Source organism: Phaenicophaeus curvirostris, chromosome Z, assembly GCF_032191515.1.
Source record: "Phaenicophaeus curvirostris isolate KB17595 chromosome Z, BPBGC_Pcur_1.0, whole genome shotgun sequence".
Classification (NCBI taxonomy): Eukaryota; Metazoa; Chordata; class Aves; order Cuculiformes; family Cuculidae; genus Phaenicophaeus; species Phaenicophaeus curvirostris.
This window is the reverse complement of record NC_091431.1, coordinates 21,143,371-21,287,549: the sequence shown is the minus strand read 5'-3', so window position 1 is coordinate 21,287,549 and position 144,179 is coordinate 21,143,371. Positions and strand designations below refer to the sequence as shown.

General features: G+C 41.2%; 1 protein-coding gene across 6 annotated transcripts; it reads right to left on the bottom strand.

The window, feature by feature from the left end:
• Positions 1–23,929: 23,929 nt before the first annotated feature.
• On the bottom strand, positions 23,930–118,705 carry ZNF462 (zinc finger protein 462). Of its 6 annotated transcripts, none has more exons than XM_069880003.1 (13): positions 118,223–118,692; positions 79,207–79,458; positions 73,129–78,620; positions 72,137–72,301; positions 70,088–70,362; positions 66,889–67,007; positions 62,557–62,748; positions 44,666–44,927; positions 42,357–42,493; positions 36,849–37,072; positions 34,592–34,724; positions 27,869–27,983; positions 23,930–26,659 (listed from the first exon to the last, which is right to left on the bottom strand). In XM_069880003.1, exons 2-13 carry the CDS (start codon positions 79,424–79,426, stop codon positions 26,458–26,460), a joined length of 7,536 nt encoding a protein of 2,511 aa, XP_069736104.1. In that variant the 5' UTR covers positions 79,427–79,458; positions 118,223–118,692; the 3' UTR covers positions 23,930–26,457. The 6 variants fall into 6 exon arrangements, with proteins under 6 accessions (XP_069736104.1, XP_069736106.1, XP_069736109.1 ...); XM_069880005.1 differs by having other exon boundaries at positions 70,088–70,191; positions 118,223–118,683; XM_069880008.1 differs by having other exon boundaries at positions 70,088–70,191; positions 73,129–78,203; positions 118,223–118,675.
• Positions 118,706–144,179: the final 25,474 nt, after the last annotated feature.

The window sequence follows — 144,179 nt, the reverse complement described above, 5'->3', positions numbered from 1 at the left end:
TAGAGAGAGGAATACAGCTGTTATGTCTAAGGTATCTGAAGTCATCCCTCTGCTTCTTCACATTTGTTAGGCTTTACATGGATTTACTCTTTTGACCATTTTGGGGCGTCACACTTTGAGAAAAATGTGAATTTGTTGTAGTAAATTCAGAGGAGAATGACAGCATGATAGAAAGGCTGTTCAGCTTGGAGAAGAAAAAGGGTGGTATGAGGGCAGTCCTCAGCTATATCCCAGGCTCCTCTGAGGAAGAATGGAATGACTTGCTTTCCATTTCCATCGTAGGTAGATGCAAAATTATGCTGTTAATTTCAGGAAAAGGTCTTTAGCTTAATCTTCAAGAAACAAACATTCAAATAGCAGTAACAACTGAACCCTAGAGCATATGTGTCGCATCTCCATCTCTGGAGAGATTGAAGAAGAGATTAGGCAAGCACGCACCTTGGTTAACCTGGGCAAGACTGACTGAAACAGCCCTGAGGCACAGCAGTGAAGTAGGTACCTTTTCCAAGCCTGTATTCTGTGGTTTCCTACTTACAAATTGACTTTTTAATTAAATCATCTCCATTAAAAGATTATTGTAGTCTTTGCTGTATGAATGTGTTACTGATGCTCAAATTCACTTCTTCTCAGGGTCATTTGTGGGCTTTCACATTGTAGACAACCTAGGAGAAGACTTTTCTAGCTCTCTGACCACTGAGAGAATGTACCTTGTTTGGAGATTGACACAGCTAAAGATGTTGGCCTCAGAGTATGAGAGACCCTCACACAATATAAGGTGGAGGTATACTGAAGTCTCCAAGATCAATCACACAGTGACATTACTTCTGTTTAGTGGGTTACTTGGTGTCTGCCTAACTCATGGTGAAACTGAAACTGAGGAAGGAGATCTGCTATGAGAAGTCTGCGCTGGCCAGTCTGACCTCTCTGCTGGAACAAGTGAGGCATGCACAGCCGTGAGCTGCCACAGCTCAGCTAGTACAAGGTTAATCCCCATGCTATGGCTGTTCAGCTTCTTGAATCCCAACAGTTCTGATGTCAGCTCTCCAACTCTGTTTAGTCTAAGAGGTTGAAAACCTTGGGACAACTATTGGAATCATAGAATCATGAGGTTGGAAAAGACCTTAAGGATCATTCACTCCAACCGTACCTGTCTACTACTAAATCATGTCCCCAGGCAACTTGTCTATGCACCTTTACAACACCTCAAGGGATGGTGACTCAACCACCTCCCTGGGCAGCCTGTTCCAGTGCTTGAAAAGAAACACTTTCTGTGAAGAAGTTTTTCCTAATGTCCAATCTAAACTTCCTTTGATGCAGCTTGACACCATTCCCTCTTGTCCTATCACCTATCACTTGGGAGAAGAGACTAACACCTGCCTCTCTACAACGTCCTTTTAGGTAGTTGTAGACAGTGATAAGGTCTCCCCTCAGCCTCCTCTTCTCCAGGATAAACAACTTCCCTCAGCCACTCCTCGTAAGACTTGTTCTCCAGCCCCTTCACCAGCTTCATCACTCTTCTCTGGACTTGCTCCAGGACCTCAATGTCTTACTTCTAGTGAGGGGCCCAAACTGAACACAGTATTCAAGGTACAGCCTCACCAGTGCTGAGTACAGGGGAAAATCACTTCGCTGGTCCTGCTGGCCACACTCCTGTAGACCCTTCAGTGCTGAAGGTCTTCATGGAGGTAGAGCTCTAAATTAAAAGTTATTTTTGGTAGAGATCAATTTCTAATTAATGAGCCTTTATTCTTCTCCCTAAATATCCTCACATTATTAAATTCCTGCTCCCAGTTCTTGTAGGTCTAGTAGCAGGGACCGTCCAGTTTGGAAATTACAAACTTCCTTGCCAGCTGCAAGGAAAGCATTGTGAAATCAACAGTCTGAAGCCCTGTGGATTTGGATTTTTGTACCTGCAGTGGATCATTTTCTCTTGGCTTTCAGATAAGAATTCAACTATGCTAATTTAGATAAGAAGGGACTTTGCAACAGGACGATGTACTGAGAGCATCCAGAACAAATTCAGAAGAAAGAAAGGGCAGGAGGAATTTCCTGTTGAACACACAGGAAAAAAAAAACCCAACAAAAAATCAACCAGAATGTCACAAAAAAAGTGGCTTACCCCAAAGCTGATATTCAATTTTACAATACCTTGAGGGACGGCAGGGAGGGATGCATACACTGTGTGGAAGGATGGCAAATCATTGTCCTACCAGAAGGCATTGCTGTTAACAGAGACACCTATCCACGTCAGTAGTCATGGTGTTTTTAAGGGCTTGATCCAATTTTTGGCAATTGTTAGATAGGAAAACTTCTGTTCCATCCATCAGTCTGGGTGGATAAGGGCCCACATCCTTAGCTGCTATCCAAAAGCAGCATAGCTCATGATCGTCTGTACAGATATGCTTCCCTAACACAAAGCCTGACTGCCTGCCAGCAAAGCTCCCTCACTCTAATTTTGGACTAGAGATAGGAGAAACATTCCCAACAGTGTTGCTGTGGCACTTGGATCAAATGAGGGTTATCAGGCGAAGGAGGAGAAGGAATCAAACAGTTTTTTTCCTAGAATCTCTTGTTTCTCCTTATTGTTTTATCTTACAGTCTGAAAAGTTACAGCTAGAAAATAGTTTTGATTTTGTTTTCTAAGAAAAATATAAGCAGGAGAAAAAAATCCAAAAGCACAGAAAACTTTCTGATTTGGGATTTTCTTCAGAAAAAAATGTTAGTATGAAGCCACCTTTTTCTGTTCAGAAAAAAAAATGCAACAACCCCTTCTTCCCTTCCAAATACAGAATTTCCCATAGTCACTTGTTGTCATGTTTAAAGCAACTTGATAAATATAACAGTTATCAAGAACTACCCAGAAAGTGTTATTTCTTAATAATTTCAATGCTTTGAAGTTCTTACACCACATTTGATACTATCACTATTACTTCATTTCTCTGGCAATTGCACCTAGCAACCTCAATCATTTTGGCAGATGTTATGTAAACATACAGGCCCGTTTACACTTCTCTGCATGTCAGCCAGTAAGCTCTTCTTTTATTGTTGGGACTTATTTGCACAGTAGGTTAGTGTTACTATGCTACCTGCCTTTCAGACACTCTTGTTTTAGACAGAGCTTAGCTTCTGCAAGTATAAGCAAGCCAAGACGTGGTTGACTCTCTCTTCAAATTGTCATACTGCTCAAGATGGTTGGGTTTTTTTTCTTGCCTTTGGGCTGCCTCTCTTCAAAATTAGATGCACCAATGCAGATAAATCAGAAGAGCTCAATGCTTTCTAAGTGCTTGCTGGATGGTACATCATTTATAGTCCTCTCACTTTTAGAAACCCTTCTCAGGGCTCTGTTTGCTTTTCAGCTGCTGCCAAACATTGTCCAGATGGTCTTAATGTCACATCACTGTGGGTCTTTTATTTTCTGGTCTGTGCTCTGTTTTGTCCTTCCTTCTAAGCTAATGCCTCTAGGACTATTTTTGGTTCCTTACTTCATTTCCTCTCCCTTCTGTACATCAAGCTGGGTGAATCACACTCATCCATAGAGGAAGCCTCATCCATTACCCTAGTTGCTTTGGACTGAAAGGAGTAGAGATGATGTGCTACCTTTAAGTGGCAGGGTTTAAGTAGTTAGCACCAAGCAGTTACTCCACACACACATGAGGCTGCTGTAGGATGTGTAACAGCACTGACTACACCTCTGGAAACGTGCTTTGGAGGGGGAGCATCTTGCCAGGACCCTGCAGTTATTGCATGCTGCTGTATTTTTTAACCATACCAGAAGATCCAGTTCTTACCCATACAATCATGCAAAGAGTACCCATATGTGCCAGTGGAAGACAGTCTACGAATGTCTAAATGCAAACAATCAGCTGAGATTACTTCACATGCAGTGTACATAAAGAAAGAGTTACAAAATCTTTGGATCCTAAATTCAGAAAAAATGAACACTTTATCATTGTTTTTACCAACATGGTTATTAGAAACCTTAATTTCCCTTCTTCTTCTTAGTTTTTCTCCTGTCTTACAAGGAACTATTCACTTTTAAGAATAACTCCATCATGATTATCTCTTTTCCATTTGTTTGGTCCCATTCCCATTCTCAGCAAACAAAACTTTTACATCCCCTACTACTTCCTTCCAGATTCTGAGATAACATTTTTCCAAGCCTATTGCTTTTATCGTTATCATTATCCTTAGTTTTTATGCTGCCCTATCTGCTCAGCTTTAAAACCAAATCCTATGTAAATACCACACTTCTCCTCATTCTCTGGGATACTGTCATCAATATCAACAAACATGAAAGAAAAGAAGATATTTAAGCCTCAAGGAGTAGCTCTTCCCACTCTTCAAAGACTGAGTACAGGACACTGTGGGTTTTGGAAATAAGGCTTGCATAATGGCAGCCTCAAGCTGTAGACTCTTTTGGAACACTTGGGGTAAAACCCCTGATTCATGAAGGGAAAGGGTTCTGATTTTAAAAGAAGAAATCTGTGTTCTATCTCTCTGTTGAGGAAGGGCAAGGTCAGATAGGACTCTCAACCTGTTTGCTGCCAGGCTCTGAATAACCAGTGCCATGCTCTGCCCCCAGTCACTAGTAATCGAAATATCAGTTACAATGACCAGTACTCATCATCTGAACTTGTTCCTATTCCATTAATACAGGTATTGAGACAAAATGGCAGAAAGATGATACAGCTTTACAGTGCAAATAAGTCCTCAGTACCTCAAGCTATGGATGCCTTCCTGTATTTCTGTGGCAAGCTGGAGTGAATTGGTGTATCTTGGTGGAAATCTAATGCTCTGCAACTTTAAACACTGAGAACATGGGACCTATTTGTGTAGCCAGGTCCAAACTTGTCATCTCTCCTGCTGTCATCTGGCCTACTGCATGGTAACTAGTTGTGTGAGAGATGTCATCTGTTCCAAATCATGCAGTCGAGAGCAATTCAGAGATGTTCAAACCAATGCTAGCCGACCTCACTCTGGCATCAGAATAACGCCATCAATGTCACACACAAGCTAATACAATTAAGGGATCTGAAAACACTTTGTAAATAGAAAAGTTGATTCACAGTGCCTCAAGAGTCCTAGCATTATGCTTAGTTGCCATCAGACTTTGTAAGACTGATAGCTTAAATTTCTTACCTGCTGGTGTAGATAAAATCCCCTCTAATTCCAGATAAATTACTTTGAAGCTACATACTGCCATGATAGACAGCTTCCAAGAGGAGAACTTGGTGGTTTTTCTCTTTTACCCAGTTCCAGTTTTGTGCTGCAAAACTTACAGTGGAGAAACAGCCAAAACAGCCTTTGTGTGCTTACCAATTTAAAACATGAAGTAAAAACTCCTGTGGAAGTTTTTCCCTTGGAGTCAAAAACAAAAAAAAATATCGCTTCACAGAAATTCCAGTCTGACATGGTTTTCATGTAAATCAAAGGCACCTGCAACCATTTAGTACCTCTGTGAAATCAGGTCAAATCTTGGGTTCTACTTATTTCCAAGAATAATAAAATACAGCAAATGCATACCAAAACATCCCTCCCAGCCTGCCTTGTGATCTCCTGAGAGCTATCCCATGTGTTCTAGCTCAGTGTTGTCAGTCTGCTGATGGGCTCCAACAGCAACCAAGTTAAAACCAATGCAACCAACCAATCAGCGAGAGACGCAGCAGACATGGTCAGTGCTGCAGCCGGGCACTAGACCAAGGCAGAAAACAACTCTCTGTGGAGCGAGGCAACCCCACAACAGGGAGGAGTGAGGGGTGGTCTCTCAGCTGTGGGACATGTCAGTGTCCTCCTTGGAGCACTGTGAACAGGACTATACAAACAGTGGTGGACCTCGTCAGAAGGGTGGTCTCTGCAGTTTGTGAGAGCAGTTCACAAAGGCAGGGCACGCAGAGAGGGCGCAGTCTCCATGCTCAGGAGGTGAGTTCTGTCGGTGAGAGGGAGACCATCCATGTCATCTACCCAGCAGAAGGCTGAATCCTCTGCACTCGCCAGAAGGGACATGTCAGTTCAGACTGAGCTCCCAGGAAAACACGCAGCCTTCAGGTCTCAGGCTGCAGGGAGAGCCACCAGCTTGCACTGGAAACAGAGGGCAGCAGGGACCACAGCTGTGTAAGGTGTGAGCAGGTGGAAGACCTCCTCAGCCTGGTGGCAGAGCTGTGAGAGGAAACAGAGAGACTAAGGAGCATCAAAGTGTCTGAGCTAGTATCAGGTTGGTGGAACCACACCCTGTGCTCCCTGATACAGGAACAGAGACAGCCACCAGAAAAAGCCCCCAGCCACAGGAATTTAGCATCTCCCCCCACCAGGATGTAGGCAGGGACTTGAAGGGAAATCGGGAGTGGAAGAAAGCCCACCAACGGGGCAGAGAACAAACACCCTCCTTGCCAACACCTTCCCAGGTGCCTCTGCACAACAGATACAAGGCTGTAGCTGTGGAAGACCGGCCAGAGGAAAAAGTGGGTGATGACTTGTGTACATCAGAGGAAGGACCAAGACAGAACACCACCTCCCTGTTATTACTACAACTACCATGAGGAGGAAAAGGTGAGTCATAGTTGTAGGAGACTCTGCTGAGGTGAACAGAGGGTCTGATATGTTGAGCAGACCCTACTCACAACGGAAGTCTGCTGCCTCCTAGGGATATTTCCAGGAAACTCCCCAGTCTGGTACAGCCCTCAGACTACTAGCTGTTACTGCTGTTTCATGTGGGAGGTGATCAAGCTGCAGTACATAGCCCAAGGGGGATTAAAAGAGATTTTAGAGCCTTGGGATGGCTAGTGAGGGAATCTGGAGCCCAGGTGACCATTTCCTTCCCTCTTCCAATTACAGGGGGTAACATTGTAGGGATCAGACAGTCCCAGTCTATTAATACATGGCTACATGGCTGGTGTCACCCTATTAACTTTGGTTTTTTTGACAATGGTGCCTACATGACACCAGGTTTGCAGGTATCAGATAGGAGCCACCTTTCTCAAAGTGGGAGGAGGCAGTTTGCAGGGCTTACTGACAGGGCTTTAAACTAGATGTGAAGAGGAAGGGGATAATATAAAGCTTGCACCACAGAGATGACATCCCTGAGACAGCAAGATATAGGTTTGGTCTGTAACTGGAGTCGTCACTAAATTGTTTCCTGAGATTGTGTTGCACCCTGTAAAGAATAATGTGAGTGGAATGGGAAGCAGAGTTTTTTTCTCAGAACTGTCACTTCTGTTGCTTACAAAAGAGATGAACACATCCCACGTGGTATCAGCACTTGAGGTAGAGCACGCAAGCCTAGCAAGTGAGAAATACAGGGCATGTCATTGCATGTTGAGGCATGGTGGATTGGGAGGTCACTAGCTAACTGGGCATGCAACTGCACAGTACACTTCTCCAGGCACTTCAGAGAACAGAGCTGTACTTCAACGTGGCAAGGCTGAGCACTGGTCAGGGACATCACTTTCTCAAGCAGAAGTGCACATTTCTTGTTTTCAGACCAGGTAGAAGCAGAACACAATGTAAGTGCTACTATTGTCCTACCATGCTTGAATCCTTTGTGTCAAGTAGCACTCAACCTTGGAAGGCAACGCTGACACAGTTGAGTCCACGCTACTCATACCACTTCACGTACAGACTCTCAGCACCACTACATGAGACCCCTTAACTTAGCAGAAACTGCAGTGGTAGTACTCCACACTTTTGAAATTATAGTTGCAGTGACCTCCTGAACAATCCTCAGATTTTTGCACTCCAGATACTACGAGCAATAACTCACAGACCTTCACAGATTTATGAGCCACAATTCACTTCACTGCAATCACCATTAGAAACATTAAAGAACTAGATCTAGCTAGCTATTTATAGAACAACATCTGAGCACCTTCCAAATCACCAAAAAAGCTCAAGGGCAATTCATTTTGTCACTGGAATCAAAGGATAGAATTTCAAAGTACCTGACCATGCAAATCTGCACCCCTGTATATCTGACAGGGCAGCAAAGAAAAGCGCATGCCTCTGGTCATATTCTTGTGGGTCACAAAGAGAAGTAAATCCATCAGAACCAATGGAGAACTGCTGATTTATGCCAGTGGAAGAGATGATGCCTCAGGGGAACTTCACAAATGCTTTAGTCACACATTCCAGTTCATCATGAAATTGCTCTTGCAGAGACACTGTGAGATACATGTATGTGCATGTGTGAAGCCAGCAAAGACTTTTTTTTTTCAGGTTTTTTTTCCTGCCATTGGCTTGGAATAGCTTTATCCAGGTTGCTTATGGACTGGTTGCCAGCTATTCAAACACTAGGTCTTCCCTCACCTTCTAGCTTCATACTTTGGTGCTCTCTCCCTATCTTTCCATATTCATGGTTGGACTCGATGATCCGATGGGTCTTTTCCAACCTGGTGATTCTATGATTCTATGATTCATGTGTCTGACTGAGCTTATACTTGCTGGACCCTCACCTCTCTCATTTTCCCCTGCCCAATGCATCTTCTTAACATTATGTCCTGCACTACATACACTTCAGACATGCAGCACTTGTCCTAGCAATGCCTCAGGCACCACAGAAAACAATCTGGAACAAAACCTTAGTGCCGCAGCTGCCCACGTCAGAGGTGAGTATCTTCACTGTCACTGTTGTTAGTTGGGAAATATAAGTCAGGACATGTCCTTCCATTGCATTGTTTTTATTCTTTTTGCAAAACTCTTCTAATAGTACTCAGGTTTTTATTATTTATTCAGTCTTCTGGGAGATCATTTGACAGAACTCATAATCTTTTTTCTTCTGCACCAGCATGAAGTGCTAAAGGAGGCAAGTGCTGATCAGTGTGGATGAGAAAGGAGATGCTGACACATTTTCTGGGTTGCTTTTGCAGCCTCCTTCAATGAGAGGAACAGGTCACAGACATACAGTTGAGCAAGACAGGTGGTGTTGTAAGGGAGTATTACAGTTCCAAGCATCTTATGATCCTCAGTCTTTCCTGAATTAAGGAAATCTCTGGGTAACCAGAAAGAATATTGAAGGAGCGCAAGTCCACTGACAGTTGAAAACTCTTTATTTATATCTCTGGCAAGTCACAGAGTGAGGGGAAGACTCCAGTTTTCAGGCAAAAGCTGGTGGTAGGAGGCAGCAGGGAAAGGAGACAGTGTGACAGTCTTACATGTTTAAAGGTATGCTGTAGTTCCTAGACACATTGGTATTTTTCAGCAGGATAATGTGAAGTGTACGCACTTCTTTAGGAGCCGCTGTTCATGTGACCCCTTGGTATGCCTCCTGGGCTTCAGAAGGTGAGAAAATGAGCCTCATGATGTCATGGAAAAACATCAGGGGAATGTTGCCTGGCACACTCTGCCTTTCCTCAGCCTGTGCTGTTTCTGTAATCCTGACCTTATCCTTCTCCCTTGTATCTAGCCTGGATCCAGAGTTGGTAAAAGAAGCTTGTCACCTTGGTTGCTTGCCACTTTACCAAGCTTCAGAGAAGCTGTCAGTATGAAGAAACTGACTTCCTGCCTCCTTTGCTGCTGTGGCATAGATGCCATCAAACTTCGAGACCCCTTTACTCCCTGTGCCTCTACTCCAGATCCACAGAGATGACAAAATTAATCTTTAAACCTCCTATTTGCTCTGCTCCTATTAGACAACCCCATCCTCTGCACTACCTTTCATAGCAATCTGAGGACATTGATTCCTACCACCTAGTATCCTTTTCACTTTAATTAAGTCTCCAGTTGTAAAAGGGTGTCAATTGTCCCTTGTGTCAGACAGGCAGATTTGTGAGACTCTGTGAAACAGGAATGTGCAAAACCAAACAAGACTGGTTGGTCAGAGATAAACGAGATTATCACCATCAAGCAGGGATGGCCTGAGGACCTGTTGAAATTAGACTGCATGCTCCCCTGGCAGGGACGCTTCAGGCTGTAGGGGCTTCAGTGAGGGGAAGCACAGATTTTCAGGTCACATTTATCAGAGGCATAAGGCAGAATGTGATCCAACCCTGCTGGTTTGTGACACCCCTTCCCAGTGCTCCCCACTGAGGGGACTGGAGGCCTCTGAAGCCATGCCCATAGCAGGCAGTGGGAAGGAGAAACTGGAGTCCACAGGCAAACTGAGAGCAGATGTGAAATCCCAGGGAAAGAGCAGCTCCATCTCTGCTGCAGGCCTGAGCAGCTGGCTGTTCCCAGCCCATGTGGCTCATATGCAGGCAGGGTGATGTGCCACACATCTGCAGAGCGAATCTTTGGGATTGTTCTTAATCCTCTGCCACTTTGAGATGGAGCTTTGTCTCCTCACACATGCTGACGAGCAGCTGGAGCCAAGCAAAAGATGACACGATTTCTCGAAAAGTTTAAAAAGGAAATGGCATGTTTCAATCAAAATCAAAATCTTCCATTTCAAATAGAACTTTTAGCAGCAGTCTCTAAATAAAGGCCATTCCTTTCAGGACTTTAAACTGTTGAAACCAATTGTTTTGATTCACAAGGAAATTCCAGCCAGAGCTATGCTCTTGCATGGCAGGTTTTGCATTCCTTGAATCAGCACTTCCCAGCAGAAAACCTTGCCTTTGGAAACTTTCCAACCATCTCTGATTTGGAGAGAGTGCTGAGGGCAAATTACATTGATACATCAACATAAAATCATAGTTCAGATGGAGATAGAAACCTACAGCATTTCCAAAGTGAGTTGTTTCACCACACCACACCATTTACAGCTTAAATTGTAAATTTGGGGGACAATCCAAACTTTCATAGACTTCCAACTTTTGTAAAAGCAAGCTGCTTTGGGCCCCTATTTCATTTCTCTTTGCTCTTTCAGACATCATCGCAGAGATGCTATTCTATCAGAAGGTAGGTAGTGAGAAAAGTAGAGAGCAAAGAATGACCTAAAGTACCAACCGACATCATGAACCAGGTTTATGCAGAACATTTGACAACTGTCCATTTTTCAAAAGTTACCCTTTCTCTGCCTTGACCTCCTAAGGAGTTTACTTTCACCATATCCCTTCGACGTAGGGTAGCGTTTTCCCTGCTGAACTATTAAACACATTGGTGTAGAAGACTGAACACAGATCACCTGAGCCTTACCCCCAGGCCTGACCTAAAAGGCTATTTTCCCTCTTTCAGTTGCGTGTGGCAAGTCTCAGAATATCACCATCAGTGGGAAATATGTAACTGCACTGAAGGAGGAAAATAACTCTGAGACATGTAAGTAACTGAGACAGTGCACATCCACTGGAAATGCAGCAGCTGTTGAGGGCAACTCAACAGTTCGACATTATGCACATACAGGTAAATTATCATTTTTATATGCATTTTACTGTGGGTACAAGAACTAGCATAAACACAAAAGGAAATTTTTATTATTATCACTTGGGAAGAAAGTATTGAAAGCTTCATTTCATCAGTGACAATTTCTGGAAGAGGGTTAAAGTGAGTTAAATAAAGACATTCCTTCAAAAATGTTAAATCTGACATGATAAAGCAGGGAATTACACAATGCTTCAACCTGCCAGAACCTCTTTTAAATCAGCTTTCAAAAACTTTTCTAAAAGCTTCTATAAACTTTCAACAATACTGCTAACAAAGCCTAAACACTGTAAACAAAGTATTTTTTCCATGCTGAACAGTTTAAGGAAAAAAAAAAAAGAAAGAAGAAGAAGAGACAATAGGAAAGCATTGGAGCATCAAAGCTCTCCCTGTTTCTGTGGGGTCAGGTCCTTGTGCTTGGTCTGAGTGCTTCGGGGCTTCAGCAAAACTTTGGATCAAGCCCTGCATTTTGTAAAACAGGTTCTTGGCTGATCTCTGCCCATGCTGCTTCATTAAGTCTTCAACACCCTGCAGGAGAAAGCATTTTCCCTGTTTCTTTGTGCTAAGTGAGTTCCTACAGCTTCCTGCAAGCTGGAGTGGCTTAGCCCCCAGCCCCTGCTGAAATACACGCTGCTGCCTAAGCAACAGATTTTCCTAAGTCTTGTTAAAATCAATGTCTCAGTGTTGTCCAGGCTGCTTGGAAAGTTTTGGCCAAGCTTCATCAGTAAGTTAGGATGAAATATACCATCTTGTAGTGGAAATACTAATTAGTTACTGTGTCTGAAGTGCACTGAACAAGAAAATCTTTCATGTTCTTGTATCACTGTCTTTTCTTATCTGCAATATGGGATTTTCTGCCCTTCCTCACCTACCCCAAACAATATTTTATATAAACCTGGAGTGTAAAGCCTGCACTGACATCTTAGATGATAAGCCAAGTGACTTTCATTCAAATATTTATTTCATGAGAAGTTAGAACATTTTGCACTTTTCTTCACAACTCTTTCAAAAGCAGCTCATTTCTTCTTGCTGGAAGAATGCCTATTGTTCATTCGATGCTAAAGATAGGGCTTTGCTGTTTTCTTTTAAGTCAGCAATTGGAGGGTGGAATGCAAAGAGGGAGTTAAGCTTTATTATCCTGCCTTGTCAAAGGGATACAACATTATGCAAAAGGAATGATGTGGAACAAAAAAAATTGCTTTCTTTTCCATGCATTGTCTCTCACTGGCATACAGATTTCAAACAATATTCTTCCTTCACTTTGGCTGGTAGGTTGGATTTCAGATGCCTGTGTCAATTAATTGATAGGCACTTTGTGCACCTTGCTGTCTCAGTCATTCAGGAAGCAGTGATTGGTTTTCTGATGCCTTCAAAATTTCCAAATTCATGGGGAAGGAGGGTGGTGCTATTTGTCTAGTTTTAAACCTATCTTAAATACCCACTTAGTCTCTTTAATGCTGGAGGAGCTTGTGGAGTGAACAATATTCCCTCAAAATAAAGACAAGCAGAGTGCTACACCACAGAAGGGTAAGTGGAGCACAGTTGCACTAAGTGATTTGCCTGCAAGTCACACCAAGACCGTGTGGAGAAGCAGGGACTCAGGCTGAGAGCTTTCCTATCTTTAAACTGGAGGCAAGCACAGAGGGACTGTGTGATCTACTAAGAGGACAGCTGGTTGCTTTTCTCTGTGGCTTCATAGGATAAATCAGAAAATACTGAGCAATGCCCCTCCTGATTTGTTTTTCTAATAATATGTCCCTACTCCCAGCTGCTCGCCTTGCTGCAGCACATTGTACAGCAGGATCATTTTATAGCTAATAAAGTGTTTTTTCCTGTGTGTTTATCACCCCTGAAAGTGGAATCCCTCATGGCTGAATGTAGCTCGCGTGGTGCACGGTGGGAAATGCGTGACAGACTCCCAGTGAATTCCAGCATTGAATGCGATTAGCTTCCCTGTACCTCAGAGGAATAGTACCAGGAAATTGCTAACACTGAAAAATGTCTCAAATATGCACTTACTAGAGCCTTTAAAGAGCAATTACTGTATGTTAACTGAACACCAATCAACTGTAAAAACAGCAGTTATGTGGGTTTAATAGGTATATAAAGGAGAAAATCTTACCATCCTGCAATTAATTCTAAATCACATAAAAAGTGTAACTTGTACACTTATTGCTTATTAATACATAAAACATGTACAGCATGTTAAAACATTTAATTAACACTTACACAAGAGTTTAAAAGTTAACAGTCGGGATTATCACTAAAATGCCATTGAGCTCTTCACTTACCAGGTGAAATAACCAACATGCAATACTCAGGTCATTCTAGCAATTAGGTGCTTTCAGCAACATTCAATGATTTAATCTGAGCTGAGACATTCTCTGTCAGGAACAATGATCTATTGTCCAGTTTCACTGTCTCCAGAATCGTCTTTCTTATGGTATGTGATGTTCCTGAAAAAGTCAGAAGACAAAGGAGGGGCAGCAAGAAGAGAGGACCCTGAGCAAAGTCTTCAGTTCTCATTTCCATGAAGGTATTTTCAAAAATCTGGCCAGTAAAGGAGAGGTTAATAACATTTCACAATGTGGAGAACTTAATCACTAGCTGTAAGCACATCAGGAGAGAGGGAGTAAATCTGCAGTGAAGATCTGCATGCAGAAAAGGAGAAGATTAGTGGTAAAAGACAACAGCAGGCAGGCTTGTGGTAGAGGCAGTGGAAAAGGGTAGCTGAAACCAGAGAGCTAGAGGCCTCCAGCATTGCCAGGAGGAGACTGAATGACTAGATACCACAACAGGAGTTTTAACAAGTTGGAAAAGGCTTGCAGTCAAGGTGGAGGCTTACTGGGGATCCCAGAGGGAAGGAAGATAGTAGGCGATACATGTCGTAGGGAATTTCATCCAATCATGCGGTCTGTGGACAGAAAGAAAACGCAATGTGGAATTGCCTTTGTTTAGTCTAAAACAGCTGCCAGTATGCACATATACCACATGAAAGGTGAAACCTGAACAAGATCCCAGAACGTCTTCATGAAAAAGACATCTGCTGCCCAAGCTAATATTACCATCCTCCCTACCACAATGAGGTCTGAAAGGATAAATTCCATTTTCCAGGTTAGATAAGATCCTTACCTCAGCAACACAGCTTAAAGCTGCCAAGTGCAGTCAAAGGACTGGTTTCTTCACAGAAGCTCTCAGCTGTTCAGTGCAGACTCACAGAAGAGGCACAGAGGTAGAAGGAATTTGCATGCAGCCAGCATGGCTGATCACTCTTGCAGGTTTGTGAAGGGCTGTGGGCTTGCACTACAGCTTCAGAAAAAAAGAAGGGATTGATAACAGTCAGCACAGAAGAAGGCAGAGCCACCAGCAAGCTGGGCAGATTATTGGAGAAAGACTGGTACTGTTGTGCATCTCTGTTTGCAGAAGGGAGTAGTAGAGGAAGGACATCCTAGCAGTCCCCTCACTTCTGTGGGGCAGATGAGAAAGCCTCTGGTCAAGGTGAAGGTCCAACAACTGAGGGCCATCTCTTGGTCCCAGTAGCACAGATGCGTAGTTGCTTGTCACCAGAGTGGGTAGAAAATCCTCCCTTTCCTCAGAAATGTCATTTAACTGACCCCAAGGATTTGGGTAGATCTGTTCCCCTCTGAAAAGGAGTGTCCACTCACTAATTTAGCCTAGATTCTTTGACTCTATTAGATTGCATTTTTACTTACTTTGATAGTAAATCCAAAATTATGGTAACTCACCAGCTTTAAAGATATGTCATACAAAAAAAATAAAAGTGTGCTTTTCATGCACAAAAGTTTAAGCATTTTCCCTCTTGATAGAATTCTGTCTGTGCATTTACCAAGAGAACAGATTTAAATGTGAGCAGTTGTGGGACCAAGAGATGGATTGCTCCTTGTGGTGCATTGGCCTTCGCTGGCTGCCAGACATCCACCACGCTGCTCCATCACTCTCCCTCCTCAACAGGAGAGAGGAACAAAATCTGACAAAAAAATCTCATGAGTCAAGATAAGAACAGGGAGATCATTCACCAATTACTGTCATGGGCAAAACACACTTGGCTTGGGGAAAATGGTTCAATTTATTTTCAATCAACAGTTAGAATAGGATAATGAGAAATAAGAACAAAACTAAAAAAAAAACTCATTCACACCCCTCATTTCTCCCCAGACAACAATTCCCTCTCAATTTCTCAACCTCCTCCCCTTAAGCAGTACAGGGGAACAGCAAACAGGGGTTGTGGTCAGTTCATGACACGTTGACTCTGCCCCTTCTTCCTTCTCACACTCTTCTTTTGCTCCATCATGGGGTCTCAGCCATGGGAGACAGCCCTCCATAAACTTCTCCAACACAGGTCCTTTCCATGAGGTGCAGTCCTTCAAGATTTAACTGCTCCAGTGTAAGTCCTACACAAGGACAGAGTTCTTGCCAGAAAATTTCCTTTCCATGGGCCTCAGAGCCTTCCAGGAGCCTGCTCCAATATGGGCTCTGCAGCTTCCTTCAGGGCACATTCACCTGCTCCAGGATGTAGTACTCCAAGGGGTGCAGGGTAACAACTTCCATCACCATAGTCTTCATCACAGGGGGCAGGGGAATCTCTGCTCTGGTATCTGAAGCACCTCCTACCCCTCCTTCTTCACTGACCCTGGTGTCTGCAGGGCTGTTTCTTCTCACATGTTCATATTCCTTCTCACAGGTACTGTTGCACAGTGTTTCTTACCCTTTCTCATGTATGTTATCACAAATGCAGTACCAACATTGCTGATGGGCTCAGATTTGATGAGCAGGGGGTGCATCTTGGAGCCAGCTGAAGCTGGTTCTGTCCAACATGTGGACAGTTTTTGGTGCCTTCTCACAGAAGCCACCTCTAAGGTGATCCCCTCCTCCCCCTCCACAAACCTCACCTTGTAAACCAAATAAATTCCTAATACCTGGAAACAGATTCATGTCTTCAATAGCCATCAACAGAAATATCAGCAATCCTGGTATTTACCTTGTCAGGTAGCTAATTAGTGTCCTTATCAACAGTTTGGACAATACAAAGCTGCTCAAGGGAAACAAATAGTTTGTGGAAGGAACGAATTTCTCCTTTCTTGTTGACTCTTGAAAGTCATTGTAGAAAAATTGATCTTTTTACTCTATGACTTAACATGTTCAGGTCTATATTCTTTGTTTAGGGGCTGTTATTCTTGGTCTGGCATTTGTTGCCCAGTTCTGAGATAGATTTAGCATCCTTTTATGCACAAGAGCAGATGTTCAGTGCGATTTTCAGGGCTGAACCATTTTTATGATTAGCTTAAGTTTAGCAGGATCCAGGTTCGTGATATAGACAGTCCCTTCTAGATTTACATTCTTAAATAACAAAGGAAAGGTCTCCAGGCTAAGGCCATGCACAAGGACCCAGATGATCAGAATTTATTTTCCAGTTATAATAGACTTCCCCAAGACAACATAATTTCCTCTACTTCCTGTAGTACTTCTCCATCTAATAAATGGACACATTAAGACCTTCCGCTTTGACAGTTAGCCACGACTTGTTTGTCCCTTGAATAGTAAGGTTTTTGGTGAAGGGTCTGTGCTCTGTTCATACCACAGCAAGCACTACTAAAATACTTCTATGACATGACTTCTTTATGCTGTTGTCTTGTACAAAAAGATTAGTGTCTTGTTCCATTTTTGACTCCATCCTCTAACTAGAAATTGCTTTCTTTGAGAGAGTATTAGTGACAACATGAGCCAGCAACGTGCACTTACAGCCCAGAAATCCAACTGTATACTGGGCTACATTGGAAGAAGTGTGACTAGAAGGTCAAGGGAAGTAATTCTCTCCCTGCTACTCTGCTCTCATGAGATCTCACCTGGTATGCTGCATGTTCTGGAGTCCTCAGCACAGACAGCTAAGGACATCTAGAAAACCGTGTAGAACAAAACAGTACAACAATGAAACAGTTGTACAGAGAGGTTATTTAGGAACTATCGGTGTAGATGTTCAGATTAGACATAGATTCAGACATGCTGTACAATTTCAGTCTGACCTATCATGGGAGAGCAGGCAGTATGCAGCTTCTGACCTCTCCAAAGCTTGTGTATAATCTGGATCTGAGAGGATAGCTTGTACTCAGCTCCAGCTCCAAGAGATCAGACATGTTAGGGCTGAGAAGTAGTACTACTTTCATTTTACCTCACTTCATCCTTGGCTTTGAGGTCTGTGAAGAGAAGCACTATGTCAGCATGGATGATAGTTACACGTAACCTGTAGACATTAAAAAATTATGAAGTGAGCTTGTACCATAACACTCTGGTTTTGCATTTTCCCTTTTCCGTCATTATCTTTCACATGATGTCAGGCATCTGGAAAATGTAAGCATAATGGCCAGGTTTGAGATACTGAAGTTATCCTGGTAAAAAGGCAAATCACCTGCATGTGCATAGGAACCAACCATGAAATGGAGTTGTTGCTATTTGCAGAAAGTATAATTAAAAGACAGAATCAGTCCATAAATTCTCATAAAGCAGAAACTCACCCGAGCGCTGGAGAACAGCTCATCTGCATTACACCCTTGTAATTTCTCTTACAGTCTTTGTTAGTGTTTATATGAGGATGGAGCTCTCATAAATCAAATTTGCTCATTTTAATGGAGAAACCTTGGAGGTTCATCTTATTCAAGGTTCCTCTTTTGCATCCAACTGAAAATTATAATCTCTTCCATTAACAAATTAATCACCAATGAGCACAGCACTTTTCCACTGCTGACTGATGGCAGCACCTGATTGTGCTTCTGCTTAAATACAGAGTGTGTAATCAGTTTGCTCTCAAGGATGACACTGAGCAGATCTCCTTTTTTTCCCAAGCAAAGACCAAAGGATCAGCAGCAGATGACTGGAATCCTGTGCTCCAGGTGAATGGAGTCTCCCCAAGAAAATAATTCAGAAAGAAATACCAGGATATCCTGTTGGTCACCAGTATACCTATAAAACTAATTCCAATGTTAAGTCTTTAACTCACATCTGCTATGGAAAGTATGATACTCAGATGTTTTCAAAGCTACTCAGATGCCAAAGGATGACAACAGGTTGCCAGGAAGTAATGCATTTGCTTACTTTTGTCACGATGTGTATAACCAGCATATTACTTAGGAAAGCCTTATCTATCCTTTGTTTTCTCTCTATCTGAGGCTCTCTGAGACTGCACAACGTCCCTGGGAAGAGAGTTCTCAGTCAGGGACAACACCCATTTGATATAAATTATTGGGAAAAAAACACCTCCTTGTCAGCTTGCCAATTAAATTACATGGAAAGAAATCTAAGTGACAGCATGAAACCCTGCAGAATGAAGTCCTAATTGCTAAACATGTACATTAAATGGATTAAATAACAACATACATTTAATCTGATGATAAGAATGTAATTATACTTATGTTGCTGCTGTTAGTGGAGTTAATTAATGAGATGTGATATCTACATTTGATCGCCTGTCCTTCCTGCTTTTGGTGAAGATGACACAAAACCAACCAGTTCCTCAGAGAAGGGTAACAAGCATGTTTAAATTTGTTCACTCCAGAAGAGCTTTTTTCTGTGACAGAGCCAAAAAAGCACGCATCCTGTTTGTACCTCCCCTCCAGAACAGGTTATAAGGACTGATGAGGCATGCACAAAGATTCTCTTTTAATCACCGGATGGATTATGTCTGCTCCCAACTTGAGCCCAAAGGGCAACTCTGTTTTATTGCCTTGTTGCAGGCTCCTCCCTCCCAGGCAAGGGTGGTGCCTGTATTGTCTGAGTCTTGTAATTATGTGAGGCTGAGCTTCCTCTAGCAGCAACAACTGTGATGGTGTTCTCAGTGTCCTACATACAATAACCCAACTCCTACCAGCTCCAGCATGGACAGAGTTTGTTGTCTGTTTAGTAGGATCAATCCTGCAAAGGAAGGTGGAAGAGGTAATTATAGGAGAGGGTGAGGGGCGGTGGAAGCAAAACTAATTTTCTAACCTGTTTTCCAGCAGGAGGCTCCTATAGAAATAGCAAGAAATATAATACCTTGCAGCTGCAGCAAGGTGGCTTAAAGGCTTCTGAATTACTATTTTTACTTAAATCATGTGGTGTCAGCAATCACATACCTGAGGTCCTGGACACTCTAAACAGAGGAAAACATTCACTCTGGAAATAATGGATCAAAGAGCCATTGCTTTATGGAGCTTGCCTTCTAATTATCTGCTGGTTCATACAGACCAAACTTACTACTTCTTTTGCTGCAGCTTCTCTACCAGAAGTTTTCAGTCTAAGTGAATCCACAAAGACTTGAAACATCATGTGGCCCAGTAGCTTAATATGATTTCCTTCAGTTGTATAGAAAAGTTAAAATTTCAGTCCAACATTTTCAGCACAAGCTAAATTAATTTGGGACATAACGGGTAAATATATTCCTCTTTTTAATCACCACTGAGTGCACAACAGAACAGGTGCAGAAAGACATAGCTTGCTTAGAGCTGGAAGTCATGCATGTACAGTTGGCTAGACTGAACTAAGTTCTTCATTAATAGAAGTGTAAACTCAATAGAAAATTCAAGAACCAAGCTGAGGCATATTTGCTTTTACACCAGCTATTAAAAGAGCCAAATTACTTGAGAAGAAGAGAAGCATGTCTCTTCTCATTCCAGCAGCTGACTTTTTTTTTCCCCCTAAGCATCCTAGTGAAATGAATCAATTGTAATTCTCAACATATTATTTTATGTAGATGAAAAATGCATTTTATGAACAACATAAGAGCAACACGGACCAACTAACTTCTAGGAAGCATTTCTTTTTAGGATAATAAAATAACAATTTCTTTTAAACACAAAAATATTTTAACTGTCAGTTCTCATCAGAGAAGCCAAGAGTTCAGTAAAATTATAAAGGAATTTGCAGAAAAAGTACTGCTATTTGTATTATTTTAACATAACATGAATCTGAAAGAGGTAGGACTCCATGTAATAAAGCTGCTAACAAAAAGGACTAAGATGAGGCTTTCATTAGGGATGGATTATTCCCTTCCTGCTCACCATGGGATTTCTTCTTTTTTCTTTCAGGAGTCAAGACACTGAACTACACAGGACAGACCTTATCAATTCCTACATTCTGCTAGAACAATATAGATCTCAAACGCAGTGAAAGAAAAGCCAGTGGTGCTGACACTTAAATGAACACTTCATCTGTTGCAATACTATGGAGTACATTGCATCAGAAGGTACTTTGTTTTGCTGATTTTTTGTGCTGTTTTCCTCATTTTTATTTCCAAGTTGACAGAACTTTAGACTGGATTCCTCCAGATGTATCAAGTGAGAATACAGAATACTGCCTCAATCACAAAAGCAAAGCAAAACCAAAACCCCACTACACCTACACTGTATTTTTTACTTGATTTGCAGCATATTCTGGGAGTGCTGGAGAAAGGAAATGACAGGATTCAGGCTGAAAGTAATTAAGAGTTTGGGCGAAGATGAAACACAGAATAATAATCAATATCTTCTCCTACCTACAATGATAGCCATTTTCTACATCCACGTGCAGTGCTGTCCCCTGGTAATGATGCATATAAATCCACAGAGAAAGTCTGTTAACATTTTGCTTTGATTCTGCTAAAATATCATAGCCTTAGGTACATTACATGTCACTGAGCACACATTTAGATGGAAGGAAACTCTACTGGTCAAAAATTATTGCACTAGGACAGACAGAAACACTGGTCAGAGAAGTGCCTACGAATCAATTAGCCTATTCTTGAAGTAGCTCACACCAAAAACGCCAGAGACAAGCTGAAGAAACTGAAGGTTAAGAGACCAACAAAAAACCCAGGAAAAATAGGAAATTGAAATAGGAAATGGGCCTAGGAGGAGTTCTGGAGGCCTCTAGTCCAACTGTTTGCTAAAAGCAGGATTATTTCCAACACCAAACCAGGTCAGTCACAGCTTTTTCTTTTTTTTTAATTAGAAAAACTACCTACAGTGAAAATATCACTAGCTCATGTAGTGATGTCCCCAGTGCTGCAACACTCTCCCAACAGGAAAGCTATACCATTCTCCTCTCCGAATGTCTTCTCCCTTTGTAGTGTCATACTTACATCCTGCATGTCTGATAAATTAGGCTTCCTTTTTTCCTACTGTCCTTGCAAAATACATGCTCTGTTTTCACACGCATGTAAGTAACTGCTAATGCAGTAGGAAAGATAATGCCTTCAGCTAGGTTCTCCAAACCTAAGTTGATCCAAATAGGCATCAGACTTCTTCACCAGGACTTTGGCTGGGACACTTGCTTTTTGACTTACGCTACACAGCCCCAACTTTTATTCACAGGATGTTTGTACCCATCCATTTATCTGAGAGCAGTTTGGCTTGTGACAGATGGAAAGGCTGAAAGCAGTTTACAAAGCTGCATCCTGGAAGGACTGTAGCCTTCAAGGCTGAACTTTGTACTCCAGACTACTCAAACTGAAATCTCTGTTTCCAGCAGTGGCTGATGTGGGGGGCATGGAATTAACCATGCAGCAAATAAATAAATAAATAAAAAGGTTTCTCTAGCATCCTAAGCCTATCTTAGACTAAAACATCTGCTTATCCAAAATCTTCTTATGCAGAATAATTTCCTACTCAGTAATCTTCCTGCATTGGAGCCAGACAGTTTGATTTCATGGTAAAAAACTTCCTGTGTTATTATAAAAATATTGAAGAAAGGCTTCAAGGTGAGGAAGAGTGGAGGACTTGGGGCAGATTTCATTGAAATGTACTGTACCTCTGCAACTGCATTTAGGTATTTTCTCGAAGCCAGGAGACCAACTTTTGCTGTCTTAATTTCATGTGAAGTCTTCCATTCAGCACCACTTTCCAACATAATTGGGTGATGCGTATCAACATTTGATATAGTCCTCACTTCACAAAGAGTGAACTGTCCACTGGACACCTTAGAGTTCTGGACCTACCATTCCTATTTTCTATGACTCTGCCAATCCTCAGTATTAGTCCCAGAGGGTAACGCAGAGGGTGACTTCAACTGCTCAACTCATCTCCAGGGAAGTTCTGTGTCTGCAAGGAAGGGAGATAGCAGTCTCCCTTCCCATAGCAACTCCTGCGAAGTCTTTGCGCTGCTGTGAATATGAAGGCAAGATCTTTGCATGGAGGGCATTCAGACACTGTACCTCTGGACCGAAAGAAAATGACAGCAGTCAGCTAGCAATAATGTGCAAACATTTGCCCAAACCTCTTAAGAAAAGGAAGGACAATGAGTCTGGGAATGCGATGTATACAGAACACCAGTTATCCCATACCACAAATGCTCCCTGTGAGGGCCAAGGATCCCAGTTACAAGAAAGGGAATTTTCTAGCAAGGTAGAGAAGTAATGTGATAATCATGTTAATAACTATTATTTCCTTTCCCTCTTCCTTCCCACCTCTTTGTTGTTTTTCAGTTCAGCATAGGAACCTCAAGGCAGATGAACCAGTCACGTTCTGACAGAAGCCCAAAACTAAAATTGGGAAGATTGAGGGCTTTGTTTCAAACTCACACTATCCTGTCAGTGAAATGAATGGGTTAATGCAACTCCAACACTGTAGAAATCACCCCAAGTTCTTTCAATACCTCAGTTGTGTAATTCTTGTTAGCTATGCAACAATGACCAATCCTTTCTCTTTTTAAATTGGTGGAAGTGCAGGTTAGCTCTGGGCTAAATCTTAGTGTGCAAATCACTTGTAGGTCTCCTTTGTGAGCAAATGTTTCCAGAGACCTCTGAAAAAAGGCAATGTCTGGCCTAACACATATCCTCCTGGCCTCCTTTTCACTTTCTTTAAACAGAGGGTAAGGAAATAAGTATTTAAGGGAGAAATATTTTGACTCCTGAGGAGAAAGGTGGAAGGTGGCAGCTTATACAACTATCAGGTGATCAAAGCTTTCATGCTGTTAATCATTATACACATTCAGTTGAGATCCAGTTCTAATACAATCAAAAGGCTAAATTTGAAACACGGCCTGATTAAAACACACCCAGAAAAAAAATTTTTTTACATCATCTGAATGCACATTTAAAAATCTATATTTAGCAAAGAAAAATTCCAAGGCAGCACAAAGATTAATTTCTCAATCGAGAACGAAAAAATAGCACCTCTTGCACCATCTTACTGAGTTACCCTCAGCATTTGACTCCAATTAAGTACAGACTCAAAGCTGGATCCAGTAGGTCATCAGATATTGGAGCATTCAGTATCCCAACTCATGAAACGCCTGGGTTGATAATCCAAATACCAGCCTGTCTCTGTCTATTTTGATCTTTCAGGACAGCCTGCAATATTCCTTCATTTCTATGTTTGGGTTCAGGAGGAGTCAGCAGACCTTGGCAATGTGCCCTTGCCATGTGCCTAAACGGATGCTGGGCTTGTAGATATTCAAGGCATTCTTTAGGGATGTGCTAGACCCTAGAGTCGTGTGGCCTAGGGGAAGTCAATCCTCCCACCTGTAAACCCAAAACTCACTGTGAAACAGTGGGGAAAAGGGTGCAGAGGGGAAAAAAGGCTGCTTTGCTCCCTCCCAGAGCTGCCAACTGCAGAATCAGTCACATGTGTAGACCTACCATCAGAGTAGCCAGTACAAAATTAACACACACACAAGCATACACTCTTAAAAAGTTTTTATTAATTTTCATTGTTTTTTTTTTTAAAAAAAACAAACCCGTCAGTGCAACAGTTCAGTATCCCCTTCCTATCCCCCATCAGTAAGCAGTAATTTTAAAATGAGGAAATACCGAGTGCTGAAGCCAATGGGTTAGCATTTTGCTATTATTTCCTTCTGTCAAACTCTGAAAAAGTCCTCTGTATAAATTAAACAATGAAAAAATTGTTATTTTCAATTCTATGTCATTACAGTCAACAGAATCATAATAATGCATCTAAAATGTGTGTCCACAACATATCAGGTATACAATTTTGGGAAAAGAAAAAAAGGAAAAAAAAAGTATGACGTTCTAGGCTTGTTAAAAGGATAATGGTCCCATATTTTTTTATTAACAGGTTAGCAAAACAAAATCCGATGGATTACAATATTTACATGTTATTTGAAAAATAAAGTAGTGATAAAAGCATGTCACAATCTTTTTTTTTTTTTTCTTTTTTGTTTTTGGTAACCATTACAAACACCCAATCCAGGTATGGAACTGTTTAAATACATTTGAAATGAGGCCAATTAAAAAACAAATACAGACACAAAATGCATATTTATATTTGTCCCTCCAATGTGTTTTTCCATGACATTCCCTCCCTACTTCAAAAAACAAAACAAAACAAAACAACAAAAAAATCAAAATAATACCCCTAACACACAATTGATGAATCCCCAAAAGCAAAACACCATGCTTCTCAAGTAGCACTTATTCCACAAATGCAACATTTTTGCCATCAATTTCATGTGAAGCTCTCTAGGACATGTTTCCTCAGGAGCTTCCTATTCCCCCCCTCCCCCTCCCACAGATCCCTTCCCAAAACGAAAAAAACAAACAAAGACACATGCATTTCTAAAACTAGGTTTCAGTCAAGTACTTTCTACTTTTTGGAAAGAAACTTTTTTTTTTGTGGTTTTTTTTTTTTTTTTTTTGTTCACAATCAGAACATACCATGGGCACCAGATCCTGTATTCATTGCTCAGGCAAAATTCCTGTTGAGTTTGGTAGGCTTTCCACCCAAGTAGTTCAGGATCAGCCACTTAGGTATGCAGGTTCCTACTCATTCTACGCTGCCCCCCTCATGCTAAAAGCTAAGGAGGAGGGGAAAAACTTAGCAACTCCATCTTGAATCGAGTAAAAGTAGTTCTCCAGGCTCAATATTGTATGTAACTATTTCACCTCTGCTTGCAAAAAGATGTGTTAACAGACACCCCTCCCTCCCACCACACCAAAACAGAACGAAAACACGCACACCACAGACAGAAGAAAAAAAGGCAGCCAATCTTAACAAAAAGTTACTGGTGTGAGACTGATAGATGTTAATATGACAAGCAACAGAACAGTTATGAGGACCTATGTGTTTGGCCCGCGAGCTGCATAGCTGTGCCATAAGTTTGGTTCTTTAGTTTGTTTTTGTTTTTTTTTTTAAAAAAAAGTTAAAACATCTTTGTTATTTCCATATGTTTAAAATAAACAACAGCAACAACAAAAAGTTCTTTTCACAAGATCTAGTCTCCTTTCCCTGACCCCCCCCTTGAAAAGAAATACTCATTTTACATGAGAAACTTAATTGTGCTGTATTTGTAACACCTCAGGCTGATAGAAAATAAACATGTGGCAAACAAAACTGCACAGTCACATGAAATCTATCAAATCCTAAAATTGTAACTGAATACTAACAAACAGCTTACCTGGAATAAAGGATGACAATTCACAAACAGTTATCTAGGAATTAAAGTCTCTCTCTCTTTTTTTTTGTTTTTTTTTTTACTAAAATAATTAAAAAAATCACAGTATTTTAAGAAATAAAACCCACACTGGGATTTTAAGCACAATTTGTTTTCCTTTCTTTAAAACTTTTTTTCTTCCTCCACTCACCACCTTGCCCAGCAGTCTCTCTACATTTAACCACAACAACAACAGGTAGTACTGACAAATGCAGAGATCTCCCTTGGTTAATTCTGAGGTACTAGGAAACAGGTGACTGTTTTAAGCAAAGCAGTTTCTGTTTTGTTTTTGTTTTCCTTTTTTTTTTTTTCTCTTTTTTTTTCTTTTCTAAAGCAGTTGCATTCAGTCTGGAAAAGCATTATGTATTAAAACTAGAAAAACGCACCCAAATTTGTGCGTTGAAAAGTTATCCCCCCTACTTTTTCCACGCTCACGACGCTTCCATTCACAAACAATCCAAGTCTCCACTGCAAAGCACGATGTGTAATGTAGGAATACTGGGAGTTGCTTCATTAGTCCAAGATGAATGTAACTTCCCATTGTCAAGATCCAGAAGAAAAGATGCAGTGATGTAATGGAACCACTTATTCCATCACTTAAATAACTTTAATATACACACACTCACACAGGTACCAGTGCTTTGAAAATAGATCATTCAGTCCTAAGAGCAGCTTTATTCCTTCCTTCTGCCCACCCCACCCACCTCCCCACCCCACTCATCACTGTTCAAGTACATTGATTTGAATCACACCAAATGCTTATTCGTTTTTGGCCTCCGAGTTGTCTTGGAGAGGATTGTCAGCAGTTACCATGCTGACTGCTGTTTCACTGTTAGGGGAATAGTCGACAATCATTTCCTCAATGCCTTCTTTTCCTTCTGGCACTGTGCAAATAGTTTCTTCTATGTCATCCTTTGGCTGGCTCTCCTCACTGGTCCTGTGGCTGCTTTCATTCAGTGCCCTGGAAAGCCAAGCAGCAGAAAACAGAAACACAGTTGATACAGAGAGAGCAAAGCCAATCCATGTGTATCACAAGAAGGAAAAAAACCAGACCAATTTCTAAACAGGCAGATGCAAACAGACACACCATTGTCATCTCATGCAGTGGAATGAAGGTATCAGCAAGGTCCATGACATTCTAACTTTGAAACAAAATCTTTGTCTGATCTACACTGGGCCCGATATGAGATGAGAGGAAAGAACCCTGGTTCTGTCTTTTACAAGTTTATTCCCCTTTCCCTAGTCCCTTGTAAACAAGACTTCCAGGGCACCAAAGGCACAGGAAAACAGTACTTTTCCCAGAGAGTTAATGATCTGATGAAACTTTTTATAGCTTGCAACATTTCAAGTACTCATATTTAGCCAGATAACATTATGGGTAAGAGAAGTAATATTTCTCATCCCAACGTAGTTAACCTAAAATATTGTATTAAAATGTCTCCCACATTCAGCAACCTTGAATGAAATCTACCGTTTGAAGGAACTCTGATCAGCAAATAGATCCCTGCTACTACCAAGATCTTCATCAAAAGAAGGAAAATGATTGTTCCAGAGATGCCTATCATCCCACACTGTGCAAACTGCTGTAGAAAGGCAACATCTTCACCATGAAGTCTAACTAGTGAATTTCACTCTGTGTGTTTTAGGAGGATGTCATTCAGACTGATTTTACTTCCCTTGAAGGTCTTTACATTTCTTGCATATAATTCTTTGCACTGCTATGCCAGTCTAGCTGCAAGTGAAAGAAATTTAACAATAAAAGGTGTTCGGGGGGTGGGGAGGAAGACACCAGTTCCTCATGGAATATTCCATATAATTGTCTGCAATTTTTACACGGCTTTGCTGGCAGGCAAAATCAACAGTATACTCAGATAAAGTTAATTATGGCAAAGTGATATTCACTCTGGGACAATCTTTAGAACCACAGTTAAATCCTTCAGTCTACAGCTATCTTGGGCAGTAGAGTTAAAAATAAAGGATGAATAGGAACTTTCCAGACAGACATACCTGATGGTTGTATCCACACCTGGGATAGACAGAATTGTTCTTCATAGAACTGTGTTTGCCTTCGTCACAGAGCTTTTAGGGAGGCAAGGATTAGGGTGGGGGAAATGCACAGAGGTCTGCTGTTACCTTGGGCTGTTTGGCAAAGGAATGTAAACCAACTTACATGCCATGTCTCAGCACGTGTCGCTCCCACTCAGAGCCTTCTGTAAATGATCGGCCACAGAACTCACACGGGAAGCGTTTCTCTGGAGCACCACTGTCAGGAAATATCATGGGATCTGGAAAAAGACAGCATATCCTGTAAATTCAGAAGTGCCAGGACATGAAGTCACCACAGTGATCCAACTCTGATCCTCTCCGCTTCACCTTCTCATGTCTGAGAAGCAAAAGGACTTACCCATCAAATAACTGTGAAAATGCAACTCCCTGAAAGCAAAGTAACACTGCAAGCAACAAATACCATCCAAAGTCTTGAAGTATCTCTGCAGGTAAGGGTAATGAGTTACTACTCCCTGTTCCTGAATTTTAGAAGTATTGGGGCTGAAATGGCTTGAAAACAACATCAAAAAACTCACTAAAGCCTATCTATAATTTTTTAATTGGTAGTACAAATTTTAGTAAACAAAGACTTATAGATATATTTATATTTAACATTGTTTCCTCATAATAAGTAGATATCCCTTCATCATGAATTCGCATGGGTTAAGTCCTGCATCTTAACTGCATAGGTGTTTCATCCCATCCTAATCTTTTGTACAAAGTGCTTGGGGCCTCATTTGCAGAAATGTCAGGCATCAAACAATACGAGTGAAGTCACCGGCAGCTCAGGGAGCAGTATTTCTGAAAGCCAAGCTTCATGTGAACATAGACAGTTTTAACAAAAGATGAAACATTTTCTCACAAATTAAGAAGATCACCACACAAGCCATTAAAAATAATTGCATGGACTATCTCACTTGATTCTTTTGCTGGAAATGAGACAGCACCATCTGCTCAGAGCATTAATTCCTTAGCAGGGATTATCTTAGCAAGAAATCAACAGAATGTCTTTCTGACTCCTCCCAAATTACATAATAAAAGGGATTTTGCTTCATTTTGGTTCTGATCTCTGCTCACTTCAGTTCTTCACTCTCAAATTTACTCTGTTCAAGATCAGCTTATGAATGTAAAATTGCCCACATATTCCCTATTATCTGTATTTAAGTCCTGTAAATGTATTTTTGTCACACATTTCTCACTATTTAGCCTTTACTAAAGTTCTATATAGCATGGTTCTTAACATCATTTTTTGCCTCTTCTTCATGAAAGAAAAAACCCCTCACTTTGTATTTTTACTGTCAGTGATTTACTACATGGTTAAATATCAGAAAGTAAGGTGCTGTGTCAAGAGGAAAACCAGTAAGTAAGTCAATTCCATTAGTTCAGTTTACATCTGGATTTTAATATCTCATGCGTGGTACAAAATTATAAACACACTGCAACACACAGACTAGTCATGGTACAGGGACAAATATTTATGGAAGGTAAAAATTCTGGAGGCAGATGTTGCTGACTTACCGTATAGTACACAATAGGAAGTTTATTCTGGGCCTGTTCAGAAAGGAGATATGTAACATAAAGGCTGTCTTGCTCAAATAAGGAGTGGGGGTTGTTCAGGCTGGAGAAGGCTCAGGGAGACCTTACAGCACCCTTTCACTACTTAAAGGGGCTTATGAGAAAAATGGAGAGAGACATTTTACCAGGACCTGTACAACAGGTAAAGAGGTGATGGTTTTAAACTGAAAGAGATAGGTTTAGATTGGACACAAACAAGAATTTTTTTAAGATAAGTGTGTTGAGACACTGGAACAGGTTGCCCAGAGAAGGTATGGATGCCCCACCATTAGAAATGTTCAAGGTCAGCTTGAACGATGCTTTGAGCTACCTGAACTCATGAAAGATATTTCTGTCCATGGAAGGGGCGCTGGACTACATGATCTTTCAAGGCCCCTTCCAACTCAAACCAGTCTATGATGTCTTGCAAGTCCCATTAAGATTAGAAAGTGCTACTCTAGTAACTCTATTACCTCTTCAGAAAACACTACCTTGTTCCCCCTACCTTCTGATCAGTTTTGCTTCTAGGGGCTGTTAATTTGGACCGCTTCCTCGAAGAAGTATGAGAAGCTGCCCTTCTCTGGGGCCTGCAGGAGATAGGTAACAGACTGCACAACACCTGACCTCTCTGCAGTTTTCCTGTACCACAAATAAAAGCACTCATGGACATTTATTTTTGTCTACTATGGGAAAACACATCTTGATTACAGTTCCTGCTAAGACCAAGTCAGCCGAGACAGATGGTCCCTCTGGGATGCAATCCCTCCCAGGGGCAGCTGTTCTTTCCATGGTGAATGCCAGACATCCTCTTTTTGACCCCCTCTCATCATCTTCCTCCCAGGTCAACATGTTTGCTATCATTCACCACAGCCAGCTACTCCCTTCCTTTCATATCTAAGATAGCAGCTCAGTTCTGTTAAACTCTGCTGCTCAGCTCTGCCTGTTCACATGGGCAACAGTCCTTCTTTGGTCCATTGTCCAAAAGCAACACACTTCTTTGCACCTTCAGTAGTCCACACACCAGCCTGAAGTCAAAGCGATTCATCTAGGTAGATGTTTGACTCATGGGAAGAAATCCTGGTTGTGTGAAAGTCACAGACTTCAGAAGGTTCAGGCAGCATTTGCTTCCAGATACTTGGAGCACATGCAGGCACCTTCAGCAAAACCCACTTCTTGCTAACACCACAAAGGCCAGAGTTGTCAAAAGCACCCAAGTGGCATATAGGATTACACAGTCTGATGTGGCTTGAAAGCTGTGACAGCATTAGCCACTGTGATGGGCTATACTTAAAACCGTAGGTCTGTTCCTCTGCCTAACAGGGAAAATAATTTTTATGCTAGAACTATCTTCTGAAAATCAACAGGGAGATGTCAGCATGCAGCTCAGCATCCAACACCCTCAGTTCCTGTGTCACTGAGACATTTTTCAAATGCAGATCTTGCACCTATAGTGGTAATTCACAACTTGTCTAGAAAAATACAGTCAATACAACTGGATCTTTTCTAAAATACCCTTGTTGCAGTGCATACGTTTCTTCTGCCTTTTCTACCTATTTTAGGATAATATGCTACAAATGGTAACAGATCAAAAAGGATTAAAAACCAACGGTGAAACACTGACCCTACAAGCCAGTCAAGAAAGAAAAACTCCAAAAGGAACTTTGAAATATGCACGATTTTTTCAGACTACTCATCTGAACAACCATGCAGAAATAATTTTAGCCAGTCACAGATTAAAAAAGCACAGATAAAAGTGAAAAATCTACAAAATAAAAATTAGGATTATTAAAACACTATCTCTTGCTTAACTGTTGATCACATGAAACACAGGGATAACATTTCTCTATTACCTCTGCAAATATAAATCTCCAGCCCAGAAGGTGATTTTTTTACATTTTTGCAGATGCAGTCTAAAGCCAATTTAAACAATGAACTTCACCTTGGGCAGCTGCCCTACCTACAGCGCATTTACAGGTATTTGTAAAGCTTGGCAGATAGCACCTTATCATAGAATCATTAGGTTGGAAAAGACCTTTGAGATCATCAACTCCAACAATACCTGCCCACTACTAAATCAAGTCCCCAAGCACCTCATCTATCCACATTTAAAACACCTCCAGGGATGGTGACCCAACCACCTCCCTGGGCAGCCTGTTCCAGTGCTTGAGAAGAAACACTTTCGATGAAGAAATTTTTCCTAACGTCCAATCTAAACTTCCCCTGATACAGCTTGACACCATTCCCTCTTGTGCTATCACCTGGGAGAAGAGACCAACACCCACATCTCTGCAACCTCCTTCTAGGTAGTTGTAGAGAGCAATGAGGTCTCCCCTCAGCCTCCTCTTCTCAAGGCTAAACAACCTCAATTCCCTGAGCTGGTCCTTGTAAGACTTGTTCTCCAGCCCCTTCAACAGCTCCATTGCTCTTCTCTGGACTCACTCCAGAGCCTCACTGTCCTTCTTGTGGTGAGGGGTCCAGAACTGAACACAGTATTCAAGGAGCGGTCTCACCAGTGCTGAGTACAGGGGCAGAATAACCTCCCTGGACCTGCTGGCCATGCTGTTTCTGATACAAGCCAAGATGTCATTGGCCTTCTTGGCCACCTGAGCACACTGCTGGCTCATGTTCGGTCGGCTGTCAACCAACACCCCAAGTCTTTCTCTGCCAGGCAGCTTTCCAGTCACTCTTCTCCAAGCCTGTAGCGCTTCACAGGGTTGTTGTGTCCCAAGTGCAGGACTGTGCACTTGGCCTTGTTAAACCTCATCCCACTGGCCTCAGCCCATTGATCCAGCTTCTTCAGATCCCTTTTAAGAGCTTCCCTACCGTCCAATCAACACCTCCTCCTAGTTCAGTGTCACCCACAAACTTGCTAAAGGTGCATCTGATCCCCTCAAACAACTCCTCGATAAAGATATTGAACAGGACTGGACCTAGAACTGAGATCTGGGGGACACCACTTGTGACCAGCCTCCAGCTGCATTTAACTCCATTCACCACCACTCTTTGGGTCTGGCCATCCAGCCAGTTCTTAACCCAGCAGAGGGCACACCTGTCCAGGGCAGTGGTAGCCAGTTTCTCAAGCAGGATACTGTGAGAAACTGTGTCAAAGGCTCTACCAAAGTCCAGGTATACTACATCCACACCCTCTCCCTCATCCATCATGCACGTCACCATGCCATAGAAGGCAATCAGGTCAGTTTGGCAGGACCTGCCTTTCATAAACCCGTGCTGAGTGGGCCTGATCACCCAGTTTTCCTGTGCGTGCTGTGTGATAGCACTCAAGATGACCTGCTCCATGACCTTCCCTGGCACTGAGGTCAGACTGACAGGTCTGTAGTTTTCTGGATCCTCTCTCCAGCCCATCTTGTAAATGGGTAACATCTTGCAGCCACCAGTCAAGTGGAACTTCCTCATTCATCCAAGATTGCTGGTAAATGATGGAAAGGGGTTGGGTAAGCACGTCTGCCAGCTCCCTTAATATCCTTGGGTGAATCTCATCTGGCCTCATAGACTTATATATATATATATATAATTTGCCTAGCAGGTCTCTAACTATTTTCTTTTGGATCAAGGGAGCTTTGTTCTGCTCTTCTTCCCTGTCTACTGGCTCGCAAGTTTGAGTGTCCAGGGAACACCTCACCTTACTTTATTAAAGTCTGAGGCAAAGAAGGCATTAAGCACCTCAGTTGTATCCTTGTCTCTCGTCACCTTCTTCTCCTTGGTCTAAATACAAGGGCTTCCAAGGTCACTTCTGCACCTGTGCTTGTACGTAATGCTAAGGTTATCCTCACAAGGACAACAGGACTCTTCATCCATGCTGGCTGCAGGTCTACAGAAAATTTAGGCAGCGTCCTACATCTGAAGATAAGATGAGCTTATCCTTTAGTTAAATCATTACAAAAACTCTTATTCTAGACATGAAGCTCTTAGGGTCAAAGCTGTTCCCAGACAGCCTCCAGAGCATGTTTCCACACAAGTTACTGATGCTGAACTTTGAAATGCATATGGAACAAACATTCCTTTAGCTCCTACTCCAATTTTTCCACTGGTCTGCTTAAGAACTTGTCAAAGATATTTTTCATTTTCTACCCAGCTTGTTTACTTTCTCATCTAAACAAAGTTATCACTAACCACACATAGAGAAGTGCTAGTGATAAGCACAGACCAGGCTCATGCTTTAGGAACACCAAATAAAAGCCAAGAGGCTGGAGTCTTGCTGTTAAAAGGTAAGAAGCATGATCTGAGCCCTTCTTGTCCTGTAAACAACGTGTAAATCCAGAAATCAGAATTTTTCAAGGTCTGAAAAAAAGCTGGAAGACACATTTTCTTCTGTGAACAATTCCTGAGTGAGTCTGAAAGTTGAAAATTCAGGAGGAAAAAAGTTAAACATGGTGGTGTACCTTTAGTTAAAGTACACACAACGTGGCTAACTGTGTCGTCAGCAATCTGGACAGTGGCTGACCCCAGGAACCCAACATTCAGACACCACAGGGCTAAAGATATTAAAGAGTTGTGAACATATTGTGTTTGACTGATGACCTGTGCACCAGAGCAGATTAGAAAACATGCAATTTACACCAGATACTGCAATAACCTGGTTTTCACAGAGGAAAGCTGTTGGAAGGGAAGGAAAAGAAACAATTCAAATTAAAGAGAACTTACGTTTTCCCTGCCAGTCTCACTCTGATTAAACCAAAAGCACTATCAAACACATGGCCTGGCTTTGCTGGAGTCAGTAGGATTACTCTTAGGTACGAACTGAGGCTACACAATGGTACAGGTCGGGCATGGACCTACCCTGGCTCCAAAGCTGCCAACTGCAGCAACTGGAACAGGACTGACGCTTTGGCAAGTAATGCTCGGCACAGTTAATTAAGAGCCCACAAAAAAAGTTTGGCCAAGTTCCCTTCAACCCTCACTTGAACAATGCTGACTGAAAAGTTGAAAATTGGTTACCAAAACAGAAGATCTGACAGATCACCAAAATACCTCACTTAAATAGTTTTCCAAGGCCTTACAGATGCTGTCTGCATGGGCTGAAAAGTCACAGATGCTATACCTGTGTTTTCTCAGTGTATATTTTCTTAACAGATAGAAAACTTGTAATAAGGATCAGAAAGATCAGATTCCCCCAAGAGCAGTGTTCACAAAAGCTCAATTCTGCTCCTTCTGGCATTCATGCATGGCTCTACAGGAATGTGCTGTAGAGCCAACAGCTGGCTTTGTTTGGTGAGACTGGTGGGGCATGTTGCAGTGCCCCAACAACAACAACAACAAAAAGAGCTGCACTCACCTCTCTCTTCAGTGTTAGGGCTTAACTCATCTTCTTTTTCTTCTTCATCACTGCTGGAGCTCTCTGTTTTCCCCTTCATTTGTTCCAGCTGGTCCAAGTTAACCCGTCCAACTAGTTCAAAATTACGACTCACCTTTGAAAGAAATACATTTATCAGCAATCACCATAATCATCAGCTAATAAAAAAAATCACCATATATGCAAACCAAAATTGACTACATGCCAAAGCCTACTTGACTTTAGGTGACACGCAGTCACCCAATCGAATTAGCACTCTCTTCTTTTCAATGATAGCTATTATTCTTTCACTGCTTATTTTGTATTTTTCATTTTTGCTTTTCAAAAATCAATGACATTCAGTAACACACAGTCCCCTCATTTGTTCTTGGTTTCAATATATAAAAACAAGAACAAAAGTCCAAGAAATGCAAAACACTAAATTGTATCCTCTTTTTATGTGACCATTCAACCGGCGTGACCAAAAGCTGCTATTGTGCATCTACACTGAAGGAAAATTATTTGTGGCTGGTTCATTCAACTTCATGCATGAAAGGATGGGTCCTTACTAAGTGCATGACTGCTGTGTGCCACCTACACATCCACTCATTAATAACAGATTAATTTTCATTACGAAGCGCTGCAAAGTGCTTTGCAAACTCATGTACAGACTATAATGGCCATACTTCACACACCAGTCAAATTCAGCTGACCCTAGGGTGAAATGCACCAGCTACTTAATAGGTCACAGCAGCAATATGAAAGAAGCAGCTTAGGGCATGGAAGTCAGAAGCTCCACCACATCCAACAGAAACAGAAGAGGAGCAGGCCAGATTTACAGTAGAGGCAGAGAGCATGGAGCATGACCAGGATACTAGGGCTAATATTCATTGGATGAGAAGCACCCCCTGCACTCATTGATCACTGCTGGGTAGGATTTTGGACTCATCTTTCATGCAAAGCGTCAACCCTCTAACAGAGTGCAGGCACTGAACCACAGAGGCAGAGGGGATGGAGACAGAAGAATGAGCATAGTACAACACCTCCTGCAAGATGCTGAATGAAATATCAACACCCACTGACTGTTTTTCATCCCTCTGCTGGAAAGGGAATGTGAATGAACCTAAAGAGCAATTGATTTAGACTGTAGTATAACTCAAAATAGCAAACTATTCCTAAATGTGATGCTACGCAGATTCCTAGCACCACTCCATCTAAACAGCTGTGATGAGGCTCTCTGACTTAAAACGTCACCCACTGAAATTTAAACAAACGAGACCACATACAAGACCCTAAATTCAACTCTACTCATGCACAGGAACTCTGTAAGGTGCAATATATCACTCGGACATCTGAGCCCAGAACTTCAACACAAATTATGGAGACATAAATGACCAAAGAGAAATGGGGATTACTTGGCTGAAAAGAAAGTGTCATTCAGTCAGTGAAGTAGGAGTGAGTTTTTCCTGAGGGCCTGGGGAACTCAGCTCAAACTCGTGTAACATGGAGGTGTATAGCTGCCTCCTCTGGAACTGTGACAAAGAAGCACTCAAACAAATACTCCAAATGAAATCTCAGTTCTAGACCTTAAGTGTCTCTCAGCTACATAGCTCACAGCTACAAAAACTAAAAGCTTACAGTCAGTGGAAAGCCTCCAATGACTTCTCAAGGACTGGATCAGGTCTGCATTCAGGCACTCCCCAAAAACTCCAACTCCAAAGCAGTCTTAACTGAGGAGCTGGTTATTCTTGCTGTTTATCTTTCCCTTGCTAAATGTAAACGGTGATGTATTGCCCTCTTTTGTTATTAAAATATGCATGGCAGTTACACTGCTGAAGTTGCCACAGCAATCTTAAGTTTGGACTCTCCTGCCTTTTAGAGGGGCTAAATCACACAGCCCTAATATTGCTTCCCAGCGGCCACCCCCCACCCCCTCTTTTTTTTCTTACCTCTTTAAATAAACTTTGCATACACCAGTGCCTTTTCCAGATAATCATACTCTGCATACAACAACCTGCCAATTCTGGTCAGTCTGAACAGCTTCAGAAATGCTTAATTTTGAGATTATAAAGAAAAAAATAGATAATAGAAAACAGAGGTAATGAAACCCAACATGGGAGGGATTAGTATTGCAGATTTGAGGAGGGAGAGAACAAAAAATAACAAGGGCAAGTTGGCTACTTAGAATTGACACGAAAGTGAACTAATACAGCATTTGCAAAGAGTGGAGTGCTACGAATTGAAACTATCTGGATGTTACCTTGTGCTCATCTCGAAGGTGAGCGTCCAGCTCCTCAGTGTGTTTGGTCTCATAGTAGCAGAGTTGGCATTTGTAAGGTTTCAGTTCATTGTGCTTCTCAATGTGCTGCTGCAAGCTCTCATCACTGGAGCAGGTAAAGGTACACTTATCACAGCGGAAAACAACTCCCTGCAAGTACTTTGACAGTTTGGAACGGCAGACTTCAATGGGAACGACCCGCTCTTCTGTAGGAACAGGACAAACATTCACTTAACAAATTTTATGAAATACCAGGTCCATATGTCAACAGCATGGGCATGACAACCCACACAAGTAACAGGATCTAGTACACCGGTAGGCAGCCCTTCTAAAAAGGAATGGGAGCTAAGCTGGACTGACTCAAAAACACAAGACAAATTCTTCCTCCAATGACAAGGTTAATCCTCCAAGGCCACCAATACAGGTGTCCTCATAAACATAACTGCTCATTGGGTGAAGAAGATGGGAATGGAAGTTTTGGGGCAAATGAGACTCCACCTTTAAGGCAAAGTAGCAGAGCCTGGGAACAGAAAACCAGACATATATCAGCCAGACAAGAAGTCATGAGAAGATCCTCATTGAGAGCTTTTGTTACTCAACTGGCTTTTTGAACTACAACACTGAGACTTAGAATTGTTACTCCTTATGGACTGGAGATTAAAGGAAGAGTTGGATTTTCCTCATGCAGGTTCATCCCTAAAGACAGATTAGAACAGACCAAAAACCCAGGCCTGAATCTCAGATGGCAGACATGAAGGCTAGGGGAATGTTAGATGTTGCAACCCACATATGGATCTGAGCCAATGTCCTCTTTTCTTCAGTGAGGAGGATAATATCACATCCAAACACAACTACAGAAACACAAACTCCATTAGGGTTTCTGGAAGGTAGCAAAAGCTACACTGTTCATTCACTTTTGGCCAATACACATGCTACCACTACTCACACTTTTTTCCACACTCACTTTTTTCCACAGCCCAACAAAATACTCCACCCTTCTCAGCTTCTCCCTGAACACAGAAGTTATCTTATAACATAACTTCCTCTTTGGCCACTTCAAAAAGCGGAAGTTTCCCCTCAGTCTGTGTCTTAAAAAAACACTCTGTGGACTTGTAATTCTTTTCCATACCAACAATGGCTTCTCTAGCTATGAAGACACCAAGTTGTGGCCATTCAGAATGGGAGAGGAGGAGGGGAAAATTGAGTCAACAGAATTCAAAGCTGTGATTCTGGGGTCATAAGAAGACTTCTTACACAGTTGTTGCAGCTGTGTGCTTTTGAAATCATGGAAATAAGTGATGCAACTAGTTTCAAAGGTCAAAAAGTAAAGTGAAGATTTCAAAAAGAGTAATGCTAATTAAAATACATGAAAATTCAGTATTTCTCTAGCACCTGGCACCAATTTAAAAAGCTAAAACATCAGATGGTATAAAACTTTTTATGTATCAGTCTGGAGTAATGCAGCATTCCCTAATTCTCATTAGCAAAACTTATCTCACAATAACACACTCACACTCTCCTCAAATCAAACGCAGTGTAGTAACATGAGAAAAGCAAAATAAACATAAACATCAATTCTAGCCTGAAGGATTTCACTTTTACATGATATATTCATTTCAGTGAGTTTCCTCCAAGCAATGATTTTGGAATTTGCAGTTATTTGGATCTAGAACCTCATATTTTGGAAGGTGATGCTCTCATATCCAGCTTGGCCTTACAAAGCTCTGTTTATTTAATTACTTATTTACAATGCACTTATCATATCTGAGCAACTCACAAAATTAAAGCAAACTATAAAGCCCCAAACATAAATTGAAAGAGGTAGCTGCTTTATCCACACATAGACTTCTTCAAAGTTCAGCAGCACCTAAACAAAGACTACTGTATATGCCTCACAAAAAGATGTCTTAAATAGTGGAACAATTTAGCAAGAGGTGTAATTGAAAAAATAAAATAATAATTAAAAAAACACTTAAAAAGCATCATCTTGGTTTAAGAATTCCAGCCCTTCCATTAGACTGAAACATTCAGGCTAATTGTAATGTAGATTAGAGATTAAACTGAAAGGCTATTAATACCACAGGTATTTACAAGTACAGTGACTCAAAATAGACATATTTTTTTTTGCTCTGGACATAAAAGAGCCTATGACTCTATCAGTCTTTAGTTGTAAGGAAAAATCTTGTCTCAGTAACACACCACAGCATATACAAATTATTTCCTTCCCTTAAAAGCAAACCAACTAAAACCAGAACAGTCCTAATATCTAGACACAGACCAATTACTTGGTCATGTTAGGTGTTTGGAAAAAAGCATTTTTGCCTGCAACTCCAAGCTACAGTCACAGCACATGTTGCATAAGCATTCCAGTAGCCAGAAGCAAGCACATCACAAGGGTTCTGCATGTATCAATGGAGCTGTGTGTACAAGGAATAATGTCAGAAACAACTATGTGCAAGGAATCAGGATATGTAGCAATGAAGCCTTTAGGGAATTAGATGAATTTGAAAATTTGACTTTATCTTAAATTTACAGTTTAAGAGAAATGCGTGTAATTTCCATTAAATGGAAGAACAAAATCACTATTTTGTTCTCACTACCAGGAAGAGAATATAATGCCTGAAGGATTTTAAAGTAGATCCAATAGTGATCTTAGTAAGTTGCATTTAGTCTGTCTCCTGTGTGTCTCCTCTCCTTGGGCTCACCTGTCACAAAGACCAAGAAGAAGAGTCAACCTTCTCCTTACATACCTGCACTGCAGCCTCTAGTTGTGTCAGTCCTCTGCTACAAGCCACCTGTAATGAATTTGTGCTCCATTTGTGTCCGCAGAAGGGATAGTGAACAACTTTTACACTGATGCAGAACAGATGATAGGCGGAAGGCTCTTGGAGGCTCCCTATTTGCTTTCATTCTTAGTGGGAAGCAAAGTCCTTGCCTAATTTTTTCTCACTAGGCATTCAGCCTTCTAGCTGAGAAGACTCTGGGGAGACCTTATAGTGACCTTATCTATGACCTTCCATTACCTGAAGGAGGTCCTACAGGAAAGCTGGGGAGGGAATTTTTACAAGGGCAGGTAGTGACTGGACAATAGGGAATGGCTTTAAATTGGAAAGGGGAAGATTTAGATTAGACATTAGGAAGAAGTTCTTCACAATGAGGGCAGTGAGGCAGTGGAATTGTTGAACACTCCCTAGAAGTGTTCAAGGCCAGGTTGGATGGTGCCTTGAGCAGCCTGGTCCAGTGGGAAGTGTCCCTGCCCATGGCAGCAGCGTTGGAACTGGATGATTTTTAAGGTCCCTTCTAACCCAAACCATTCTATGATTCTATAATGCTTTAGCCTTGTGAAACTCAGACTCCGTAGGATACATTAAAAGGCTCATATACTCTCCATTTCAAGCACATGCTGTTTCACCAAGGATTAAGGGTGCAGCAACTTGGAAGTGATGCAAGAGGCACAGAGCTGCATACGTATCTTTTTACACAGGAGGAACATTAACTACGAAAGAGATCAAATACTTCACTTTTGATTATACACACTGCAGAATTCCATCTATATCAAAACTATTGTTTTTGGATGACAGCTCAGGGCTATGCCCTTGTTTTACCAATGCAATGGCTATTAAAAAAAAAAAAAAAGGAAGGCTATCTCAGACTGTATTCACGATCACTCCGTTTCTCTTTCAGTACATGTTAAATCTTGTCAAAATTTGCTGCTTCAGCTGCCACACAATTAAACACAAATGTAGAGGGGTTTTTTTAGTTGGTTACATGCAACAGAAAGTACTTGAAGGAAGGACCCTACTTCCATAATAACCTGGGTGCTTGATGTCATAGAAAACTCTTGTCCTTCCCTCAGTGGCCTTCAAGATTCTTTAACAGCTAAAACTATACTTGCATTAAAACTTCTTTTACTCTGTTTTACCTCTCCCTGTGCTCTAGTAAGTATATCATTATGTCCTTTGCTATCAATCAGCTTTGTTCCAGCAGCACAAAACCTTGAGGCTGGATGTGCAACTGAAACAACAGCTCTATAGAAGAACAGATTCACACTGTTACTTACCCAGGAGGTAACCACCTCCATGCAATTGGACAGAAACAGCTCTGTACAGGCCATACAGGCGCTTGAGCTCATGAAGTGCTCTTCCATTTCTGCAATGGACATTCCCACTGTCAAGTCTATGCATGATGGAAAATACCCTACCTAAGCCTGTCAAGATCTCCTTCACTCTGTCTACCTGTATTTTAAAAGTCTGACAGTGTCCACTGGAGCCCTGGCACAGCCATAAACAACAGCACACGTCAACAGCGCTTCGAATTGCGTGATCCCCTGCACAGGACTTAATTAAACTCTCCTCTCAAGTGAGCTAATTCTGGACTATGCCCTGAAGCTGAACAAAATCCAGCATAGCAACACCTTAAAAGACACAAAGTAAAAGCTAATGCATCTGCCAAACTCTTACAAATAAGGCAGCTTTATAACATGTTTACTGAACCACCCTGAAAGGTCATTTTGCCAGATGTTCCCTCAGAACAGCCCTCCTAGCAGAGAGAAATTTGTATGAACTCTGCCAACCTCACTGCTTTGGTACAAGAAGGACTTCAAGTTACCAACACTGAAAAGTGGTATGTTACAAGGAACTACAATAGTGCTTGCCACACCAGAATCTCCTCCAGGAAAAAGATGGCATGCAAAACTTGTATTTGCTCACCACTAATACACTACTGTGAAACTTTGCCCAACCTGCAAGCAGGCAGAGTGCCATCGCAACACATGGGTTTGGATTTCAGCAGCCAACAGACCATCTACAAGCATCAAGTGCGATAGCTATGGGCAGCCATCCCAGCCCGAGAGCCCAAACAGCTGTCTCTTCTGAGCTAGCAAGACCGCAGTTAATAGAACATAGAAATCCCTAATTCCACTTTTAGCTGATTTAAAAAAAGAAGAAGAGGTGAAGATAGAAGAGAAGTCTTAAAGAAAAACAAAGGTATGATAATTCTTGGTTTGATCCTAGGACACTAAAGATAAAATATTCAAGCAAGTAACCAAGAGATATTTTTGGGCCTCTTTGGTTAGTTCATACACCCTGTCACAGAGTTTATGATAGCAAGGACTTCATGATAACAGGGACGTAAGCAGGAAAAAACGCTGACCCAGATCAGAGCTGTAAATTAGGGCAACTCTTGCCACACAGGTATTTGATGATTGTTAACCTCGCTAGAGGAAAAGCTTAAAAACAATTTTAAATTTGCCTTGTTTCAGTACTGATTAACGTTGAATTTTACAGCAAATAAATAAGATGCACCATTGAGAAATGAAATAAAATATACTCATAGGCTGAGGACTTATTCAACATACTTTTGTTCTCATGTACAGAGAGGGGAAAATTTAATGTACAGAGCTGGAAAAATTTAATGAAATCAGTCTGAAAGACAAGGGCTTTGTTCAGCACTCCCCTCATCAGATACAGACACATACAGGGATATTATTACCTCTGTGCAGAACTATATGATCAATCATGTTGCGTTTATATTTGGTGTGATATAGGCAAAGAGGACAGCGAAGGTCTTTGGGTCCTTCCTCAGGAACTGCCGAATGCCCAGCTTCCACGTGCATAGTAAAAGCAGATCTGTGAAATGGGAGGGAAAGATGGAAGCAGTCAGAAGAGGTGTGCAGGGAACAATGAAGTGTCACAGCTCTATAAGGGACGTGTCATGTAAAATGGTACAGATACCACTCAGCCTTGTCTTCACAGCGCCACATGGCATTTCAGCAGGGCTACTCACATGAGTAACACATGAGCAGAAGTATTTGCAGGCTTGTATCCTAAAGTAACAAACACTCCCTCTGACAAGATATTCTTTTGCATGAGTTGCTCTATTGTCACATTGTAAAGTTAAGATAGCAAATTAATTCCCATCTCTCATGCTCATTGCTGTCTTCAGCCTGAAACATGTAGTATACTTTCTCTGACAAAGATTAAATTTTTAGGAAGTTGAACACAATCTATCAACTGTTCTGGACTTGCAGATGTGAGGGCATACTTATTTCTGGAAGCAGATGACATCTTTATTGACCTTCTTCTAGGACAAGCCCAGAAAGAGCCAAAATGTTTATATTCAGGATTCAAACCAGACCTGCATTCACAGTGAGTTTAGCACTGAGTAGTTAAGTTTTAAAGCATCAGCTATAAAGATCTGAAAACCCAAGACTAAGAATATTCTACTTACGAATGTGGAGGAATGAATGAATACCCCACAGTACTTTTGAACAAAAAAAAATCATACTGGCATTACACTGGCTGCATACCCAGAAGCTGCAAGAAACATGCATGCAAAGGAAATTAACGGTACACCTATCTAACCACAAGCTCAACTACTGAAATAAGAGGTGTTTGCAAACCTGGGGCAGTTGGTAATTTTTTCCCAAAGCAGTGGTAAAGCTTGTAAAAGTTAAGGAGCTTGCCACATTGAACTAGTGTTAGAAGTGTCTTTAAAGTTTTTCCAAGACTGTTAGACTTAATGCAAAGCAACTTACTAACTTTGGGCCCAACCCAGCAATCACTGAATTCTACAGGTGTATTTCTATCAGCTTCAGTAAGTGCTTTCATGCTTTTAAATTCTATGGTGAGTTGAAGAGGGGATTTCTATGGGTGTTTTTACCCCTCTCCCCTTTTCTTAAACAGAAAACATGCTGTGCTTCTCAAGGAGGCAAGATTTAATCCCTGAATGATTGAGATACCACATGAAAGAACACTATGCCCTGATGCAACTATGAATGTTTTTAAATGCTGCTTGGTTTAAGAGGATTTCATTTTATCCAGGTAGAAGAAAAGTGGCACTTGCAAGAACAGACTGAATGGACCTGGCAATTGCTGGTAATCTTTAAGACAGATAGCAATCAGGATACAAAGCACAAGCAGCAGATTACACCATAGAGGCAGCAAGGGGAGGAAGTAAAAGAGGCCAGAGATATGTAACTAGAGGTTGCTCTTGTGTGGATTCCCTCAGGTTTGTTCTCAACATTTATTTCAACAGAATTCCTCCTCTTTTTTCAGTCATACTGCTTTACTGTCACTAGTCTCCTAAGAACCTAACAAGTCTGAGATATCAAATGTCAGCTGAGAGTGTTTATGCTCAAGGGTCCAGCATATCAGGAAGAAAGATGAACAGCACAGGTGCACAGGCCTTTTTTTTTCTTATGGAACAGCAGCTAAAAACACATGCACAGAGAAACACACATCACCAAGTTTTTAAATTTTGCACATCTAATTGGATTTTTCTGTAACGTGTTTATGTACTATCAGACATCCTAGAGGATGCTTTGCATTTCAGTTAGATAGATGGTAGAAGAAATACAATTACACAAAATAGGTTTTTTTTCAGAAAGGTGATATAAGTGTTCCTGCCGCCCTAGAACACTCAATTGTCTCATGCTTATTGTACCTGGAACTGACATTTTTGTAGAGAAAATTTTCACACTTCAGCATAAGTATAGGCCCCTAATTGCCTAGGCTGAGGAAAAAGTACTACCTGTACCATTTCCTCTAGCAAGGAAAACCTAGTGCAAGGACTTAACTGTGCTTTTGCCTGCAGCAGATGGTACTGGCTGTTGTAGGGGAGAGGAAAATGGATTACATGGATGCTGCTGTGATCTGGGATGGCATTTCCCATGTTCCTCTCCCTGGTTAACAGTGGCCATGTTCCCATTAGCTACAGCAAGCTTTCAAACATCTCAGAAGTTTTTTCAGCTGCTAAAAAAACCCTATGAGTTAAGTTCATCTGTTTTGCACAGTACTTACTTAAAGCCTGTATAAAAGGAACAATCTTTGCACTTGAATAGTTTTTTCCCTCCATGCTTGTCACGGTAATGACGCCGAATGCTCTGTATGTAACCCGAGGAGAATTCACAAAATTCACAATTAAGGATGGCTTCCATTTTTTCCAGCCCTGCAGCACTCCCAGAAAGTGGGATTGGGCTCATGTTGTTGTTCCTGGCCAAAGCCGCAGACTGGTAATGGTTCAACTGCTGCTGAACATCAGGAGGCTCAGAGTACGAAGAGTCTGCAGAGAAACAGAGGCAAGTCGTTATTCAAAGTGATCAACAAATCTAAAATGGTTTGAGGCTTGCTCCTGCACCTCTTGGCTTTTATCAAGATGGTGGTTATGAAATCCACTGACAGCTTTCTAAAGAGATTAAGAAAAAAAGGTGTAGAACTTCTTGATTTAATCTAATGTGTACTCTACAATTGAAAGGGTGATCAGTATAAATTATACTTTTTAGGTCTGATTTGAGGAGGGAAGAAGTGAGAGACATAAATTAGAAGCAGTCTAAAAAGAAGTCTGCTCTTAAAGAGACTTCTAATTTGTGAAGGTAAAGCACATTAATCATACTGCCAAGTGTTTATGTGTTTGTTGTGTAGATTAGACCCGATCCTCTCAAATGTCTTATGCCAGTTTACATCAAGGAGATAAAAAAAGGACAGGAAAACCAAATGGATACTCAGCACCACTCATTAGTGAATTACTTAAGAAACCCAAATCAAAAGTTAACTTTAGCAATATGATACAATTTTGTCACATTTGAAGCAGTATTCACAAAAGGTAAATTCAAGTTCTCCTAGCCGATGATGTTTGAAATGAAGTAATCATTGGAAGGAAAGACATGTAATCTAAAATTCCAGTAAAGCTTCTAAATCTCATTTCCTTAGAAGCTGCTAGGTTTCTCTATACTAAGAAACAGATTTCTTTATACAGATACAGCTGTATAGATGCACCCTTTCTACAACTAGCAGACTCTGTCACGCCATTTTAATAGCATATGGAGAAATGCAGTCCAGAGATGTCTCAGTACTGAAAGTTATACTACTTTAGTTGGACCTCTTAAAAAAGAAGGAGGGGAGGGTAGTGTTGAACCTTTCCCAACAGACTGCTTGAATAGGGAAGTTAGGAATTCATCTGCTTTGTCATATATAACTCACAGTTACCCATGAATAGCACAAATGAAAGCAGATGAATAAAGCATAGATGAATTTCAGTGAAACTTTTCAGGAAAGAAGACAAAAGGCTCTTTTCTTAAGCTTTCTAGAAGAAGGGGAAAAAAGGCAAGGGGCAGGAGGGAGGGAAGTCAGGATACAAACTGTACCAGCCACCTCCTGCTTTGATGGGTACTTCACTTTTCCAAAGCTTAATTCCCTGAGGCTGGATACATAGCAATTATCTAACAGACACATGAGGTCTGACACAAAAAACCCGAGATTGTGCCTCTACCTCTTTTTATTTAACAAATGAAGAAAATCAACTACAATCACCTTCAAAATAGTTTCTTTCTGAGTTGACACACAGCTGCACATGATGGGCCAATGTTTAAAGCAACTCCACAGAGCATTTTCTTAAAGGCAGTCGAGGATCTCAAAGTTTTTTTGCTTTCACATCTTCTACCAACAAAAAATGGGTTCCTTTGAGCACCCAACTTGATCTTTGGGATCTCTTCATCATAAGCCTCAGGCAATAACTGAAAAGTTTCCACCACAGATTCCTTCACTTACACAACAAACTTGTTGTTAACTCTCTTTTCACTATTATGTACTGACATTTTCCAACTGAGGGTAAGAAAAAGTCTATATCTGAACACATGTCCACTCGTACTGAGAGAAGCCATAGAGTTGATCATTTTTCACTGTTAGAATATGTTCTCTAACCATCACTTTGCCTCCCCCCTCCCACTCTTTTTTCCCAAGCTATAGGGTCAGTCTTGTTAATTTGTGTTGGACCTCATACTTGTGGGAACTTAGCATTATCCGTTCTAACTAATCAGTACCAAGAAACAAAATACAAACAGGCCTATACAGCCTCCAATGTGGGGACTTCTCTACCTGTCTTCAAAAGAGTAAAATGCTTGCTTTGGTTTATCACTACCACATAAAGAAGTCACACATGCCTGAGAAATTAAAATCAATCTATCAACAACCAAAACCACCAAACACACCAGCAAAACACAGACAGGCACCCGTGGCATCATTAGAATGTATACCGCAAAGACAATGACAGTGACATGAAAGATTCCGGTAAAATTAAATACTTCGTGCTCTTCCTATCCAATCCTTGCAATAGGAGGGTGGGTTATAATGAAACATTTATCAACTCTTGTTTCCACTACTGCTACAGCAGGTTTGCTCACCATGCGAGCTCACAGTGAGTTTCATCTGTTCAAATGTCAAGGCTTTCTTTTCCTTGTGTTTGAAACAGGCTCCCCACTTGCTTTATTTTGGCACAAGACAGGCTTGAGGAGCTACAAACCTCTGCAGAAGTCTCTTCTCCCTCAAAGGCAACAACTATGTGCTTGCCTCTTCTGGAACAGTACCTTGAGGTCCAAAGAGATATGTGGTCCAGGGCAGGTTTGCCGACTTGCCTATTTGTACCCTGGGTTCAACACTTCTAAAAGCTCAAAACACAGTTAGACAGATTTCCTGACAAGGATACCACTACCTAAAAGAAGTTTGTAGCACTGGAAGCAGTTCTTTTTGTATGTGTACTAGTCAAATTCCCTGTAGGCTACTGATTAAAGTCTAGCTTGTAGGTTACTACTCCCTTTCTCAGGAAGAAGAGATCAAAGTTTCAACCGCTTCACAACAGTTCCTAGCCAAAGCCTAAATGATATTGCTAAGCAAGTTCCAGGTTTAAAACGATTATTTTCAGAACAAGGAAGTTTTGTTGTTGTTTGGAGGATCTACCATACTTCAGAAGTTTTTACTTCCCCTATATTCGGGTGTCTAATATTCTAGCTTTCAAACTTTCAATCAAATATTTACACATTTCTGTGGAATGCAGTATATGAAAGCTGCAAAAGTAGATAGCTACATGGCTATTCCTACAGAAAAAAAGCACTCAAAGTAGTTTTCCTTGTCATCATCAGCAGCTGAAAGCAAATTCTACCTTTAATGTTTGAACTCTTACTTCTTTCAACCACGATTCATGCCAGTCATTTTATAATTTTTAGTATATTGCTTCATTACAATTAAGATGGTTATGATATTTACAGGGGAAAAAAGCCACCTAAAGAGCTTGTACAGTCTTACACTTAAACAATGGCAGCATGCTTGTCCCTATTTCTGCCTACGTATTCTTCCTCTTTTCCCTTGTCAAATGCTTTCACTATTTTGCAGCCTTTCTGGAGAGCAAGGTTTAGCATTTCCTGAAGAAAAACATCCAGGATTAACACATGTGTATAGAGCTTCTGTTGGTTTCTAAGAATTGGCTTGCCAGATAGCTATCCTAGCATGCAGGTGCAACCCAGCTCCACCAGGAGCACTTTGGACAGAGTCCAAAGCTGACTAAAGCATGGGAGCTTTTCCACATACTTCAATGAACCACACTTTTCATGCCCATTCCAGAAACACTGAAAGCAATGGAAAGATAGCAACTGACTTGAGTTTGCTTCCAAAGATGCATTTTAGCACGCAGCACAGAATGAAACACCAGCAAATAAGAAACAGATGATGGAGCTCAGGTTTTGTGTTTTTCTCATTTATTTTTCAAAAGCATTATATGAGAGAAGGTCTAAGTAGGCAAATCCACAGCCAAGGAGCAGCAGCACTGCCTTAAACTGGCAGAGCGCTTCTGCACAGGCACCTCCTCTATTTCTGCTGAGAGAGCAGATTGATATTCCAAGCACCTCTGCACATACTTTAGCACTTGGCTGACTTAAGATGTTGACCAAGTTGACCACAAGAGCCATAGCATTTACACTAGCCTTGAGCTGCTCTGCACCAAACTGCTGGATCCTTTTGGCAGTGTTACATTAACAACAGGATGTCTGGATGTAACAGTGAAGTATGAATGAAGAAGAGAGCAGAGCTCAGAACTGACCAACAATTGAGTCATGGCTGTACACAATGCAAGTTCCACTTTAGTCTTTTTCCTGTACTCCATGCACAAAAGGGTTGGGAGCACTTCAGGTAAGTTTTAACAACTTTGCCCTGGAACATAAAAAGGGTCTAGCCATCTGAGTCTCAAAAGTGTAAAATGGCCTTAGAAGCCTACACCATGTTCAGAAAGCAATGGAAAGACATAAAAACAAGCAAAGAGAAAAAGCTAGAGATAGCATTTTAAGAAATGTAAAAGAGAAGCAGAAAGAAAAAACACGAAGGGGAAGAAAGTGAAGAATAATAAAAAACCCAGGAAGTACTGATTGCATGTCAAGGGAAAAAATGGCATTTTTTAATTTGAACAGCCTCAATGTAGCACAAGAAAATAAAGGAAGTTCATACTGGCAATGCAAGGAAAGGAAGCAGAATACTTCACTCTGACTGATTTTAAGCACTCAATCAAATAAAAAAGGCCACAACAAAACCGCTAAGATTCATATTTATAAGTAATTTTATCCAAAATGAATGGAACAACTTCACTGTGAAAATCCAAAAGCAAGGTAACAGCATGGGATGATCTGATAGAAAACTGAGAACACCTACAGTCACTTCAAGAGGCAAAAGTTAACAGTATTTCATGTAGTAAAAAATGGAAGAACAGCAGGAATCCAAAATCTCAATTTTGGTATTTCACATACCACATATTCCTACAGACTACCTGCACAGGAAGAACAACAACGTTAGCAAGTAGTGAAATCTTTGCCAGCACCTATGGATCTAAAAAACCATAGAATCTACCTTTAATATACAACAGCATTCTCATATCCAAACGTGGACATGAAAGGAATGCAGTGGAAATAGACGTCTGTATGGTGCCCCATCTACACAGTCATACCTAAATTACTATTACACTAGTAATAATATATAAGTAAATCTCATAGTGTGTCCGCATGGGGTGAAGAAAGACAGCATTTGCAAAGTCCCTATACCACTTAAATGCCTCTTAAGTGATGCTGCCACCCTGAAAACTTTATTCAGAGTACAGACACAGAGACTGGCACAATGAGTCTATCAGTAACACTGAAAGTTACTGCCTTATCCAAAAGAGCATTCACAGTCTCCAGTACAATGAAATGCAGTAGTGAAAATGCAGCTTGGTACATATCTGCATACTCTGGGATCATACACTCAGGAGAAAAATATACAGTGAAAACCCATCACAGAAACAAAACGAAAATCCAAGTAAATGATGTTGTATTATATGCAGGTATTTTCAGAGCTATAGATTAACATATATGCCATAGCAAAATAACGCTAAAATAAGACACTTAAACAAAAACAGACCAAAAAAACACCTGGACACGTCTAAGGAAGTAGTAACTGAGCAGCAGTTGAGAAACCAGAGGAAGAAGTATCTATTAAAGGAAAGAAATCAAACAATTGCTTCATTCTTTCAGAGTGAACAGAACTAGACCATCTAATACTTGTATTTGCATGCCTATACAATGAGGGATAGAGATGGAGGGAGAAAACACTGTTCAGGAAAAGCAATTGTTTGAGTACACTGGAAAAAGAGATTATTACATTTGCATGTAACTAATAATTAAATAGCTCAATGACCAAAAGGAGACAGTGGGAGATAAAAACGAAGGCACTACACATCCCTGCTAAATCCACACAGGAACATCAACCAAACTCAAAAGAAACTGGGAAAGGGGATGTTTGGCTCCTGAGATAAGTTTAAAAAAAGAGAGAATGTATAAATAACAAGAAGTGCTTAAAAACACTTTGGTGGGAAAAGGGAAAGTAATAACAACACAGGCCTAGGACATTACAGATCTGTGAGTCAAAGTCCTAAAACCACTGAAAGGAAAGTGTTTGGGATGCTATTTAATTTTCTCTGAATCCAGATACATTAAGCGATTTTTACCAAGAATGACAGAGAATTCCAAGGAATTAAGAAAATCAATAGACAAACGGTTTCCTCTGGATACAAACATATTTGTGAAGCCAAGTAAAGAAGCAACGTTATTCCAAAAAATACCAGTGAACACAAAATGTATAGCCAAAAGCATGGAGGATTGAATTAATTGTTATTATTATTACTGTTGTTGTTGTTATTACTACTTCAAAAGGCATAAGTGTGGAAATTATGCGATTTAGGAACATAATCCCTTCTGTAATTCAATGTCACTCAAAATTACCAGCTCAGTGAGTGGTAGGATAGCATACAGTCATGAATAGAAACAGCTTGAAAAGTGGGAAGGTGGTAAAGCAGTGTGTCATACAAAGATTGTCAAGACTACACACATTTGTTCACTTCATGCCATGCAGCACTGACCTGGAAGGAAGAATACGTGGGAGGGTGAAATGTGCTGGCAATGCACTAAGCTGAGGGGAGGGGAAGATAGAAGAGCAACAAAATACTCATGAAGAACCTTAGGGAACCATAGAGTACAAGAAAGTGTTATTCATTGCATCTTCAAAATCAAATACGAACCTACTCTTCTACCTGAATTTTGATATCTACTTAAGAACCTTAACATTGCTAGGATGTTGTAAACAACATATAACATAAACAAGCTTTGTGTACCTGTTTGCATACTCCAAAAGACATAAGAAAAGAGTAATCACAACAGTAAAGTAAATAAAGGCCCGGAATAAAATTTCCACTTAAAGGATTTTTAAAAAAGCAAAAGCAAAACAAAACAAACCCAAAAATCTTGTTGGAGGAATTTATTTCAGCATTATCTGTAAAATTTTTTTTTGACCATTTTGTGAGAAAGATATTACACATACGTCTAATGGTCACAAGAGGAGAACCAGAAAGATACCTGGACTACACAATCTTTTTTATTCAAAATAGGTGAGACACTATACCCATGTTTCCTTTTAACTGCAAATTCCCTTTTGAGTTATGTGCACACCTATGTCCAAATGAAGTGAGACAGCATATATGCTATGTAGTTTCTTGTGCTAGTATCAGAATTTCATCTAAGAAGAAAAAAATAATAAATAATTTTATTATTTGAACCCCTTTAGACAGAGAGAGTCTCATACCATTGTCTGCTGTAGAACCTTGGAAATTCATAGCTGAGATCAAGGAGAGAGCGCTATAATACTCCATATAAGATGATGCTAAGGAAGCAGTAAGAATTGTGTAAGATTTCGGAAGGAGGAACATAATTGGTGAAATAAGTTACGTCATCTTATCTCCATCAGAAGAGAAGGAAGGATCAGGTCAACAGCTTCCCATACCCTCCTGGTTTTGAGTATGCAGCGCTTCCAGAAACTCATACTAGCAGTGTCTTTCAAGCAGGCACAAGATGGTTATGAACACTGCCTGAACTATTACCCTGCTCTGCTAATGCTGTGATTTGGAACATCAGTTTTAGGAGGTCAGGAAACACTTCATCATATAGCCATTTAATTTCTAGTTATCCCTTCTCATCCATCCTTCCCACAGCACAATTTCTTTCCTGGCTTCAACCCAGTTTAACTTTCCTGCAGTTCTTTAGGTGACTTGGCCACTTACTAGCCACATTTAGGCTGCACACAACCCTCTCATTATAAACTAGACTCTTCCAGTAGATGCTTTACCACTTGCAGCCTTTGCAAAACCAGTGCCAAGCTTTCTAACCCCACCAGTTGCTTTCCTTATTGCCATTTTCACATAAAACACAGAGATACTGCATGGAGAGAGCACGGCACTTCCCTTCCTCTGGTATTCAAGTTTCTTCACCTCTGTTTATCTACTACTTTCTGTTTGAAGAACATTGCAGGCTGAGAATCTGCTGCCACTGGCTTACACTGAGTGAAGAGTATATATGCTGGTCATGTTTCAACCCAATATTCTTATAATTTGCTACTCATGGAATAACTTTCCATTGTCTAAAGACAGGGTTACACTCAAAATCAAGACTTCTGCTACATGTCAAAACACGAGGGTCTCCATGTGCTTGCTTACCTACTTCCATAAAATGCATGAAATAAAAAGTTCTCTAGATAGTCCTTATTCTGTAGAGCTAAACTCAAATCTCAAAAATGGAAGTGCACTTACAAAAAAGAGTCATACAAACATAAACGGAAATAGCTTTAGCAAGACACTTGTTTAATCAAAGAGATTTACTGGTAACAGGTTCTTTTCTGAATTTACAAACATTTCCTACTTTGATTCTTCACTCAGACAATAATCAACCAAACAACTTTTTTTTTTTTTTGCACCAGTAACCCAACCATCTTCATGCTCTTATGCTCCCTGATTTCCTTCTCATTTAAGAGCAAGTCATCAGACATTTCTCAGGAGCACTCCATATTTTCTTCACTACTGCCCTAGTCTTTTTTTTTTGGTAATAATTAGAACACAAAGCCACAAGCACACATTCTGTTGTCACCGAAGCATTCGTTTGCATCTAAGCTTGAAATGAAGAGAAGAAAGAAATACAGCTTTATCAAGTGCTACATTTTTGCATTCTGCCCCAAAATTAGAGTGACAATACATGGGTAATGAGGATCCATTCACAGAGCTCAGGAACTTGTAATTTGTTCTGGAGATCTGCAGCACACGCTTTGACATTATTATTGTTGTTGTTATTATTATTACCAACAGAAAGGCCTCATCTCTATCACCAGCTCTGGGTGATCTTGGATCACCTCAGTCTCTATTTTCAAACACTGGTACCAAAACATAGTAACAATGTTCCTTAAGAAGGAATAAAACCAGCTATAAAGTCACTCTTCAGGCTGTCAACTATGATGATGACATATGCCCACTTCAATAAAGCTAAAATGAACAAAGGAAGTTTACTTCTCTGTCAAGCACCAAATCCCTCTAGCAGGTTTTAGATCAAAAGAAAGTAACTGGAGTCTCAGGGGACAGGGACAATATCAGTTAGCTTACACAAGAGGGCTACTAACACATGGGAGTGATAGCCTCCAGAAATGTTCTGTTGCACAGCATCAGTGAAGTCATACCAACCACAGCAACAGCATCCTTTTTACTCTGTATAGAAAGATCACAAATTCCAGGGACAGCAGTAGTACATCATAACAACTAAGCAAGCATCACCCACCACTTCGTTCCCTATCCTGAACATAAAAATCATAGCCAAAAGAAAGCAAAAAACTCAGGGAAAAAAACCAAAACCAAAACCAAACCAAATCAAAAAAAAAAACACCCAAACCAGGAGCCTAGATATGATTCCTTCTTCCCACCATGCATGCAATCAGGTAATTCCTGTCTGTCTCGAAAAAATCCAGAAGATGTCTCTTCCTTAATTTCTTCCTTGACCAACCAAAACAACTTATGCTGTCTTCTAGGCAAGTTGTCCAGTATCACATCAATCCCACCACAGCAGGCTGGTAAAATTCATAAAAAGACTAGCAGCAACCTTTTCCCAGCTGCATGAGCTCTTGCCTCCATTCTGTTGAATCTCAGCTTTGTCTTTACCCATTCAGTTCCAGCACAAAAAGATCAGGACCAGAAAACAGTGCAATGAACAACAAGTTGACACACAGACCCCCCACCCCAGCCTTGAGCACAGCCAATAACAGAATAAATATCTCCCTCTGTTCCACTAGCCACAAAACTTGTCTCAACACACTGCAGGAAAAGGCCAAAAGCCAAACAACTATACACAAGTGGAAGAGAGCTGTAGAAAACAAGGTCATACCCAGAGCCCTAAGTCCTTGAAATAGCAAGGAGTTTGTTCAGTAAACTTGGATGTGAATAAGCCCTGCATTTGTTCCACTAGTCCCTGCCAATCTGATGCAGAGGAAAGGTTCTCATCTGATCCAACATCTGATAACTAGTTTAATGCTGACCACAAGAAATAAGACATACCAAGTACTGGAGAGTTTTAACAGGCAATGTGGCCACTATCAGCACCTCTGGGAAGGAAAGACAGGCAAAATCTGAGGGGACTTGCTCTAGGGTAGAGAAAGAAGGAACATAGCTGGGGGGAAAAAAAGGCAGCCTGCAAGGAAGAAAGGTTAATCTTATACTTTGGAGTGAGAAGAAGCATGCAGCGTCACTCCTACAGGGCATGAAAGCAGGCAGAACAGGTAGACAGCTCTTTGCAGCCTGACTGTAACTAGAAAAGCAGAAGCATGGTCTGTTCTGTAGTTTGCAGATCACAATCTTGCTTCCTTAACATAGATGCTATCCTTCCAACTCACCTTGCAATTAAAGCAATTAGGTATTGAAGCTTTGCCTGAATTTGCCCTGCAGTCACTACTGGCTCTCTGCCTCCCCAGTTCAACAACAGTCAAAGAAAAGCATCTCCAGCCTTAAAAGAGGCCTGTCAAAACCCTTCCCCTAAATAAAAGCAAACCCCAAACTAAATATAAAGGCTATTCTGCTCCAACAGAAGTTTTCCATGCTGTGAGTACTCTGACTTTTGTGGTCTTCCCCAGACAGCAGCAGCCATAAAACACCAAGATACAGCAACAATGAGAGAGAAACAGCACAAAAGGTGAAGAATAACGGTCTTAGGAACTTTCTGCCCTGACTGGCAGATTAGAAAAATATCTCTTATTGAGAGCAACACTGCATGTGAATAAACGTCTGCCACAAACTATGGTATGGATTAAAAAAATATTAATATTGGGGTAGTACATCTGAGTGTATAGAAAACTCCCCTCTCTTCTGAAAGATGGGAGGGAGACATCTGCTTTGGGGCTGAGTGGATCATTGTAATAATCCTGCCTCATTGGCACCAGCTGATAGAACTTTGCTGAGAAGGCTGCTTGCTTTCCAGTGCTTTCCTGTCATTCTGGTACTACATGAAACTGCTTTAGCAAACCTGCTAGAGGCCCTCTGAACCCCTCAAGATCTAATCTTCCAGGCAGCATAGAAGATACATCCTGATTTTGCATTATCCTCTTTTAAGAAGTGCACACAAATGGGAAGGGATTCATAGTTCTTGAAAAACAGTTCCAGAAAAAGGACATAGTTAAGAAGTTTTGCACCCAGCCCAGCTCTGTTAAGCAAGCATAAGTATTTATGTATCTGTCTCTAGATAAGGTAAAGTTCTTTTCTACTGGCAAAGGCTAAAGTTCAGAGAAAGCTGGAACAAGGCACTGGGTGTTTCACTTAGTTTTCAACACATTTCCTGCTGCAAGTAATTAAATTTAATTAAGATGTTGACATACCATGTACTGGGAAACTCAAAAAATCCTCCTAGTTCCAACCCTGCATGTGTTTTGTGATGTACGCTGGTACTAATGATAGATTCCCTTTGGTTTGTACAACAGTGAAAAAGCATGATCACTGAGCTTCAAGGGCATACACAAAGTATGGTGCTTTTTACATTTCAAGAACTAGTTACCACTAAAAAGGAATGATCTTGTACAATAACAGCAAGACGGAGAAGACACTAGAAGCCACATACAGTTTACCACTTACAGTTCACTGTTTTATTTGGACAATTTAATATTCTTAATCTGTAAAATAAAAAAACCAACTACTATTTTGAATTACTGCACACAGTCACGATACAAAGAAATTTATGAGGCTCCAAATCTGTCAGCCATATGAATAAAGCATAGTATTTTGCTCTTCTAAGCAGTATGGCCAAAACAGTTATTTTCACTGAATAAAGAGCTACTTGAAAAAGAGGAAATACTAGCCACAACAATTTAGGGCAGCTGTTTTAAATAATCCCAATAAGCTTTTGCTGATGGTGAAGTCATAACACAAAAATATTTATCAATCTATCAAGTAATTCTGGTTTATGGGCTTTATAACAGTAAATTGAACTCATGGACTTCTCGATTTGTACAATGAAGGCAGTCCACCACCTTCACCACCCCTGAACAGAAGCAAACATGCTTAACACTAGTTCTTACACCAGCAGCATCTGTTGCCATGTGCTTTCTCCTTAGCTCATGATCACAGAATCACTAGGTTGGAAAAGACCCACTAGATCGAATCCAACGATTCCTATCAACCACTAAATCATGCCCCTCAGCACCTCATACATCTGTCTTTTAAATACCTCCAGGGAAGGTGACTCAACCACCTCCCTGGGCAGTCTGTTCCAGTGCCCAATGACCCTTTCTACGAAAAACTTTTTCTGATGTCCAGCCTGAACCTCCCCTGGCGGAGGCCATGCCCCTTTGTCCTGCCCCTGTCACCTGGGAGAAGAGGTCAGCTCCCTCCTCTCTACAACCTCCTTTCAAGTAGTTGTAGAGAGCAATGAGGTCTCCCCTCAGCCTCCTCTTCTCCAGGATAAACAGCCACAGCTTGCTCAGCCGCTTCTCATAAGACTTGTTCTCCAGCCCCTTCATCAGCATCATTGCTCTTCTCTGGACTCACTCCAGAGCCTCAACATCCTTTTTGTAGTGAGAGGCACAGAACTGAACACAGGATTCAAGGAACGGTCTCACCAGTGCCGAGTACAGAAGGAGGATAACCTCCCTGGACCTGCTGGTCACGCCGTTTCTGATACAAGCCAAGATGCCATTGGCCTTCTTGGCCACCTGGGCACACTGCTGGCTCATGTTCAGTCGCTGTCAACCAACACTCCCAGGCGCTTCTCCTCCAGGCAGCTTTATAGTCAGTCTTCTCCTAGTCTGTAGTACTGTGTCACTTTGCAGATAATGCCTGTTGCTGTTGTTCCTATTCCTCTTCTCTAGTGTTCAGTCACACATTTTTGGCTCTCTGCCTCACTTTCAACTCTTCCTTTCTGAAAGTGACCATAGCCTTCTAATGTTAGGCCTTGGCAATGCACTGTGTGGGATTTCATTGCGTTGCACTTAAGTCAACAAGAACAGAGCTGACCCTGCACAGGAAGCACTTCTCTGTGATACACAATACTCCAAGTGGCAGCAAAGATGCAAACGTTATTGATAGGTTAGAAAGAACAGCAATAGTCACTTAGGAATTAAGACTACTCCCCTCAGGGGAGTGGCGGGATCAACAGCCCCACTGAAGTGCATCTACACAAATGCGCGCAGCATGGACAACAAACAGGAGGAAGTAGAAGTCACTGTACAGCAAGAAAACTACGATATAATTGCCATGATGGAAACATGGTGGGACAACTCACATAACTGGAGTGCTACTATGGTTGCTTATAAACTCTTCAGGAGGGACAGGCAAGGCAGGAAAGGCGATGGGGTATGTTGAAGAGTGTTTCAATTGCATTGAGCAAAATGATGGTGATGACAGGGTTGAGTAAGGCAGATATCATGGTGGGACTTTGCTATAAATAGCCCAGCCAGGAAGAAGAGACTGATGAGATATTCTACTGGGAGAAGTCTCGCAATCGCTAGCCCTTGTCCTTGTGGGAAACTTCAACTTACCAGATGTCTGCTGGAAGTATAATACAGCAGAGATGAAACAGTCTAGGAGGTTCCTGGAGTGCATGGAAGACAACGTCCTGACACAACTGGTGAGTGAACCAACTAGGGAAAGTGCTCCAGTGGATCTGTTGTCCATGAACAGAGAGGGCCAGGTGGGAGATGTGATGGTTTAAGGATGCCTGGGGCACAGCAATCGCAAGATGCTAGAATTCTCAGTTCTAGGAGAAGTAAGGACGGGCGTCAGCAGAACAGCCACCTTGGGACTTCCAGAAGGCAGACTTTGGACTTTATGCAAGGCTGTTTGGTAAAGTTCCTTGGGCTGCAGTTCTGAAGGGCAAAGGAGCCCATGAGGGCTGGATGCTCCTCAAGAAGGAAATCCTGGCAGCACCAGAGCTGGCCAGCCCCATGTGCTGAAAAACGAGTCAGTGGAGAAGAAAACCAGCTTGGCTGAGCAGAGAACTTTGGGTGGGTCATGGTAAAAAGAATGAAGTATGTGAGCTTCAGAAGATGGGACAGGCATCTCAGGAGGACTATAAGGATGAAGTGAGATCATACAGAGAGAAAGTCAGAAGGACTAAAGCCCAACTAGAATTTAGATTGCGCAACTCTGTGAAAGATAATAAAAATATATTTCTACAATTACAGTAGCAACAAAAAGAAGGGCTGTTTAGCCTAGAGAAAAGGGGGCCGAAAGGAGGTTGTAGTGAGGTGGGTGTTGGTCTCTTCTCCCAAGGACAAGAGCAAATGGCCTCTAATTGCATCAGAGGAGGTTCAGATTGGACGTCAGGAAAAAATTCTTCACCAAAAGGGTTATCAGGCAGTGGAACAGGCTGCCCAGGGAGGTGGTTGAGTCACCATCCCTGGAGGTATTTAAAAGACGGGTAGATGAGGTGTTCAGAGATATAGTTTAGTAGTGGACAGGTACAGTTGGACTCAATGACCTCAAAGGTCTTCTCCAACTAATGATTCCATGATTCTGCTCCATAGGATGAGGGTATCATCAACAAATTCATAGAACCCTTCTGGGTAGAGATTAACATGAATGAGTTCTGATTCTTACAAAGATTTTGATATAACTTGGAAATAGATCTTGTTAAGGGATTCACCCAATCTTCCTAGCAGTTTTTAGTATTTCAATTTACACAGAATTTTTACTGTTTAAGTTCTCAACAGTGTTACGCCACAATTCAGCGTAAAGGGCTAACAAGTAAGTAAATACATAAAAAAAAAGTCAACCACACAAACACAAATAACGAGTGAAACAACACCATTTCTTTCTTCCAAGAGGAAAAATACTATGAGGAGAGCAAAAGGACAGTTTGCCACAATGGTCATCTCATCATCTCAACAAGAGTTGGTACTACAAACCATTCAATGCCCCTGTGCTATGCAAACCAGAGAAAAACTGCATTGCTGATAAACATTTGTTGGGTTTTTTTGGCTGCTTGTAAGAAAAAAAAAACAAACCAAAAAAACCCAACAAACAAACATCACCACCCAATCCCCCAAAAATTCATTGCTTTACCTCTAGTAAGATTAGGAAACAATTAAAATAGGTACATTCCTTGCATACCAAAATATCAACCAACATGTACGGAGGGGTACAATACAAAACGTAGCATCTTCCAATTACATTTCTGCAAGAAAGTCTTCTCCTGACTCACTGAGACTGACATAATCCCCTTCTAACACTACTGCCCTGAGAAAGGCATACAACCACTACAGTGGTTATCATGCTTTCTAATAATGACGTAGCTGCCAGACACGGGCCTACCTAAAACGTTCAGCACCTACTCTACTTGGGGGTTGCAACTAGATTGGGGGTTGGAACTATATGATCTCTAAGGTCCCTTCCAACCCTAACTATTCTATGATTCTACTTCAACTTTACTTCCATAAAAAGTATATGAAGCACCAAAAACATCTCCAGGATATACAGATGAACACGTCAGATATGGTTGCTCCTACCAACACATAATTAAAAGAGATGAATTGTAGACATTTAAGTATATTAGTATATTTTAATGAATGTATCAATCTAAAAGAACAGAAGAAACATTTTGAGAAAGGCACCTCAAGGAACAATTTCTGCAGGGCAAAAAAAAAAGCATCAGTAGAAGTTCTATTGTACTTTTCTCTCAGAGTAGTTCTCTTCAGACATGCACTATGTTAGTACAATTCAGTACCCTTTCGCGTTTTCTCCATTTTTCAGGGCAATATGAGTCCTGCTACCTCCTCAAATCTCCCCAAGCCATCAGAACAAGAACAGACCCTTCCTGCAATCACTTGAATTATACTAGCCTACTGCATACCTATCAACCTACAAAACAAGTTCGTAACCTTCTGTCTGCCTTTCACCCCAGCCCTAATTCAATTTTGCATCCCCAGTGAATTTACTAGATCACAGCTCATACTGCAGGTTACTTATACAGACCAATACAGGCAAAATGCAACTAAGCTACAACATATGAGACCCATTTAATATTGGCTCCAGCTGGACATAACAGTGCCTGTCACACAGACCTGCATTTCCTGCTGCTGGGACCAGTTTTTTATCTAGTCTTTCACATCATTTGTAGCTTCCAGGCCTAAGCCACAGACACTGTCATTTCTTCCCTTCTAAAAAACAATAATAAATGATGTCATAAGAGCATCTATCACTAACCTGATCTGTAGCCAACCTTCTAATGTAAAAAAAAACCTACTTAAAACAGGTTATTCCTTCTTCAAGCAATGCTGAAAACATTAAAATGATTATATGTACAATTATAATAAACACCTGTACTCGTCTGACTAGCTCCCCAGTGGGTGGCTTCTTATTGTAAAAGTGACTTAACCATTAACCCTGTTTAAAGATGATCAAGCTAATTGGGACAAATTCTGCCTTGGTTTCAGGCTGCAATACAGATCTAGGTATCACATATTTTTGTTAACAGAGTCATCCTTTTATATATTTTTATGAAGAGTTGCTAAAGGCTCTAAAATTATCTTCTGCAGAGATCTGCACATGAATTTTAACTTCACTAATCATGACTTTGAGATCCTGGGATAAGCAAAAAAAGGTAGTAAATGAACCAGCCTTTCCAAATTCAAATACTGCCCTTCTGCATCTCTCAACGCACCATTGCTACAAAAACACTACTAACACACAGGAAAGACTAGGGCAATCTCTGAAAATTAGTCTCCACTTCTTAGTCAGTAACGGAATATTTTTTTAAAAAGCAATAAAAAAGGAACAGAATATATCACAAGACGTACTCTGCTTGTTGGATTAGTTTAAGCTAACATTAGCAAAAATAAAAGCTTAGTTACTAAGCACTGTCCCGGACAACTCTTTGACAAAAGGTAGTCTGAGAACAGCTGGTCAGAATCTTTTTACAAGATTTTGATTCTGACGCCAGAATTGACTTGCTGAACCATAAAATATTATTCATGTTTCCCTTTGTCTTCAATAAAGTATTTCTGCGATTATTACTTTTTTCTTTAAATTCCCTTCTGACATTTTATGCACTTGTTTCATATCTGTCAGTCTTTCTCATTTCACAGTTTTTTCTGGTGAGAAAGGAAAGAACAGAAGTAAGGAGACAACAACAAAAAAACCCTCAGAACCTCTCAAACTTCTGGAAAAAGCTATATTTTTTCCCTTTTCTAATACTGCCTCCATCTATGCAGCTCCTTGAATGTTTGTGGGTCTGAATCCTTTATTTGTAGTCAAATACATCTTCCTCCCATGTAAACGCAACTCATCCAGGAATTAAGACTTCTCTTCCTGAAGACCAGCTCTTTTCTTAATTGGCAGGAAGTGACACCTATAACATGCCTCATAAGCTACCACTTAAAAACCCTTAACAGATGCTGTGATACCACACAACATCTCTTCTGTGAGTCTGCATTTTCTCTGTTAACAGTGTCGTTTCCTCTGCTGCATCCCAAATACCTTCTACATACTCCTCCAGCACAAGGGGATTAGCCGCTTTCAAAGAAAGCATCGAAAAAAGTTCTGAGATTATTCTTCCTGCAGATACAGCTTAATATCTGAAGGTACTTTTGGTGCCCTCTGTAGTCAGGACAAGAAGAATACATACTTTTACTATCACTACAGGTTCATATTTTAAGCTTAAAAATGTAGTTTCACTTAAGTTCTCTACTAACAAGATAAATGGGTGTTTTTCAGGAACATGGATGGAATCAGATGACCCCTTTCCCACTTGCTGTCAATAGAAGCTCTGCCTTTGAAAATTTTCTGCTATTGAAATCTCTGCCAAGAAGTAAAGCCAGCACCAACACATTCCAAAGTCAACTGCTGACAGGATAAGTTAATGTAGTATGAACTGGTGAAGATCTAAAGCAGGTCTCTTCCTACAACATCATGATTATTCCTGGTTTTGATGCAACTTCTGTTTTTTCTTGATGATCAAATGAAGCTGCTTTTTGGGTAAACTGCCTGCTGTAATTTTTTTTAATAAAAATATCAAGTGGCACCTTAGACAATTGAATTCTTGCTCTGAGGCACCTCTTACCATTAGAGTCCTCCACTTCTTCAGCAGGAATGTGGTTCTTGGAGGTATGGTGGGCGTGTGAGGCTGCAAAGTTGACAATGCGGGGTCTTGGTAGTGTCAGTGCTTTCCCATGCACTTTCAAGGAGTGCTCTTTCAGCTGGCTGATTGTCATGGTGGAAAATGAGCAGGAGGAACATTTGTAGGCATGTTCACCTGGGTGAACGAAATACAGGCAAGTCATCAGCTCACAAAAGAAACAAAATGGGGCCCCCATACTTCTCTTACTGAACTCGGCAGTAAAGTTCCCATGGGCTCCTCAGTGCAAGACTGATCCCAAAGAGAACAAGCCATACACATCTCCTCGATGGAGCAGTCTGGAGTTTGTGTGTACAGACACCTGCTTTAGACCAAAATATCACTTTCTGACAGCTGCAGATCCTTGTAAAGTGACCGATGCCGAAAAACAGAGACCAGACCCGTAGCATGCCTGTGTTGCGTGGTATGAGAAGAAAACAACTTTGGGATGAAAATGGAGTCACTTAACTATAGCACTCCCAAATTTCCTTGAGACCACAGCAACCAGAGAGGGTGAAGTCATCTCCTTCTGCATGCAGCAAATCCAACATCATTATTAATGAATTAAAAAAGACACTTCAAAATGCTAACCAACGTCCCTCGAAAGAAAAAAGGGGTGGAGCATGGAAAATTTACATTCGGGGAAGGTCACATTTTCCTTATGAAAATCTTCCATAGAACTGGTAACCAGGTCAAGGATAGTTTACTACAAGAAATGAGCATGGCAAACCAAGTGCAGTGCATATGTGTAAAGCTATGTGGAAGTGTGTTATGAAAAAGCACTAGAAGAAGCAAAAGAACAGAAGTAATGAACAGTAATGAATTTAATTTTGAATACGTTCCAAGCCACAGAGACAGCAAACAAGGGGAAACAAATCCTGAGACAAGATTTGTTTTGCAAAATCTTGGAGGTAACTGGAACACAAAGTGAAACTGTCCCAACACAAACAATATGATATTTTACAGGTGCTAAGTTATTATTTTGGAAGTGCCACTTCCATGTACAGGAGTAACACTGGCCACATATGAGTTGTACATAAAGTGCCAAAACGAATATAGGAGTGAAATATTCATGAGCAGTAACAGAAGAACAAGAGTTCTGGTAATGAACAAAACTTAACATTTTCTCCATCTCTCAACAAATTTAGCAAACCAGGTTCTCAAACAGCATATTTTTCTAATACCAGAAATAAGTGAACCAAAAGAGAAGGTAAAAACACACGTATTGCAGCAAGTCAGAGTAAGCATACCTGAAATATTAGGAACCATCCTACATAAAAATAACTCCTGCCCCCCTCTTCCAGAAAAACTATGCTAATTATGGGGTCAAAATACAAAATTTTAAAAGGCCTCTTTCGGTACACCTGAAAAAGAACAGATCACTTAAGAGTCTGAAATGGTGAAACAAGAAATTCTCCCACATTTTTTTTCAAATGGCACTCCTCACTTGCATATTACATCAGTTATATATTAAATTTTACAAATAGAAAGAAAACATTTGGTTTTGTATGGCACGTATAGCAAGTTGCTCAATGGAACAAGATAATATAAGGACAAAAGAAACTCCAAAGAACAAGATATCAGTGAGACATGGATATACGTCTTAATGGTTTGTCATTATAAGAGAATCCTGAATGGCAGTAGGCACCAACCACCCGTTAACTTAAAAGCACCACAAGACATTAAAGCAAACAGCACAATTGCATATTAAGCAGTCTAGACATAACTAATATACCCACTATTCAGCCATAACAGTTCAAGTGGATATCAGCATGAAAGGATATGTTTGATTGCAGAGGAAAGGCCACAGTTTGGCTTAACCGAAGCCTTCTGCACTTTGTTGACTGCTAGTATTGCATGTCATAAAACAATGGCATCAATACACATACAAATAAATAAATCAAAAAATGTATATGGTGGGTCTCAACTCCCAATATGCATTCAAAGCATTATGTTCTAGATTATACATAAACCGAGCAGGGCCAGTACTCTGTCTTGCAATTATCCATTTGTTCTTGCAGTGCATCTAGTGTCATGAGTAATGAAGCAAGGACACTGGAAAATGCTAACAAATGCCCCTCAAAAATGTGTAAGCGAAAAAAAAAAAAGAACAGGTGAATAAGTTCAGATGAAAATAACAGACAGCCCATTTATAGATACTGTGTACTGTTCTGCTCCATGCCAAAGGAGATGGCACATACTGGATGACAAACATACAAGAAGCACTGACTGGTACCAGCTGCTAGGCAAGAACACACTTTACAGTCCACTGAATTCCGACCCATCCCCAGAAAATACGGGAGAGGGGCAGACTGAGAAAAGACTTCAGAATTCAGGATTTTACTGAATTTTAAAGACCTCCAGGAGACTTAAAAAAAAATGCAGGGGGACTGAAGTTTCCACTTCTAAATAAACTGATAAAGAGATGATTGATAAAAGACAAAAATGATAACACAAGAGAAGTCTGAAGAACCACTACGTTACTGAAAAACTGAGGAGTATGAGGAAAATTCTTAGTATTCTTCATAATATGTTTATTAGTATATACTTCTGAAAGATTGACTTAAGACACAACAAATCAAAGCTCTGACTGAAGAACATACAAGCAATTTTCCTGTGGTGTATTTTGTTTTGTAGGAATGGACTGAGCCAGAAACAGATTATAAGCCTTTGGAAACCCTACTACACAAGTCTTGCAGAAGTGCTATCTAGGCAGACATGAAATTGTGTTCTTGGACGAAGATAAACATGGTCCTTCAAGGACTGTTCACTAGTCAAGTTCAAGAGCATGAATTCATAACAAAAAAACCCAATTACTTATATGAAGAGGAATGCGAAGTAAATGTTATTTGCATGCTAAATTTGGGTCTAAAAATTCGGCAGGTTCAAACAAGATAACACAAAACAGACTAACTGCACAATAGCATCAAGAAAACATCGGTTTATGGCCGGAAAAGATGAAGAATCATGTCACCTCTGCTCAGGATGTGAGACTCTGTAAACTGGACAGCTGCTGCATACTGTTGGGTTTCCTAGAAGGGACAGAATGCCATGGTCCCATACAACAGGAGACTGACAAAAGTTAAGCTAATCCACAATACATATCCAAGTACAGAAAAGTGTCCTGGTAAAGTCCAAAATCAATACATGAAATTAAGTACAAGTGATCATCAATCTCTCCTACATTTCTGTAGATGAAAGGTGCCTGTGGATCAATGGTGACAATTACCTTTTTTTTTTTTAATCAGTGGACAGTTATAAATTCCTCCTGCCTTTTCTCTCCATTTTCCTATCTTCCTCCACCAACCCGAGTAGATGACATAGTGTAAACAAATCATAAAGAAAGGAATATACTTCTAGCACTTTTGTCATCTGTTCCAAGAGCTTCTGTTTGCAAGTTTTAACAGCTGAGATAGTCTGCATGTTTTTTAGATTGGTCATATTCTTTTGTTTGCAACAGAGTGCATGTGTGGAATGTGGTTTGAGGGTTGATCTTTTGTCCTTTTAACCACAAAGATGCAAACGTAGCTAATTTTTAACTCTTATCTTCTCACAATTTTTCAATGTATGGCACGTGCCAGGGAGTAAAGATGAGAAAATTCTGAGTCTCACACTTTGGCACAACACTCTGAGGTGACACATCCTGTACCTCATGCCACCTTCCCAGTTTCTGTTCATCAGAAGCATGTCTGTTTGCTTGCTTGTATTGATTCCATACTGCAAGACAGAGATTTGCATGACAAATTTCCAAGTGCAATAATGGAATCGTGTCATTCTCTATCTGCTACACACACACCTGAACCCTAAAGTTTGCAGCATTTGATTTTAACATGAAAGCCAGTGTAAGACTATTAAAACCAAGATGCAAGCCACAGTCCTTTTCCCAGAGTCACTTAGAGCACAAATATAAATACACACACAGTCGATCAAAGCTCACTACCAATTGGTTAAGACACAGATAGTGTAAGAGAATTGATTAAATTATCATGGAAACAAGCAGAAATAATAACAAAAAATCATTCACATAAAAGAAAACAGAACAAAAAGAAGTTCTTGAAGTACTTATCACCATTTAAAATTTTTGTCGTTTCAAAAACATTACCCAAACTCCCACCGATTCCAACAAGTGCACAGGTTGGCCAGTCCCCACTTGCCTTTGCATATCTCACTTGAATTTGGTGACAAAAAGACGTGATTCAACTCAGCATCTCTGATCAGCAACAAGAACACACAGCCCATTTCAGCTCCTGCAATGCAAAACTAAGAGAGAAAACTTACCAGCGTGAGCCTTGAGTATATGGGTTTTCAGGCGGCTGTTGTAGGAGGACTTGAATGGGCACAGCTTGCAACGGAACGGCTTATGGTGTCCATGATGGGTCTGCATATGACGATCCAGACTTGAAAAAAGAAAGAAAACAGAAAAACAAGAGTACTTAATTTTATCGGTTCCTTCAGATGCCAAGCAAAACACTTAAGAGGAATAATAAAATAATTTAGAGGCAGGGCAGGCTCAACTATCCTTTCTCATACTCTCTCTTAGAATTCAATAGGTCTGCCTACAACATAAAGTAGAATCCAGTCTGAGGAAAAGCAGCAGAGCTGACACCAATTCTTCTAAGCAGAAAGCAAGCCACTTAAGTAAACTTATAGGGCAATATTAGTATGAATTAAACTATATCTGATCCAGACTTAAAAGACCAGTTGAAGAAACAAGAAACAGACAAGAACAGTAAAATGATCATTATAGAACTTTTCCCCTGGCAAACTTTTTTGTGAAAATATGCCACCTTTTGTCCTGTTGATGAAAGGGCTGGGCGGAGGTGTGCATGTGGAAATTTGACCAGCTTTACTGTGGAAGCCTTCTTTCGGTTACAGCAGTAAAATCAGATTAGAGATCCTGCTCTGGGGAGGGTGCCAGCAGGATGCAGTCAATGAGTTCCAGGCAGTAGCATTTCAGAAGTAACAGTGCAGGAAATTCAGCATCGAGGTCAACATGAGAAGAAGAGGTGGCAAAGACCAGCCTCTACTTTCTTCAGTGAACCTGGAAGCTACAGACAGCCTATATACTGGGGAGTGATCAGAACCTGCTCTCTCCACAGTTTCCTGTAACAGTTCAGTAAAGTCTGGAAGAGAAAACTGATGTTTTCCACATTTTCTAACAGAGGATCAAATTCATTCTACCTGAATGAGTCCTGCAGAGCTCCACAGATCCTACACTGTGGGTAACAGACGTGAATTTAGTCTCCAGGTGGCAGACAGGTAGTTTCAGCTCAGGCTGTAAACACCTCCAGTACAGCCTTTTCTTTGAACACATTCATGCTTTGTGATCTAGTCTTAGTTTCAGCCTTCTTACACATGGTGATGGAAAAACGACAGCACAGATACAGCACACTCAGAGGAGTGGTAATTTGCCGAAACTACCACCTACCTGACACATTTACTCTAGATTTATTGCAGGCTTACTTCCTTTTATTTTTCCTAAATTACCCTGTTCTTTTTTTTAGTGACTATCAACACATAGATCAAGTGGCAGTTGTTTGAGCCCTTTCACACTACGCAAGATTGTCACGGGATCTTTAGTCCCACACTGACAATAGCTTGAGCCAGAAAATCCCTGTTTACAAGAACTGACACTGAAGTCTGTGTATTCAAAGATTTGATGACAGAAAAAAGCATAAAAAATGAACTTATGCCTCCTCTCAGGCCACTTCATACAAATACAATTTACCAGAAATCCAGGATGGAGTTCGTGTACAGCTTTTCCAAAGAAATGGGAAAAAAGTCTCCTAAATGACTAAGATCTTGAACACTTGCCCTGAATACTTCATAGAACAAAACTTGTTTTAAGTAGCTGACAGGGAATGATCGTACTTAACAATTAAAGCACTGTTAAAGATGTATATAATGCATATTTAGCTTTTATAAATATATACCTTAAAGTACATTAATAATTGAAATTATATTCACAACCACATATTTTGCCAGCAAAATTCTTCTGAAAGCAAGTTTTAAAGCTTTGGTCAGATGTGGGAGAACAGTGGGCTGATTAAACATTTGGTTTGGTTTCTTTCAGAGAATTTATCTTCTTAGAGAATAATTACATCAGAAACAAAAATAAAAGATGAAGTAGGCAACTTCAATAATAGCGACAGCACCCACTACCAAGTTAAGTAATACCTGTAGAGTTCTTCCATGCCATACTCCACTTTCTGACTCACTTGTCCTTCTACTTGTAGGACATGACTTTATTCCCTTCTTAGGTAGGAAACAGAATGACTGGAGACCAAATTCAGCACAAGTGTGATTTTGGAAGCAAACCAGTTTACTGGGGAAACAGCAGTTTGTGTAAGCTATGTGAGGTAGGGCGTACTCCACTGTCAGCCTTGCCAAAGCAGTGTGGGATACGCCATCCTTCTGACGGTTCCTTTCTTACTGTTGGCTGCTCAATCCAATAGACCTTTTCAACAAGGCAGATCAAACTCTGGCCATCATTTTGCAACACTGTGACAGGAGCAGAAATCCTGCTTTTTAACATAAGTTTAAAAATGCTTTTTATCATGCTTTCTTTGCCACATATATTTGATCGCAAAACAGTGATATCGTCATCAAATCTAAAAGCACTACTGACAGTGCTGTGAATGCATACATCGAATGAGTACCTGGCAAATAAGCAGCTCTATCACAGAAATTATAGAAAACATGTACCTGTGAGTCAATCCAAGGGGCTACTCGAAAATACACCCCATAACTCATTTTTGGGTGGCTTGCCATATATTTATGATTATGATTAAAATATTTTTTAAAACTACCACCTAAGTCCTTTTCCTTAGGGAAACGAATCATAAGGAACATGAGTATTAATGATGAGTATGTGTTTTTCATATGCTACATTAGACAAGGAAACAGAATAAGGGATTAAATAGTACACCACACTGGTGAGAACTCGCAATATTTATAGACTGAAATTGCATACCATAATTAAGAAAAGAAAACTAATTTTAAGTTAAGTTATGACAGTTATTTAACAATAGTAATGAAAACTCAAATCATCAAATAGTTGTAGAAATTATAAACGAGGTAGTGATATGCAGCAGAAGTATATGAAAGATTAACAAGGAAAATAATTTTCTCTCCTCTTCTTGGCTTGTTAATAAATCTTATGCATTAATCAAGGTTGCATAAGTGGTGGGCTTCACTGTTTGCCTACTGAAAGAAGTCTTATTCTTTTGCTTGCATGCTTTTCTTCTACACTTAAAAAAAAGAGCTTAAATAAATTCATGAAGATACAAAGATGTGGCCTTTTATACATAGCCATTCATAATGGCCTAAGACTTTGCACCATGGAAAATACATAAATGCTGAGAAAAGTGTTGTTTAAGATCAAGTTGAGTTTGCTCTTCTTCAGTGTAAACCTACAAAACAGTAGCACTATTTTGTGCTTCTTTTGAAAAAAAAAATAATAAAAGCCACAACTTACTTGTGCCTGAAAGCAGAGACAAAGGAGCAATACTGGCAGCTGTACTTGTCTTCCCGCGTAAACATGGCCAAAGCCAAGTGACTCCTCTCGTGAGATCGCAGACCCTGCATAGACATCAAAACCCGGTCACACTGGCTGCAGTGGTAGCCCCCAGGCCTGGTTTCGTCTTCCAAGGACGCTCCAAATTCAGCTTCTGTAAATTCCACAATGCCAGGGTCTTTGGCTCCCTCACAACCCTCCATCAAAGTTGTGTTTGAAGAATCTTCAGCTTCCTGCTAAAAAACACATACCCCCCCAAAGCAATCAATTCTCTCTCCCTTCTGCCCCTCAGTCTCTCCCACGTCTTCACTATCATGCCTAGGTTTCCCACTGCATTATTTTTCTAAATGTATCCCTACACAAACTCCACATCAATGTCTTTCCAAAAAAAGGGGCCTATTCTTGGGAGGGGAAGATGTGGTTATATTTATTATATACATACATGCATATGTAAAAAAACAATCTCACTCCTTGGACAAATTTTTCTCAGATAATGCAAAAAGATAAGAAACCAAATCAGCTGTCTTTCAATAGCCACAATATAAATTTTCTAAACTTGAATAGATAACTGTAAGTAAGGTATAGAGCAAGTTCATTTTACTTTATTTTGCTCTAGCTTACAGTGTACCTACTCTGCAGACTAAATCAGTAGTCTAGTCTAAAGCAGACTTGTCCATCAGTACCAAATTCCATTTCCTTTCCTTTCCTTTCCTTTCCTTTCCTTTCCTTTCCTTTCCTTTCCTTTCCTTTCCTTTCCTTTCCTTTCCTTTCCTTTCCTTTCCTTTCCTTTCCTTTCCTTTCCTTTCCTTTCCTTTCCTTTCCTTTCCTTTCCTTTCCTTTCCTTTCCTTTCCCTTCCTTTCCCTTCCCTTCCTTTCCCTTCCCTTCCTTTCCTTCCCTTCCCTTTTCTCCCTTTCCTTCCCTTTCCTTCCCTTCCCTTTCCCTCTTCTAACTAGACCACAACTTTTTGTAGCAACTTTAATAACCTGTAAAAGTATTTCCAGCATATTCTTTTGGCCATGGATTTCAGCTTTTGCTCCCTGCAGCAAAAATTTTATTCATTCAAAGGAAACACTGACCCTACATAAACTTCATTTGAGAAGGAGGGAAAAGAGCAAATGTTCTGTTAGGAGGGAAGCATCTGAATCTGTCAGTAATACCAGCTAAGGTAAAGGAAGGTCAGTTGTAGGGCAATGAAAGCTGTCTTAGTTACCATTAGTTAGGCTATGAATAACTTCCTCCCAACATGCAGATGAAGACATGAAAGAAGTATCCTTAGCAAGACCCGCAAGAGGAGGCTTTGCCAAGAGCTCACTGCAGCATGAGGAGGAATATACAGCTAGTTCACACAACCTTGATGCACTTTCACCAGCCCAGCTGACATTCTGGAAATCAGGCTGTGGAGCGTGGCCTATCCTTGGAGATGTCCTAGAAGGCATCCCCTTTCACAGGAAGAAAGGAACAACACATGTACACCTAATCACCTAAATCAGATCACTGGCTCTGCAGATCATTGAATTTTTTGTTTGGAGCCAGTGTGCAAATTTCACATGGAAAGGTGTGCCACAAGAAACTTCGCACATTTGCACATGCACACTTCCTCTTCTTAAAAAAAATAAAATAAAAAAATAAAAAGAACACAAGCACCTCTTTTTTGGTGTAACTAGGAAGAAAAGTAGCCCAGAATAGCTGAGATAAAGCTTCCTGCTCATAAACAAAGTCTTTCAGTCATCAATGACATCAACCCCTTTGTGGCTGAGAAGAAATGAGAATTAAATATAAATAGTCTTCGTGCCCCTAGATCAAGAGTGGAAAAAAGTTGAAACATCTTAAAACAAACCAAATGCATTTCAGAAACTTAGTGTTAGATTAAACCATCGTGCTAAACTGGAATATCCAGTTCAAAACACATTCAACTTCACAAGAGCCCTCCATAGGTTTTCAACGAGATCTTTATTTTATGCAGTGCAAGAAATTGCAGTCACCTTCAGTAACCTTTATAAAATTCTTACCTTTACTGTAGCTGACACAGAAGAGACATTCCCATACTGGACATGCTTGCGAAGGTGATTACAGATGGCTCGAAGTGTTGGATGGACTTCCACACAAAATTTGCATTTGTAGCCAACCACCTTCCTCTCCTTAAGTTTTGAAACATCTTCCAAATGTCCAAAAGCCTGTTTGAGTACACAAGCATAAATCACTGAAGTATTCTTCTTACGAACACAGACCAGATTTTAAACCTGAAGGGAAATTATGTTTGATGTACACATCCTGTTTTGCAGAACTGCAAGGTCAACTTTCGTAATGTCTATTAATGCCTCTGCAATAAGTCGGCAAGACATCTGTGTAGGAGAAACCTTCAAGTTTCTGCAGAACAGTGGTCGTCTAGAAGACCATTCAGTTTAGTCTGAAACTGTGCTCTTTCATGACAACACAACTTCCCAAACACCTGCATGGAGCTTTTTCACAGGCACTTGCCTCATAAACTTCAGTCACCAGATAGATTCATGTCATGTTAACACTGAGGGCTTAATCACAGAAAGTACTGGCAAAGAGAGAAGGTTGAGAAGGAAACTGATTTGTTATTCACAGGTACACTAAAGAGAGGCATAGGACATTTTGTAAAGAACCTGCAAAAAAGGACATGGCAGGCTTGCGACAAAAGAACAGGTAACTGCCAAGATACAAACGGCCTTCCAGAAGGCGGGGTGAAAGAAAAGGAGATAAAGAAAATACTGAAAGAAGGAAAGAGCAGGGCTTCCTATAGAAGGGTGGAGGATTCATGAGGAAATTAAAGCAGAATGTGTAATTGGCTTATGGGGCTTACTGGCAAGCTGAGGGATTCATTAGCCTGTGGTCATTTGGCTGTCAAAAAGAACATGCAAGTGGGCATTAGTAACAGACAGCTTCTTGGGGTGCAGGAAGACAGGCAGTGTTTTTGCTTCCCTCTCCTGGCAGGGAGCAGTATGCAAGGAAAGAGACCAGACACACAAATCCTTACCCTCTCTTGTTTGAAATCTGCAAAAGCACCATCTGCATATTTCTGCTTGCTCAAAAGCTGCTTCCTCCTCTCTTGACGTTTGGCACGCTTCTGGAATTCCTCGTTGTGACCATTTAAGTGTGCAGTCAGCTCTGCTGTGCTATGCAATTTCATATCACAGTGCTTGCACTGGTAGACAGGGTTCTGAGAGCGGGTGCCGCTTCCCAGTATGGTAAAGTCCCTCTTCAAATCCTTGCTGTGGTGTTCAGTGTAATGCATGCACAGCAGCTCTGCTGTGCTGAAAGACAGCTTGAAACATTTGACACACCTGAAGGGAAGCCACTCAATTTCCTGAGGCTCAGTCTCCACCTCAGGCTTTTCAAACTCATTCCTCTCCTCAACTGGAGCTGGCTTTTCATGCTCATCAGCATACACAGCAGTGAAGTAACCTCCTAGCTTGCTAGCATGCTGCTTCTTAGGGAAAACACCAGGGTGACGTTTCATGTAGTGGGACACAATACCCTTTTTGCTGAAGGACTGGAAGGAACAAAGTGAGCATTTTTTCTTCTCTACAGCCCTCCTCAGCTCCTCACTTAACTGAGGTGTGTCATCCTTGGGAGGAGATGGAATGATCACTTTATTGGGTTTGTCGCTTACTGTCCTGGAGGCTGCTAAGCAGTGAGTGTAGTAAGCATCAATGTCATGTCTTTTCTGGTAGTGTGCTGCAAGCCCTTTGCGGATAGGGTTGGTGTATGAACACAAGGCACATTTGAAGAGGTTATTCTTGCCTTCTGGTTGTGCCCGGACATTGTTATGCTTGATGCGATAGTGCCTCGCTATCCCCTTCCGGGTAGAACAGAAGTATTTGCAGAGTTGACACCGGAAAACTGTGTGAGACACTAAATGAGAAGTGGAGAAATGAGATGCTGGTAGAGAGACTTCCCCAACATCCTCAGCAGCCATTTCTGGGGAGGCTTTGATTTCAGTCACTATGTCTGGCTCCACTGAGGCAGTCACCTTTGGTGGTGACTGGGCAAAAACATCAAATTCAGGTTGATTGTGGTATTTTTCATAGTGAATTTTCAGTTTCTCAAGTGTTCCATGAGTGTAAGGGCAAAGTTTGCACCGATAAGCACCATAGCCTTGCTTGAAAATCCTACTTGTTTCTTCTACATCATTCTGTGCAATATCATTTGACTGCTCCACATCATGTACAAAGTCTTCTGCAGTGACCTTTACTGATGGGTGCCGTTTCTGGTAGTGTGTGAGGACACCATGAATACGTGTGTTAATGTATGGGCAATGTCTGCACTTATATACAGCCCCTGGGTTAATGTCTATATCCTGAGCAAAGTCTGCAGCTTTCACTTTCATGCCAGGATGCTTTTTGCCATAATGCGTAAGGAGGCCATGCAAGTTGTTGTACTCAGACTGGCAAACTGTACATTGATATGGAGTGGAGGAGATGGCAGGGTTTGCAGAAGCCAACTGGACAGTTTTTTCCTGGGAAAGACTCGGATCCTCTGCACACTCTGTATCCTGATCCATTTGTGATGTTGTTATCTGGTCTTCAGAATCCATCCTGGCCACAGCTTCATCAGGCTGCTGGATGGATTTGTCAGCAGCGTCCTTCTCCTTAATGATATCTAGCAACACAGATTCATCTCCATTCATGGCCCAAGGGTGAAATGCTTGGTAGTGATTAGTAATATCCCAAATGGAAGATGCTTCAAAAATGCAGTCTCTGCATTTATAGGTCTTTATCTCTGTTGGCATCACTAAGGCAGGAGGGGAAGGATCAGGACCTGCCCAGAGTTTAGTTGCCATATATGTATAGTCAACATAATGCTCAGGATGTCTCCTTTGGTAATGCACAAGCAAACCACTTGGCTCCGTGTGTGAATAAATGCACCATTCACAGTGATAACCAGCTTCTATTAAGCCATCCAAAAATGCCCATCTCAGAATGGATGTGACTGTGGCCTTCAGATTTGGGTGGTCTTTCTTAATATGCTTCCTTAACGCATAGAAATAAGGTGATGTGTAGGTACACTGCCTGCATTTTAGGGCTCTCAGCTTTGACTTGTCCCGTTCAGCACTGGAGGTGTGAGCAGACACACTGCCAGTTGATTTCTTCTGGCTGCGATCGCAAAGGCTTCTAATGGTGGCTGTATGCTGCCTAATTACATCTGCATTAGCTTTGAAGTCACGATGCTTCTTTTGATAATGAATAAGCACACCTTTCACGGTTCGATTTCCATAGTCACAGTGTTGGCAGAAAAACATTTCATTCTCAGGAGGATTCATGGAGGTCTCAGATCCACCCCGGCTCAAGTGCTGCATTGACACTGATGGCCTCTGAATACCAGGTGGCAACTCACCACCCCTCATCATTGCTGCAGTGGGGGGTGCCTGTCTGATATATTTGGCAGTGACCTTTATCTCTGGGTGCCTTTTCTGGTAGTGGACAAGCACTCCCACAACTGAGCGGTTGCTGTATGAACAGTGTTTGCAATAGTAGAGTTCAGTAGAAAGGTCTGGGGGTGGGAGTGGTGGGCCTGGAGGTTGAGAAGCCAAGTTGGACAATTTTGGGGAGACAGGCGTCCCCAACTCAAAAGACATCTGAGCCAGGGCAGAGCCCCTGTCAACAGAGACTACACGCATGGTCTTCTGAATTCTGAAATACGATGCTTTTTCTTCGGGGTGCTTTTTCTGATAATGTACCAGAACTGAATGCATGTTAGGGCTTGCAAATGAACACACGTCACAGTCATAAACAACAACAGTATTGACTGAAGGTTCCTTCTGATTTTCACACTCAGGACTAAAATTCTTGGCGGCACTTTTGTTAAAACCAGCTGGCACACCAGCCCCACGAGCCACGGGGGTGGAGGTTGCCATAGTTTTTGGAGCAGAATTCAAGATCTCTCTCAGTGTCTGAGACTCTGTGTTCAGCCCTTCTTGCTGCTCAACAACGTAGCTTGAAAATATCATTGCATTGTTAATTTTCACTGTGGGATGCATTCTTTGGTAATGTGGCATCAGACTTCTAACATTCGGGCTTGTATAAGAGCAGAAGCGGCAGCGGTAGATCAGATCTGAATGATCAAAGTTCAGTACATTCATAGCTTCAGGGTGATGCTCTCCATAATGCTGCTGCAGGTCTTCAAAGTTTGTGTAGTCAATGTAGCACTCAAGACACCGGTATACTGCGCTGTGATCATTAGGATCCAGGATATACCTAAAGCTGAATTTAATATAGGGATGCATTCGCTGGTAATGGGTGCTAACACTCCTCGCAGATTTGTTGCTGAAATCACAGTGTTTACAATAGTAAAGCCTTCCAGAGTCATTAAACTCCGAATTCTCATTGTTCTGATCAGTACCATACATGTTTGACTGGCTCCCCAGAACAGAGGTATTAGGGCTCTGATGGTCCTTCATGCTGACAGAAGTATAATAGTCTTCCTCATCTTCAGATAAAGTGAGCTCAATCTCCGCTCCATTGGTGGAATTGTAGTCATGCTGCATGCTTCTAAAATTTGCATCCTTCTGGGAATCATTAGCCTCTCTGCCCCACATTTGCTGCGGTGTGTAAGAACTGGAAACCTCTATCATTGGTTCTGTTTGCTCTTCTTCTCTGTCTAACTCCACTTCTATTTCCACCTCATTGTCCTCCTCCTCTTCCTCATCATCCTCGACATTAATCACAGCATCTTCTTGCTGTTTGTTTTGGTTGATTTTGCTCTGCAAGTTACTTGCTATTTCATCAATTCTAGTTCTCTTTTTCACTGGAGAGAGATCTAAAGGGAAGTCATTTGACACTTTCCTAGGGGCCTTTGCAACAAAGTTATTTTTAGATGAGAGGCCAAGGATGGAGGTCTGGCTCTTCTTCACAGTGCTGGCAGAAGGGTGAGCATCTGCCTCGCTCTCTTGTGGTGTGTTCGACGGTGGTCCATCGTATTTTGGCAAGTTGTCACAGAATGAATGCTTGTGCTGCTGATGAACTCTGAGGCCTTTCAAAGTTGTGGTGGAATAGTTGCACATTGTGCACTTGTATGGATGCTGTGAAGGGGGCTGGGGTGACTGCTGTTGTTGCTGCTGTTGTTGCGGCTGCACGGATTCCATCATCCCAGATGACTTTCTGCCATTTATATTTCCACTCTCATAAGACACTGTGCTGTCATGCAAAGAAGAGGTGATGCTTTCAGTCTGAGAGTTGATAGTGTCCCAGTCTGATGTTGTTCCTGTGTGACACTGCTTGTGGGCACCAAGCTTTAATGAACTCTTGCAGGTGAAAGGGCATTCATCACACTTGTACACAGCTGTCTTCCCAGAGAGATGGATGTTCTCAATGTGACGGGAAATGCTTCGCCGGTGCATCGTCAGGAAAGGACAAAAAGGACATTGGAACCTGTTCATATACCTTCTAAACGGAATCCCCTTTGTCTCCAATAGTTTGTTGCCATCAGATCCCATCAGCTGTTCTGCCGACATTCCTGAGGTCTGGTGATCCATGGAGTTTAAGCCATTCTCACTGTCCATTTCATGTAGCTCTTCATCTGAGCTCGAGTCATTCAGCATACTGCTAGTTTCCAGGTCAGCAGCAGAATTCGTCATATCAGCAATTCCATAGCGGGCTCTGTCAGACAAATTAACGATGCCCGAGTTGTGAGGTGACTTAGGCTTCATTTGAGGGTAAGACACAGAAGAAAATTTGGAAGATGCAGAAGAGTTGGACCTGATAAGGGAATTGCCCATAGAGCTCCTGAAGTTTGAGACATTAGCATTCGACATCTCACGTCCTGTTGTATTCATGGAGATATAATTAGAGTTTGGAGAGGCATTCTGAGCACTCTTACTCTGCACATCAGGTGCACTAGTTCCATCCTGTTGCTGCCTCAGGCTTGACAGTATTTTTACCATGCTGCGATGCTTCTTCATCATGTGGTCACACCAGCGCTCTCTTCGAGGTGTCTGGTAGCTGCACCATTCACAGCAAAAGTTGCCCCTAGACTTTGTCAGGGGCTTGACCATGGATTCCAAAATGCTCCGCTCCACCACCTCTGCGGGCAGCTCCTTGCAGGGTTCCTGCACTGGCACAGAAGCAGACGTTGATTCAGACATAGCAGCGGCAGCAGTAGGAGGAGTTGAACTCTCTTTCAGGTTGTTTTTGTGATACATTTTCTGGTGCTTAATAATCCTAGCACGCCTGGGTGACTTGTAGGTGCAGAACTGGCAACTGAAAACTTTGCCAAACCCTTCATACATCATGATGTTGTAATTAAGGGAACTAGCAGTTGGTGGCCCCACTGAGCTCCCCCCAGCCTGAGCTCCATGAACCTTGCGTGTGTGCTCTATGAGGAGGTTTTTGGAACGGAAGTAACGCACACAGAACTTGCACTGGAAAAACTTGTTGGTTGGTTTAGGATTTGGAGCCAAGTGCTGACCATAGAAAGTCTGGCTCTGGCTATAGTAACTCGCAGTCCCCATCTGACTTGTTGCATTTTGCCCTAAAATGAGAATTAAGGTGTATATGTAAATAAATAATTTCCAATAAAAAGGCTTTTTCTCCACCCACCCTGTATGCATAAGAATGAATTTCATCCTGAATAGATAATAATCACACCAGGATTTCCTCACTTACTTATGGTGAGAGCTACACATCTGGCAATGGTCAGAAAATGATCATTATGCATCACGTCTACACATGCATGACCATGGTGTATGGTTTGGGTGGGATAGACACTTTCTAAAATAATCTTCTGGGGGGAAAAAAGAAAGCTAGTACACTAATAAAACTGAAAATTTCGAGGTGCTTCGTGGTAGTGAAGAACAACCATGAAAATCTGCAAACCAAAAAGCAATATGAAGAAATAGATGAAAGGAAGCTGAGTAATGAAATCATCCTCCATGTTTGCATTTACAGAAAAAGCCGTGGTCAGAACCAATACGGCTAAAGCTAGACAACTGCTTTGCTGACACAGAAATAAAGACAACATGAACTTTTAAAAATCACATTAAAAGAAGAAAATAAAATATACTGAAATAAGCCACATGTAAAATAGGTACAGCTGAGGTCTCAGACTTGAGATTTACCTGCTATTTCATCTGCAATTGCAAATTCATCCTTTACAGAAGAAAATTCAGCCTCAGTCTGGTTGCTAGCATTCATGGAACCAGATCTTGGCTGGCTAGGGCTTTCCTCAGAGACATCAGTTGGCTGCAGAAAAGCAGTGTGAACATCCTGAATGTGAGCTTTTAGGTCTTCATAAGATGGAGCTCGAAAGTCACAGCCATCACACTGCAGCACCTCCATGGTTCAAGGATGATCTTTTACATTAGAAAATTCTGCAAGAAAAACAGGGAAAAGAGAGAAGAAGAATCAGATATTTTTACAGAAATGCCATTGTGATAAATCCTGAAAATAGGTCATGTCCAGCTTATGATGACTCAGTGATTTCCATACATTCCATAAAGACTGTTGTGTAAAACTCAACATACTAAGAGACATCAATTTAGATTCAAGTCCTATCTAGGTAGCTCACAAGTTGCTAACTCAATGCTACACAGTCAACTTTCTGACAAGTGACTATGGATTCCATGGAGTTTGTCCTCTTGGCTTTTCCTTTACACAGGACAAGGCTGTTGTTCACAGTTCATCTTGTTCAAAGACCACAACCCATATGCTACAGAAACAGTATATTACTCCCAGTCATGCACTGAAATTATCAGTCAGAAGACAGTGGCTTCTGCCTTTATGAGACCCTCTCTAACCTTCCTGCAAGTTGCCACCTGTTTCACTACCACAGATCAAAAACCTTCAGGAGAATAAAATTGCATTTCTACTCAACATCACATCAGCACTGATGTTGGTGGAAAACCTAGACAAAACTGCATGATGAGATGCAGCTACATAAACCCAAGCTAGAATGCTTCTCTCTGCCCTACTTCCACCAAGGCCTCTAAAGGTATCTCCATTCTTCGTTAAAAGGTTTACAGTTTCATTTAGTCTATTCTGGGGACACGACACTTGTGCATTAGTAGTCTGGGGAATAAACAGTGCTGGAGAAAGAGAGGGACAGCAATTGGAATACAAAGACTGCTAAAGTAGAACAGAAACAGAAGAAACTCCGAGACATCATGACTTCCCTACATAACTTTAAGTACAAATGTACATAAGATACGGTAACATCAAGTGTGGTGGTTCAGTTCGTGATCAATAATCCAGCAACACAGAAAGTTAGGTTTCCCCACTGCCATGAAGGAGAGGTAATACAAAGTAGCACAGAAGTCTTAAACCCTCCTACGCTGTGTGGTACTTCGGCACAAAAGCAACCTTAATACAAGAATTAGTTCTTCAAGCTTCCACAGGATGTGCTGGGAAAGGATGATAAACCAGGTGTTTCAGAGGTCCGAGACACAAGGGTAGCCGAAAGCATTGAAAATTCCATATGTTTATTGTATGTAGAGTATGAAGCTACTTCCAGAGTGAGGAGAAAGCTCCAAGACATTGCGGCACAGAAACGAGAGGCTACTGCATTAGGATTTTACATGAAAGAATGTTTCTTCTGATAGCCTGCTAAAACTTCTACCAAGTCAAATTCTGGACAGTCTGAGCACAGACATTCTCCACACATTTACCTACATTACTTTGCAGGCTGCACCGTGTCCTTTCTGCCTTCTCACTCCCACTACCAATAAAGAAAATGAACACTGCACCAGCTTCTTTCAGCTAACAAAGTTACAATAATCGAGATACTCAAGCTTTCATGTGCAAGCATCAGACCAAATTGTGTGGAAAAGGTTGCTATCTGCTCTGGATCAAATTACAGCAGTGAGTGAAGCCCCACCCCACGTCTCCTTTAGCACAGTCCATTAGACCTGAAAACAAATTTTTCCATGGAGCAGACGACTCCTGCATTTAGAGCACTTCACAGAAAAGCAGATCATCCAGTTTTCACTACCCATCCCCCAAGCTTAGTCCTTTCATCTCAGCCAAACAAGCCACAGCTCTGCTGAATGCGTTTATCACACTTTCAAGAGATATGAGCCCCTGCGTCACTGAAGCTTTAAGACTCACTAAGCTGCCCTAGTCCTCTGAGCTTTGGGAGCAGCCATTTTAGCTCAGACATCTCCTGCACTCAGAGGCTCTGAGCTTCTCGCCTGTGCACAACATGGCCTCACTTATCTCAGCTTCATCTCAAGCACACCAGGCGTTTTCTTCTCCCAGCCCTCCCCCCCGCCCCCTTTTTTTTTCTCCTCCTCGGGTTATGCTTGAAAAAGCATCATCCTCGGAACATCTCTCCCCTCTTCCTGCATGAACTGCCCCCCAATTCAGGTCACTGCTGTCCCCTCCCTGAGCAGCTCGCCCACAAAGCATCTCCTGGGGTTGGTTCCCCTGTCCCATGGATGACAAATGTGACCGTTCATTCCAGAAACGGAGCATTACAGCATCAAGACACTGGTCCAAGCTGTCCTACAGTGCAGAGCTTAGCCTCTCTGGGGAGGGTGGGCGGGTGGAAGGCAGGGGCCCTCCAGCCTGCCCTGTCACTGGGGAGTCCTGCAGCTTGGCTCAGAAGACACACAACCCCTCTCCTATGCCAGATTCCAAAGTCTAATGACCTTTGTTAATCACCAGCCAGCTTGTCTGCATCAGCAAACCCTGCCAGCAGCCACACCCTTCACACAAAGGCTGTAGCTATGCCTTTTAAGAAAGGTTCTCTGAAAGCTCCATTGTGTGTAGCAGAGGAAAAACACCACACGCACGCGCGCGCGCACACCCCCCCCCCCCCAATCTCACTCTTCCTCCCTCATGTCTCCCCCATCACCAAAAAACCCCAAACCAACAAACCACAAAAAACCCCAACCAAACCAAACCTTCAGATCCTTTAGAAATCCCACCACAAAACGTCAGGCCAGTTTACAAAATAGAAAACCAGGAAGCAAACCTCCAGTTCTGAATAAAGATAATCCCAGCAGCTTCTAGTGGTCATAGAATCACTAGGTTGGAAAGGACCCACTGGATCATGAGTCCAACCATTCCCATCAATCACTAAACCATGTCCCTCAGTACCTCATTTACCCGTCTTTTAAACACCTCCAGGGAAGGTGACTCAACCACCTCCCTGGGCAGCCTCTGCCAGTGCCCAATGACCCTTTCCATGAAAAATTTTTTCCTGATGTCAAGCCTGAACTTTCCATGGAACAGCTTGAGGCCATTTCCCCTTAGATGGGAGAAGAGGCCAGCTCCTGCCTCTCTGTGACCTCCTTTCAGGTAGTTGTAGAGAGCAATAAGGTCTCCCCTCAGCCTCCTCTTCTCCAGGATAAACAGCCACAGCTCCCTCAGCCACTCCTCGTAAGACTTGTTCTCCAGCTCCTTCACCAGCTCTTCTCTGGACACACTCCAGAGCCTCAACATCCTTCTTGTGGTGAGGGGCCCAGAACTGAACACAGGATTCGAGGAGCCGTCTCACCAGTGCCGAGTACAGAAGGAGAATAACCTCCCTGGACCTGCTGGTCATACCTTTTCTGATACAAGCCAAGATGCCATTGGCCTTCTTGGCCACCTGGGCACACTGCTGGCTCATGTTCAGTCGCTGTCAACCAACACCCCCAGGTCCCTCTCCTCCAGGCAGCTTTCTAGACAGACTTCTCCTAGTCTGTAGCACTGCACAGGGTTGTTGTGCCCCAAGTGCAGGACGCGGCATTTGGCTTTGTTAAACCTCATGCCATTGGACTCAGCTCAGGAGTCCAGCCTGTTCAGATCCCTTCGCAGAGCCTCCCTACCCTCCATCAGATCCACACTTCCACCCAGCTTAGTGTCATGTGCAAACTTGCTAAGGGTGCACTCAATGCCTTCATCCAGGTCATTGATGAAGACCTTGAACTGGACTCAGCCCTGAGCCCTGGGGATGCCACTTGTAACTGGCCTCCAGCTGGATTTAATGCCATTTCCCACCACTCTCTGGGCCCGGCCATCCAACCAGTTTTCCACCCAGGAGAGTGTGCGCCTGTCCAGTCCAGAGGCTGACAGTTTCTGAAGCAGAATGCTGTGAGAAACTGTGTCAAAGGCTTTACTTAAGTCCAAGAAGACTACATCCACAGCCTTTCCCTCATCTAGTAGGTGGGTCACTTGGTCATAGAAAGCGATCAGGTTAGTTTGGCAAGACCTGCCTTTCAGGAACCCATGTTGACTGGGCCTGATCACCCGGTTCTCGTCCATGTGCTTCATGATAACACTCAAGATCCCCTGCTCCATGACTTTCCCTGGCACTGAGGTCAGACTGACAGGCCTGTAGTTCCCTGGATCCTCCCTGCAACCCTTGTAGATGGGGAAAAATCACCACCATCCCTATCTTCATCATTAACAATACACTGATGCTTGGAGAAGGTATCCTGAAGAATGCTAGTTGCCGTTTAAACGTTCCTAAACTAACAGTCCCCTTGTGCTACAAATAAGAAGAGGTGCTGATGACAAAATCTGATGGAGTTCCCACTCGAATCTCCTTGGGGTCTATGTGATGAAGACAGCACCAAATCAAAGAAGAGGTTAATCTCACTGCAGCTGTGAGTAACAAACATCAAGTACAGTTGAGTAGACTTCAACTTGATGTTTTCACCATGCATCACATTGAAAGTAGGATGACGCTTTTTGTAAAGAATTCTGCTCTATGATTTCCACAATTTTCATTAAAATTCAGGTGGTGTGCAAAGACAAACAGAAACTGCTAATTTCAGCTCATGTAACAAAAACCAAAACACAGTGTATTTTTCTTTTTTCTGCTTTTTGTCTGCATGTGATATGGAACCAAGGGAGAACCATCTACTTAGCAAAGAGCATTTTCAAGTGCAGATGTTAATACACTGGCAAAACACATATGTTGAGTAAAGGAGACAAAAGCAAAACTTGGACATACCAGCTAAGGCAACACATTTCATAATACTCTAAATTTTCAAACAGCACAATAAGAAAATTTAGAGGGAAATGGAGATGGAGTGAGAGAGGAGTTACCACATCCACTAATTCAAAAGCAGAACAGGAAGTCTAGAAAAAAAAACACAAATCAACCAAACACAAACACCATGAAATAAACCCATAAATCCCACAAGCCCTCTAACATATTTACAACAAGTCTACTGAAACCACATTGCCCATGTGATAATGTGACTTCTAAAATACCCTTACTAATGTGATGCTAACCTCACCAAACAGACTATTAAATTACCATTGTCTGACTAATTTGCATTTACAACATCTTCTTAAAATATCTGACTTCAATGCTTAATATGGAGAAAAGGTATTCTCATTTTCCTTATGAGTGGAAATCTTCCAAAATCATTTGTCAAATAGATTCTCAAAGCCACAGTTTCAAAGACCCAAGGTGAAGTTTCAAATCGTCTTTGACATCCTCCTCTACACTCATAAATGCTTGAGAACATCAGAGACACAGTTACATTAGATATCTAGGTTTTTAAAAATCCAAAACAAAAGATAATTGTGCTTGTTGAACAACACTCATTACAGAATTTGGCAGCAGCCAAAGTAGTACAAATCATGTTTAAGTTTGGTTTTGAAGTTTCAAAACACAAGATTAATTGTGAAGCCCAAGGCACTGACCACAAAACCGAGTTTCTGTGGTTTGACTACGCATCCGTTGTACTTTGAGATGGAGTCAGCAGAGCTTCTATAAGTTAAGAATATGCATATGCACAACCACAACTGAAAAGGTCAGTCAGACCACACACACTACGTGAATTTCCAGCTCAGTACTAGTAACTTTGCATGTAAAACAAGGAAATCTTCAGCTCTGTAAACCTTCCTGTGGCCAGGTGATCAGAGGCATCTTTATCCCTACTTCATACATCCAGGTTGCACATGCAGCTTTCATCTTAAATCTGTGCCAAGGTAAAGCAGAAAGAAATTTCTTCATGGAAATGGTTATCAGACTCTGGCAGAGGCTGCCCAGGAAGGTGGTTGCATCACCATCCCTGGAGGTGTTTAAAAGATGTACAGATGAGACACTTAGGGACCTGTTTTAGTGCAGGATCTGAGAGTATTAGGTTTACAGTTGGACTGGATGATCTTAAAGGTCTTTTTTAACCTAAGTTATTCTAAGATTCTGTGTTACATATGCATCACACTGGCATAAACGCTGTCAAACTCCTTTAAACTGGATGAAAGGCCCCTGGAGATGGAGTGGGGAGGGAGGCTAATGACATCCACAGACCTCACTCTTCCAAAACAGCCTTCTGGGGCTCCCCCATGGCCCAGGACTCCCAGCAGCCCCTAGCCCAGCTGCACCATGGTAGGGCTAGTCTCCAGCTCCCCAGAGCCCTGCCCTGCACCCTTCCATGCCAGGCCTGAGTGCAGGCCCACATCCCACCAGGGAGGCTCCTGATGCCCAGGGCATCAGGGACCTACCTCTCCATATTGAGCCTTGGCAGCTCCTGTGCACCACACAGGACAACCATGAACAGAACACCGTAGCAGAGGCTGAAATTGTGCACCAGTCATCTTTGTTCCTTCAAAACATGCAGGAAAACTTCAATGTTGGTCTAATCTCTCTGCTGCCCTTTTCTTGCTGTTGGGGATCAGCCTACCAGAAGTAAACCACCAAATGCTACAGTGATGCAATTGATGAGCAACCAATTATAGACAGGACAACTTTTCAGAATTCCCATGAGCAACACCACAGGCATTTTCTCTTCCAGAAAAGTCTGGGTTTTACGAGGCACCACTGTCTACAGCTGCAGTGAGGACCTTCCAGCCATGCCAGCTGGGCTCCTGGCCAGGTTCAGCTCGATGACCTTGGGATTTGGGTTGTTGTGCCTTTTTTTTTTCTTTTAAACACTTTTATAACATAAGATTACAACAGGGAAAACTAGGAGTAACAAAGTAAAATCATAGGAGCAATGCAAAAATCTGTGCATTTGAGAAAGTGGAAACCTGAAAGCAATTCTAACTGGAGGAAACCAGACTCATCTTTCATTTATTTAAAAAGAAAAAAAAAAAAAACACAAACCCCAAACATAATTAATGAGGAATTAAAGAATAAATTCAACTCTTAACTATGCAGACAAACCTATTCAACTCATGGGTGTATTTCAATGACCAAATTTCACTCAAGCCACTGGCGTTCTTGGTCCTTTAAGACTTATCTTTGGAGTTACTCCTCCAAGATGGTATTAAAATAAACTAAATTGAAATACCATTTCATTATTTTTATTTTTTTTAAATCGATGGAATAGGATTTTGATAGAACTCCATAGTGTTGCAACTGTCCACTCCAATATACCACTCTGTGGTTTGTATTTTCACGTAAAGGATTTACAGTAAAATTTTATAACCAGTTAAAACTTTTATTGTCAGGATCTCCATAGTGATGCCTGGTTTTCATTGTATCATAGAATTGTCTAGGTTGGAAAAGACCTTTGAGACCAGTGAGCCCAACTCTCTCCCAACTCTGCCAAGTCCACCACTAAACCACGTCATTAAGTGCCACATCCACATGTCTTTTAGATACCTCTTGAGATGGTGACAAAACAACTTGCCCGGGCAGCCTGTTCCAGTGCTCAACGGTCCTTTGGTGAAATAATTTTTTCCTAATATCTAGTCCTGTGGTACATCTTGAGTCAATTTCCTCTCATCCTACCACTTGCTACTTGGGAGAAGAACTCCTACTTAGCTACAACATCCTTTCAGGTAGTTGTAAAGGGAAATAACGTGTCCCCTTAGCCTTCTTTTCTCAAAACTAAACAAACCCAGTTACTTCAGCCACTCCTTGCAAGACTTGTGCTCTTTACCAGCTTTCTTTCCCTTTTCTAGACATGCTCTAGCACCTCAATGTCTTTTGTGTAGTGGGGGGCCCAAAACTGAACACAGTATTTGAGATGTGTCTCATTAGTGCAGAGTAAACTTGGACAAACACTTCTCGTTGTCCTGCTGGCCACACTATTTCTGATATAAGCCTGGATGCCGCTGGCCCCCTTAGCCACCTTGGCATGCTGCTGGCTCATACTCAGTCGGCTGTCAACCAGCACCCCCAGGACCTTTTCCTCCACACAGCCTTCCAGCCACTCATCCCCAAGCCTGTGGCATCTTATGCAATTGTTGCGGCCCAAGGGCAGGACCCAACACTTGGCCTTGTTGAACCCCATACAGTTGGCCTCAGCCCATTGATCCAGCCTGTCCACATCCCTCTGCAGTGCCTTCCTTCCCTCAAGCAGATCAACACTCTCACACAACTTGGTGTCCTCTGCAAAGGTGAGGATGCACTCAGTCCCCTCATCCAGGCTTTTGATTAAATTATTAAACAGAACTGCCCCACTAGTCCCAATAAGTGGATCATTTATTACATTATGAAGCTCAGTTACACCCATGAGAAAAATACAGTAAGTGATACGCGTGATCTATGAAGAGCATCAGGCTGTGGTTTTACTGAAGCAACCAAAATGCTGACCACTCCTTTTCCATGTCTCACAAAAAATGTCGTCTCTCCTTTGTTTGGGCTCCTGTAGTGTGTATTTATATCTGTTATTTTTTAAAAGAATACATGAAGAGGCCATTTAAATGCCTGAAGGATACTTCTAAACTCCAAACTTTTAAAATAAAAGCAGATTGCAAATAAAAATGAAAACCCACAAATGAAAACTTGACAAACTGAAAGTCATATAAAGGATGATCCTGACTTTTTTTTGTCAGAAGTCAGTCATCTACCTCAGTGACACAACCCAACCTCTCAAAGCCTTTCTGTATAGGCATCAAGAATCGAGCGGGCTGGCACAACCTAGGAAATCAGATATTAGAGGCAAGCAACTTGGCTTTTGTACCCTGCTCCTTAGTGCTGCCAGTATGACATAATGCAACTGAAAGCAGTGGGTCTGGGGTTTCAAATTTCCAGTCAAGAGTGTATTGTTACTCACATCAAAAAATCCAGTTCCTGGGAGTTAAAAGAAGTGGCCTCTATGGTGCACATGGCCTTGGGAGAAGAAAATGTCAGTAGGTGGTGCTGAAGAACACACCGCACTCTGCCTGGGTACTCCAGCAGCAACTCAATTCCTTCTCATGCATTGCAAATAATACCTGCTAGAACCCTTTACACAAAGGATGAATTACCAGCTTCACCCTGGAAGAAGCAGGGGGAGGAGCAGACTTCTCAGACTGGCATAGCATCAGCAAAGATCTTTCTTGCCAAGAAAAGTCAGACCTGTTATAAAGGGGGTCCTGCCAGTAGCAAATCATATGTGACAAACTCAACCACATATCCTGCTATACCGTGAACTGAAGTGGGAAAGAGCAAAGCCACGACTGAAGACAGAAGAGATTATCTCCTGACGGTCATCTGCCCTTAAATGAACCCTAAAACAGACTTGCGCAGCCTGTAGTGCCTTTAAAACTAATCATGCTGTTCACCCTGAACTACATGCTCCATTCCATGGTCACACACAGTGATGTAGCAAGTGAGTTGCAAGCATACTTTAGAGAGGACCAGTGTTAGTTTGCAAGGACAATGTTTTTACAGAGGCTAAATACAGCTTATAAACTGGTGACGGAACTGAACCATGGGAACACATGAACTGCTGGATTATTTTTGGGGCCACAGAATTTTAATCTTAGAGATCTGAGATTAGACCAGCCAACACAGCTGATTCAAAACACAAGCAGGCACTTTCAGTGTAGACACAGGGGTGGAAATCAAGTCACTAGCCCTCAGAAACCACAAAATGCCTAGAGCAGAGCTCTGCTTTGGGACTCCTCCTGAAAGATGTCTTCAAGAAGGAAAAACAGAGATTATCGCCATCTTTAAACTAACACGTGAAAAGATGCTTTGCTGGACACGTTCCTCCTTGCAAGAGGAATAATCTTTAAGCTTGACATCGTTTCCATAATACAGCACCCAGCTTGGTTTACATTCAAGACTCTAAGTAAAAGAAATTCACAGGGCAGTCAGGAACCAAAGAAACATCCAAATGAGCCAAAGCCCACTGCCTGCCTTTTGTCACCAATATGAGCTCATTTTAGGAAAGACCCTGGGGATGATGAGCTCTCTCAATCCATCCTGAAATCTCACATGCTCTGGAGTTTCCTTTAGAGGTTTAATCCCATGCAGACAACATGAGGGGGGCATGAATGGCATTCAGAGGAATGCCTGTAACCTTATAAAACCAATCCACAAAACCTTCATGTTCTGTACTAGCAAACAAAGCTGAAAACAGTGCATCATCTCGTACAGATCCAAACTCATCTTATGCGCAACTCCAAGTATAAAGTAGGATCCACAGCTGAAACCCTACTGGAAAACACTAATTAACAAAGTTGAAAGATGGTTCTGCTTTCCTAATCTCAGAAACACAGATTTGAGGAGTTCCACTGACATCCTAGCTCTTTTAACACCACCTTTTTCCCCAGCTATCCCTCCCATTCCCCTAAGCTTCCTGCTACATTTGACATTTGCTGGGCAGCAAGCAGAAACCTCTCAGTCAGCCAGTTCATTTCCTCAGGTAATACAAATCCATCACTGACCCATTTATAATGCCAGACTGAATACACAGTTTTATTTGCCCACTGACTCACTCGCAGTGTGGCAGCCAGCATCGGTGCCCCAGGTAGAATAATATATATACTTTTCCAGTATTTGACAGATCTAAGACTACTGATAACCACTAAGCTACAACTTGTCTCCCCACCACCCATCCCAAAAGACATTCTCCAGTTATGCAAGTGATGATCCTCTCTTTGTTTGGCAGGAAGATGTTGGTCCTGTCACTGATGGCTGAAAAGTGATGCTTCTGAGAAGGAGGAACAAGAGGTTGCAGCTAACATTAATGTTTCCAAAATACTTTACTTTGTCCCATATATATATGGTCATTGGATTACTTGTTGGAATGGAATATATACACACTGGCATGCAGTATCTTGGGTCTAAATGAGAAACTTGCTTCTTCTACTCTCTCTTCAATGTCCATCTCCATCCACTTCATCCTTCCAGGAAAAACGTTTTTGCAGTTCATGTAATAAATAAAGCCCAAGTACAAAATCTTTAAAATAGCATATTGGCTCAATCATGATTATTTGTGCTATACACAGACAGCAGACAGTTCCTAGAAAAAGCTAAGTAGGACATCTACAATGCACTTTAGGGGGTGAGGTGGAAGGAATTCAAAGCAATCCTAGGATTATTCATTACAATATCTATAACTTGACCAAAGTTAATGGAAGTTCTCCAGCAAAAAAGTGTTTGCAACGAAGAGGCATTAGAAACTATTACATTAAAATGTAAAAAAGCCGCTATTCTCTGCCTCTTAAAGAAACACACTTTGTTTTGCAGATAATATTAGTAATAATCTCCCTCACAAAAAACAAAAGAACCCCAACCCCTTGTTAACCTTATGTCTTGTCTTTTCAGTAATAAACAGTCCTTTCCCCTGACTACTCTGTACATATTCAAATTAAGGAAAAAACTATTATTAAAGCTGAATTGTATCAACAGTGTTAAGATGTTGAGTTCCTAATGGAGTTCTTCTGCCCTAGTTTAATCCTTTTTGCTTTAAATAACAAGTTTGAAGGTCAGTCACTAAGATCCAATTTCTTTTTCTTCCTCCTAAGAAATACCCAAACATGAAATGGACCATAAAGAAAAAAAAACAACCCAAACCACCTAATACTTTCTTTGTAATACGGCCTATGGCTAAGAAGAGCTAAGATTATAACCAACTACATCCTTCAAAGGCTACAATACATACAAAGGCAAGTATGTAGATACAGAACTGTTGTGGCTTTTTTTCTCTTCTGCAAGTCCATTACCTTGGTTTTTTTCTGCTGTTGGAAATGCTTTACATTTAGCCATTTAAAAGTGAAAATTTTTCAAACATTTTACATAGCTTGGAAGACAATTTTAGAATAGTCAATTCCCATTGTAATGAAATTACTCACATTTTGAAGAAAGTGGAACCATTCTTGCTTTACTCTAAAGACACAGGATGAAACTTGATAAAACTAGTTGCCAAAACTTTATCCTAGAACATGTAAACAATTGTCAAACTACATACAAGAAAATGGTGTCTCATGTCATAAGGGAAATTCAGTTAAGGTCTAGTTCATCAACACAAAAAGTATCTCTTAGAAAAATAATTAAAGGGAGGTCATGAACACCCTGTTCTTATATGTTACAGCACATTCTCTTATGTTTAACCCAGTGAATTAAACTAACAACTGCTCATAATTTACAAATAGTTCATTAAAGATTTTAGCTGCCTCAGGTCAGCACCAATTTGAAACATGGCCATCATGTTTTATTCAAATACTGGAAGAAGACTGCATATCTACATTACAGAAAAAAAGCACAGGACAGCCCATTTCAGAGAAAGTATCTAGGTAAATTAGTTTCCTCAGCCTCTGGAAATCTGTGTAACCTAGAAACTGAACCCAAATGCTTGATTTTGTAAGGGACAGGATATAAAAACTAAACACCTGTCCCCAGAGAGCACTCTGTCTATAGCAAGGTGAAGACTAGAAGAGATTTTCAGTTTTCCTAGCCTCAGAAAAGGGATTTCTTGGTAAAATTCAAGGTGGAAGAACTTTTTAGAAAGTGTTCATGTACATGCATACTCAAAAAAATGGGACATTCTCCAAATATGAAAAAAATGCTCCAGAAAAAAACACCAAGGTACCCGACAATTCAAACAAGGCAGGCCAAAGGCATCTTTTATTTACCATGATTTTGATTTTGTATATACGTACTAAGAAGGGACAAAGAGAAGCCTGAAGAGAAGCATTTAGATAAACAGCAAAGAAATGCCCTTCTTATAAGCTTTGTCCTCAGAAAATTACCCTGAAGGACTTGTGCGTGTTGGTGGATGAGAGGCTCAATGTGAGCAGGCAATATGTGCACTTGCAGTCCAGAAAGCCAACAGTATCCCAGGCTGCATCAGAAATGTAAGCAACAGGTGAGGGAAGCAATTCTGCCCCACTGCTCTCACGGAACCTCACCTGTAGTAGTGTGTGCAGTTCTGGAGTCCTCAGCACAGGACGGACATGGATGTGTTAAAGCCAGTCCAGAGGAGGGACAAAAGATGATCAAAGGTCTGGAGCACCTCCCATGCAAGGACAGACTGAGAGAGTTGGACATTTTCAGGCTAGAGAAGGCTCCAGGGAGACCTTTTAGCAGCTGTTCAGTGTTTAAAAGGGGGTCTACAGTCTGGTAAAATGGGGTTTACCAGAAGCTGTAGTGATAGGACAAGGAGTGATGGTTCTAAGCTGATGGAGAAGGACTGTTTACCAGAAGATGTAGTGATAGGACAAGGAGTAACAGTTCTAAGCTGTAAATCAATAGATTTAGATTAGATATTAGGAAATTTTTTACTGTGAGGCTGGTGAGGCACTGGAAGAGTTTGCCCAGAGAAGTTTTGTATGCTCCATCCACGGAGTGCTCAACACCAGGTTGCATGAGGCTTTGAGCAATCTAATCTGGTGGAAGATGTCCCTCTCCGTGGCTGGGGGGTTGGAACTAGGTGATTTTTAGGGTCTCTTCCAACCCAAACTATTCTATGTTTCTACAAAAATTTCTTATCTCATTGCAAAATCAGGTATGTTATTGAAAATTCATGTGACAGTGGCTCTTCAGGACAGTTATTCTGCTTTTGGCTACAACCAGAAGTCTAACCATGCTTCTCTCTAGGAAAGCAGTCTGGGCAGCAGTTCTCTTTTGTCCCCATTGGTACATTAGACTTTGTTTTAGCTGCAGAGAAAGTAACTGCTTAAGGATACTTCCTCTCTGGAATGGAGAGGATATCTTGACTGAACACCTTGACATCTTTGTTTAGGGATATGGTTTAGTGGTAAATTCGGCAGTGTTAGATTTGTGGTTGGACCCGATGATCTTAAAGAATGAATGATGTATATGATTTGACTTGATGACCTTAAAGATCTTTTCCAACCTATTATTCCAATCTATTATTTTTAATCTATTATTTAATGATTGTCAACAGCTTCATAATGAAGAATATACAATGAGGTCATTGTGTACCTGTGTACAGGGCAGGTCCATTTTGTTCTGAAGGATTCACTTAGTATTACTTTTCTCACTAGAAGTCCTCTGCAACTGACCTCTGTGTGCTTTTGTACTTAGGAAGGTTATTTGAAACTGCAGTAGCTTGGTCTAAATAGCTCCATGGGACAAACCCTGACATTTACTCTGCATGCAAAGTAGATGGAAAGGGAAAATATATATTTTAGGCTAACAAAGACAACAAAAATATTTTTAAAAGATACCCAGAACCATCAATAAGATTAAAACACTGTGATGGTTTAAAACACTCAACAGAACTTTCAACCAGATGGATACCAACAAAATTATGCAATATAGTGTGCCTTTCAGTTAATCCGAAAACTTCAGAAGTCATGTTCTCAAAGTAGAGGAATAGTAGTCTAGCTCACAGTGGTTTTGACAAAGAGAAAGAATATTCACCTACGGTAATGAGAAAGGCATACTGCTATGTTCTACTGTTCCAAGCAAAGGGGTACATAATTGAAATTGGTTTTATTGATAGATTATAGAACCACTTGAAAAAGAAAACGAAGTCTGAGTTAAAGGGAAGAAATTTACAAACTTTCCAATTTACTGTTTCTGCAAAATACTTTAGGTAGATCAAGTATCATTGAATCCTTCTGCTCAAGAGGTTTTAAAATAAAGCAGGATTACTTCAAAGCAGGACCATGTGAAAAATTATTTTTTCTTTTTTTTTTACTAAAGGAACAAAGACAAGGAACAAGCAAGCAAGGGGGGGAAAAAATAACCAGCTGAACCATGGAGACCATGGATTCAACTGTTGTTAAAATTGTAAGTGCTTAGATTTATGCTAGTTGAAAGAGACGGGATGCATCTTTTCAGCTACACATGAAGAGGACAGTCGTAGAGATTAACAACACATCTCTTTCCAGTAAGAGTCCAGCTAAGTGAATCACCCTTCAGACACAGCATTCAGCAACACGACATTCCAATCAGGTGAATCTCCTCCCTGTTTATTCATCCCCAGAGAGATATATGTGAACCATATGACACCAAAATACATACAAAGAATATTTTAAGGTACTTCATTTATATTAGCCAACATCCTTTACCACTATGGAAGAGAAAAAAGCAAGAACGTAATATGTTTTGTAGCCCATTCTAGACTTTTTTCCCCTTTAAAACTCATTTGAATAAAAGGCATTTGTACTTTTTTATTTGTTTCTTGCAGGAAGCATTCATTCAAGCGTGGGTTCTTGTTTGCAGGAATGTATGCAGAGTGAAAGCTTCACATTAATTTAGGACTTCATTGACAAGAGTCTATGCCAGGAGTATACAATCAGTCCTGCAGAAATTTCATTTTTCCTTCTGCTGTTTATGGAACACCAAAGCAAGGCAAAACACAATGTTGTACATTTCAGGTTTCATTCGTGTATCACAAAGAAGTCATTTAAGTCAGCAAAAGTGACTTGCTGTCAGAGAGAAAAGACCAACATATTCCCCTGGTTTTCAAACAGCTTCAAATTATTGAACAAAATCTGAAGACTCATGTCCTGTAGGGAATATGTAAAGAACAAAATGGAAGAATTAAATATATCAGGTAGTAATACTGACACTTTATTCCATGCAGTTGCTACCTATTTATTTGACTCATGCAGCTTCAGGACACACTGTTGTAGGTGCTTGCTGTGTGAAAACCAAGTTGAGTCTGCACCATGGAGAACCTTCTTCCTTTACCTGGCAATGGAGAAGCATACAGAAGTGAAGTAGCCTGGCTCCAGGTCACACAGCTGCTCTGTGGCACAGCCAGCAGCAGAAAATTAGTCTCCAGACTCCAGCCCTTCTCCGTTACATCATACTACTTTCTGTGCCACTGTGCCTGAAATCTCAGTGCTGCCTTCCCACAACTACAAATGAAAGGTTCTCCAGCACAGAAGTTGTTAAAATTTCAGGAACAGGAGTAAATCATACACCACACACAAGGATATTAACTGATGCTCTTTATTTATCTTTGTATTTAGTTCTTAACTGGAGTTGCCATTTCCAGCTTTCTGCACAGAATCCAGGCCTTTTGCTGAAGAATTTAGGTCAACTCAGCAAAATGTCTACAGAACTGAGGAGAATAATAATATCAAGGGAGAGAAAGTTTAGTGAACATGGTCTAACCCTCATATTACTGAAGATCACAGTGGGAGAAAGGATATGGAAAAAAAGGGTGGCTATCTGAAAAGGGAGTTTTATTTAGGAGTGATGAAGGATATTTGTTTTGAAGGACTAACAGCTAGAAAACCTGAAATTCTTATATGGTCTGAGAGGCTTTTTCTTACTATGATTCTGCCCAAACTGCTGAATCCTTCTATGATCTTCCCAAACTCTTCTAAATAATGGACAACATATTAATAATTCTTTAGTTCTAGAAAATGACTGGACAAAGCCCCATAAAAACATACTAAAGTGATCAAAAGGAATCTTCTTCATGGTACCTCTATAAAAATGTATCTGTAAGAGGAACACTCTAGGTTTTCCTCAATGTCTTTTCTAAGCAGGAGATATTCATGACCAAAGGAGAGCAAGTTTGATTTAATCAGACCTCTCTTTCACACATGCTAGCTGAGGTCACAAAGTGTTTGCACACTTCCACTCCAACCTGGCTAAAAAAAATTACTAGAACAAACCAAGCAATTAGTTTTCACATGCTGACAGTTGCACCAACCCTTCATTGTCAGGACACCAACACGGACAGATATTTAACTAATTTTTTTTAAAAAAAATTCAGATTGTAAGAGAATGAAATCCTACAAAATGTTTAGGCTAAAGAATCACCTCCAGTGTATGTTCAACTAGTATGTAAAGCTAGTATGTTTTTTCTGAAAAACCTGAATAAAATGAATGCACCAGTTTGAGAGTCTGGATATCTAAGAAGACACGACTTTCCAAAAAAGGTGATTAGCTTGTGCTGAGAGCCATACACAGCATACCAAGGACTCTTCACCCCATTTAATGTGAACCCAAATGCTGCAAAAGGAGGTCACAGACACACAGCAGTCTGTGTAGTAATCCAAGATACTGCTAGCATTCCTGTTGAAGGAAGCATACTGAGCACGCTTCGTCCTATGTCTGCAGAGCAGAACCAGTCTGAGCTCTGCCAAAAGCCAAGTGTATCATGGGCAGCTGTTACTGTTCCTTTGCCTGGGCAGAGATACAAAGTGGTAACACCTCTTCTTTGGGTTTTGGGTTTGTTTTTCCCAGTAGCTGTCACTGAGATATACAAACATACTTGCTGCAGCTGGAAGCCTAGCTAAAAATCTAGTTTGCCTTTACTGTGAGGTGCATCTAGGGATCAGGATTTTTCCTGAAAACTGCATCTGCCCACTCCATGCAGTCAAAACCACAAGCTACATAGCTGCTACCTGCACACAGTTTATGTCATGTCACTCCAGAGAAGCACACTCCTTGCTGCTTCACACTACTGCACTGGAGGAACTCCTAATTTCCCACCCTTGCCAACCTAGCCCACCATTATCAAGCAAAGTCTGGAAGTTGATCAGCATCTTGGGGAAGCAGGCAAAAGAGAGTTAAATCTTTCACCTTCTTCATCCTTTGCAAGTGATCAAGAATTCTATTTTCCATTTTTCTTTGACATTGTCCGAGTAGTGTCACCTTTTCTTTCAAAAAATCATTCCCTTCTAACATAACTTACCTCACCTTCCAAGCTGTACTCCTGGTATCAAACCTTAAATTTCTGCTTTTCTGCCACAAACATATTTTCTGCTACTTCCTCTGTAGGCCAGTTCTTCTCCAGGTCTTCTGGAAAGATGCAAACTGATCATCTGCTATTTCCACAGCGTAGCAGAGAATGATACTGGTGATCTGTATCTTTAAACTGGTTCTGAAGTCAACAAAGTTGGTCTTTCATTTCTTCTGAAGATGTTTGGTGTGCTGGTCCTTCAGTACTTGGTGTGAAATACAAGCTACTACTTTTATATCTTCAGAAAGGAGGACATTTTAAAAAACAACAGCTCTGCCCAGAACCATTACTCAGTAGGGCAAAGAAAATGAGGGACAGAAGGGGAGGGCTGGTGAGGGGCTACAGCAGACACCACCAGGAATCTTTACAGTCATCTAGTGTTACAGTCGATGCTGCTGGTAATGAGGGGTCTTTCATGCTCTTCATAAGCTGATAACTGAGGCTGGAGGAGTCTTACAATTCTTCCTCTTTCTTTTTGAGGAACAAGACTCCCATTTTGGGTCTCATTGTCTGTTGCTCTGAACTCAGTAACTGATATAACTGTGGTCACTCAAGATATTGCGTGTGTGTGTATGCTATGTCTGGATCCTCAGGAAGGCAGCCTGGTATTTTATTTTTAAACTTTGGCTCCTGTTCCACAGCCCCACATAGAATGGCTCCACTCCTGAAGGTTGGATAGTCTTCTGCTATCAATTTTCAAAGAAAAACAAAGCCATGCAAGCCAATACCGCTAAAAGAACAGGAGCAAAGTTCTCTTCTGAGGATTTTTGCCTCATAAAAGACCAAGAGATCACAGAAAGATTAAGCCATCAGTGTCATTCCAACTTCCCGATGCTGTATTCTTACAAGCTACAGAATATTGTGTAAATCCCAGTACCTGCTGTGCTCTCAGAGATTTCTCCACCTTTTTATTTCTAAAATTTGCTGGAGTTCTGCCAATTTTCCCTAGCTGAGGACCAGACCTTTGTGTGGATCAGTACTTACTAAAGCCTTTTATTACGAAGTGGAGGGTCAAAATAGGAGTAAGTTCCTCCTTACCTGAAAGCAGAACCTGCAATGGATCTTCAAGGTCTCAGAAGCAGAAGGAGGCAGAACCACACTTGCTAATCACAGGACTGGTGCTACAGTTCACCCTTCCTGAAAAGCCTGCCCTTCAGATGTGTTCCAAAGCTGACAAACTCACTTGTATCATATACCTCTAGCCACCTGCATTACAAGATCATTTTGGCAGTAAAGCTTCACTGTCAGAAAAAAAGCGGTTTCCTTTTCAGCTGAGCACACAGGGGGGTTATCTGTAGGCTTGATTACTAGAAGAAAGGAAGCGTTCAAGTTAAAGACAAGAAGGCTTTGCACCCATACCTGGGAGAAAAGATTTTACACAGAATTTGGTAAAGAAATGGGAGAGGGAAAAGTTTGCCAAGAGGAAGTTTCCTTCTTATCTTAACTTTACTTGCATTTCCTGATGGAAGACAGCCACTATCTCAGCATTACTTACAGATTAAAATAGTCACTCCTTCTAAAACCATGAAACAGAGGAAACAGCTCAGACTTCTTTCTCTGTCTTCATTCCTGAACTTCTTCTTTCTCCCATTGTCTTCTGACTCCACTAGAAGTGCTGGGTTGAAAAGTCCAGAGGAAAACAGATCTTCTGTTTGGGGGATTTACTGTCCTTTAGAAACCACAATGTGAAAGTCTATAGCAGCTCTATCAGGAGTACAAAAACCCTGTTCCATTTCTTCTTTTCCTCTATCGAGACAACAGGAAAAGACATCTAATTTTTAAGAAGAAGGCAGTTTTCACCAACCTTGTGCACAGATTCCACTTTGAGAACAAAATGCAAATCCTTGGTCCATAGTTTTAAGCCTACAACAGGGATATGGAGGAAAACCTTTTTTACAGATAATCAAGCCCAAATGATGACTACAAACTTGCAAACAGCCTTAACATTGGTAATTTGATTCCTTTTTTTTTTCCAGGTGAGAAAGAATCTTCTTGCATGTTCTGGTAAAACTCAGTCACCTCCAACTTACATCATTCTCATCTCAACTGTTCTTTAAGACAATCCCTGACCTCACATGAGATAACAGCACTTGGAGTGATCTTGCTCAAAGTTCACCTTCTACAATTAGACAGTTGTCCATATTCAGTGCAATGGTAACAGTCGAAAGTCTGTCTCCTACCACAACATCTGAAGAGAAACTACACTTAAGCCAGACGCCTTATCTATAGAGTCTGTTAGTAATTTCAAAAGCTCTTAATCTTTTTCCACTATTAAATTAGAAATAAAGAACTAATTATATAGCAAACATTTTCTAGTCTTAGATTCCAGCCACTGCATCTTGTTACAGCTTGGTATAGAATCAAGATTCCTATAATATTGGACGTAGTCTGGCAAATTAACTGCTTTCAGTCCTCTAAATGACACTTCTGAAAACCTCTGAAAGGGAGAAGTTGACTATCTGAAAGTTGTCACTGTGAAGCATAATTTTCCAGATTTCAAATCATTACTATCCTCAGCATTTTTACACTTGCTTTTACAAACATGCCAACATCAGGAATGGAGCTAGTATTCCAAGAGTGGTATTTGCACCTATTAGCAGAGAGACAACAATGTTTATACACCTAAATGCCGTACTAGTCTGCTTAGCTATTCTAACCATTTTGAATGACATCAACTACTTTGCAGGATAGCTGTTTTCTGACTTAAAAGGAAGACAGGACTCTGGAAGTCCACACAGACAACAAAGCCAAGATATTTCTTGAGTGAGTCACAGGGCATTTTCTGTTCTACATTTTCTGTCCAATGCGTTTATACGCTGAATGAGGAGCTGATAGACAATACATTTTTAAATATAAATTACTGGTGTAGAGAACAGAAGGAAAAAGGAAAAGTCTCTTTTAATCCTGTCAGATACCCTTCTGGTCTGACCTGTGTGACGCTTTTGTTTGCAGTGGAATAGGTCCAAAATAAAAAGGAAAACCCTGGCTTTTCTCTTTGGGATCAAGGGCTCTCAAAGGCACAACACTGGTGTTATTTGTTTGATCTATCAAAGCAAGGCCATTATTTACTTTGGTCACGGAAAGCCCCAGAAGTCTTTTCTGATACACTAGAAAAGCCAGTGGCCCAAAAGGTCTATGATTCCTCTGCACTCTCATCATGGTATTTTCTCATCCCACTGTCCCCTTCTCCTTGAGCTGCAAAAGCAGGTTTTTCCATCTGGAGGATCCCTGAAGAACTGACCCAATTCTCAATCTCTTTTACACAAAAGATTTTAGACTTAGATCTAAATATTGTAGAAATACATGTTTTGATTATTTGCCTTCTTCAGCTCAACTCCTTTGTGAACATTTGATGACAGAACAAAAATCTTCTGTTGTCTTTCAAGTACAGTGGGTGAATTAAATAATTCAACGCTTGGCTGCAGTACTTCAGATATATCACCTAACTTGACCTGTTGAATGACTGAGAAACCAAGCACATTGCTCTTGTTCAAAGTTTCATGCAAGCCAGATGCATTTTTGATCACTCTGTCCAAATAACACTAATTTAGATTAGATATGATGTAACCATGGTTGAATAAAGGAGGCAATAACCTATAAGAGTTCAGCCACTGAGCAACTCTTATCGTGATTTCCTCTCCCCAGCAATACTTCCTCCAGGTCAAAGCAGCTGGAACCCCATGCTGAAGGTTCTATTGAGTCAAATCCAGCATGGCTTAACCTGCGGGAGAGGTTTTAACCCTCTCCAAAGAATAAACAAGAGGGAATTTTCACAACTGCTTCTGGATAGTAAGTGTGCCAACCATGGCAGCCCATTCATCACACATTTAGAAGTTTCAACACAGGCTTTCACTCAGTAAGTCTGGTAACGTTCTGATGTGTTTTTATAAGTGGGCTCCTAAAGCAGCAGCTTCATCCCCAGCAGATACTAGCGATGGACCCCGACAGCATCCTGTGGAACTCATTACTTCTCTTTTGAATTGACATAAGCTTCTAGACAGTATGTGGGAAAACAAAGGACGGAATGGATCATGTGGATCACCAAGACTCATTCTGTTATCAGAAATTAATCTAATCTCCATTAACTTAAAGAAACAAACATAGCATGCTTTGTAAAGAAATGACAGCTATGGGCCTCTGAGCCAGGAAAAGCTTGATTTTAAAGAAATCTGGTTTGATATAGAAGTATCCTGATCATAAGAAACCTAACAGCTAGCAATTTCTAGCCTTGAGACCGGAAGTCAAATATTATAACTCTGGAATGTGAGGTAACTCTAAATTCTGCCCAGTGTACCAAATATCCATGTCTTTCTCCCTCTCTTTTCACATATCCTTGGCTATATCATGCCTTTAAACAGGGAGCTTCTTACTAAAATCCCACTTGGGTTAATTTGGCTATGACAGCTTGGCAGCTGGAGCAAGAGAAAGGGAAGGATTCTCCTAAGCAGAAGATAACTCTGGCTGTCCCAGTAATTTGATCAGCACAGCTCTCCCTATGTAGAATTCCCATCAGGAACACAACTGAGAGCTATTCAGGGGAGACAGGAACAGAAAAAGAAAAAAGGAAAATACTCCGAAATTCCTTATATACAGATAAAGTCTTAAATCATTCTTTACTAGCAGGTCAAAATTAATTGGATTTCTACACCCACTGAGTGGGTAGGCTTCAGGTAGGCTTGGTCCCATATTCCAACCCCGGGACATTTCGTCAGCTTTCTAATACCAGCTAAGATTTCCTAGGCAGGCTGCAGAAGAGAAAGTACTTGTTCAATACCAGTAGTCCATTGCCGTATTTTCCTATTACAGCCTGTCAGTCTGCCAGGGCAGAGAACTCCTAGTACTCCTGTTTGCTCTCCTCCCACAGAAAACAAATCAGATATTCCTTCAGAAGCTCTGTTCAATGTCATTCTCTTCTCTATGAGCCTTCATATTTGAGACAATGAATAAGAGTAGGTGGGCCACTTCCTCCATTTATTTGCCCAGCCTGCTGAAGCATCAGATCTGATCTTGCAGCAGAAGCATTATATTTATTTTTGACTTATCTTTTTTTCTGACTAGGTTGCACAAATACCTGTGCTTGTGTTAGTCCCCCAAGCAGAGGTTTTCTTCATGACCACCATGATTACAGCTCATGCAACATACTGTGTACCACTAAAAATATTGCTATTTGTTCTCCTTCAGATTCAGGACTTCTACAAAAATACCATTCATGTTATGCACTAAGGATGAAGGGGAAAATGTGTAATGCTGTCACTTCACATAGCCTAACCAAATAAGCCAAAATATTCATAGTCTCACCAAATGAGCCTAGAATTATGAGAAGCACACAAAGGGCCTAAAGTTGAAAGAATTACAGGGGGGTACAAGATGATTATGACTCCCAAGACATTCTGCCACTTCTCTGCAGGTTAGGCACTCCCCATACTTATCAGCAACAGCTGCCTTCACAAGTCCTGACGGCTTATTCCTTCCCACTCAGACAAACTGGGCTGGCCATAGCCACCCCTACTGCTGACATACCTTTGCCCAAAATTACCACCTGGGCTGCTTGCAAGCCATCTACAACTGAAGAGACACAGGTTAGCCACTTCCAGGTTATATGAATATTCAAAGCAGTATGTCTGATAAGCAGCTCATTTTCCCACACTGACAGAGGAGTAATAAACCACCACATCTACCAATAGCATCACGAGCTCTCAAAAGGTTACAAAGCCTGGCTTTACTTTTCCATTCCCCTTGTTCTATCATAATGCACACTACTAATGAAAACAGTTGTCATCACACATTTTTCCTTTCCCTAGGGCAGAAAATGCTGCTAACCAGGAAACACAGCCTATAGTTTCTTCAGGACTTCAGACATTCAGAAAGCAATCATTCAAGTTGGAGGCTAAATTTTCTCTAGTACCTCCAAATTTCTTACATTTTTGCCTAAGTTTAAGTATATATGCTATGTCATCTTTGATACCAAAGGAAAGCTTGAATCCCCATTTCTAGCTTCTAGCTAGCATTTAAAGAGGAAAAAAACTTGCTCATTCATGGTTTGCAATGAAAAAAAATACCTACCACAGAGGCAAAAATCCTCCTGCCTTTAGCCAAATTTATTCTTATCTTTCCTCACAGCTATAATATCATTCTGAGTACTTCACTCCCTAACTTCAGCTTCACATATGGAGCACAGGGAATTACTGATACAAGCCTTTTGTACAAGGCTAGTCTGAAAAAAAAATACATAAATGGGTCTAATTAACACTTCTGAGTTTGAGATCGGAACCAATAAGGCACCATGAAGATTTTGCCGTTTTTAACAATGACAACACCCTCCAAGATGCAACAGTATTATATGATTTCTGTTTCATAAAGGCTTTGACTTTTCTTCTATTATCCTAGTTTTAGTCTAGTACATATTTTATATTAGAATGCATTCCAGGAGGCATATGGCAATAGAACTAGGTCAACCATTAACCAAATAACAGGAAGCTGCTCTGCAAAGCACACCCTTCAAAGCTTGCTTAATGAGCTAGCTCTCCAGAAAGTGTCCTTCAGTAAGGTTGAAACCAACAGTTCCACAGGATTTTCTTTAAAGCCACAAGGCCACCCAAGCTAGGTGGCTTCTGGACATGACAGACTCTGAACAGCCATCCTAAAGTGTAAAGGCATCTAGATCAGATGTTAACAGGTGAAGAACGTTCCACAATCATGCATGGGTCATTGAACATCAAGAACCAGTTCGAATGATTTCTTCATCATATCAGCAAGCAGAACCCATCCCATCATTAATCCACTCCCACAATTTCAGCCAAGAACACAGAAATTTGCCTTTGAAGATCTTGGTGGGAAAGATATCACCACTAGATGAAGAGTTACCATCTCTCTAGCTCCTTCCATTCTCTCCTTTCAGATGGCAAATTCCTTTCTAAGGTGAACAGTCAACTCCCAAGGCTTGCAAGGTTTGAAAAGGAGGAGTGGCATTAAGGCTTGAAAGTCAGTGTCTGATAAATTCTTCAGGTCTTGTTTTCCCCATGATCTTGATGGGATACATCCCAGATTTAACATGATCTGTCAAATCAGGGGGAAAAAATACGTCATCACGTTGATACCTTAATTTGTTCCATCTCAACCTTATCAATTGCTTCCACTAAATATCACGTTCCATACCACAGATATATCAGGCTTGAAAAATAAGTCTTTAGGACTCTGAAAATCATCAAGAGCCAAGAAACAGAATCCATAAGTTACTTGGAGGTTAGAAAAAGCTCTGACTCATATTATACTGTTCACAAAGCAGTAGCGACGGCCTGATCAAATTGTTTCTAAAGAAATAAAAATATGAACACTTGTCAGCACTCTACTTGAAACGAATTTTGCATACAACAGCCAGTGATCCCCATCACACTACCGTTGCAACAACATGATAACTCATCAGCCGTGTACCACAAAGTACTATCAACTTTTCAAACTCAAAAAAGTCACCATCAATCTTTATGACTAGTCAAATCTTGACACTAAGAATATACAGGTATTAATATTACTCTTCCAATACCCTCAGAAAAATGGATACAGCCTCTTACCTCTTTATCACAGTCTTTCATTTTGACAGTTTTTCCACCAATAACCAACCCAAACATCCTGAGTTCTTGAAGTCATTATTTACCCAAACAACACAAAAAAATTCTCTCTACACCACTACCAGTGGTAGACTTATGTTTCAGCACCATTTTTGATAGGAAAGCGTGCTGTGAACACATGTATATCAAGAGTTTTCCCAGTAGATCACATCTATCCTTGTGACATCAAAAATAAAACAAAAAAAAACCCAGCAAAAAACCCCACAACCACGTCCAACAGACATTGTCCTACTAGTGCCTCCATAAATGAGAACTTCTCTGCAACCTGGTGTTTATGAGATGGGAACTCAAGTCTATTTTTTTGGTGCTAGATCCTGCTGGTCTACCAGATATTTCCAGTTCCTAATTATCAGACACAGGAAATGAAGAGGCATCCATGATGACAGAGACAACAGTCAATGTGTCTGATCATATGTCCGTGCAGATTGCTTTGTATCCTAAGCGACTGCTCCTTGCTGAAACAGGCTAACTCAGTGGAAGCCTGCCAAACATGCTGTGGTGAGATTATCATCTTGGTAGTTATTTATAATAAACTATCTTCAGCAAGTATCACCTTTTTTGATATGAAAAAGTCAAGGACAATGTATTTTCTTTGCAGTATAGAGATGTTCTGTGAGAAAAGGTGCAGAAAAAAATCTAGGAGCATTATTTATTTGCACATGAAGAAATACCTCTGATAAATGCTCTCCAGTGCGTTTTAGAAACTGTTTAATACTACTACAAAACCCAGAAAATTACCAGTGACAAGAAAATAAAACCTGCAGGGGAAATTACATGGACAGACATGACAAAGCAACCATACCTTACAAAAAGTCTCTTAATTTGCCTGCATCGTCAATACTTCTGATGCTGAAACAGTTACCACAACATGGAGTTACCTACAGAACCAGAACATTTCTGCCCTGAGAGATGGGTGTTTGAGTTTCACATAATTCTTCCTTTGCAAATGCCCTATGGAGAAGCATTAGACTCCCATAGCTTCAACCAAAAAAAAAAACCTGAATGGGGCCAGTGGAGCAAGGGGGACTGCATAAGGATGAAGTTACTGCAGAACAGAGCAAGCAGTCTTCACACACAAGCCACATTTCATATGCATCCCCACCTCCCATCTCCAAACTGCAACTGGGAAAACATACCTGTGGGTTGACTACTCCCAAACTCCCACCCCAGTTCTTGGGAACATATGAAGAAAGTCATACCGCTGCAGTGCTACCATAGAACACCATCTAAGACAAGGATTCATTGAAGGGAAGCTGTAGTACAGTTCTTTGAAAATCCTGCTGAACAGGCAATAGAAACCATGAGAGCTCAGATTATGAAGTTCCGCTCTGCCATCCCCGCCAGGAAGAAAACTCTGGTATTTATTCTACAGCTTTCCAGGCTGCAGCTACAGGAAGATACCTCCAAATGTTTTTTGCGGAAAAAAGAAAACACACTAAAAAACCCAAACTGTCTTTATTCTAAAGCCAGAAGGATCTACAATGAAACTCCGTCTGAAGCTTAGGACTTTCACATGACTGAACTCTTTCTCCAGACCTGCTTAGACTTTCAGCCTCCCCAAGCCTCTTTTATAACCCATCAGACATGATTTTGGAGCCCCCTTCACTTCCTTAAAAAAAAAATCAAACAGGTTCAAAAAGAGAAAGAAATTAAACTCTGCTGGGCTGAAGTTTTCAGATGACAAAGCAGAATGTAATTGTTTAATACGAAGTATGAAATCAGCATAAAAGGGCAAGATGCAGAAGGGAAAATCTATCTAGGCTTCCTACACTGGCATGAAATGGCTGCTTTCCTTCTTACTGCCAGCTCCCATGCTTCATGTTGACATTACACATCCTGTACTGTAGATCCACCCCCATGCTGATGCTTGCCCAACAGAATTATCTCCTGCGTCACAGCAGTGGTAACAGAACTGCTGGCTCTGCAGATCTGAAAGCACCATTTCGATGCTTAATACATGCAGCAACTGGACACACTACTAGATATTATGGGTTGGTTTGTGGCACTCTCAGTGATGTATTACTTGGCCTAACCTTCTGTTAACCAGATGGTCTGTTGTCCTCCTGGGACCAAATCATCAAACTTTATTTTACTAATTTCTACAAAAATGCAGGGACAGTTTACAGCACTTGTGTCTGGTTTATCTCCAACAGGATTGCTAAGATGAAAATGACCTAAAAATAACTGGAAATGCTACTTCACACCAACAGAGAACAAGATCTTTTGGAGTAAATATTTAAATGATCTGCCAGATGAACTACCATAGCAGTATGAACCACATGGATAGCAATTTGTATTATGTACACATATGCAAAGATACACACTTCTGCATTTTCCCTCATCTAATGCACCTCAGTCTTGAACAGGCAATTACCATATTAATATCTATTCAAAGTTATCCCTTAATAAAAAAAAAAAAGTGTGACAAACCTTGGCTTCCAAAAAACCCGGAGTTAAGTAGAGCCCTTCAGAACGCATGAAGGTCATCTACAGGTGGTACAGCAACATGAATGCTCTCACTAGAACATCCACAGACTCATATTAAATCATATTTCAGGGACATGCCAGCATTAATTCAAGCCAAACTGAGTGCTTATAACATACATACATACTCCCCAGTCAAAATACAAAGAGTGAGAGTGAAAGAAAAGGAGCATATGAATCCAAGTGTAAGAATTATCTGATGTATATGATCCCACTGCCTCTTGCAAACCAGCTACAACCATGCCCTCACATGCAAGTAAAAATAAAAATCTAATGTGTGTGGATGGTAGTTCTTGAAAGCTAAGGGCATCTTCTAGTCAAGATGCAATCTCCGAACACCTCCTGAAAAATTCACAAGAATTAGTCCATGCAGCTAAGGATTTGATCTTCAAATGTTTACTCTCAGGAGTAGCTACAATGAAATTCAAAATCACATCCCAACAACTGTTTTCTTGAATAAGCTTTTACAGTATAAGGGCTTTAGCTCCCGTCTTCTATTATCTGCCAAATTTACTACAGTAACAAGAAAATGCAATGGTAGCTGAGGTCTGATCTATTAAAAAGACTTCATTAAATGTTCTTAGTAGTGGCATCAAGCATTTGTTAAACAAATAAATAAAGCATACATGCCTGCACAAAAAAAACAAAATCCCAGGAATGTAAGACGACTCCGGTAAAAGTTGCAGTTTTACTGCCTTCCAAAGAAAATAGGAAGCCAATCCACATAAAATCTAACCATAATAAATCATTACAATCTGTTCTTCATGGCCACCACTACTCTGCAGTGATTCCAAAGCAAGGCTGGAATCACTGTTCATATTGCTGCATGCACACATTTGTCTGAGGCAGTCTTCTCAACCTAAAGCTCCCAATCTCTGCAGACTGTGGTGTCAAATACGTTTCAATAGGACAGCACTGCTACTATCTAACTTCCCACGTGACTGGTGCAGATGATCACAAACCTTCTTCTTCAAATCACTTGGGAAACTAGAACAGTCTTTTGGTCACCCATTACTACAATTCTTACTCAGAATGAATAACCTTCCAATCTGGATGTCAACAGATCAGCAGGCATTGCCTTCAGCTCAGAAGCAGGCTACTTATTTCACCTGTAAAGAGGATTAGATGTCTTCAGAACATCAAGGAAACAAGCAAGGGAACAGACTGTGGCATTTTAGCTCCATCTATCTTTAAAATTTCCTCAAAGAGCAGGATTTTTTTTATGTCCCATTTAAGTTACTACCTCATCATCATATGACTGTCCTCTACTGCCATGACATACAAAACTTCAGTATATGGTGACAGGCCCCCCAGAAAGTCATTCCACAACCTGAAACATCATCCACCCTTCAAATACACTAAAAATAGATTGCTCACTCCCTTGAGGTCTCAGCAGCCCATCTGATATTACAGTACAGTATTAACAAACCTATGTAGACATGAATTCTTAAAATAAATATCTTCAGAGATAAGACCAGAATACCAGCAAGCAAATTATATTCCTCTACACCACTGAAGTAATATGGGTGAACCTATGGAAGTACTGAAGAACCATGGAGGGCAACAAGCACTTCATGTTCATTTTGCAAGAGCACACCACATGAAACCTTTGGTCAACCTGTCTGTCATCCTGCCAAGAAACTTCTCACTCAAAGCTTTTGGTCTGAAAGACATTTTCAAGTGCAACCTCAGCAGTTTTTATGTGGTTCCTTGGGACAACATATTGAAGATCTTGTATTCCTCCCCTGCTCCACAGTGGGATGGAGAGCAACACATTTGGAGAAGGCATGGAATGCAAAATTCATTGTGGTATGTTACCACCTCTGTAATCTCATTTATTCATGCAACTGGGAGACCCAAGTATATTGACTCACTAGTGAGTAATACAGTTATGCAGTTGGATCCTGGGATTTCAGGTCTTAAACATGCATGGATAAACTGGCAGGAGAAATCTGAATGCTCTGGAGAAAAACAGCTTCTTCTCAAATGGGCAGGAGCCAGCACCACCAAAAGGTTAAATACATGAATCCTGCAAACCCTGAGCTGAGAGACGTAATATATGCCAATTCACAACATGGCCTTCAGTCATACTTAACTCCGGAAGGCCTCATAAATTTCTCATCTCCCCAGGTCTTGGTCCTATTGCACACTGGGCTGTTTTACACCATATGCTTGATCACAGACAAGAGAACTTGACCTCCGTCTGACCTGACATAGCTGAAAGCTGATATGCTTTCTCCCCACTGCCCTCCCCCAACAAAGATAAAAGGTCATCTAGACCAAAAGGAACCAATCCACAGTGACTTCAAGTTACATGAACTCAACTTTTGGGATGCACTGCCAGCCAGGAACCCAAACCGTATCTCCACACGGCTGCAAGGCACAGCCATATGAGAAGGCAGGGGCAATCCAGCAGTCAAGAAACTTAATTAACCAGGCTGAGAGCTGTCTAGCTGCTCTCAGTTTTTTATTAGCCATTTGTTAGCATTTTTACACTTGTCAGGCTGTTGAGTTGAGCACGATAGAAGCCCAGATTCAGAGCTCACCAGTGCTGGAGGTCCTATACCCTGCAGACAGAGCCACCCAGATGTAGGCAAGGAAGAGAAAAAATTAAATGCAAGATCAGAGCCTCCAATCAAATAAGGAGAAAAATCATTCCAAATTTGTTCATATTGACATTTATTTATTTTTCTGGCAGTACCACTTGTCAGACAACACACAAGGAAACAGCATGACTCCTGTGGCCATTGCCTCCCAGACTTTGCTGCATACCAACTAAACTATGTAGATACCATATATATAGTTAGTCTCTTCCACACTCACCATAAGCAGCAACACAACTGAGAACAAATGATTGTTCAGAATGACAGCAGTGACATAGAAACAAAGCGGCAGGTAACCCTAGTTCCCATTTTCCAAGTGTTTACAAACAGCAGAGGTCTCCAGTCTCACATGTTAGAGGCACTACAAAAGGAGATTTTTTTTCTTTTCTTATCTACATACCCTTTGTTTCAACAAACATGGCAGCACAATTCAGCCCTAAGGTCTTATTTTCAGTATCCCTAATTATGTCTATTTTACTGGGTAGATGGATGGATGGATGAAGGAATTTAAAAAATTAAGAGCAAGATTTCAAGGGCTAAAGGCTAAAACCCTGTTATAAAGAGCCACATGCCCACAAATCTAGTAGAGTCTGACTGGTACTGAAGAATCCAAGTCCAAGTTAAAATAAACAAATATGGGGCCTCTGTAAGTTATCCCCAGAAGCAGTTTGCTCAGCTACAGATGGAACACTCATGCCTGATTCACTGCATCCAACTCAAGACCAGCGCTCCTCCAAGCTCTCTCACAGGTTTAGCTGACAAAAACAGAAAAAGGACAAGAGGAAGAAGGTGTTAAACAACTGCCACCAACAAACCTATTTAGAACTTCTGACTTAAGAACTATTTGAGCCGTCAATTTAAGATCAACAAGAGGGAGGCAGAAAGGACGAAAAAAGACATTTCAGCATCAGACAGTTGAATTCTGGCATTTAGACCACAGCAAGGTCTTTATTAGTGATCCCCTTCCCAACTAGACAATGAATTAAAGTCTTCAGCAAGTTGAAGTCATGAGAAGCTAAATGCACCACCCTGCACACCACACTCATGCTGGACTGAAATCTTCCAGCACATGTAGTCTTCCCTTAGCTACCTTGTTTACTTGATAAATAAGGAAAAAACTCAGAACATGGGCTGCTGGAGCACAGGTTCTGTGCCATCATCCCCCCATTGTGCTATTTTCTTTGACGGCAGTGAGAGGTGTAGGGACAATGTGTGAGAGGAATGTTGTTTGCCTGGGTCCTGTGGTAAGTCGCTATTGTATTTTGGATCCATTTGCATGACAACAGTCCAATCTAGTATGACCCATCTTCTTCCCAAAAGGAATATCCTGTGATGCCTTCTTTCCACAATCACTGATACCACCCTGAAGCAGCACTATTTGAACCTCAAGAGCTTCAAGCGGGAAGGAAGAGTTTGCTCATTCGGGCAGTGCAAAGAAGCCCCTATTGTCCTACAAGGCCACAGAAACAGTGACCACATGTACATCAGAAGATTCCATTTTTAGCATCTTTCAAAAGAAAGTCTTCTCTTTCACATTATCAGGAGCACACTGAACTCTCAGTCTTCCTATATAACTCTCTGCAATGTCTGCATTGTTTTGTCTTGAAAAATCATTTTCCTGCCTCTCTACACCACGCAATTGCTCTATTAGCAGCAAGTTTCCACTACACATAATTATGGCCTGCCTTAGCCTACTTTTCTGTTTGCTGAACAGCTCTGCCTATTTTCTACTTGTGCTGATGCTACCATTTACTTTTTCCTGACACTCTAATCCTTGTATCCTTTGAAGGCCTAACTTCCTCCACCAAGGCAGCAGCTGGGGTTCTCAAGCCCCTTTCTTGCAATTTTTAATAGCAACAGTAATGCCATTACTGAACATCCTATTTCTTAATCTTTAGGTCAGCAAAGAGCTTGTACCTGTAAGAAGTGCTGCAAATGCACCATCCACTACCACTGAGCACCCATTATGTAGATGACTGGCCCCTTACTAATTGCATATTCCTGTCATTGAAAAGAAGGAAAAACACAGGCACACCATGCAAGCACCTAGCTTCTCCCAAAACCTCCAATTTTCTGCATAATCCCCATCAGATTGTTTTATCTTCTACCATGACTTACACACTTCAACAGCTAAGTTCTTAATTTAACTATTTCAAAACTAACAGGAGTAGCCCAGTGAATCAAGCGTTTTCTCAGAATTATTTGTCCTCAACAACATTAGCTTTACAATGATTGCTACCCTGATAAGCTCTCAGTAAGTCTGTCCTAATCACTGGTGACATTGAAGCTGCGCCTACAGCTCTTTATGCTGGCATTATTAAACTTGTATTCTTAAAGAAACTGTGTTTGACTCCACTCAAGAACAACTGCATATCCTGAGATGTCTGTTTTCCATCTTCTTTAAATTAACAACTAAATGCAAACTAATTGCTTTTCTCAAAGGATATTACCATCTTCTACCAAAAAAAGCCAAAAACCTACTATATTCCTCCTAGGCAGCAGCTATGGAAATACATTGCAAAGACTAGCCAAAAATGAAGAGGGTTTTAGATCAACAGGAAATAGAAGTTATAGCTCTTGCCAGTCTGGGACTGATGTTCTGATAATCAATGTGACTCAAAATTTACTACAAAGCAATTACAACCAATGGTGAGGGAAGGCTCTTTTTTTCAAACACAGCTTAAAGTTCCTTCAAGCAGTGATGAGGCAAGGACATTCTGAGTTACTGCAGTAACTCATACTACCTCAAGCTGAACAAAGCAACTGTACCAAGATCTTCAACTCCTGAAGAGCTGAAGAGAATACAAAAAAAAATTAAGAAGTACATAATATTGTGTGTTTCAAACATAAGATACCAGAAATAAAGACTCCCTTTTCTCAACCTCAAATCCCCTGTTTCAAACCTCTTCAGAGTTGTGTTTGTACTGCAACATCTGGCATAACTTCATAAAACTTGAGAGATGAGGGGCAGACTTTAGATCTTTGGTATTGTTTTTAAAGTTAAAAGAACAAAATGGAATAAAACCCAAAACAATATCATGTGACTTTTTATTTTCTTATGTGTTCAACTTCCCAAACACAAGCTGAAAGCAAAAGAACAATTCCAAAACTCGAAACAAATGAAGCCTGCATTCTACTGAATCTAGTCCCCTCATTTGGAAACTTCTACTAAAGCCTTTTCACTACAACCAACAAGATAATTATCATAAGTTGAGCTATCTCCCTTCCTCCCCCCTTTTCTTCTTTCAGCACTGGCATACAAACCATGCTATTTTAACTTCTTTCCTGTTCTCCCAGTTCTTCTGGAACATTTTATTTTCAACAGTCAACTCATTTGGAGAATTGCCATGCTGAAGTTCAACTGTTTACAATGTTAACTGTGTCTCTGCCAGCAGCTGAAGACTTGTATCACGCCACCTTCTCCAGCACCTCTTGATTAAACAATTTGAGCTGTTCTCTCTGAGAGGTTAGGAGATGTTTAAGTAGACTTCTTTCTCATCATACTCTTTTTTTCCTTCAAAATTATTCTTACTCTCTGAAAAGTAAGGTGGCGTTTCTCATCCCCTCCTCAATTAACACTTCAGAGACATTTATGGACCCATATAATATTTTGATGCAACCTGAAATATTTCCATTGAACAAACCCTTTCTGATAGATTGATTGGTTGTTTGTATTCTAGAAGGAAGCAACTGTTTGAAAAGCAAGAAAGCATTTCAACTGATGAAGTTCAACATTGTTAATGAAGCCTGCAAGTAGAGAGTTGATCACATCTTTATCAAGTGTGCAAGCTAAGTAAATCGTATAAGTTTGGCACTAGTGGCATATCATTTTCATCCAGAACAAGTTCACAAAATACATTATTTAATTTCAAAATACAGAAATGTCTGTGAAGAGAACATTCATATTATTTTTCTACTATAATGTATTTTAAGAACAACAAAGCATAAACAAAATATATTAAATGACACAAAGACATATTGGGCTTTATAGACCTTTCCTGATCTGTCAAAACACGATCTCTTTCCTCTACCACTATACTTCATCAAATCACTTTTTTCACTATTTCACTGGATTTTAACGTTCTAGTATTTCACCATACTTTAGTGGTAGCTTCCTAACAGGGTAAAGCTAGTTAATGAATACTACACAACTATTCACCATTTTCACACGTATAAAGACCTTTTCCCCCACAATTTCTTAATACAAAGTAGAGTTCTTCTGCTCAATTTAAGAAATTATCCACAAATCACGTAGAAAAGCATTACAGCAAACTGGAGCAACCTCAGTGGTAACTCTACACATGTTGATTGAAATAACAAGAATGCTCAATAGGAAAAACTCATTTACTCTTTGTTTTGGGGAGTTCCAAATTTCAAGAGATATCTTTGGGCTTTTCTGAAGTAACCTTCTTCAAACTGTAAGTTGTTATTATAAGGCTTCAGTTCTTCCTGTTTCTTTTTTAAGTCTAAAATTAAACTTGTCCATTCCAAGGGGCCCAAAGTAACATCTGCCAGATGTCTAAACACCTATGTTGAACACAGTTCTTGTCCCAATACTTATCTACTCTTTTCAATCACTCATGTCTCCATAAAAGGCAATCCCTCCTTTAAGTGAAAGTCAACAACACTAAAAAATTTGTTATAAACTTCACCGAACTGAACTGATCATCCTTTTTTCCCCATTTCTACCTGCATTTGTTCTACGTTCCTTTTCCAGTATGCGATTATATACTTGTATATACGAAATACTTTTAGTTTTCCCCTTGTAACAAAATAATTTTTAAAAATTATGGAAGGAAATTGCATAATTCCAGGAAGTTTTAAATTTCTCAACAATGTAATCCATTATGAACCCAGTAAAATGCATAAAGAAATCAAATAATTGTTTAAACACCTTTTAAAAGAAAAAAAGTTTTGGTTGCCCACAACCCAAAAGTTATTGAAAGTCATTGACAAAATCAAGAAATTTATGCCTGATTACAAGATTCTAATCAACACCATGTATAATTAAGATTATCTTTCTTAGAAGTCCTTTAAACTCACTGGTTTGGGGTTTTTTTTTATTATTTTGTTTTTCAAAATAAAATAAATCCCTCAACTAGTATTTTAGCAGCATGGTGAACTTCAGTCTGAGCAGAACTACAGCAAGAAGCATCATTAACAAGAATATAATTCTTTAAAGGGATTTCAGTCTCATAGTGAAAAAACCCACCAAATGATAGAATAGCACTACTGTCATTGTAAGTCAAACTTATTGCTATGATGTTTGATTTTATAGAGTGTCTTGTCACAACAGGAGGTGGATAAGAGGCCCTACCATAAAGATCCTCACCTTAAATCTCAAACTTACTCTTGGGTTGCACAGGGCACATTTTAGAGCAAGGTATCTGTAGGACACATTGTAGTGTGAGCCTTGAGTTGACCTCTTAGGAAGGAAGAGGCAATTCATAGTACTGAGCTACGAAATACAAGGAGATATCTAAGAAGACTGCATACAGTCATCTAATACAGGGGATGGACATTTAGGATCTGACCCAAACGAGCAAAGATCAGTGGGGACTTTTTCAAGTTTCTTCGATGGCTGCTGATTTAGACCTGTGAAGATGCTGCAAAGTGCATCAAAGAACACCACCTCAGAGGGAAGGAAAAAAAAAACAAAAAAAAACAGAGGTAAATCTCCCTCATTACTTGGTAAAAACCTAAGAGTAAACATACCTGAAATGGTACGTTCCATGGCCAACTTCTGCAAGATGGAGACGACCAAGGTATCTCAGTAGCTTGGTTAATATCAGCAACCAGAATTTAAGAAATGCATGGCTGATAATGCCTCCCAAGTACATTAGATTATATACTAAACCATTTCTTATATAGCAGAAATAAAACCAGGGCAGTGATTTTAACCTTGCAGCAACTGGACCTCAAGATCATTAGTAGTCATTGTGATCCTCCAGTCTTTCTGTTCTTTTAGTACATTTGGGAGTTGTTCTGATTCAGGTTCACTATCCTGTCCGCCCATGTGTAACAAGTTCCTTCTTAGAGTCTACAAAGCAATCTATGTGTGAACATTATTGATACTAAGGAGCTGTGCCTTCAAGCTCAGTAGCACTGCAGCCTGGTATCCCTCTCATGGACTTCAGTATGTAGTTTGAATTTTTTGAGGAACTGTGTGGAAAAAGAGAGCAAAGCCTGGTTTGAGTCTACTCAAAATCATTTCAGATTAAAAGGTGGGTTAAAAAAAGCCCAAACAAAATCCTGCTCAACTGCTACCTCACTTTAAAGATCTTAGGTTTCCATAATTACATTAAAATCATAACAAAAATGTTGCCGTAAGTTTTCAGAGAAAAATATTCTGAGACACCAAAAAGACAGTTGTGGAAACTGCTTTGGTTTTTTTTTCAAATTGTGCATGTTATTATGCTCTGAGGAACCTACTAAAAGCTTGCCGGTATCATTTTAATGCAACTTAATGAGTGGAGAGAAAAAAATATTCCATCTTATTTTAAAACATCCAAAAGAAGGAATGCTCTTGAAAATCAGACGTTAAAAATCCCAAAAATCAGGCAACACCATCATCACCTAGAAAAAAAAGACATTTCATGACGTTCTCTGGAAGAACCTGAGCAGCCTCAAGCTGCATTCACTTACATCCAAATGATTTTAAAAATCTATAAATATATGCACATATACACTGTTTCTTTGGCCAACTGATCAACCTTCAAATTCTGTGGTCTGTAACCAAAGAAAAATACCTAGGAAGGTGACCTCTGCATGAAAGCATAAGAGCAAAAAAGGCTGAGGATGTGTTTCTGTGTGTGAAAGAGAATCTGAGTAATTTCCTCCAATCCACATTTCCTGATAGCATGAAGTCAGAGAGAAGACCCATCACAATGTTGTACATTGAAAAAAAAACTGAAGAAACCTTAGGGAAAAAAAATCATGATTAAGCTAGCTACTGCCAGCAAAGCTTCAAAACATGGAGAGGCATCCACGATGTTAGGAGCACTTCCCATCTCAGCTTTGTCTACTCTCTCTCTCCTCCATTTTCTGGTGGAGCTAGAGAACATGACATGGCTTACCTGACTCAGATCACAGCTCTCTGCCAAACTAGTCACTTCCTCTTAGACATGCAAGCAGCTTCATGAGACAAATAGACCCCCACAGACAAACACACAAAAGCAGCAGCAGAAAGCACTCAAACTTGAAGGTCTTTTTCCTTCCAAACACCAGAGAAACGAATGAAACTTTTCCATTTTCTCCCCCAAAAGAGGGAGGTGAGGGGGAGAGAAATCCTAGCAGATCACAACTACATGAAGCTCCAGGAGGATCTATCTGTGTGGAGAATAGAAACCAAAATACTAAAGGTGGGGGGAGGCGGGGGGAGAAGAAGGTTACTCCAGAAGACATAAAGAGCCTGTAGACTCTGTGTGTGCATGTGTGCGAGAGCGAGGAGAAGCTTTGTGTTGTGGAGCCTGGACTGGAACCAAAGCAGACAGCTTGCAAATGGAGGACAGGGAGATAAAGAAAGGGAAAGAGGGGGAGAAATAGGGATAAAGCTGTTTCGGGTGGTTGAGAAAGGGGCAGGGGAGAAAGCTCGCCTGGTTTAAAGGTAGGAACATCGGGGAACCGAACAAGAAGAAGTGGGCTTCTTCCCCTTCCTTTCTTCCCTTCTTGCTCTCTTTCTCTCAAAGGAGAGCACAAGCGTGTGTAATGGCTCCTGCTCTCCAGCTGAACGCTGTCCTCCTCCAACCAACCTCCTGCGGGCACCAGCAGCCCCCCAGCCCCGACGCCGCCGGGGACCCCCACATCCCAACTCCAGGAGAGCTGCCGTGGGGGCACCACCACCGGGGTGAGGGACCAAGCCTCACCAGCGGTGAGGAGGAGGGCAGTGAAAGAAAGGCAGGAGAAAGAGAAGGAGAGGAAGAGAGTAAGAAAGAAAGAAAAAGAGAAGAAGAAAGAGAGAAGGAGAGAGAGAGAGAAGGAGAGAGAGAGAAAGAAAGAGAGAAAGAGACAGAAAGACAGAAAGAGGAGAATAAAAAGAAAAGAAAGAAACTAAAGAAAAGAAAGAGAAGAAATAAGGGAAGGAAGAAAGAAAGAAAAGAAAGGAAAAGAAAAAAAAAAAAAGAAAGAGGTCACCCGATTGCCTGTGTCGTGCCAGCACGGAGCTTTTCTCTCCTCCGTGTCTCTCCCGTCTCTGATCCAAGTCCACACGCACAGCACCATCCAGACCTCGCACACACACACATAGCCTCCTAGGCACCCCCCCACCCCAAAAGCTCGGTTGATATCTCACTTATCTCCCCATATCTCCCCCCCCCCTTAATGCAACAACAAAAAATTAATTAACCGCCTTCCTCCTCCTCCTCCCACCACCACCACCACCACCACCACCAGCACCTCCTCCTCTTCTCCTCCTCCATGCAAGAGACTTCTCTCTCAAACAAAACACCCCGCTCTCGCTCCCCTCTCTTCTCTTTTTTTCTTCTTCCTTTCTTTCTTCCTCCTTCCTCCGTTGATTGAATGAATGGATTTCAGAGGAAGGTTGTGGAAAGAAAGAAAAGACCAAACAATATATGCATGTACACACACACGAGAGAGATGATTTCTCCAATGCCAAACCAGAGATGGGTTTTAATTGCAAGAACTTACAGGAGCGTCCCGGCACTGCTGCTCTTGCTGCTGCCTCCTCTCCTCTTCCTCTCTGCCTAGCTCTTCTTCTTGTTATTGTTGTGGAAGTTGTTTTGTGAGTCTCATGTGCTCCTTGCCAGGTCTCAGCAATGGAGGATCGCCATCTTTCCCTGCTTTTCCCCCCCTCTCTCTCTCCCTCTCTCTCTCTCTCTCTCCTTCACTGGTTTGCTGCAGCTGCAGATGACCTGAGATATCCGTCTCTCTCTCTCTCTCTCTCACTCACCCTCTGTGTCTCTCTCTGAATAATGAGCAACCAGAGGGAGAGAGAGAAAGAAGACAATCTCCTCTCCTACCACACAAAACGCAAGAGCACCAGGGGGTGCAAGAATCCTTTCTAACAACAACAACAACGTGTAGGGGAAGAGGAGGAAAAAGAGAAAGAAAAGAGAAGAAAAGAGAGGAGGAAAAGGCAAGAAGAAAGAGAAAGAGGGAGGTGGACTAGAAGGGGGGAAACAAGCAAACGAGAGAGATCCAGGAGGCAGAGAGATCCAGGAGAAGATGGTAGTGATAGAGGAGGAGGTGTTGAAGATGAAGGAGATTAAGAGGAGGAAGGTGGTAATAAAAAGTTAAGGTTTGGGACACTGAATCACTCACAGGCCAGGGAGGAGGAGAAGAAAGGGGAAAGATCTGAAGAGCTTCCCCTTCCAAGCTGTTGCCTTCACAAAGCTTCCTGTGCAGAAGCGCTCACCAGCCCCTGCGATGCTGGGGGAGCCGCTCAGATGGAGTGCTCTGCTAGGTCATAGCTCTCTTCCAGCCATGGCAAAAACCGGTTTCTGCAGGCAGATCTGCCCCTGAGGTGATCCTTCAGACACATCCATCTAGAGGCTAATCTTCCCTGAGCAGGGTAAAGAACATAAATGGAGCTGGAGGTTGCAAAGTATAAAACCAGATCTACCACGTGGTTGGTTTTTAATCCCCCTTCCAGCTCGCATTTGATGTGGAGAAAGGAGACTCGAATTGTCCATTTCTGGCACGTATTTTGAAGTCTACTCCCAGAAATAAAGAGAGTCATCTCCAGGTTTTTTATTTCTCACAAGCATTTAGGAGAAAAGAGAGCTTGTACTACCGAGCACCAAAATCACTTCCTACATCGGTGAAACGTTTTCGGCTGCAAAATAAAATAAATAATTCTACTTAAAATAACTTTTATGCTTTCCAACACCTAGTTGTCTGCTCCTTTGTGACTGATTATTTAAAACCGTGGAAACTAACGATCAAGGCTCACAAAGAAAGGTACCTTGGTGATGAAGGCAAGCAACAAAGACAAAGCGGCTGTAGCGTGCTGCATTTTTATTTAGTCCCGTTTCTATTAAGCATTGTGCTGAGCTACTTCTTTTGCTCGACACCACCCCCCCCTCCCTTCCACCCACCCCCAGTCTTCCTGCAGCACCAGGTCAGATTCTTTCTAGGGTTATGTCTAGGACTGGAATCGGGGGCGGGGGGTGGGGAGCGGATTAGGGGTTATGTGCAGACTCAGAAAATCAATGCAAGGGAGTGAGGCAAAATCAATTTGAGCACAAGGGCATGACTGGTATTGGAACATCACTGGGATTTCTCGAGCCCTCAAGCGCTGTAATTTGCATGGGTGGAAGAGAGACTAGAACCACAAATCTCCGGTTTGGGCGGAGGGGGAGATCCCTCCCCTGCTCCGAGTAAGTTTTATGTGAGTGTTGAAGCTGAGATGACCTTCTTAAGAGTCCAGATTTTACTGTCTCCGGGAGAAGTCAGGCATGTTAGAACTTCATTGTCTGAACTCTCCTAGCTCAGCTGAAGACCAAATGCAGAAATGCTAATGACATCAATAAAATAACAAAAATCTGTCGCCCAGGTACTAGTCAAATATTAAACCCATGCACTCTGCGATCTTCCCATCCACAAGACTGCAGTGAGTACAAAGCACACAGGCAGGATCTCTCCCATTAAACCTTCTCTTTCTTTGAGCCATTCAAGTTAATCACTAAACAGGAGAAAGATCTTCTCCCTCCTCCTCTCCCCTTTCCGCTCCCCCCACACCCCACCCCAAACAAGTGCTGTGAGAAAGAGAAGGAAGGATAATATCTGGGCAGAAGAAACACTGTTGGATTTAAAGACACCTTCTTAAGGAAAAGGGGAAAAAAAAAACATCAAAACTGTGGATTCCTTCTAAGACTACTGGTTTCATGCAGACAAATGAAGCGGACACCTCCTAAGAAGCTGATAAAAGAACATTAAGGAAAAGGGAGGGACTCTCTTAAAGGCTGCCAGAATGTGCATGTGTTGTGCCTGCAATTTTCTATAAATCATCCTCCTCGCAGGAAGAGAGCGTCTGGGCTTTGCAATCTTTGACGTACCATCAATGCTGAGGCAGATAATTTACCTCTTTGTCTTTCAGCATTACGTTTTAAATTTAAAGAAAAAAAAAAAAGGAAGTAGAGCAGCCCCACAACAACAACCCCCAAAACATCTGACTTCCGACCAGCCACCCACCAGACAACAATCTCATTTCAAAAGGAAGGCTTTTGGAAGGATTGGGCATCAAACCTCGGGAGGGGGAAGTGACAAAGGGGAGGGAAGGAAGGAGGGAAGGAGGGAAGGAGGGAAGGAAGGAAGGAAGGAAGGAAGGAAGGAAGGAAGGAAGGAAGGAAGGAAGGAAGGAAGGAAGGAAGGAAGGAAGGAAGGAAAAGAAGAGAACGATGGAGAGAAAAATGTGAAGAAAAGAACTAAAAGAGAAAGGAGGAGAGAAAAAAAGAAAGAAGGAAAAAGAAAAAAAAGTATCTTCATAGAAGTAGCCTGAAAATGTTTTCCTGCCCTATCCCTCTGCCCTTTGGTGAGGCAGGGGTTTGGGGTGTCCCTCTTGAGGCAGCCGGGGAGACCTGGCACTGTGAGGCGCAGGCGGTCAGAGGCTTCTTCTTAGGGGTCGGGTGGTCCGTAACTTCCTCCCACAGGCTTTCTGCCATCCCCACAGTGCAGGGAAAGCCAGAGCCGGGGTGGTCACGCTGGGCTGTGAGAGCCTCACCAAAAAAAAGAGTAGCCAACAAGGAAAAGAGAGGGGGAAGCCTCCCTGGATCCCCCGTGTCCGCTGGCTGCGTGGAGGACGTGGCTCTTCAGGCTACTGTGTCCAGTGGGGGCAAGTCCGGGGACTGCAGGACCCTCCACGAGTGGAAAGGGCTTTAGATGCAGGGCAAACCCCCTGGTTTGCCCCTTGTATGACAACAAAGAGGCTACCCGTGCTGACAGCCCCCTGGTCCTAATTATCCCTGGCGGGTTAACAGCTCCTTTAAAGAGAATGAAGATGGTTGTCACCTCTCTGGGTGCTGGGGTTTTAGTCTTGGGGGATGCCTGAGGACGTCGGGGTGTAGACAAAGACTCCAGTATCTCCTGCCAGGCAGCCCTACTGCAGAACAGTAGTGACCCTACTACTAGTGGACCCCATCGTAGGGCTTGGCACCCTTGCTCCCCACCTGTGTATGGGGAGAGAGAGAATGGATTTCATCCCACGTCCATCTTCTCATCAGGGGTTGTGTCCCTGTGCCATGTTGAGTAAAGACACAGGCAAGGGTATTTCTTGGCTTCAAAGGGAAAAATAACATGCGCACATGCCCAGCTGATCTAGAGTAGATGGATGGTGTTCCATCATGAAGCCAGGTGAAGATGGGGAGGAGCATTTTCCAGTTTCTCAGACTGGTCTTGCCTTCTCTCACCCCAAAATTCTGACCAACCAGGCTGAGGCACTTCATCCACCTGGGCACACCGCTGACTCATGTTCAGTTGGTTGACAGCCAACTGAACATGAGCCAGCAGTGTGCCCAGGTGGCCAAGAAGGCCAATGGCATCTTGGCTTGTATCAGAAACGGCTTGACCAGCAGGTCCAGGGAGGTTATTCTCCCTCTGCACTCGGCACTGGTGAGACCACTCCTTGAACACTGTGTTCGGTTCTGGGTCCCTCACCACAAGAAGGATGTTGAGGCTCTGGAGCGAGTCCAGAAAAGAGCAACGAAGCTGGTGAAGGGGCTGGAGAACAGGCCTTATGAGGAATGGCTGAGGGAGCTGGGGTTGTTTAGCCTGGAGAAGAGGAGGCTGAGGGGAGACCTCATTGCTGTCTACAACTACCTGAAAGGATGTTGTAGAGAGGAGGGAGCTGGCCTCTTCTCCCAAGTGACAGGGGACAGGACAAGAGGGAATGGCCTCAAGCTCCGCCAGAGGAGGTTTAGGCTGGATGTTAGGAAAAAAATTTCACAGAAAGGGTCATTGGGCACTGGAACAGACTGCCCAGGGAGGTGGTTGAGTCACCTTCCCTGGAGGTGTTTAAGGCACGGGTGGACGAGGTGCTAAGGGGCATGGTTTAGTGTTTGATAGGAATGGTTGGACTCCGTGATCTGGTGGGTCTCTTCCAGCCTGGTTATTCTATGATTCTGTGATTCTATGATCCATAGACCAGTTGTTTGCTAGTGTGTGATGATTCAGGTTTGCATGTCCCTGCCTGACACCTACGTCCCAGAAAGACCCTGGTGGCTGCACATGACCCATGGTGGCAAAGTCACAGGCAGAGAGGGGTGAGCAGACCACAGGAAGCTCAAGATGGTGCTATTCTGCCTTCACAATTTTTATTTTTCTAGTCAAATTCATTGTTCCATAGACTGTAATGTGAAACTCTGGTACATTTACACTGGATAGTGAACCTAGTCTTGGTGAGCAGGAGCCATAAGGGAAGTGATGTGGAAAATAAGACTCTGAAAATACACTTATTAATGCTTAATCAACAGTGAGGTAGGTTTGTTTAATGTCCCCACTCAGAACTGAAAGTGTCTTCTTTTTTTTTCTCCCTAAATATGGAAGAGTTTCTTCCTTTTCCTGAAACAAGTTTGACTGAACTTTGCCTTTCCCTTCTTCTTGGCTATTTTACCCTACCAGAGCAAGGTTTCGCAGTCCTTGTGCAAGAAGAAACCATTTTATCAGCTCACTGGAGAAGAGAATGTCATTCTCTCTAGAATATTGTGTTCTGAATTTACTGAGAGAATTTCACTTTCCTATCTAAGAAGATTAGAAATGTGCTGTTCTGACCTTTATACTGGCAACTCACTTATTTCTTTAGCCTCCAAGGGTTTCCTTACATGAAGGACTTTCAAGAGAAACTGTTTGGTCAGAAGCAGAGAAACCCTACTCCGATATATGAAAGACAAGGGATATCTAATAAGCAAAATTTTCTTTTAGAAAATACTGTTATAGAGAACAGTGGATTCCACATGGTTTACATGTAAATAATCCAAATCTAGTCTCTTAAGAACCTTTCAGAAAATTCTTTTAAAACCTAAAACTTTCAACTTGATAACAAAATTTAGAATGTTTTATTTTTGGTGGAGAAAAAGAAAAAAAATTCTCCAAGAGTAAGCTCTTTACTATAAGATCACTTTGTTACCTGCAAAAACACCTTGGTATGTTGTCTGCATGTTGCAGACCCATAGAAAGATACACTTTTATTTTACTGGGAAAGCTTAAGAGCTTTTATTGGTAAGGACCAGGTTGGGTATTGGAAGTGACTTCCTTATCTGGCAGATGTGGAGTTTGCAACTTTTAGAAATAAAGGTTTTTGTCTCTTTAAGAAAACTGAACCTTCAGCAGTCGGATGTTAGGGTAAGGTCATAGTTATGTTCTATACCTGTCTCCAGTCTTCCTTAGAAACTCTACACCAGAACCAGGAGCCAAGAAGTCACTTTGCAAAAGAGAACCAATCCCACTCCAAAGCCTTTTAATTTAGGTGTGAATCAAAAATAATGTGTGTATGGTGTTGGAAGGCTATAGTAGACCTTGGGTTAGGTTTGGTGAGTACCAAATGTCATTGCTTCTTCAACTTAAGAACATGTCTCAAAAGTGCAGGCAGCAGAAAACCTTGTGCTTAGAGCCCAGTCAAATTCCCAGTAGAGTTAATGGAAAAAATTCTTTCAGTGTTAAAATTACCTGGATTGGAACTCAACAAAGCACATCCTTGATAACTAAAACATGAAACACAAATGGCCCTAGATCTTTAGTAGGTAATTTGTCAGTCTATATCCTCTTTTCAATGATCAGTTTGATTTAATAAGAGAATAAAATGTAGGCTATTCAAAAGGATGTTTTATCTACTACCAGAAGACAGGCAACAAACTGATTTTGGGGAAATCCATAATTACCATGACAAGGGTTTGCTAAGTAACGGAAGGCACATCCTGACTTCACTTCTCACTGTTAAGAAACAGTGACCATGAAGCTTAATTAAATTTACTTTGCACCTTTGAAATCTTTAGAAGCAAAGTATTCTTTACTATAAGTGCAAATTAGGTTTTATGAAATTCAGTCTTTCCAAAGACACAGCTGGATTTTATTTAACTTCTACAGAGTTTTGATGGAGACAATGAGACTGAAACTGCAGCCACTTTACAGTATCTGACCTTCTGGATCATGGTAACTGTTTGCTGGTTAGTATAGGAACGTTGTATCTCAACATTGTGTTATACTCACTACGAAGAAGACTTAAAGAGTTTGATTTTGTCTTCATAAAAGATAGGTACTGAGTGATTTTTGTGAAATGTTTTCAAGTTTATTGGTGAGATACAAATAGTCTCTGACTATATTAACCAGTCATTTTTCAGTTCTCCCACTCTATATGTTTTACTAGATATACGCATCTCAATACAGAAGTTATTTTTCCTTGAATACCCTTTAAAAATGCATTTTCCCCCTTTTTTGAGATCTAAAAGCAACATTTGCATCTCTTGATCTGTCTCTAGCACTCCAATATTTTTAAAACTTAAGCTCTCAAGTGCCAAATACTTTTTATTCTCTGTGTCTTATTCAACCTCCATAATATACAGTGTCTGATAGATTTCAGTTCTACTTCCTAGCCAGTATTTCTGATATCTAATTTTTCTAGACCCACCATAAAATTGAACGAGGCCATCTGTGGCTTTGTAGGGAAGTGCCTGGTATTGCTGAATAATCCGTCTGGTATATGCACTTTGATGACATTTTTATTGATAAGGTACAAATTTAGCCCAAGTTTCATTTTTTGAAGCAACTCTAGTAGTTTTTTCCGTTTCCCATGGAAGCATTTCAGGCATAGTTGATTTCCCATCTTGTATGTTTTCAAAAATATAAAAAAGAATGCATTTTATCTCCTACTTTTGAACTACTTCAGCTTACGGTTTATTTCCTAATGAAGTTGTTTCTTTTTCAGCTTTTGCTGAATTTCCAGTTGGACTTATGGGTAAATTCCATTTTCCTTGTGAGCACAGGGATGCACACTGCAGAAAGCTGAACACTGCTGAAGTGCATGCCAAAACACTATTCTTCTAATAACTTCATTTGTTTTGAGCACACCTTTCCTATCTGTGAACATGTCACTGCTACTTCCGCACTGGAGGAGTTTTGACAAATGCCATTGAGTACTTTTTTCATGAGCTTAAATTTGTGACCAACACAAAATGAAGGTCTTCCTCACATATCTGCTGGTCATATATCTCTGTTAAAAGATTGGGTTTTTTTCTATTCCTATGTACTTACGGCACTTTTTTTTTCGTTCCACATCTCCACATGATCAGCCAAATCCTCAACTGATGTAATTTGCCTGGCTTCATTGACTCCAATGAATATACTGCTAATTTAACCCTTCTGCGTGGCTCATTCTTGCATCTAATTGGGTTAATAATCTTTACCAATTACTTCCAGTGGTTTAGATATTTATCTTTTAAAAGTATTATTCTTTTTTTTTAAATTTACATTTCTTTTCTGCTACCCTTTCTGATCTCTCAAGTTATTCAGTTTCCTATGCCCACCATGACATCCTACATTTTAAAGTGTAGCATTTTGATTAGTTTCTTTCTGTGTTAATTTATTTCAGTATGCTGTATTTCAAAGGAGACTTTCTTCTGTAATAACTCATCTATACTAGTGTTGTGCCACTTATGAAGAAAACATTGTTTCCAGTGTTCATCTTTACAGCTAGCTGCTGTGGTTTCTAAAATGGAAAAGACACCATTTGTAATGTGAATTAATATTTACAATATCCATTAAATGCTGATCTGGTCAGAGGTGGGCAATCCTATTTTCATAAAAGGCACATATCAGTTGCTATACTGTACATTTCAAAATAGATTTCATATTCTATGTCCATTCCTAGCTGTCTCAAGATTGCCTATAGTAAAGTTTCTGCTCTAACATCTGGAAAAGGCTTGGTGAGTTTTCCTTCCTTTTTGACAGCACCATTCAGTATCAGAATTTTCAGGCTCTTTTGTGGAAAAAGAGGCTACATTTCAGCCTTCAATATGACTGGGGGGATCCTGTTAATAGGGATAATGTAGGACAAAAGAAAGACGCAAAGAAGAAGACAAAAGGAATCCTGTAAATAGTGTCAGCACACTTGGAAAAAACTCCTTAGCTATAATCACGAAACCGTTTCAGCATCCCATTCTATCTTCAGAAAGGTAACAATCACTTATAAAAGGTCTAACGCAAATAAAATGAGGCTGTGGCTTTAACTCTTTACAGGAAAGAAGACAAAAGGCTCTTTTCTTAAGCTTTCTAGAAGAATGGGGGGGAAAAAAAGCAACAGGCAAGGGCTAGGTTGTGGAAGTTTGGATGCAAACTGTCCAGCCACCTCCTGCTTTGATGAGTACTTCATTTTCCCAAAGCTTAACTTCCTGAGGCTGGATATGTAGCAATCATCTAACAGACATACAAGGTCTGACAAAGAAAAACCAAGACTGTGCCACTACCTCTTTTTATTTAACAAATAAAGAAAATCAACTATGATCAACTTCAAAATAGTTCCCTTCTGAGTTGACACAGAGCTGCACATGATGGGCCAATGTTCAAAGCCATTCCACAGATCATTTTCTTAAAGGCAGTTGAGGATCTCCATCTTCTTTGCTTTCACATCTTCTACCAACAAAAAATGGGTTCCTTTAAGCACCTGACTTGATCTTTGGGATCTCTTCACCATAAGCCTCCATCATTAATTGAAAAATTTTCATCATGGATTTCTTCATTTACACAAGAAACTTGATGTTAACTTGCTGTTTGCTCTTGCATACCAACATTTTCCAGCTAAGGGTAAGAAAATATCTATATTTGAACATGTATTCACTTGTACTCAGTGAAGTGATCGAGTGGTGCCTGGTCTCAGTGTGACAGGTTAGAACATGTTCTGTAACCATCTGTCTCTCCCCTCCCACTCTTGGTTCCTGAGCTATAGGGCTAGTTTTGGGTTTCTTTGTGTCAGACCTCATACACATCAGTCTGTATGTAAATGCCGCCTGTCCAATAAATATAAGAATATTTGAACTAATTTCAAAGTAAGGTGGCAAAAAAGCACCATTGTTTCCTCGGTAATGAACTAATTTATCTGAAAATCTGACAACTACAAGTGGAGGTACTCTTTTCTGTGTAGTCTTACAAAAGATATTGCTGCAATCAAGCTGGTACTTACGATTCTAGCAGTAAAACATGCCGAGCATCAAAACTTGACGTGGAATGTAATGAGAAGTGATATGAGTGAGCAGAGCGTTAGCAGCTACATTAGTTATGTTATCTTAGCATGGTTTTACTTCAGGTCTTGAAATCGTTGTACACATACACACTTACACACACACACTTACACACACACACTTACACACGCACACTTGATGTGGGAGACAATTTATTGTGGAAAGTGTACCTTAAGGAAAGAACATATTTTAGGGGACAATGCTGCGATTTTAAACAGTCAAATAGAAGAGGTTATTATGACATGTGTACAGTGCTTAGTTCTACAGGAACCAGTTCCATTTTCCTGGTTCTTCTGGTAATGTACTCCAAGCAACAGGGAGAAGTTCAGTCATGTCTAGTCCTTAAAAATAAGGGAGGGATAAGGGGAGAGCATACTAGTGCCAAAGAAAAACAAGATGCTGTCCAAAGGGGCAGGGGAAGGAAAAGGGAGGGAAAATGAAAGAAAGGAGAGAAGAGGCAAGAGGCAGGATAAGGTAAGGCAAAAAGCAAGGAGGAAGGAAAAAGAAAAGGAAAAGAGAAAAAAAGAGAAAAACAAGAAAGAAAGGAAGGGAAAAGAAAGAAAGGAAGGGAAAAGAAAGAAAGGAAGGGAAAAGAAAGAAAGGAAGGGAAAAGAAAGAAAGGAAGGGAAAAAAAAGAAAGAAGTTCAAATTTGGAATGATTTTAAGTAGTAACCACAGAAGGGTATTTAGGAGAGCACTGACATGTAGCTGGAATGGCATGTAGTATTTGGCAGTAGTATTCGGGACAGATTAAAGGGGACATAATGGGTATCAGGAAATCCAGCAGAACAGTGATTATAGCAAAGGTAATCAAGCCAAAGGTTTGCAGAATAGCCATGAAGAAATAAATGGCTTTCGGGAAAACAGTAAGAATTCATGTATTGGATGCAAAAGTTGAAGGCAACCGCAAGTTCGCAGCTCTTCAGAGAGAAAAATGTGCGGGATTACATATACAGGTCTATGCTACAGCCAGTTAGATCCAGTTCAGTTGAATTTGTACTGAAAATTGCTCCCTGACTCTAGACTGGATTATTATAGTTGTTGCTGCTTGCCTGTTCTGTTCTGTTCTGAGGTGGTTATTTTTTATGGCAGGTGCTGTTGCCTATGGAAGCTTCTTCCTGATGCCTACTTGTCGTCCAAGGTCCAAATGTGTGTGTTGTGTAATGTGTTTCTAGTGATTGTTTCAGAGGTAGAAATTCTGATAAATATGGCTTAAACACTAGCTGATGCAGGTACTTGTTCTGAGTCTGAAGAGAACCTGTTGCAATGGCTCCAAGAGGTTTGAACCTCCTCATTCATTTCAATATGTTCTTAAATTGTCATTCAAACCTTCCAACATAATCATCATCTTTAGAGCTGGCATGACATTTCTGTTTATCTTTTGATCTTTTTGCAGAAGCCCTCTGAAGTTTTATTCCCTAATTTCAAAGTGTTTCTTCTGCCCTCCATGTGAGAAAGTCCAGAGCCACAATAGCATCTATTTTGCCTCTTGACAACTTTCAAGCTGGAGGTGGGAATTGCCTGTGCAAGAACCCATGGCATACTAGAAAAAATATAGGGACTCCAATAAATTAATTGGTTTGCCTACCTACTTAGTTGTTCCTGGGATTCAAATACTGAATGATTAATTGCCTTCATAGCTACTTAATCACAGATTTCAATATATTCAGTGTAAAATCAAGCTATAACGCAATTTCACAGCAAAAAGAATCCTTTGGTGTACCAACTCAGGTGTTGTTTGCTAGCAAGGAGGCATGGAACTCTAAATGTCTTTCTCACTCTTGATCTTGTGCTCCCTGAGTTAGAGGGCTAGTGTTAACCAGCTTTGTTCCATCAAACACTACCTACTTGCATTGACCAAATGTCAATGCACAATGCTTTAGTATTCTGAAAGTTTATTAAAAAATCCGTCCTCCTCTTCCTTTAAGTTAAACAATTGCTCTTCATCCCATGGGCATGGGGATTAAAGAACACAAGCTGAGGATGTATGAGTCATAGGACGTGTACACTGCCATTCCTGTGAAACATGCAGCTCTTCTCCTCTCAATGTACACAAGCCAGAAGGACTTCAATTTCCTAGCTAGCATGTCCATTTGTCAGAACTAGTTTTCCTTGGTCTTCCCCAAAAAGTAGAACTGAAAACTATCTTTGAACTAACCAGCTCTGGGATAGCCACAATTTAGCTAGATGGGTAAGCCCAGACAACCTTGTGTCTTTCCTCTCATAAGAATTTATTTGCCTTGCTGAGGGCTTGTTTACACTGAGGAACTGACCAGCGAAGGTATAGCAGTATCCTTATTACAATATAAACTGTCTGTTTCTTGTATAGACAAGACCTTAGACTAATCTTCTTGCCTGACCCACAGCCTCAGTGGCAGAAACCTTGGAGCGTATTTTGGAGTCTTTTTCCGCTCCTAGGTAACGAAGCCTGCCATACCTTTTCATTTTGTTCACAGCTTCCTGCCATTTCAGCCCTGGAACCCATCTGATTCCAGATCATTTGTCCATTAGTCAAGACTCTTCAGCCAAGCCACATATGTCTTGCCCCCAGGATGTTTCTGGTTTTGCAAAGCTCATAATCCTTCTCTATTCTTCTGTCCATGGAATTCTAACCTTGTTCAAAAGTGAACAAACTGAGCAATGGACAACTTGAAGCCAGAATGCACGTTTGAAGTCAAACAGGTCTCTTTACTCATTGCTAACTTTCATGTAGGTGGATGTAGAAGTTCCTGCTTATGAGGGAGTTGTGTGATAAAAAGGTACCAATACACTCCCCTGTCTCTAATGTTATCTGCTGAAATAAAGAAATTCCATGATTCTTATTCAATCCTTTTCATAATTTAAGTACCAGAGACCAATTTCATGAACTTAGCTCTGTGAAAACTGCAGGCAAAGATGGCATTCTCTCTTCTGCACTCTTCATGTGCAAACAAAACTCTGGTATATGCCAAGCTATAGTATTGTCAGACCTTTGCACTGCATCACCAATATCAAAGTTCCACCACTCACTGCCACCTGGCTGAAGCCTGCAATCCAGGCCTTTCCTCTCTCATTTTCATCCAGCCTGTGGGGACCACACCAGTAAGCAGACTTCACTTGTCCTTCATAAGGATCAGCTTTCAAACAGGGCTAACCCCATGACCTTAAAAGGGGCCCATTTACTCTCCATTTAAAGGCAAGGAAGGGATGTCTCCCTACTTCTAACAACATCTCTCATCCTACTCTATCAACCATTCTTTGGCAGCTCATTTTTCTCCACTGAGTACTCAAGGTTGAAAGTCAGGACTGGGAAGGCCTTTGACCAAAGAACTGATCTGGTGCAAAGTGTTGGAACCAAATGTATAAAAGTGAGGCACTTTGTGTTTGACACTCTCCTATCTCAAAAAAAAAAAAAAGTGAATGTGAAAACTAAAAAAAAAACTTAAAAAATTTTATACTTGAATAGAGTTGATGATTATTTTCTTTGATTTAGGAAATTCTTCTGGAGGTGAGGACAGAAATCCAGTTAATCCTGTTCTCCCCAACTGGCAGAATGACTGTCTTCTCTACGGTCTTGGGAACATAAATCATTCTCTATTCTCTCCTTTCCTCAGAAATGTTAAGAGAACAAGATGCAATGGCTTTCAATTGATATTCCCAAGAACAATGGGTATACTGGGTCATTCCAGCCATGCAATGAAACCCAATTAAATCTATTCCAAAGGCTTAAAAAACACATCACAAAAGGCCACTAATTATTTTTTGCACTTTTTATTTTATAGTTCCTTTCAGAAATGAGTATGTTATGTTTAATAAGCATTAAATAAAGCTGACTGGAAAACACACTTTTTATTTCATGAAAGCTTGAATATTTTGAAATTGGTTTTTGGTTTTATTCAGAAGAAGTCAAAACTTCTTATGAATATTTCAACACATTCCATTTTAATGATTCATTTTCTGATTAAAAATAACCAAAATCATACCACTTTGGTGAAACCGTATTTTCCAAAGAAAACTGTTAACTCAAAATCATTTAAATAGTTCTTGTATATATCTATTCACATGTCTAGCAGTAAGTGATTTCAGCTGATCCAATTTTAAAAATAATTCATTAGCAATATATAAATGGAATACCAGTAACTCACTGATAGCCAGATAGATTTGAAAAAAATAAAATTAGCTTTCTCCAGCAGGATTTGAATGGATGAATAGTTACATTGATATATGTTCTTTTTTTATAACATTTTTGTGAATACAGAGGTGACAATTGCAGAGTTCTTGAAACACTGATTGAATATTTTCACATCACTTTTATCATAACAGTTTAGAAGTTATTAACATCCAGTTTATTAAACAGATTCACCCCCTAGTGTTTGAATGTGGGAAAATTATAACCATAGTAATTGAGATTTACAGAAAATCGAAGTGGAGTTTGTATTTCGTCATTATCAAAACAACATTACCAGTATGCTTTCCAGTATCTTCAAAGTAATGTGAGGAATGAAACAGGAAGGTGAACAAACCAAAGTTTGAATGACCACAGTTGAGTAGAGTTGTAATAAAGGTGAAACAACACAAAAGCTAAACTGAACTTTTCAATGTGAGTTTTACCTGAGGCAACATACAGATGCCTGAGGAAACACGCAGTTAGCCTGAAAAGGGTGTCTGTACTCAACTTAAGGCATAGTTGGATTTGTCTGAGTAAGTGAATATTTAAAAGGGAAAGGAATAATCACTAATTATTCTACCTCTGGCAGCTGTAAGCACTTTACTTGCTGAAGCAAGGGTCGGCACAAACCATTCTTGATATGTCTACTGCTAATGTAGTTGCATTGCTGTCTGTATGAGTTTGCAAAGCATGTGTCTATTTCTGCCTCTGACTTATGAGTGGCTCTGATGAATCTCCCACATTTGAGTACCTACAAATCCCGTATATTAACAATTTGTTGGATTGGATGCAGGGTGCTTGCTGGCTATTGGATTGCCAAGTACAGGAAAACAATTTGTGGGAAAATTAATCCAAGTTTAATTTGATCTATCTGGAATCCAGGAAAGCATTGTTTAATAAATAAAAAAAAGTCCTGATCTGTACTCCTGTCCTTCTTCCACCCAGTACTTTTCAGCTCTGCCATTTTGTCACTCACATTTGGTTACAGAAGTGAGGTCAGTGTTACAACAGAAACTGTGGCTTGCAGGGGTCTTATCTGCTGGTTTGTGCATGTACTTTATGTCACTGAAGGTGAAGTAAGATTTTTCTTGAAGATCAAAGGCTTCCTGAAGTGTGATACATGGCTACAAAAGACTTCATACACATCTTGAGCCTGTGCCTTTCTGATTCATACCTGTTGTAGAAAACTACTCACTCACTACAGTCTAAACAATATCTGTCATGAATAAATCATTTATTCAATTCAAATGAATGGAAACCTTGGGGGACAGACATATCTACACCTTCTTGCATTGAGTGGTGCTTCGTTTTGGATGTGGGCTTAATGCCTTCACTGGCAGCCTCTACATTTTCCTCAGCTCAGTCACTGGCTTGTTTCTCATTCAGCCACATCAGTGGGAAGCACGGTTTGCTTCAGGAGTGGAGGGAGGAGGAAGGAGCACTCTTGCTGGTTTTTAGTAAAGCCCACCTTGGGCTTTATCTTCACAAGCAGGGGCAGGATGCTTCTCCTCTCTCCTCCTCCGTGACCCTGTTTCTTGTCTCATCTACTAAGGCAAGTCATCAAATGTTTTTGCACACAGAGCAGCAGGATGAGCAGGGTTTATGGACTGCCTGTTTGCATTCATTTGTTGGTGGGTTGTTTTCATTTTCAGATGGTTCTTTTCAGAATATTAGTACCTTCCTGCCTCACCTCTAGACCAGTTGTGAAAAAGATGTGCTTCCTTCTAGGAAGAAACCATAAATCTTTTATTTCAGAAAGGATTGTAATCGGGGGCACAGTGTCCCATAAGATCCCAGTCAGATTTTCTTGTTTTTCAAGGTAACAATTCCCCCTAATTCCTGTAGCAGGGTGGATCCCCAGACTGCAAAAGGAATACTTGCTGGACAGAACTGAGCATCTTGTCAGGGCTTGAGCCTATGCTAAGAATTTGCCTTATTAGGACAATTGCAAACTGCACTGTTGTTTAAGAAGGAAATTGTATTATTTCAAAATCGCTTTGTCTTGTGTGAATATTTAGCCACAAGCACATGAATATGTGAAAGCTGTGTGCATGCAAACACATAACTATGTAAGCAGTATACCTGCTAGCCCAAACAACCTATTGAAAGAGGATAAGAAAACAGACATACAACAGACCTCACTTAACTCACTTAATGCCCTACTGGAAGTACTCAGAGACCCAAGTGATGCACATGCCATATGAACCCCAAGCAGAAAAGAAAGGAAAGCTCTTAAAGCAGTCAAAGGAAGTTGATTTTGCCTGGGCTATTAAAGAACATTTGATAAAGTCAAAGTTTTGGCAAGCTCCAGGCTCCTCAGTCTAAACTCAATGTAGTGTGGATAGTTCTATGTAAATGGAGGGATTGCCTGTTCTATTTTGGCCAAATAGTTCACAGGATTGAGTATTAGTAACACTTGACTTTAAGGGTGACTGTCAGCCTCACACGCCCAGAGGTCTTCAGATTCCTCTGTGTATAGCTCTTCAATGGCACAATGAGTAGTCTGACTCCATGTAGGTTTTGCTCCTGATATTTAGATATGTTTTCTCAAGTCCCAGTTAAATCTGTTTAGGTGGGCGGTCAGTGGAGGTGGTGATGTTCAGGCTTCCTGAGGTGATATGACCGGTCAAGCCAGAGATGTTCAAGTAAAGATGATTGGCTTAATAAGGTCCTGTTCTCTGATAACACATTCAAAGATTTCCATTTTAAAGCTCTGTTCTGAGGTACAGCAGGTCAGGTATTTTTTGTTTGATATACCATCCTATATGCCAACTGCTGTTCAAAGTGTAAGGCTGGAGTATATTGACTGAAACCCACTCCATTTGGCAATCATGCATGATAGGTATATGGACACACACAAGTTCACAACCTGGATGTAGTAATGTAGTGAGGTTTGTAGAGGCTTATCTTCAGATTTATTTCAGAATCTGGAGGACTGCACCAAGGAAAGAGGTTTATACAGCTGTTCCAGCCACATATAAAACAGAACCATTAGGTTGTGAAAGACCCACAAAGTCATCGAGTCCAACCATTCCTATCAAACACTAAACTGTGCCCCTCAGCACCTCATCCACCCATCTTTTAAAATCTCCGGGGAAGGTGACTCAACCACCTCCCTGGGCAGCATGTTCTGGTGTTTAATGACCCTTTCTATGAAAATTTTTTTTCTGATGTCCAGCCTGAACCTCCCCTGGTGGAGCTTGAGGCCATTGCCCCTTGTCCTGCCCCTGACACTTGAGAGAAGAGGCCAGCACCCTCCTCTCCACAACTTCCTTTCAAGTAGTTGTAGAGAGCAATGAGGTCTCCCCTCAGCCTCCTCTTCTCCAGGATAAACAGCCACAGCTCGCTCAGCCGCTCCTCATAAGACTTGTTCTCCAGCCCCTTCACCAGCATCATTGCTCTTCTCTGGACTCACTCCAGGGCCTCAACATCCTTCTTGTGGTGAGGGACCCAGAGCTGAACACAGTATTTGAGGTGCAGTCTCTCCAGTGCCGAGTACAGATGGAGAATAACCTCCCTGGACCTGCTGGTCACGCCGTTTCTGATACAAGCCAAGATGCCATTGGCCTTCTTGGCCACCTGGGCACACTGCTGGCTCATGTTCAGTCGCTGTCAACCAACACTCCCAGGTGCTTCTCCTCCAGACAGCTTTCTAGTCAGTCTTCTCCTAGTCTGTAGTACTGTGTCACTTTGCAGATAATGCCTGTTGCTGTTGTTCCTATTCCTCTTCTCTAGTGTTCAGTCACATTTTTGGCTCTCTGCCTCACTTTCAACTCTTCCTTTCTGAAAGTGACCATAGCCTTCTAATGTTAGGCCTTGGCAATGCACTGTGTGGGATTTCATTGCGTTGCACTTAAGTCAACAAGAACAGAGCTGACCCTGCACAGGAAGCACTTCTCTGTGATACACAATACTCCAAGTGGCAGCAAAGATGCAAACGTTATTGATAGGTTAGAAAGAACAGCAATAGTCACTTAGGAATTAAGACTACTCCCCTCAGGGGAGTGGCGGGATCAACAGCCCCACTGAAGTGCATCTACACAAATGCGCGCAGCATGGACAACAAACAGGAGGAAGTAGAAGTCACTGTACAGCAAGAAAACTACGATATAATTGCCATGATGGAAACATGGTGGGACAACTCACATAACTGGAGTGCTACTATGGTTGCTTATAAACTCTTCAGGAGGGACAGGCAAGGCAGGAAAGGCGACGGGGTATGTTGAAGAGTGTTTCAATTGCATTGAGCAAAATGATGGTGATGACAGGGTTGAGTAAGGCAGATATCATGGTGGGACTTTGCTATAAATAGCCCAGCCAGGAAGAAGAGACTGACGAGATATTCTACTGGGAGAAGTCTCGCAATCGCTAGCCCTTGTCCTTGTGGGAGACTTCAACTTACCAGATGTCTGCTGGAAGTATAATACAGCAGAGATGAAACAGTCTAGGAGGTTCCTGGAGTGCATGGAAGACAACGTCCTGACACAACTGGTGAGTGAACCAACTAGGGAAAGTGCTCCAGTGGATCTGTTGTCCATGAACAGAGAGGGCCAGGTGGGAGATGTGATGGTTTAAGGATGCCTGGGGCACAGCAATCGCAAGATGCTAGAATTCTCAGTTCTAGGAGAAGTAAGGACGGGCGTCAGCAGAACAGCCACCTTGGGACTTCCAGAAGGCAGACTTTGGACTTTGTGCAAGGCTGTTTGGTAAAGTTCCTTGGGCTACAGTTCTGAAGGGCAAAGGAGCCCATGAGGGCTGGATGCTCCTCAAGAAGGAAATCCTGGCAGCACCAGAGCTGGCCAGCCCCATGTGCTGAAAAACGAGTCAGTGGAGAAGAAAACCAGCTTGGCTGAGCAGAGAACTTTGGGTGGGTCATGGTAAAAAGAACGAAGTATGTGAGCTTCAGAAGATGGGACAGGCATCTCAGGAGGACTATAAGGATGAAGTGAGATCATACAGAGAGAAAGTCAGAAGGACTAAAGCCCAACTAGAATTTAGATTGCGCAATTCTGTGAAAGATAATAAAAATATCTTTCTACAATTACAGTAGCAACAAAAAGAAGGGCTGTTTAGCCTAGAGAAAAGGGGGCCGAAAGGAGGTTGTAGTGAGGTGGGTGTTGGTCTCTTCTCCCAAGGACAAAAGAAAATGGCCTCTGATTGCATCAGAGGAGGTTCAGATTGGACGTCAGGAAAAAATTCTTCACCAAAAGGGTTATCAGGCAGTGGAACAGGCTGCCCAGGGAGGTGGTTGAGTCACCATCCCTGGAGGTATTTAGAAGATGGGTAGATGAGGTGTTCAGAGATATGGATTAGTAGTGGACAGGTACAGCTGGACTCGATGATCTCAAAGGTCCTCTCCAACTAAATGATTCCATGATTCTGCTCCATATTGATTGGCATCATCAATAAATTCATAGAACCCTTCTGGCTAGATGTAGGAATCAGTGATAGCAAGGTAGACCTGTTGGATACTTTTGACTTGGGGTCCTTGAACTGACCTTGGCTTGTAAGAGTGGGAAGCTGAACAAAGACGTGAATATCAGAGATGCAAATCAGGGTGGAGACAGTATTTAGGGGCAGTGTGTGGGGTTTTGGAGGTTAACCAAACAAATGTTGCTGCTGGTGAATGCGAGCACATGGACAATAGGCCTGGGCCAATCAGGTTGCTGTGAGAAGCGCGTGGACAGAGGAGCAAAGGTATATAAACCTGTAAGTTCCAACAATAAAGGTCTCCGTTTTTACATCTATCTGGAGTCCATCTCGTTGTTTCATTCCCACAGGTAGAGATTAACATGAATGAGTTCTGATTCTTACAAAGATTGTGACAGAACAGCTACTAGACCATCATTTTCCCTGATGACTTGGTAATTAAAAAAATGGTAGTTCTACAACATGAAGTCATTCACGTGAAGTCATTCACTTAAATATAAACTTGTCAGTCTTTGTTAGTTAAATTCCAAACTTTCTCTATTTTTAATGAAAAGTTAACTTTTTTGAAAACAAATGGAATACATTGTCTGTGATTGCCTCTTTTCACATTCACAGAATCCCAGAATCACTAGGTTGGAAAAGACCTCCAGGATCATCCAGTCCAACCATTCCTAACCAATAAACCATGCCCTTCAGCACCTCATCCACCTGTCTTTTAAATACCTCCAGGGGTGGTGACTCAACCATCTCCCTGGGCAGCCTGTTCCAGTGTCTAATGACCATTTCTGTGAAAAAAATTTTTCCTGATGTCCAGCCTGAACCTCCCCCAGTGAAGCTTGAAGCCATTCCCCCTTTCCATATGTGAAAGAAAGAAAATATGAACTGTTGTACTATAAACATGTTTAAGTTTTGGAATGTAAATGTTCGGAAAATAAGAGGTTTCAACTTCTCATAATCATGGATACCAGGAAGCTAAATAAGAATTCTACTGTGTTTCCCAATTGACTTAACCTCCTATTACCTAATTTGATAGTGGAGTGTAATAATTTGAAGCATATATTTTGCATATCTTGTATAAACAGAGGCATCTTGTGTATCATAGAGAGGTTCTGTTTATTTTTAAAGAACCAGTCCTGGGGAAGAGGCAGGTTGGTGAGAGGCAGAATGGAAAGACCAAAAATGAACAGCTAGTGCTGTTAACTAGAGAAATAGTTGGATGAAGTGTAAAAGGATAAAAGAGCAGAAGTTGGAACTAGAGGAAAGGGATTTTAAAGCTCTCTTGTGCCCTCAAGATACTTCAATTAGTGAATAAGAGTCCTATGTGAGTGGCAGAAATAATGAATTTTGGTTTTCAGCATCTCTTTCCTGTGTTTTTTTTCCCCCATCTCCAATAGGGGTGAGGCTGTTAGTCACTCGCAGGGGAAGAATAGGGATCATACAGTCAATTATACAAATGGCTTCTTGATGGAAAACAATGGCTGAAGCTGTTGTAAAGCCTGTGGAAGCAGGGTGGAGCCCAGTCTAAGAACACCTATCAAATAAAACATCCCAGGTAAAATTATGGACTGCTGATCTGAATGGCAAAGTTTCCATTGACTTCACAGTTCTGGGCTTTCATCTCTATTTGTAATTGTCTGCTTAAGGTAAACAGGTCTTTCTCTTTTCCATGAGGGTAAGGTACGAAAAGTTTAATAACCTTCTGTTCTTTGTTAGCCAAAGTTTCCCAGCTATCTTTGGATGAATTAAAGTAATCTAAAATTAAAAAGTAACTCAACTATGAGGCTGGGCAACGACCACCACCCTTGTCCTAAGGTGAAATATTAGTGCTGGAGGAGAGGCTTAGCACATTGACACTCCTGTTAAAAAAAAGTATTTCTGATGATGCAGTGATAAAGCTAACATGGATATGAAGGCAAGTGACTACAGACTTTCCAAGCTTAAGGATTAAGGTTTTAGGTCAAGCAGCCCTTCTGGACAGAATGGGGTAAGGATTAAAAATCAGAAGGAAGATCAGTTGTCTCTGTTCATAACATGGGTGATAGGTAAATTGGAAAAAGCATTGTTAAAATATTTTGAAGTAGGAACATCGGGGTGAATGGACATGCAGGGCCATACAGCAAAGGGTGAGTCCTCATACATTAAATCCCATCTTTATGATAAGGAGTTTTCACATGACATGGGACTATTCTGTTTACAGCAGTGATGCAGATGATCTCATAGCTTGTTCGGTTTTGCTTTTGTTTTTTTTCTTTTTTTCTTTGGGGTAATAGAGTGACATAATCCATAGGTTTGAATCTGTAGAACAAAAATGAAGAATCTCTTTCTGCTTCTCAATCCTACAGGCATATTCAATCTCATCTGAGTTCTCAGCAAGAAATGTTCTTTCAAAAAGAAAGTGAATGAAATCTGCCTCATTTTTTTTATGCCTCCTAATTTTTCAATGTCTGAAAATTGAACAATACAAGAATCTTTGTGGTGTGGGTGATTAGCCATTCTTCTTTGTTCTGCTCTGGATACAAACCTAACTTCCATCTTCTGGCTCTTAAACTTGGTTTGCAGAAACTTGAAATTTTTGCAAAAATTTATTTTATTTTTTTGCTAGGAGTTTAAAAGCACTCAAAATATTCTTTTACTTTACATACTTTCTTGGTGCACAAGAAGTGTTACAAAACTGGTGTGGGGGGTGGTGGGCAATCTTCCCTACCATCTCAAATATTCACAGAGCTAGAAAAATCAATATTTGCATAGTGTTGTAGAAAAAAAACCCACAGGATCATTTAAATTTCTGTTATAGGACACAGTGAATAAACTATGACTTTTGGAAAAAAATAGAATGCTACAAAGGCTGAGTTATAATCAGCTCAGCAGAGGTCATAGCAGGTTGATCCAACATCCATCCTCATTGAGGTCCCAGTTCCACACAGCATTTAAATGTGTGCTTACTTTTAATTACATACATACGTCCTGAATGACCTTAATGTTAAGCACATGTTTGAGGACTGCTGAAGTGTAGGTGAAGAAATTGTTTCATGAGTGCTGGAAGCAAGAAGAAGAAAGAGCCCCTTTCTGTAGGATTCATTTACAGGACTCACTACAGGATTAAAGGTTGCAATATTAGTCTTGAAGCAGAAAATATCCACATAATGCTGTGAAGCAGAGAGCAAGGGTAAATAATTTGTAAGGGCAGGTATACTAGGAACTGCAAAATATGCCCACAGGTTGGCTGTGCACTTGTCTTCTCTTTGGGCTGTATCCAATCCCATGACCCTCATTCTGCGAATGGTTATGGTCAGTAACTGATGACTTCGATAGGAAAACTAATCAAAGGTCAACATTCAGCCCATGCTCTGCTTTTGTAGAATATAAGTCTACACAAACTGGTAATTGAGACAGGGTTGAATTTTGCTGTCTGATTCAGCTTCCTCAGACTTTGCTGTCGTGCTTTAGATTTTATGAGTAAGTTTTCCTTCTGACACAAATGAGAAAGTCCACCCCCGTAATTCAGGATAAAAACGGGGACAAGTTTCTTGCTAAGATCCTCAGACTGTTATGCCAATGGTCATCAGGTTTCTTAATCTTATTTGCTTGCTGATGGTGCTGAGCTACTAAAAGTATCTTGATATTTATACCTGGATTTTTGCAGCTCTGTTGCTTTGAACAAAGCTGTGTTCCAGATTAGAAGTGGTCACTTGCCCTTATTTACTTTCCTCATTCTGACAACTGAACTGAACCCTAGGCAGACAAAGAAAGCACGTTGAAAGGGGTATTAACATCAGTTTTGTACTCACGGGGTGAAATTCTCTACTTGTATCACTACCCTATATTTGAGTTTTCAATCATGTTTACTCATGCTGGTTTAAATGGGAAAACAGCTTGATCAAACAGACCAAAAAATGAAAATGTGGTGTAGGAGAACCACTCTATGCAGTGATGTGGGCTGTGCTAGTGCAGCGTCCAGACTGACAACCAGGCCAGTTTTCACTCTCTGAAGTTCATGAGTCCTCATGTATGAACAGATCTGCTCCTTCTTCTGTACCAAAGGGGGAAAAAAGCCCTCACCTTGACTTACTTGTAAAAGTCAGCATGGTAAAGACTATGGTGAGCCCCATAAAACTAATTTTTATGTAATGGTCTGTTGAGGGTGAAGAAGAAGATAATGTTGTTCACTGTTCACCTCCATTTTGCTGTGACTCTGGCCAATGGGGCTGGCAGCACATGGACTTCTTTAGCAATCCTGCTGTTTGGCCTCAGACGGAAAGTGTGTTCATGACTTGAACAGATGTTTCTGCTTTTAGGAATCGGTCGTTTCCTCTTTTCCAGAAGCACATGCCAGCACTGTCAATATCTGGAAACCTGCTGCTTCACAGTAGGTCTGGAGTCTAAACTGGTATTTTACTAGGAAATGGTAATAAAGCAGTTTGAATTGCTTTTCATCCTTCATGCTCTTAATGGCTTTCAGGTTCATAAGAGACCAATCAATTAATCCTCCTTCAGACCTAGAGGAATGGGATGTTTCTTACCCTCTGAACAGGAAAGAAGCCCATAACAGAGACTACCAATCTACTTATTAAGACTTACATCAGCAGTGTAGTCTAACAGAGCCTCCAGCTGGGGTTGGGACTACAGATTTGTAATTTTGTATAAGCCTAATATTCACTAGTCATATGCTAATTAATTGCTAAATCGCAAAAGGCAAATTGTAATTATTGTTTCAGGTTAGCAGTTTTCCCTGACCTGACTGTGTTCTTGCTGCTTTGAAGAAGTAAGGAATGAGACTTATTTGGGTGCATTTGCCTGTATAACCTTTATTTCTGGTTCCATTTGTTCTTGTTTTCAGGTGCTGAAAAATTGTCTTCAATCTGAACAATTCTTAGACAGATTCCACTACCCTTCATCAAGAGACCAGTCAAGAAGTAGGATAGTAAGAATGAGAATAAGAGCACTTAGAGTTGAAGCTTTTATGGCTCTGGTCCTGCAAAGATTTTCAGCAGACTGCAGTGAGCAGGGACATCTTCCACTTGATCAGGTTCCTCAGAGCCCTGTCTAATCTCATCTTGAATGTTTCCAGGGATGAGACATCTACACATCTGGGCAACCTGTTCCAGTGTTTCACCACCCACACTGTAAAAAAAAAATTATATCTAGTCTGAATCTACTCTCTTTTAGTTTAAAACAATCACCGCTTGTCCTGTCGCAACAAGGCCTGTGAAAAGGTTTGTCCCCATTATTCTTGTGTACTTGAAGTACTGAAAGACTACAATAAAATCACCCCAGACCATTCTCTTCTACAGGATGAACCTCTCAACCTGTCTTCATAGGACTGGTGTTGCACCCCTTTGATCTATTCATGACCCTCCTCTGGACCTGCTGCAACAGGTCCATGCCTTCCTTGTGCTGAAGGCTCCCAAGTTGAAAGTAGTGCTCCAGGTGGGGCCTGATGAGAGCAGAGTAGAAGATGAGAATCACCTCCCTTCAAGTACTACTGGCCATGTTTCTTTTGAGGCAGCCCAGGGTATGGTTGGCCTTCTGGGCTGTGAGTGCACATTGTTAGCTCATGTCCAGGTTTTCATCCACCAGCATCCCCAAGTCCCGCTCTGCAGGGCTGCTCTAAATCCACTCATTGCCCAGCCTGTATTGGGATTTCCTCAGTCCCAGTGCAGGACCTTGGACTTGGCCTTCTTGAACTTCATGAGGTTCATATGGGTGCACTTTTCAAGCTTGTCTAGGCCCTTCTGTACAGCATCCCTTCCCTCCAGTGTGTTGGCTGCCTCACACAGCTTGGTGGCATCTGCAAGCTTGCTGATGGTGTATTCAGTTCTGCCTTCTGTGACAGTGATGAAGGTTAATTAAACAGTACTGGTCCCAATATGGACTCCTAAGGGACAATACGTGTCAGCGAACTCTATCTGGACATTGAGCCATTGACCACTACCCTCTGGATGCAACCATCCAAACATTTCCTCATCCACCTAGCAGTCTACCCATCAAATCCATATCTCTTCAATTTAGGGAAAATGACATTGTGGGGGACCGTGTCAAAGGCCTTAAGAAGTCCAGATTGATTATGTCAGTTGCTCTTCCCTTGCCCACTGATGTAGTCACTCCATCATAGAAGGCCACTGGGTTGGTCAGGCAACTTGGTAAAGCTATGTTGGCTGCCTCAAATCACCTCCCTGTCCTTCATGTGCCTTCACATAGCTTTTAGAAGGATCCGCTCCATGACCTTCACAGGCACAGATATGAGGATGACAGGTCAATAGTTCCCAGGGTCCTCCTTTCCACCGTTTTAAAAAATGGATGCCACATTTCCCTTCTTTTGGTCACCAAGGACTTCCCCTGACTGCCGTAACTTTTCAAGTATCATGGTGAGTGGCTCGGCAGCTACATCAGCCAATTACCTCAGGACTCTGGCATGTATCTCATCAGTTCTCATAGACTTATATGTATTCAGATTCCTCAGGTGGTCACGAACCTGATTTTCCCTTACAGTGGGAGAGACTTTCCTTCCCCCATTTGCCTCATATAATGCTGGCATTTGGTGAAAAGGTCCTGCTGTAGTTGTAATTGGTGGATAGGAGCACAGAAATTATTATACACACTTCCAGAAAGCCTGTTGAATTCAGAAGCAAAGTTACTATTGATCTCAGGCATACAAAGCCAAGATTTTATTTAATAATTGGTAATGGCATATTTGAAAACTGTAGATGAAAGAAAGCTTCCCCAGTTCTTTTTTCGCCTGGTCCTGCACTCCAAAAAGTCCCAGTGAAATCAATGGGGCATCAGAAAGCCTTCTGGCTCAAAGTCAGACAGACACTAGGGCTGGCTGACATGTGGCTGAAGTCAT

What these genes read in the sequence shown, in the direction of transcription:
- ZNF462 (XM_069880003.1), bottom strand. Translation starts at nt 79,426, where the DNA reads ATGGAGGTGCTGCAGTGTGATGGCTGTGACTTTCGAGCTCCATCTTAT. An exon ending in AATTGCAGATGAAATAGCAG is followed by an intron (nt 78,621 to 79,206) that starts GTAAATCTCAAG and finishes TTCTCATTTTAG; the next exon opens with GGCAAAATGCAACAAGTCAG. An exon ending in CACGTGCTGAGACATGGCAT is followed by an intron (nt 26,660 to 27,868) that starts GTAAGTTGGTTT and finishes TTGGCTTTCCAG; the next exon opens with GGCACTGAATGAAAGCAGCC.